Genomic DNA, 144,179 nt, shown 5'->3' with positions numbered 1-144,179 from the left:
TAAAGAACAAAGGTTTATATATTACAGTTTGGGAAGCTGAAAAAATCAAAATCAGATGTTCTTATTAATTCAGCCTCTGATGAGGGTTCCTCCTTTGGCTATATAACATCATGGCAGATCACATTGTTGCAGGACTACAAGCAAAAAGGAGATATCACATGATGAGCTAGGAAGCCAGAGACTGTGGAGAAGTCTTAATCTTTCATAATGACTCTCAAGATGCAAGAACTAACCAGAGTCTCTTCTAAGGGCAGCATCTTCAGGTCTCCCTTTCTGAGGGCAGTGTCCTCAGTGACCTACCACTAGCTTCACCTCTTCAAGGTTCCACAATCCTCCATATCACCACACTCAGGAGCAAGCTTCCAACACAGGAACCCTGGGTGGACAAACCACAGCTAAACTAAGCACTTGGTAACTGAAGCTTTGCACTCAATGCACAAAACTCTCACAGTGGGGAGAAAAATCTGGAACTCCTGCAGAAGCCCAGCAGATTGGAGAGGAATTAACATCCTATAAGCATCCAGAAAGTACAAGGGAAAGAATTAAGCTTTAAGATGATAATAGTAGTTCTCAATTAATTTATTTGGCAATGATAACCAAACACCTTGCTGGCTTAACTTTTACAGAGGAGCAGGGGAGGTTGGCTGCCTTTACATGGTTCCAGAAAAAGGAAAACATTAATGATAAAGAGGGAGAGCAACCAAACACATCAGAAATGAGTGCTTTTCTTTTTTAAGATCATCATTTAGCTTTGATTTCAGTGAACCCTAAACAATGATCCAAGACATTACCTCTGTTCATCCTGATAAGAGTTGACAAGAGTCATGGAGACCACTTGAAGCCCTCTGCCTTCCTGTTCCACTCTGACCCCGGTTGCTGACATGGAGATCTGCAAATGGATACAGTTCCTAAATGGCAGGCATCAAGCAGGGTGCCAGGACACAGAATAGAACCCTTCCCTCCAGGAGGCTACTGGAAGTGACGAAATGCAATTGATGACTTACACCCAATGGGACACTGCTTCACAGAATGCCACAGAGCTCAGGAACATATCCAGCCATGTTATCTAGACCCTCCCTGCATGTCCAGGTAATGCAGTATTCTGGCCACAACCAGACACTGTGTCACAAGACTGCAGTTCAAATCTTAGCTCTGCCATTTACCATCTGGGTGATCTGGGCGGCTCCTCAATCTATCCACATCTCAGTTCCCCATCTGTAAGAACTGGGGAGTGATGATGTCTACCCTCTGAGTGGGAAGTAAAAGAATCTGTACATACAAAAGTAGCTCATATTGTGCCCTGGATATGTAACCACGTTCATCAATCTAACCCAATTAGCCCAATGTACAAAAGCACATCATCTTTGCCCCATTTATCCTATATCCAGTCATAAGAAAAATTATGAAAATGAACTTTTCCCTCAAAACTTTTCTGCCAACTGAGTGAAATTAACCTTTAACTTCCACCTCCCAAGGGATGGCTGGTCTGAGATCTTTCCATGACTATGTGGATTTCAATTCACAGAGTTTCCTTACAACCTCTTAGGGAGGTGTGATCCCAGCTAGAAGCCTCATGGTCCTGATAATAAAATTAAAAGGTCATCACTCTGAACAGCTCTGGTGGGGGACAACAGGCTGCTTTTGTGGATGAAGCAGCCACTGTCCACAGGAAAAGAGCTGCCCCACGTCCACCTGCACCCAAATGTCCTACCTAGCACACCGCCCAACAATACCCTGCAAATCTGTCTGACCATGAGAGAAGAAGTGTAAATGGGAATGTCAGCAAACATGAAGAGTCAGTCACAACAAGGCACTTGAAGAAATAGATATCAATAAGAATGTTAGGAGATAAGGCAAAGTACAAAATGAGTGATAAGATCAGGGATAATTTCAACAGGGGGGTAGTTGAACACACTATCCTTGAAAGAATCAAGTGTATTCTCATCATAGGATTGAAATTTGAAAACAATAGGCAATGCAGACATAGATGATTTTAGTAATCCATGCTCTCTTTAAAATGAGGCATTGGTAGAAGAATAAGATAAGTGTGAGTTTTGCATTTTGTGTCCAGAACATGATATGATGAAAGGAATATATGGAGCAGGTGACATGCGTATTTCTTCCACCATTTCTCTGAGCATGTTTTGAAATCCTATCATTTAGAGTTTGGGGATAAAAATAGGTGTACCCTGGGTTTATGTATATAGAGATGATGCATGAATAGACCATATGGTGAATAAAAAATATAACAGGTTACTATTTTAAATAATGGATTGAATTGATATATTAAAAAATACATAAAGTCTGGTATTCACATACAAACATTCAATCCAAGTAGTTATACATGTAGTGGTAATATTAGGGTTACTAATTATAACAAACTGTGTTTGAGTTTTGCTTTGAAAATGATGATGGAATTCAAAAGTTATGTGATATAAAAGAAATCTCATGAAAAAGCAAGCAAAGCAACATGGAGAAATACATGGGATCTGATACAGGGAGTGAATGAAAGTGAATCATATGCATATCAATTTGTGAATTGTGGATGAAATGATACATCCTATGATGTATATATACTGAAGAAATAGGAATATAACAATTTTGAATAAGAATTTAATTCAAAATACACATCTTGTCCCATATGAATATACTTTCATTGATGTTAAACTGGGTCACTTACTGTAGAAATGTTAGGGTTAGTCCTCAATATTCACTGAAGTTCATTTTGAGTATTCCAAAATGAATATGTATGTCAAGAAAATGAATATTTCTGAAAAATATCTCCTGAAAAGTTGATTATAAATCCACATAGATGGACATGAAAGACTCAAGGTAGTATAAGTATATGACACATATAGTTCATGTTTGCAAATTCATTATATATATATATATATATATATATATATATATATATATATATATATATATATATATATTTAATACACTAAAATGTAACAGTATGTATGCCAATAGAAATTCATAAGAAGATATATATATCATTCACATATGTACCCAAAATATTCATTTTTCTCTACATTGTTTCATGTGTAAACTTGTTGAAGTATAAAGCTCACCACAGCTTGAATTTTCAGTTACCTCAGTGTATTGGGGGGCAGTGATCTCTTCATGAAATTTGTATTTACCAAAGTGAGAGTACTCTCAAAAATATACCTGTGATGGCAGTAGGATTATATATATGTATATAAAAATATATATTGTGACCCAGGCGACAGAGACAGGGAGTCAGAAAGTTACATATTTGTTGATTTTGAAAATTCTTGGAGAAGTAAAATGAGAAAAATGTATCACAGGTTTTATAATATGTATCTCTGATGAAGCAAAGGCAAGTCCAAGTATACAACATGCGTCCTATCAAATGCCTCTACTTGTATTCCTTTAGGATTATTTTTATCGATGTTAGGATAAGTAGTCAGAGCCTAGAAGGTTCTGGGTTAGTGTCAGAGATTCAATATTTCAAATGGCAAAACGGAAAATGACTCTAATACATACGGGAACACGTGGCACATAAAAAGCTTCCACTGTCATCCACCACAATGCCTGGACATTACTATCACCCCAAAGAAGACACACTGAGAGGAAAAGAGGAAAAAAATCTGTGAATACATATCTGGAATTGGAAATTCTGAGGAGCTCACAAACTTCGGTGTGGGAGAAGAGATCCCAAAAGTAGAAGACAGGGTAAACATTCCACAAACATGGAACTTTGCTGGCCTAATGACTTCTTGACTATCTGCCTCTGACATTCGTGCACTAGAAATATAGCTTTGTGTTTTAGCTTCCTTTGTAGTGAGATCATGAAAGCTTGGTCTGAGTCTATGTGAACAGGAGGACATGGGTTCATATTTTCCAATAGGAACAGGAGGCAGCAGAGCTGAATCCTCTCTATGCAGGTAACTGTGGCCGTTGGGGTATGAATGTCTCCTGTGTGCATTGTGAAGCCTTTGGCTCACCGCCCAGTTTTATTGGCATTTCTTACAGCTTCCCTGGAAAATTGGTGTTTGTTTTTGAAATACAAAAAGGTCAACCAGAACACAGTGCTGGAGGGAGCTCTGCCACGTGGGGTAAGTCAGGGTCTGAAGACAAAAACACAAACTGGGCTGCTACCCCATATATCTTTCCCACTTGAGCATAGCAAATTGTTTCTGAGCATCGCACCAAATCCTCTCCCCACAACAACATGCCTTTATTTTTTCGGGTCTCCTGGCTGCACCTTGTCAGTCACATGTCCTTTGGAAGCCAATGACAGAACCACAGGGACCCACCACAGATGTTGGATCACACACCTGCACTCCATTGCTCCAGGCCCAGTTCCCTGCTGGCTCCTACTCACTGGCATCTCTGTTCTTCACCATGGTCATGAATTCCACTCAGTCAAAAATGGCACTCGCTGGTTCAGTCATGATGAGCAACAGGAGATCTAAAAGTTCTCCAGGGATTTTTGGTCATGAGATTCTCAAAAACTTCATGGTATTGGCCTAGCCATATTTCAAGAATGAAGATGTTGACACTGTGTGTTTTAATTCATTCAGGAGCCATTAAGTGTTGAGGAATCTCCTTTCAGTAAAAGCTCTGGAGATCACATGCAGGCAAGGTTCCCAAGGAGTGGCGAAAGGTCACAGGAATCCAGGCCCATTGGAGTCTAAAATATGAGGTTCCTGTGAGTTTTGTCTCTCAACTATAGCTGAAAAGGCTTTCACAGCAAAATCATGTGAAATACTGGCTGAGATTCCCAGTGCTATAGAGAAAGCCACCCTCAGCCTAGATCTCTGTTTCCAAAGGCTCCTCTAATGCCTGGCCTCCTAAAATCCCAACACAATTCATGGCAATAGTTCTCTCAGATCAGTTCCAGTACTCAATCTATTGGCATCACAGCAGACTTCAAGCTGATGTGGACCAGTCATCTTTTCCAACCACCACACAAAAGACCACTATTCTAACAAAAACACTCCCACATGGCCCTCATCTTCTTCCATACAGACACTCATCATAACATTCTCGCTGGGGTTTTCTATAGGGTGAGCAGTCTTAGATGGTGTGCAAAGTAGGCTCTCATGCCCATCATATGCCAAATGTCATGGTGGTCTGGACACCATTCCTGAGAAACAGGATAGATAAAATTGGTCTGTAGTTAATACTGCTCTACTTGTCAAATTAGAGGCCTCCTACCTTCCAGGGGTAGATTCTTTATTTGTACTGGACTCATGAAAAAAACCAAATACCTGTATGCTAGTTACTGGAGGGCTTGCAACAACTCATTTGACCCAGAGGATCCCTGTTCTGACTTCATAGGGGTCAGGAGCCCGACCAGAGGAAGGCAAGAGACTTCATCCAATAGTACACTTCTTTTTCATCCTTTTAAATTGGGATGGACACATGGGATTTTTCTTGAGTTTCCTGGGGTGCTGAGAATGTAATTCACAGCCCCACACAGGGCCAAGTGTCTGATTCAGAAACAGCTTTTACAAAGCACTTTACTTCAAAGGCACAGATTAGGCCTCTTCATTTCCATTTGAAACTGTTTTCTTGAGGAGTCCCAAAGGAGTGCCCTAAGGCAAACACCTCCCTGAAATTCAGGGGAAAAGAACAATAGGGAAGAAAGAAGCCTGGAGAAAAACTTTTCTTTAATTGAACACTGTGGCACTGACAGCTCCTAATCATGCAACTTGGGTTACTATCTATCCAAGCAGGGATTCTCCAGAGATATTTTTACCAGTCAGGCTAATTTTTGAGTTTTCTGAGATGCTTGACATGCCTTTCAGCAATCCAGTCCATGGCCATGTCACAGAGCTTGAATGTGGTACACATCTTGGAAACAAAACCACGAACCCCTTCAGAGAGTGGCCAAAATTCAGGAAGAATACAGGAACTTAGGATCTTGGTAGGTGTTGCCCATCTGCAAGGCAAGCAGCAGTCCATTCTAAAATTGGCCATGAGGAGTACTGCAAAGATTTCCACTAGAGAAGACACATTCACGGCTGCATTCTTCTCTCTACTCTCTTTAACCACAAATCCAGTGGGATTTACCGACATAAAAAGGCTCACTAGTTAACAGTCCATTTCAAAGCAACAACAACAACAAAAAAAAAAACAACAAAACGTTTTTCCTTCATGTTCTCAGAACATGAGACAAAACGACAAATTGAAACACACACCCACTGAGACACACAAACCACCCCTGTATTTGGTCTGCATATATCCACTCTGTCCTCTGACTGGTGGGTGAAAATATGTTCCTCAGTTGTGGCCTGTCCTATCTCAGCTCTGGTCTCCTTGGCCATCTCTGTGTAGTTGTCAGGAGCCAGCAATGAGCCAACACTTCTTCCTCAGGAAAGGCCCCTGTTGAGACCATTCAAGGCATTTGGCTATCCACACATCACTAGGTACCAACAAAGAATGACTCTGGCCTTGGTACAGACAATCAAGTGAGCCCACTGGGAGTGGAACTGCCTCTGGATGCCTCACCTCCTGGATCCCAAGTTCAGAGAGTTCCATCACCAAGAAAGTGAGGTGAGGTCACTTCCTTCAGGGAAGTGAATGAGGTCACTGCCTTGGCAACCACTTTGTCCTAACAGTTGTTTCCAAGGGTCCCATGAGATGGAGGCTGCCCCACCTTCCTGTGACATTTTCACAAGACATAAAGGTCTATATACCCTAGGAGCCCGGGATCAGCAATCCACACAGACCTGATTGTGTCCATCTTCCCTGCATTGAGAAGAGAGAGGCTGATTCAGCCTCATCCCTTCATCCTGACTGGGTTGTTTTCCATGGAAGATGACTTAGACCTCACAGGTTCTACCTAGCTGCCTACATTTGCTCCAGGGATCATTTCTGCATCTACCTTTGATCTTCTCAGCAGCTGTAGGATTCCCTACATATCTGTATGGCAAGATCAACTCAGGACCTGCTGTTATGTGAAAATAGATTGAGAGAACAGAGTATGGTTAAGGGTCATATCATGTTCGATTTGGGTTAAAAGTCATCCTGCTGGATGAATACGGGTATTGGGCAACTGGGATATTTATAGGAATGTAAGGGGAAATGAATTTCTATAAAATTTATGTTGTTCTGTATACATGAAAATACAGATAACAAATTCTTTTTTGTGTGTGTTAGATATTTAACCCAGAACATTGTACTTGTTTGGCAAACACTGCCACTGAACTCTATCTCCAGCCCCCCACAGATAACAAATTCTTGGTTCAAATAAAGCAGGTTAATTGTGGTTTTTATGATAATGTTTTTTTTGTAAGAGAATTTTTTAAGTCCAATGATTGACAGACATTCAGTAATAAATTTCTGAAGACTGTGGCTGAGACTTATTCATCTGTTTCCCTTTAGAATTTAGCATAACACCTTCTTTACAGAAGGCCATGAGTGTGTGTGTGTGTGTGTGTGTGCGTGCGTGTGTGTGTGTTTAATTTATATATGACAGCAGAATGCATTACAATTCTTATTACATATATATAACAATTTTTCATATCTCTGGTTGTATATATAGTAATTCACACCAATTCGTGTCTTTATACCTGTATTTTGGATAATAATGTTCATCACATTCAACCATAGTTAATTGCCCCATGCCCCCTCCCTTCCCCTCCAACCCTTCTGCCCTATCTAGAGTTCATCTATTCCTCCCATACTCCCTCTCCCTATCCCACTATGAATCAGCCTCCTTATATCAAAGAAAATATTAGGCATTTGGCTTTTTGGGATTGGCTAACTTCACTTAGCATTGTCTTCTCTAACTTCATGCATTTACCTACAAATGCCAGGATTTTATTCTCTTTCATTGCTGAGTAATATTTCATTGTGTATATGTGCCACATTTTTTTTTAATTCATTCATCTATTGAAGGGCATCTAGGTTGGTTCCACAGTTCAGCTATTGTGAATAAACATTGATGTGGCTGTGTCCCTGTAGTATGCTATTTTTAAGTTGTTTGGATATAGACCAAGGAGAGGGATAGCTGGGTCAAATGGTGGTACCATTCCCAATTTTCCAAGAAATCTCCATACTGCTTTCCATATTGGCTGCACCAATTTGCAGTCCCACCAGCAATGTATGAGTGTACCTTTTCCCCCTGCATCCTCGCCAACACTTATTGTTGTTTTTATGCATTCTGACTGGAGTGAGATGAAATCTTAGAGTGGTTTTGATTTGCATTTCTCTAATTGCTAGTGATGATGAACATTTTTTCATGTATTTGTTGATTGATCGTACATCATCTTCTGAGAAGTGTCCCTTCAGGACCTTGTCCCATTTATTGATTGGTTTATTTGTATTTTTGGTGTTTAGTTTTTTGAGTTCTTTATATAATAGAGATTAGTGCTCTATCTTATGTGTAAAGGTTAAAGATTTGCTTCTAAGATGTAGGCTCTCCATTCACCTCACAGATTGTTTCTTTTGCTGAGAAGAAACTTTTTAGTTTGATTCCATCCCATTTATTGATTCTTGATTTTAATTCTCATGTCATAGGAGTCTTATTAAGGAATTTGAGGTCTAATCCCACATGATGGAGATTAGAGTCTACTTTTCTTCTGTTAGATATAGGGTCTCTGGTTGTATTCCTAAATCCTTGATCCATTTTGAGTTGAGTTTTGTGCATGCTGAGAGATAGGGGTTTAATTTCATTTTGTTGCATATGGATTTCCAGTTTTCCCAGCACCATTTGTTGAAAAGACTATCTTTTCTCCAATGATATTCTTGGCACCTTTGTCTAATATAAGGTAATTGTAGTTTTGGAGGTTAGTCTTTGTGTCTTCTATTCTGTACCATTGTAATACCAGTCTGTTTTGTTGCCAATACTATGCTGTTTTTGTTACTATTACTCTGTAGTATAGTTTAAGGTCTGGTACAGTGATGCCACCTGCTTCTCTCTTCCTGCTAAGGATTGCTTTAGCTATTCTGGGTCTCTTATTTTTCCAGATGAATTTCATGATTGCTTTTTCTATTTCTATGAGGAATGTCATTGGGATTTTGATCATAATTGCATTAAATCTGTTTAGTGCTTTTGGAAGTATGGTCATTTTGATAATATTATTTCTGCCTATCCAAGAGCAAGGTAGATCTTTCCATCTTCTAAGATATTCTTTGATTTCTTTCTTTAGAGTTCTGTAATTTTCATTATATAGTTCTTTCATCATTTTCATTAAGTTGATTCCCAAGTATTTTATTTATGTATTTATTTATTTAGTTTTGAGGCTATCGAGAAGGGGGTAGTTGTCCTCATTTCCCTTTCTGAGGATTTCTCACTGAAATACAGAAATGCCTTTGATTTATGGGTGTTGATTTTATACCTTGCTATTTTGCTGAATTCATTTACTAGTTCTAGGAGTTTTCTGGTGGAAAACTAGAAAACTAGTTAGAGTTTTCCCGGTATAGAATCATATCATCAGCAATTTCTATTTCCTGAAATAAATTGGAGACTATTGGTATTAGTTCTTCTTTAAAGGTCTTTAGAACTCTGCTGTGAATCCATCCAGTCCTGGGCTTTTCTTGGTTGGTAGACTTTTGATAGCGTCTGCTATTTCATCACTTGAAATTGATCTGTTTAAATTGTGTATATCATCCTACTTAAATCTGGGCAAATTATATGACTCTAGAAATTTGTCGATGCCTTCGATATTTTCTATTTTATTGGAGTATATGTTTTCAAAATAATTTCTAATTATCTTCTGTATTTCCATAGTGTCTGTTGTGATATTTACTTTTTCATCATGTATGTTAGTGATTTGAGTTTTCTTTCTCCTTCTCTTTATTAGCATGGCTAAGGGTCTGTCAATTTTATTTATTTTTTCAAAGAACAAACTTTTTGTTCTGTCAATTTTTTCAATTGTTTCTTTTGTTTCAATTTCATTGATTTCAGCTCTGATTCTAGTTATTTCCTGTTGTCTGCTGCTTTTGGTGTTGATTTTTTGTTCTTTTTCAAGGGTTTTGATATGTAGTGGTAAGTAATTTATTTGTTGACTTTTTCTTCTTTTAAGGAATGAACTCCATGCAGTGAACTTTCCTCTTAGAACTGCTTTCAGAGTGTCCCAGAAATTTTGATATATTCTATCTGGGTACCTCTAAAAACTTTTTAATCTCCTCCTTGATGTCTTCTGTAACCCATTGATCATTCAGTAGCATATTATTTAGTCTCCAGGTGTTAGAGTGTATTTTAGTTCTTATTTTATCATTGATTTCTAATTTTATTCCATTATGATCTGATAGAATGCAGGGTAGTATCTCTACTTTTTTATATTTGATAAGAGTTGCTTTGTGGCATAGTATATGATCTATTTTAGTGAAGAATCCATGTGCTGCTGAGAAGGAAGTATATTCTCTCATTGAAGGTTGGAATATTCTTAACTCAGTTAAGTCTAAGTTTTTGATTATATTATTGAGTTCTATAGTTTCTTTGTTCAGCTTTTGTTTGGAAGATCTATCTAGTGATTAAAGAGGTGTGTTAAGGTCACCCAAAATAATTGTATTGTGGTCTATTTGACTCTTGAACTTGAGAAAAGTTTGTTTGATGAACATAGCCGCTCCATTGTTCGGGGCATATATATTTATAATTGTTAAGTCTTGTTGGTGTATGGTTCCCTTGAGCAGAATGTAGTGTCCTTCTTTATCCTTTTTGATTGACTTTAGTTTGAAGTCTACTTTATTTGAAATGACGATAGAAACCCCTGCTTGCTTCTGCAGTCCATGTGAGTGGTATGCTTTTTCCCAACCCATAACCTCAGTCTGTGAATTTCTTTTTCTATGAGTCTCTTGGAGGCAGCATATTGTTGGGTCTTTTTTTTTTTTGGTTCAATCTGCTAGTCTATTTCTTTTGATTTGTGAGTTTAGGCCATTAACATTATTATTGAGACATGATTTATATTCCCAGCCATTTTTGTTTATTTCTGATATTTAACATGACTTGGTTTCTCTTTGATGAGATTTTCCTTTAGTGTAATCCCTCCCTCTGCTGATTTTCATCATTATTTTTCATTTCCCCTTCTTTGACTCTTTTGCTGAAGATGCTCTGTAGTGTAGGCTTTCTAGTTGTAAATTCTTTTAACTTTTTTTTATCATGGAAGGTTTTTATTTCATCATTAAATCTAAAGCTTAGTTTTGCTGATATAAGATTCTTGGTTGGCATCCATTTTCTTTCAGAGCTTGGTATTTGTTGTTTCACAATCTCCTGGCTTGGAAGGTCTGGGTTGAAAAATCTGCTGAGATAATGAATTGGTCTCTCCCTATATGTGATCTGATTCCTCTCTCTTGTGGCTTTTAAGATTCTATCCTTATTCTTTTTGTATGTTAGGCATTTTCATTATAATGTGCCTTGGTGTACATCTGTTGTAATTTTGTACATTTGGTGTCCTGTAAGCCTCTTGTATTTGGTTTTCCAATTTGTTCTTCATGCTTGGGAAATTTTCTGATATTATCTCATTCAAGAGATTGTGCATTCCTTTGGCTTGAAACTCTGTGCCTTTCTCTATCTCAATAACTCTTAGATTTGTTCTTTTGATGCTGTCCCATAATTCTTGGATGTTCTGTTCATGGTTTCTAACTTTCTTCACTGTGTGGCCAACTTTATTTTCCAGACTGTATACTTTGTCTTCATTATCTCACATTCTTTCTTCCAAGTGATCTAGTCTGTTGGTTATGCTTTCTATTGAGTTTTTTATTTGATTTAAGCTATCCTTCATTTGAAGGATTTCTGAATGTTTTTTTTTTCCAGAGTCTCTATCTCTATTTTGAAGTAATCTTTTGCTACCTGTATTTGCTCTCCTATTTCTTAGTTGGAGTGATCAATTTATGCTTGTATTTGCTCATTTAGGTCATTCTTTAATTCACAAATCATTTTGATTATGAACCTTCTGAACTCATTCTCTGACATTTCATCAACTTCGCTGTTCATACGTTCTGTTATTATAGTGTCCTGTCTTGTTTGGGGCACTTTCCTCTCTTGTTTTTCATGTTGTCTATGTGTCTTCCTTTCTTGCAGTGTGGATCTGAGACATTACAGTTTCTTCCCTATATTCTTGTGGTACCTGTGCAGATTGTCTGTACCTCACCTTGATGTTGGGCTTTCAGACCCTCAATGGATGCTGCTGCATTCTGGATCTGGGCCCTGCAGAAGCTGGTGTGGGTGGATCTGGGCCACTGGGCTTGACCTCCTGTGGTAGTCTGGTGGTAGGAAGAGGTGGTCTTGCACCAAAGGCTAGGCTCTGGAGGTGTCTGCCCCCCTGGGGGAGGGATGAACCCGACCTACTCAGAGCATAAACCCAGTGTGCTGGAGTGACAGTCTGGGCTGGATCTGGGTTCCTCAGTAGTTGACTGGTCAGATGGGGCGCTCCTGCACCAGAGGCTAGGCTATGGCGAGTGTCTGCCCCGCTGGGAAAGGGCTGTGTGCCTGGGCCCTGTGCGGCAGAGGCCAGTGTGGGTCGATCTCAGTAGTTATATTTTGAATGTATCAGTCTATGATGAAATGTATCCAACCAAGTTTTTGTTCCTTTTAAGTTGCTAAAAAAATAGAATAATAAACTAGAATTTATTTTAACTTTTGTTTTCTTATAGAAATTATTACATTTCTGAAACGTGAAAAGTAGGTAATAAAGATGAATGCCAATTGGCATTTGAAAAGTCAGATTTACTAAAACAATACATCATGAGGTGATTGATTACTAGTTTTTATGAAAGAATATTGTTTAAAAATTGTTTTTATTTAGTAATTCATTGTATTTATTCAATTATTAAGTGCTTACTTCAACCACCATTTTATTTATTTAATTGGGTTTATTTAGGGATGAATCAGTTATATGAGTTATGTATATATCAAACATATCCAACTTAAAAATTGAGCTTTTTATTGGAAAAAAGAGTTTATTGTAGTTTAATTTCCCCACCCTAATGATAATATATCTTTATTTTACAGGAGGGAAAACAGATATAACTTGTTGCCTTGTTTGGAGGCACATGGTGAGTTTTAAGATCAAAATTCTCCCCAATAATTTCTTAATCCCAAGTCCCATGTTTTAATATTTAGTCTTCCTTAAAGTGATTCATAAAAGTGACTGATCTCATGTATCAGTACTTAGGTGACAATTTACAGAAAATTAGCTCTGCAACTTGATGGGCGAAAACCCTTTTCAACCAAAAGGTAAGTGTTGTGGCCACAACAGATGACAGTGTGTATGGCTTTTGTTTAACTGCTTCAAGAGAAGGTGGAGAACTTTTTCTTAAAACTTAAAATTGTTGGAGTAGCAAATGTTCATATAAAAAAGTAAAGTAGAAGTGAACTTTATTCTTTTTGTTAACAGAGATAAATATCAATTTAGTATATTCATGTGTTTCTTCTATGCATAGACAAAAAATATTTCTAGAAAACATTAAAAAAGTGCTATGTGACCTTAACGTTTCTCTCTGCAGTGTATTCTGGGTATTTTAACAATGGCAGAGTCCTGTGAGAAAGAACAAGGAAGATCTTTGCATACTCTTATCAGTTTTCTAGGGCTGCCACAACAAAGTACCACAGACTAGGTGGTTTATAGGATGGAAGTTTGTTTTCTCAAAATTTCTGAGGCTAAAAAGCCAAGATTAACTTGTTGGTAGGGTTGGTTTCTTCAGAGGGCCACAAGGGGAGGGCTTGGCTTCTCTCTTGGGCTTGTAGATAGCCATGTTCTCATTAGGTTTTCACATGGTCCTCTCTCTGTGCATATGCCTGCATCCCAATTTTTACTTTTGTTAAAAGACACCAGTTATATGGATTTTATTGCCACCCACATGACCTTTTTAAAAAATATTATTTATTCATTTATTTATTTACTTATTTATATGTGGTGCTCAGGCTCAAACCTAGTGCCTCATGCATGCAAGGCATGTGCTCTACCACTGAGCTATCACCCAGGCCCTAGTGACCTTATTTTAACATAATTATTTCTAAAGGTCTATCTATAAATATAGCCAAAGTCTGAGGTAGTGAGGTTTAGGAATTTAGCATATGGCTTTTGAGAAAACACAATTTAACCCATTATATATATCAGCTGGAAATAAATAGTACTTTTATTATCAGTTCACAGTGGATCTTTCCTAATTTTTCAAAATTAGGTACTATCTTACTTCACCTTATCTATACGTTACCTCATGCTGAGGGTATGTCGATTATCTAATGATCTGGGGGAAATGTATTCTCAGTGAATTAAATTTGACTGTGGCTATGTAAAATTAATACATGAAGAAAGAGAGTAGTTTGAGATCATGTGTTTTAACATTTGAATTGAATGATATTGACTGTCAATGTAGTTCAAAACTCAAAGGAAAATAAAAATATAATGGTTTATTGAGGAAGTTATAATTGAACCAAGGATTAGTGCAAACAGGCAATTAATTGGTTGAGTTTCTAGTTGAAAATGGATGTTTTACATGGTGTTTTCCATTTTCTTGAATGTATATAAAACTTAGGTAGATATCATAAATAGCTTCAAGTAATTTCTTCAGTCATACAATTACAAGGCAGTGAAGATTTGAACCATTCAATTTGATTTCAAGTCCATGTCCTTTTTATGTTGTAGACTGGAATGATATAGACTATAAAGTTAAGGTACTCTGTGCAGAAGTGATATAGATTTTAGTATTTTTAATGATCTGAGTTGAAAAACTTAAAGAACTCTTATCTAACTAGTAAAATAGTACAATTATAAAAGAAAGGGGTCAGTTTGTGATGTCGATGACATTTGAAAAAATAGGAAGGCCTTTGATAGGTAGATTACTAAACATTTAAATATTAGACCAGGTAATGGTTTGTGACATACTTTTCTATATATTTATAAAAGAATGGCATCTAATTTGTTGAAATATTTGCTTTTTATGCCATCTCCAGAGCATAATTTCAGTTGGTATCTTTCAGTTATATGGTAGAATATTGCTTGAATTTTGAGTTAAAAGTAGAAATGATATAATTTTAGTATAATAAAAAATTACCTTTTAAAATGATGTATTAAAGATATTGCCAGAACCCTGGAAATTTTTATTTCTTTTGTGGATAGGAGGTTTTCCTAAAATCCTGGTGCTATTGGTGTTCCACCTATATCTAAGTGCTTCTTAGGAGCTCAGTATACTTGGTCATAATTTCTGAGAAGTAGTATTTACTGTGTGTATTGCTTTGATCGGTTTCTTCAGGTGAGAAAATGTAATATAACCTGGCTGGTATAAGCCTCCCTCATTTCCTGTATTTTAATTTAGCACCTATCTCTGCTTTCCTCTTTGCCTAATGTTCCTGAATTTGGTAGTAATTCTAGTTTGTTTCCTACCTGTTATTTCTTAGTCTTAGTCTACCCGTGGTTAATATCTCTTTAGAAAGATAATGATTAGATAGAATATGTTTATCTAGGTGTACTACTGAAGCTCACTTTGGATTTTATTATCTCTAAGTTTTCTATCTATGGTAAATAACTAATATCTTTCATTTTCTGTCTTCCTATCTACCTTTTAATCTATCTTAATTGTACTAGTTTTTATCCTAGTGAGATCTGAATTTCTTACTGTTATTACAGGGTACTGACTATGAATATCAATTCAGAAATTGCTATTAGAATTGTTAAAGTAGATCTTCAATATCAGGTATTACAAAAATGTTTTTACTGCCAGGCATGGTGGTGCAAGCCTGTAATCCCAGCAATCTCAGCAGCTTGGGAGGCCGAGACAGGAGGATCACAAGTTTAAAGCCAATCTCAGCAAAATCGAGGTGTTAAGCAACTCAGTGAGACCCTGTCTCTAAATAAAATATAAAATAGGGTTGGGATATGGCTCAGTGGTCTAGTGCCTGCTAGTTCAATCCCTGGTACTCACCCTGCAAAATGTTTTTATTTTTCTTTTTGAAAATAAGGTTACTTCGCTCCTTTTGAAAATTAGATAATTTTAAAATGGCAGAACTCTTTATGGAATGTGAAGAAGAAGAACTGGAACCATGGCATAAGAAAGTAAAAGAAGTTGAGGGTAATGATGATGATGAGCCCATCTTTGTTGGAGAGATATCGAGTTCAAAACCAGCAATTTCCAGTAAGCATTTACTTTTACTAAAGCCAAATTTTATAAGATATTATTTTTAATGGAAAACTTGTGAATGTCTTATGGGACTCAGTTTACTTATTCTACTGTGAGGAGTTAGGGATGAGAGATGAGGGGGAGGCCAGTAAGAACTTGAGAATCAAAATGGGGATGTGATTGGAGACTAGAAGGAAGCCAAAGGTTAAATATCAGATGTGTGAGAAAGAATTAGGCTTAGATTGGCTTGTTGCATTGGAGGTCTTCTGAGATTGGAAATAATTTCTAGTGAAACTGTTTATCCGAGTGAACTGTTTATCTGTTTATTTCTGTCTTTTCTCACTTAGCAGTTACATAAGGAAGGATTTGGAATGCTTAGATTAAAATTTTGGAATATACTAAGTGTATATTAGTATCATATGGAAGTTCTCACATCTAGGCCTCATTGCATTGTCATTCATACATGGCTAAAACTGTATATAGGCAGTGAATGTTTCAGAGTCTCTGGCTTAAGTCCTCGATGGGTTGTAGATTCTGACCATATCCATTTTTCAGCAACTTATATTCATGGAAAAGAGGAACATCACCTATAGCCACTGTACTTTGATGATGTAGCAGTTAGCACACTTAAATCCTTTTAACTTTTTGGCAGAATAGCCTCTATGGATTACTAGCTTTCATATACAGTAATTGAGCTGGAAATTGTTATAATGTTAGAGTAAAGATATCAATACTTGCTAAGATATCCACTCTGAGATGTCTGAAGTATAGAGAAATAACATAGATTTCAAGTAGAAGGAGAAAATAGATCCTTTCTGATTTTATTTATACATTTGTTTTAAACCAGGAGAATTTATCAAAGAATGTAATGTGCCCCGCATATTACTGTTTTCTTAACTTACTATGGCAATGCTTAAAAGTGTGAATGAGTCTCAAGTTTCTGTACAACCTTGTCACCATTCAAAGAAAGATATAGATTGTATATAAATACATTTTAGAACACTTCAAATATGTAGACTCTTTTTGTGTGTTGGACTGCTGTTGAATGTGTGTACTATTTCTTTGTCTTGCAGAAAGTTTTGATTTGTGTATAATCAGATTCGTCATCCTTTTTCTTCTGGCTTTTGGATCTTGAGTTTTAATGAGAACAGTTGTGCTTACTCTTTAAAACAGTTAAGGCTAATAATCTTGTTTCTTTTGTTTCTTTGGAAGCTAAAGATGTATGTGTTTAAAATTAACTGTATTCTTAAATTAGTGATAATTTATATATTCTTTCTAGTAACCTGTTTGTTTTCAATTAGTGATTTCTATTTTCTTAGTACATATTTTAAAATTAATATAATTTTTTTAGATATTTTGAGCAGAGTTAATCCCAGCTCATATTCAAGGGGATTAAAGAATGGCATACTCAGTCAAGGTACAGTATTATTGTACTATTTTAATTTTAAAAGAAAGTATTTTGACAAAATTAATAGAAACATTTTCAATATATTGTGTAATTTTAAAATACAGGTATTACTGCTGCATTCAAGCCTACAAGTCAACACTATACGAACCCAAGATCAAATCCAGTGGCTGCCTTGCCAGTAAATTTTCATCCTGAATCTAGATCTTCAGATACCTCTGTTATTGTTCAGCCTTTTTCTAAACCTGTAAGTGTTTTTGAAACTACATAGTCAGCCCAGGGTTATGTTTGATATTATTAATCAGTATCAGCAGTACTCAGTTAAAATTCTGGATTGTCACAGGTAGTTATCCATAGGAGCAAAATCATAAGAAAATGTCACCATTTTTATAATAGCTTAAATAGTACCCAAAGTAATAATTGCAGGCACTGCATCCCCAGCCTATTAATAAGTCAGGTAATATGCTTAAGTTGAATAGATATAATGTTGAAAACTATGTATCAAAATTTGAGTTAAAATATTAATATGAATATTGCATAATGGCAAAATATTTAAGATCACAAACTGGGTCAGGTGTTCTTAATAGGAAAAATTATTGAGAGACCATCATAGCTTTTTATTCTAAAAACATACCTTCTTTGTTTAGTTTTAAAATCTTAATAAAAAGTAATAGTTAATAGTAATAGTTATCATCTATTGAGCTATTAATATACATAAGGATTTATGCTAAGTGCTATTCATAAATTAATCTTATTTAATTCTTAAGCATCCCTAGGAAGTATGTGCTGTTATTATCCCCACTTTATAGTTGAGGAAACTTAGGCTTATAGAGATTAAGTGATTCACTCAAGATCACACAGCTGATGAGGATCTGAGATTTTATTGTAGGCTAAACCATTTTTTATGTGTGGGTACACACACATAACTATACATTGTATATGAATTTTTGCTTTCTAAAAATTGGAAGGATTGCCTAGTTCTAACAGTTCTCAATGGATAGTCTGTGAAGTCCTCTGGGGTTCTCTAAAACTCTCTCTGGGTTTGGAAATCAATGATATTGTCATCGTAGTTGAAGATACTAATTTTGCCTTTTCTACTATGTTGACATTTGCATTGATGATGTTGAAGCAATGGTGTGAGTAAGCTACTTATGCCTTAAGTGGGAATCAAAGCAGTGGCACCAAACTGTACCAGTAGTATTCATATTAGTCACCTACCGAATATTCACAATAAAAATAAATTCCAGTTATACTCATTTCCTTGAAGAAACTACTAAGATCTATTAACACCAGTTTAAGTATGAAACATTAATGTTATTAATTTTTAAACTCTACCCATTAATATTTGTCTTTAAAAATATTTTGCATGATGAAATAGTATACATAAAGTACTTCTGTGTCTGAAGTTTGGTGCTTGTGTGATTGAATTATGAGCTACACTATCTTTTTTTTTTAAAAATAGAACATTTTATCTAATTAGACATTTCCCAAATTTATTCTTGAACTAAATATTTAATAATAGCTTTGTAATGTAAGTGATCCCTATGTAGGGCATATAGGTTTTTTTCTCGTCTCATTAAACCTGAAAAAGGTGACCATTATGAGCCTCCCCTGTTTTCTCCCATAAGGCGGAGACTATGTGTAAGACATCTGTTTAATCCATCATACTGGAATGTTTTTTCCCTAGATATTACTAATTCCAAATTATATATAATCCTTTTGTTAAAAGACTGTAGATTCTTACAGAAGAATTAAATCTTTTCTAAGCCTAACAGTTCAAGCGGTGTGCCAAGTCCTTTTCAGAGCCCTTCATTGAAAGTTTCATGAAATCGATAGATGGCACCAGATGGTCTAAGGGGTAGGGATCCAGGTGAGATTCCAGGTCATGACCTTTTGGATTTTGAAACCAACAGTTATTTTTCTGCTTCATTTTAATTACCTTTCAATATTGGTCATGCCTTACCTAGACTATAAATGGAATTGGGGTATGGAAATTTGAAAGTTTGAGTTTGTTTTACTTATATCTTAGGAAATTCTCATTCCTTAAGCCCAGAATCAAAAGAGTTATCTTTTTCTTATTGTCTTATATTCTTTTTAGTCTAAATTTTGTTTCCTTATTTATGGCATTGTATATGGAACCCTTACCTGGTAATTTAATGGCTATAGGCATAGAGTTTTACTGGATAACACATGGATAGAAGAAGGCCGTTTTTGTTTTTTTTTTTTTTGGTTTTTGGTTGTCTTCCCTGTGTACCAGGAAATTTCTTTGACATTTCACTCTATTCCCTGGGTATCCAGTTTTACACATAATAGATGGTATTGTGCTCCTACGTTTCTATTGTTCTTGCTGGTCCCTTAATATCTTTACACAAGTCCTCCATTTCAAGTGATTTGGAGATAGAGCATCCTATACTTAGGAATAGTATTCCAAAAATGCAGAAAAGGAATCATTACACCAAACATAGATAATCAGACCCATTCTGTGTATAGATACACAAACCTGGGCTCAAATTTTTCCTACATTGTGCCTAATTAAGTTTGAGTGCTTCCTACCCTATCCTCAAGCAGCTGTTGATGGTTTTACTGGTAAAGGATAACTTTTGGTAGAGGAAACTATAAGTCCTTTGCACAAGATTGCAGTCCTTTGTTCAGGGACTGTAATCTTGTACTTATACAACTAAGTATATTGTATCTTTCACACTTCAGAAATTCTCCATATCTGATCTTTTCTTTCCTTTTGACCAAGACTACATTTTCAGGTAATCCCTAAGAACTAATAAATAATTCTTTATAAGAAATATAGTAATGGATTTAATTTGAAAAATATATGCCCATTTGTGTACATCGCATGACTCGAGACTTCCTTATTGTGCTGTTTTTATTGTTTATTTTTATTTTTTGGCAATTGTAAAGGAATAAAATTCCAAGATTAATTACAACAAAAATTAGAACACCATTTTTACTTGAAACAATGACTGACAAACCATGGTGTATTATTTATTTATTTTTTGTATCAACATTATCACACATGTGTGTATTTAAAACAACACATGCATTATCTCACAGTCTTATGTAATATTACTGTGGGTCAGATGATGGTTTAGCTGGCTCCTCTGCTTTAGGGTCTCACAAGGCCACTTTCAGTATGTGGCTCCTGAAGTTGCAGTCTTATCTGAAGCTTTGTGGGGGAAGTATCAGCTTCAAGTTCACATGGTTGTTTGTAGCATTGATTTCCTTACAGGTTGTCAAACTGAGTCTCAGTATCTGACTGTTTTTTGGTTCATTCTTTGTCAGATGGGTCTTCCCAGGTTGGCTACTTGCTTTCTCAAAGGTATTAAGGGAGAATCCTTAGCAAAATGTCATTAGAGTCTGAAGTAATGTAATTACGAATAGAAAATCATGTTTATCCAATTACTTTTGCTGTATTCTACTGGTTAGAAGCAAGTCAGAGGTCCAACACAAAGAGAGGGAATCACACAGGATATGATTAACAGGAGGTGGGAATTGTGGTGGCCACTTTAGTATATATCTGCCAGGCATGGTTTTTTTTAATTTTGGGTAGTTGGCAATCACTTCCTCAAAATTGAACACAGTGTACCTGCCATCTCAAGGAAAATGACTGATAGTAGTACATCTTAGCAGTGTCCTGTGTATAGTTAACTCTGAACAGACTGCTGGACAAGGAGGGTGGGAAAGCAATTTGAATCAGAGTGCCATCTACTGGTGTAAATGCAACATCACCACCAAGATTACATTCTATTCTACTCATTAGGCATTCGCACATTTACACACACATTAGTTCTCACAGTTGGATTCAAGAACAATATGCTATATCAAGTCAATCCTTTGCTCCCATCTTTAGTAAAACCTATATTTTCAAACAAGACATGACAATGACATTTTTCAAAAGTTCTCTATTAGGATCCTATAAATGAAACTGTCATCTCTGAAAGATAGATATGAATTCTGGACCATACCCTCTGGCTGTTTTGTAACTTAGGTGTCTTTCTATTTATTAAAAAAATCATATATCAAATGAAAAACTGAAGCAATATACAATAAAATATTGTAATGTTATCAAATTCCTATGTAAGTGGCTTGGTTCTCTGAAGAAGGCTAGTTTTTGTTGCCTTTTTATTCCAGGAAATTATCACTTTCATAAGGTGGACTGTCCCTGCAGGACTGACTGCCCTCATCATGGATGGCTGAGTAAGCATGATTTTTCAGCATAAAGTGGAGGGATTGTATAATGGAACAATATAAAAAAATAATTCCTTCTTGTCAGGATAACATTTTAATCTATTGACTATTTTCTCAACCCCTTTAATAAATCCAACCTTTCTACTTGCTCTAAATAAAATTGCCTTGTGGAGAGTTTAAATAAAAAGCAGAGAAGTAGGTCCATAAATTAGAAGAAAACTTTTTTTTCACACAGAGTCTGATTTAGATAGCGTGGGATCATTAGTGACCAAACAGATGCCCCATCTATAGCCGAGAGACAGCTCTCAGCTGTACAGAGAACCTTCATTTCCAACAGCGAGGTGAACTTAGAACTTGTCACTGATTTTTTGCACCCTCTTAATCTTCCTGTTTATTCTGTGCTTCATTAAAGTCAATCTCCACTGGGAAGACTGTCATCTGAGGTCGACCTGTCTTGCTGTCTGCTCTTTCTAGAGAGCATCCTTCATCCTGATAAACGGGCTGTGAGCTGAACACATGACTGAGCTCCTTAAGATAAATAGATTACAGACAGTCGCTCCTTCCACGCTGGCTCAGCAGAATTTGATAAGCAGGATCGTTGACATTGGCATCTCAGTGCAGACAATGTTCTTCCAAAAGATGGGGTTTTCAGATTTGCTGTTATGAAATGAGATAGAGGATATTTATTTTTATCATTGTGTCACACCATACTTTCAAGGCTGTATTAGCTAGTGTCATTCATCTGCCAGTTGTCTCCCTGGGGGTTCAGCACAATTATAAATCATTTTATACACACCAGGCTCTGAGCTAGGCACTGGAGGAGTAAAGACACATTGGAGGAGGGAAATGGTGGCCACAGGAGGAAACAAAGTGAAGCTCCTTGGGAAGCCATAGGGCCTGTGTTCTTGCCTTAGCATATTCCTGATTGTTAGAGCAGACCATGTTATTCCAGAGCAACAATTCAATCTGGATGAAAAGGCAATGCTGGGGCCCAAGACTGGTTTCTAGGCATGCTGTTCTCACTCTGTTCCCACAAGCTGCTGTTCCCATCCATCATGTTGACAGATAGGACAGCAAATTTACCCTCTAAGGGTTCGTGACTTTTCTTCCTACATATTTAGCCAGATGTATTTGTCTGTTTTCTGTTGCTGTAACAAAATATCTAGGGCTGGATACTTTATAAATAAAAGGTTTATTTAGTTTACTGTTTTGGAGACTGAAAAGTTCAAGATCTGGGATAGCATTATGGCCGGAATGTGTGTAAGAGGGAGAGATTACATGGCAAGACGGGAAGTTAGAGAATGGAGAGGATCTAGTCTTTGCTCTTTTATAACTTACTCTTGTGGAATCTAACTGGGGTCCCATAAGAACTACTTTAATCTTTCTGAGGGCACACCAAATACCCTAATTACCTTGCACTAATCTTAAAGATTCCCTGATCTCACAGCACTGCCACACTGGAGATCAGACTTCTTCTACATGAGCTCTTGGGGGACTCAAACTGTATTGAACACCACACGCAGACCAGACTCTGGAGAACGAAGGCCAGAGCTCTCAGGTAGAGGCCTTTGGCAGCATCTTGGGATCCCTGAGTACAATGAAGTTCCTCGGACCACCAGCTGAGTTGTGGAATCACTTCCCCAGTAGTGAAGGATGGGAACAATGAAGAAGACACTGTGAGTGCAAGGGCAAGGACAAAGATACAGTAAAATCCTGGGCAGCTCCAAAAGAAGTTAGAAGTTTCTATCCTGGATGATCAGGACAAGGTCTATGTTTGACATGTAGACAACATTACATCGAAGCCTGTTTCTACTCAACCAAGCATCCAAGGAAGACTCCCAGCCTGGTTTTCTCAAGGTCTGAGCAGCAGAAATCTAAAAAAGGTCCTGATGGTTGGCCTTTCTGGGTAACTACTGCAACCTCTGCCTGGGAGGCTAAAGAAAATAGGAAAAGTGTCCTGATCTACCAGGGACCATTCTGGGCCCCTGGCTTATCTTCAGTTTTCTCAGTGATAACATCATTGGTGAAGTCTTGCATTGGCTTGATGTCAAGGGCAAGGACTGCAACATCTGCAGGGCTATAACATGTACAAATGCTACCCATCCTCAATGCTTAGTTCAACTAACTACTTTTCTTTTAGCTTTCCATTTATTTACTAGACCACATTCCTTTCTCCCATTTCTAAGCTCCTCTTAACAATGTGCAATTTAGCATTTTATTTTATTCAGTCTCAAAACCTAAGTGTTCCTTTTTACATTGTGTTTCCACAACAAAATCACAATTGTCTTTTACATCTTTGAAATCAAGAGACAATGTGATCAGTTGTATGTGGCAGGTGTTCAATATTTAATCTAAATTAGGAATTAGAAACAAGAGTTTGTGGGAACATTTATGTAGCTTTCTTCTTTAACAGAAAAGGAAACAGAATTGCTTGCTTCGTAAGTCTCTAGTGACATTTTCAAGTTGCGCTGCTGTGAGGGAAACAGAAGCATCCAAGAGATGGACCCATGCCTCATGGAGAGGGATAAAAAGAGGGTGTGTGTGCCAACTACCCAAAGTGTAAGCCCACAAGGAAGGAAGAAATAAAGCCTGGTGGTCTCAGGTGAGAGAGGCAATGGGTCGACTGAGAGACTCAGGGTGGTTTTATGGTGATTTATGGGCAACCTGAGCCCAATTTAGAAGGATTTGTTAAATGGGGATGAGGAAAGAGGGAACAAGCATGAGTGCATTTAGGTCTTTAAGTCCAACTTGAAACCAGACCAGAGTCCTTTGTGGCCACCATCTGCATTGAGTGCTTGGTTTGATGACCCCAAAACTCATATGTTGGAAAATTGGTCCCTAATGCTGCAGGGAAGTGGGCTTAAGAGGAAGTGTTCCAGTCCTGAGGGTGCTGCCAGATGAAGGCTGTGATGGAGGGAGTGCGTTTGGCCCTCTCTCACCCTGTCTTTGCCCTTCCATCATTTGATGCCTTCTGCTATGGATAACACAAGTATTGCCTGGACTGATTTGGTTTTAGACTCTTCAGGCTCTAAAACTGAGACATACATTGGTGTTCTTAATAAATTACCTAGTCTCAGGTGCTCTGTTGAGAGTAATACAAAATGGACTCGAGACACAGATCCTCCTGAGGAGTTGCTGACAAAGGATGTTTCCATCTGCCAGAATCGAAGCTCCTCTTGATGTGGCCGTCCTCGTCTCCCCTCACACACAGAAGTCTCTCCTTTCATTTCTTGGTTTCTCTTGTTCCCTCTTCTTCTCATCTTATATGTACAGGGCATCTTCTCATCTAACTTGCCTCTGGCAGAGGCAGGTGGAGATGGCGCAGTGACCCCACTTTGGCCTGCCTCCATGGTAGGCCAAGGCGCACCTGTGGGCCCAGCACCTCACTGCTCACACGTGGTGGGCATTAATACTCCCTGCAGCAGGCCTGGCTCTGGATTTCATGAACTGGGAGTGGTGCCCACTTCTCTGTGTCAGTCTGGTGAGAATGACTGAGCAGCCCAGAGAGCAAAATCAAGGAGCTATGGCCCCTCTGCTGCTCGGCAATGAGCCTCTTGCCCCACCCCTCTGCCATCAGTTTGGTCTCCACAGCCCTCCGCCAGCACAGGAAGCTCCTTGGCCCAACATGGGAGGCTACTGGTTGCTCTCCCTGACCCTGCCTGGACCTCCACCCTGCTTTGTATCAACTCCTGCCTTGTTCTTGCTTCTGCTCATCAGGCTCACGGTACCAGGCATCTAGAGGCCAGAGTGATTCTTCCCTCTCTGCTTGCTATTGTCTCTTTCCTTATTCCCTTTGGGATTATGGCAGGAGGGAGGCCTCAGGACACCTGGACAGCAGCATGGGGCTGTGGGAGATTGGCAAAGAGGGATCCTGGGTGATGCTCCTCTCTTTTTACCTCACCTTAGAAGCCTGTCCCTACAACTTTCTCTACATTTTCCTTTCAGCACTGGGTCTTCAGTCTCCTGTCCTTGACTTACCCAGAAACAGGGTGACAGCCTCCTATGAGAAGTTCTGGATGAACAGGGAGCCTGTTGGGTGTACCCCTCACCACTCACATCTCTGCAGTGGTTGGTGAAGCCTTTGTGCCTCTGATTTCTTAGCCCCAGGAGTAAGTAGCACGGGGTACCATGCCAGGGTATCTTGGAGGGCCCCTCTTAGCCCTGAGGGTTCTCTTCCTTTAGGCCATGGTAATCTTCAGATCTCTGTTGATTTAGAGTCACAGGATTCTTTTTTATTTCTGAATTTCTTGTATCCCAAAGTTTAGGACAAATCAACATTTTTATACAGCAAAAATATGATTCTATCTTTCAGTGGACATATAAATTTCACATTGCTAATGTCACACTGTTTGAGATAGGGTAGTGAATAAGATTTACCCAATTTACTTTCTCACCCTAACTCAACCTCTCCTCACTCTTACTGTCTGCTGTGGAGAGAGCCTCAGCCTTGGGCCTGGGTTGTCCTTCGAGACCCCGAACAAGGCCAGCTGGTGCTGTTGGCCAGAGTGACCCCACACTGCGACCCAGAACATCTAGGAAAATTAAACACTACTAGATAGGACTCCTGTGGGTGGGACTGATTGAAAAGACTAAAAGGGTGACCCTTTAGTCATAATCAGTCCCAGAGGCTTGGTATTGGGAAGCATAAGGATAACCACTGGACAACAGGCCTAATGGGGTGAAGACCAGGGCTCTGAGAGTGGGTATCATGGGGTAACCCTGCTCTGGGACAGTCCAAGTGGGTGGGAGGTGCATGGATCAGGGTCCCTCATGATCCTTGTGTACTTCCACCCCTAACAGAGTGGTTGTTAAATGTCTTAGATTAGCTCATAGTTAAGGCTCAGGAAACAGTGACTGGCAAAGCAATATGAAATAGAGACATTGGGTGCTGAGTATTTATTATTATAAAACAACTGAAAATAGACAACACAGTTTGAATTTTTAGAAACTGTTCTCTAGAAGCATCTGAATGTGTAATAAAGATTAACCTGCTCAATTTACTAATCAAATGTTTTAGAAGTGGTGAACCCAAGGCTAATTAAGCCAGGAAGTGTTCTCTCCACATTGCAAGCCTTGGCTCCCTCTAGTGTCCCTGGCTCAGCCTTAAGATGCTCAGGACTTCCAAACTCTTCAATAGGAACTCAAATCCAAGTTCAGCTAAAAACTCTTCCCTTTCAATAGTCCACACTGCCTCTTAATCACATGCATCTCCTCCATCTAGAAGCAACTTTATTGTTTTCTGTTGCTTACAACTAACACCTTATTATATTTTATGTATAAGCTAATTGTTTCTTATCTATTATCCCCCTCCCCCATAACAAAAATCACAATTATCTTTTGAAATGGAAAACACACAATATCAGATAGCTATCAGGCATTGTTAGGGGTTAGTATTTGGTACATACCAATAGATATCTAATGCTTTAAATTTAGGAATCAGAATATACATCCAGTGGGAACATTAATAGAGCTTCCTTTCTTTACAAAATAGAAGCCAAATCCAGAAAAATGCTGCTCTATGTATTCCACAAAACTCTAATAAAACTTTCAAGTCCTGATGCTGAGCAGCATGCAGGAGATAGATGCATCCAAGAGATGGGGCCAGATTTCACAGACCTTCCACAGATTTCACAGATTTCACAGGTGCACTGATCACCAAAAGTGGAAACCCATAAAGGGAAAAAATAAAGCCTACAGATCTCAGGTGAGGGAGGTAATGGCTCAGCTGGTGGGAATGAGTTGGTTTTACTGAAGGTAAAACCTGGATGGATGTGTAGGATTGGATTGTGTGGGAACGGGGTAAAGAGTGGCACTGTGAAAACACATTCAGGAAAGGCAGTGTGAAGAAAGATTCCCAAAAGCTAATCCTGGAATGCCTTAACCGGAAAGGCCTTGAATACCAGCCGAGAGTCTTGTGCTCTTGTTGCGACCCCTTGCCCGCAAGGAAGACGCAACTCAGGAATCTTCTTTCAGCAGTTTATTCAGGCCTTGATTTAAGTATCTTTTAGTGACTCCCTTTCTTTCTTTCTCCCCGAGGGCCCAAGCACAGCCTAATAAAGCCTCCCACGTACCAATCTTAAGCCGCCGCGTGGATCTTTCTTATAGGGTGGCAAGAGATAGCGTGCCAACTCTCCACAAAGGAATTTGTTTATCACAGGCCACAGTGGAAGCCGGCGCCATCTTCTAATGGCGGCCACAATTTACAACAATGGCTTACCACAGTTCCCCCTTCTAATTTATAAAACAATGCAGGCGAAAGTAGAGGTCCTATCCTACTGTGCAGAAGTGGCTGCAATGTATGGTTCAGTCCTAAGGAGGCGCCTTCCCCAGACCTGACCCCATATCAGCCGACGCCTTTTTTCGTAGGGCGGGGGTGTGGACGTCAAACCCGCATGCAATAGGACATGCTTTCCTTGAGGTCCGTTGAGGGATCACTCAAGTGCAGTGCTTTGCCTCGCATCCTGCATCGTGATGAAGGTGGACGAAGGGGGACAGCTGAGGCTGTTCTGTGGCTGTACACAACGACAAACGAGTTGACAGCACCCTGAAAGAAAGGCACGGACTTTAAGGCGATAGAGAAGTATTAGTGTGGAAACCCACCTGCGTGCAATGGCAGCAAGACCGGCAGAGTGCAAGGGCTTTCCAACACTAAGAGAATAACGAGGAAAGACATGCCGATTCCAGTGCAATGTTATAACAACTTGGGGTGCAACGACCATGTCAAAGATTTACTGTTTAAGCTGCGCAAGCCAGACTTGAGGTGAATTGCCATTTTCTAAAGCTGCAAGAGCTTGGATGATCATAGCCTTATCGTGAGCATTGCGGGCCTTGAGGCGACAGAGAAACCACAAACAGAGAAACATACCGAAGCAACACATTGCACCAAAAATGCCTACCCCCACCCACTCTTTAAAAAAGGAAAAAGCAGAAGATATCCAATCGGTGAATTGACCCAAAGTCACGGGATCAACACGGGTGTTATTCAAGACAGCTATCTGGGTTAGTTGAGACTGGATCATGTCTTCCGCTTCCATGGACCAATTTCCAGCCAAATATTCGCCAATGATGCGGGAAGCATTCCTGGAATCATTAAATCTGACAGAGGTTATGCATAAATGTGCACGTTGGTCAACACAACCCAAAAGTACTAAGTCAGCCAATTCTTCTACCTGAGCTTGGAGTAAATTTATTCTTTGGTTGGCAGCTAAAATCCCTGACAAAATATGTTGATTAATTGTATTTTGGGATTCAAGTATGGTGGAAGTTTGTTGGACAACTTGATTAATGGTGGCAGCAGTTTGTATTTGATTGGCCATAGCCATTCCGGCCGTAACCGCTGCAGCAGCAGATATCGCCACGGCTGTCACTATAGCCGCTGTGATCCCAAAATCTCTGCGGATTTTAAGTAGCTCAACAATAGGGAATTTATCAGGATCCGCAGTGACCGGGATTGGAACAAAAGTTGGAATTTTCATAAACACTGCTACAGTCCAGGAACCATTCCAACACTCAGATAAGAGACAGGTAGTATGAGAACAATCCAGCATCCCCGATGAGGTGGCCTCAGCCAAAAGGAATAAGAAGGGGGATTGGACACAGACCATTGCAGGAGGCAATGTGGCATTATACAACAGAGAGTTGAATGAAACAGATGTAAGTCTATTACCTTGTTCACTTTCCCTAACAGTACCAGAAATATTAGCCAGCCAACTTTTGGCTCCTACCAACTGAGACAATGCAGAAATATCGGCTGAAGCCCCCTTTTCATTAGAAATCAGCCATTGAAACCAGGACCAACCTACTCCTGTAGAGGAGCTGGCACTATTGTTGAAGTTATAAACATACCTATTAAGAGAGGGGGAAAAGGAGAAACCTTTAGCAACTTGATGTTTCTCCCAAGAATGATCCTGACAAGGCGTAAATGTTGGGGGGAAACCAAGATTAGGGGAACAGTAAGGAGAGGCCTTAAAATGAGTGGCATTATAAATACTACTAGAAGAAGGAGGCACTGGAATTAGTACCTCGGAGATAATAGCCAAGGTAGTTATGTTGAGAGCAGAGCTGCTGTTTGCGGGGGTCCCTGAGCCTGATTGCTTCCCCAAAGCTACCTTGCTCAATATATCACTGATAATGCTTCCTGAGACCTGATTGGACCGCAATGGGTCCTCCCAGTTAGTCAAATTTTTGGTCTTAAGGCGAATGCAATTAGCGTTTTTAAGGCTGAAACAAAAAACTCCTGTAAGATTAACTTGAGATTGATTAAAAATTCTCTCCATGTCCCCTCTAGGAGAGGCACAGGGAGCAGACATCTCACATGAGGTAGAAAAAAGAGTGGGGAGGACATTAGAATTACCATGAACCGACATCGCATTGGCCAGGCCCGTGCCACTGCCCACCACCGCATTGGTGTCGCCTGTGCCATCGGCACCAGCACCAGAGCCAGAGCACTTAGCAGAATGAAGATCCTCATCACAGGATTGTTGTGGTATCTCTTGTTGCTGGTCAGCTGGTGTCAAGACTCTTCTTGTCAAGCGTTCAGGGACCCACAACGGTTCCGTACGATCCTGGGGAAAAACACATACAGATCCTCGTGCCCATGTCAGCACGGGGTCAGGGCCATTCCATTGGCCCGTAAGAACATCCTTCCACTTAACATAGCCAATCACAGAGGGCTGAGGGGACACATGTCTATCGGCCGCAGAGCGACCATGAATATCCAAATTCAAAAAATTAATGGTAAAGAGAGCTAAGGACAGGCGTTCTTTAGGAGTGTGTTCAGCTCCTATTCCCCCTTTTTGTTTTTGTAAAGTTTCCTTTAAGGTGCGATGAGCACGCTCAACAATGCCTTGTCCTTGAGGATTATAAGGCAAACCATGAGTAAGTTGCACTCCCATAGTAGAACAAAAAGCTGTAAATTGTCTGCCAGTATAAGCAGGTCCATTATCAGTCTTAAGGGATGCAGGTGCACCCCATGCTGCCCATGCCTCTAAACAGTGAGTAATGACATTACGTGCCTTTTCTCCCGATAAAGCAGAAGCATGGATAATTCCAGAGCATGTATCAACGGAAACATGCACATACTTAAGGTTACCAAAGTCAGGTATATGTGTCACATCCATTTGCCAAACAACCAATGGCTTTAATCCCCGTGGGTTTACTCCATAATTAGGGGGATGAAGAAATGTGACACAATGGGGACATTGCAATATTATCTGCCGAGCATCCGCTCTTGAAATGGAAAAACGCCTGCGCAACGTTAATGCATTAACATGGAAGTTTTGGTGAAACAATTTAGCCCCCTCTAAGGAGGAAGCCAAGCTTATCAATTGACTTCTAGTGGCTAAGTCCGCACAGGCATTACCTTGGGATAACGGACCAGGAAGAGAGGTGTGAGCCCTGATATGCATTGGATAAAAAGAAGCAGTGCGGTTAGAGATAAGCTGTTGAAGCTGAGTAAAGTAAACAGACACATTATGGGCATCACTAATAGTTCCCACGGCCTCCAGGACTTTTAGTGCTTGTACCACATAGCTGGAGTCTGAAATAAGATTAAAAGGAAAAGAACACTGTTTAAAAACTTCAATAACAATTTGTAGTTCTACCCATTGTGGATTTCCAGGAGCAAATTGATGCTGGATAGGGGGAGAGTCATTAATTACATAAGCTCCCATTCCAGACTTGGAACCATCAGTAAAAATGTTAACAGCCCCCGGAATTGGACTGGATGAAGTTACCTTAGGGAAAATGATGGGATGTTCTTTAACAAAATGGAGTAATGGATGAGAAGGGTAGTGATTATCAATACTCCCTTGAAACGAGCAACACAGACTAGCCCAGTTGTCTAGAGTAGCACATAAAACATTAAGTTGAGCTTTAGTGTAGGGTATGATAAGAGAAGAAGGTGATTGGCCGAAAAATTGAATGCTTTGTTGAATCCCTTTAAGTGCCAATGCTGCAACAGCATCAGGATAATATTCTAAGGATTTTCCTGGGGATACATGTGGGTGGATCCATAGTAAAGGCCCATCTTGCCACAGTACTCCAGTAGGCTGCCGCATAGTGGCAAGCACACATAACTGGAAAGGCTTATCACTCTGGAGCCTGCATAGAGTGGCATGCTGTATAGCTTGTTCTACTTTTATAAGGGCCGCTCTAGCCTCAGTAGTGAGGCTACGAGGGGAAGCAAGATCTGGATCACCGTTAAGAGTAGCATACAAAGGCTGGAGCACAATATTAGGAATATGTAAATATCCTCTTATCCAATTAATATCTCCCAGCAATTTTTGAAAATCATTTAAAGTTCGGAGATCTTGAGTCCTGATGGTAATTTTTTGTGGTTTTAATTTGTCATACCCAATTGTCGCTCCCAAAAACCTGATAGAATCCCCCATTTGAACCTTTTCAGGTGCGATGTGCAGTCCATGTTGAGCCAACAGCATCACGAGTTCTTTATAAGCCTCATAAACTGTCTGTTCTAATTTTGCGGCCAATAACACATCATCCATATAGTGAATGATCTTGGTGGAGGAATACTTATGTCTGAGAGGTGCGAGTGCCTTTCCCACATACATCTGGCACATCGTGGGACTGTTAGCCATTCCCTGTGGCAACACCACCCACTCAAACCTTTGATCTGGTTTCTCATGATTACACGAGGGAAGGGTGAAAGCAAAACGTTGGGAATCTTTAGGATGCAAAGGAATGGAAAAGAAACAGTCTTTAATGTCAATAACAATTATATGCCAGCCTTGAGGAACAGAGGAGAGCAGAGGCAGCCCTCTTTGAATGGGCCCCATAAGCTGCATCTGAGCATTAACTGCTCGTAGATCATGCAGTAGGCGCCACTTCCCTGATTTTTTCTTAATGACAAATATGGGAGTATTCCATGGAGAAGTAGAAGGTTGGATGTGACCCAAATCAAGTTGTTCTTTGACTAGATCATGGGCTGCTGCCAGTTTAACCGAGGGAAGAGGCCACTGAGGCACCCAAACAGGCTCCTCGGTGAGCCATGTTATGGGTATTTGAGCCCCAGTGGCCCCTAGGAAAAACCCAGACCAAACCTGTTAAGCTTTGGATGACCTTGCACAGGATGCTTACGTCCCTGTAGGTGCCTTCCTAGTCCTAGACCTGGCTTATACCCCATATTTTGCATGATATGTTGAGACACTGGGGAATAGTCATTACTAAGAGTGAACCCCATGTCTTTCATCAGATCACAGCCCCATAAAGAAATAGGTAAATCAAGTACATAAGGCTGAAAGGTACCATCGTGTCCTTCCGAGTCCTTCCAAGATAGATGTCTACAGCTGATTTGAGGGGCTTGGGCATATCCAAGTCCTCTTAAGGATTGATCAGAAGCCTGCACTGGCCATCCCCTAGACCAGTCCTTAAGGGCTATGATACTACGATCTGCTCCTGTGTCCAGCAATCCCACAATAGATTTACCTTCTATGCTTAATTCCAAAGTGGGGCGATTGCTCATATCCAGTGACAAATAGGCACAATTTCCTCCGGTGGTACCAATCTGATTTCCTGTCCGTGACCTTGAGTCAGCAGGGAAGTGATTATGCAAACTAGGCAAAATTAGCAATTGAGCAATCCGATCCCCTGGGGAGATAGACACAATGCCCCTTGGAGCTTGCACCATAACCTTTATTGCCCCTACAGTATCAGGGTTTACAACTCCGGGGAAAACATGAAGACCTTGTAGGATAGAGGATGCACGTCCAATTAACAAACCTACAGTGCCAGGGGGTAAAAGCCCTTTGAACTCAGTTTCCACCAATTGGACTCCCATCTTAGGTGTTAATACGAGTCTGGAGGTGGAACAGAGGTCCAATCCCGCGGCACCTGTAGTGGCTCTCCGCATCTCGTGGGATGGCGCAGAGAAGGCCATGTCTCGGGTTCGGGTGTGACATTCTCCATTGCCCCATATATTCGTGGGCCCTGGGGTCGGGGGCCCCTTCGGCCGTTTTTTGGCCCAGCTGAAATAGGCTGTCCATGGATGTCCCTCACTGATCTACACTCTCTTGCCCAATGCTTCCCCTTTTTGCATTTTGGACACAGCCCCGGTTGACGAGGGCCATTAGAAGGGCCACCACGAGGAGGTCCAGTAAAATTGCCTTTTTTGGGACAGTCACGTTTGAAATGGCCGGATTGACCACAATGGAAGCATGTTCCGGCACCAGGACCGCCCCCTTTTGCAATCCGAAGGACAGCAGCTGCAAGACCTGCATTAGTTAAAGGTACTCCAAGCTCTCTACACACTTTCATCCAAGCTTCCATGCCCTTGTTTTTATAAGGAGCGATTGCTGCTTCACATTCTTTGGTGCATTGCTCAAAAACAAGTTGTTTAATCAAGGGCATTGCTCTATCAGGGTCACCAAAGATTTTTCCTGCGGCATCCACCATCCTAGCAACAAAGTCCGAGAAAGGTTCTGTGGGGCCTTGCATGATTTTTGTTAAATTGCCAGACACTTCTCCTCTATTTGGGAGTGATTTCCATGCACGGATACAAATGTTATTGATCTGTTCATATACCTCAGGGGGGTATCCTGTTTGTTGATTAGCAAATCTGCCTTGTCCCAAAAGCATTTCCTTGTCCCAATGGGGGTGTCCCGCCGCATAGTTTTGGGCAGCCTGCTCTACAGCACCCTCTAGCAAAAAGGCTCTCCAGTCCAAATATTTGCCTGGAGAAACACAAGCCCGAACAAGGCTAGCCCAATCAGAGGGAGTCATACAGTATCTAGACAGACTCTCCACCTGAGTTAATGTGAAGGCGGCATCCACCCCATAAGTACGCACAGACTCTGCCAGGGTCTTCACAATTTTGAAATCTAAGGGCTCATGGAATCTTCCCCTATTGTCATCCTGGAAAACTGGATAAGCAAGACCCATCTCATCATTAACAGCCCTCCATGTTTGGGCATGGAAAGCTCTCCTCGAAACACCCTCACCGTACGGCGGCGGGTCCGGAGGATCATTTTTCTTGAGCTCCTGTTTATTTTTGTTCCCTTCTCCCATAGTTAAACTCCCTAGCTGCCGAGACAGTCTCCCGAGCTCCTCCTGTTCATCCTCCTCCTCTTCTGACCCACTTTTGCATGGGAGTGTGCGCAGTGTACTGAGATCTGGATACAAGTGTTTCCTCCCCCGTTTCTCGCTCTGCACATTCCCCTCCTCCTGAAATATTTCACTCCGTGCCAGAGACAATCGCCTCCTCCCCTGTTTCTCGCTCCGCACACTCCCACCCTCCTGAAATACCTCACTGCCTGCCATTTCTGATTTTTCTTCATGTAACTGCTCTAAAACTTCTTGTCCTTTAGTAAGTGCTTCCTGACATCTGCTATCTGTGAGGCAACTACGAATCATCTTCCAAAGGGGTATCACCCCACCCTCTAATATGCCCTGCTCAGAAGCAAAGTCAAGGTCTGTGCCTAACTTATCCCAGCTAGGTAGAGTAAAGCTGCCCCAGAACGGAAACCACGATGCAGCAATATCTGTCTTCTGTAAAAATCTCTGTAAAGTACTACGTTTCACTTCTAGGCCCTTGGAACGTAACAGGTTATCTAGGGCCAGGAGAAGTGGACTTGAAGATACGGCACCCATGACACAACAAAAGACACACAAAAAACAAGAGTGAAAGTAAGAGCAAAAGTACACAGTGCAGCTGCAATAAGATTTAATGCTCTCTCTGGCTTTACAGAGGAGCTGCCGCTTTGACAGCGAGTCCTAATTACCTAGGACTAATCTCCGCTTTAACAGCGGGTCCCAATTAACCTGGGACTGATCTCCGCTTTACCTGCGGGTCCCACTTACCTGGGACTAATTGGTGCACCACCCCTGACTGCTGAAAGTTCTGGTTCCCGGGTCTCGGCACCACTTGTCGCGACCCCTTGCCCGCAAGGAAGACGCAACTCAGGAATCTTCTTTCAGCAGTTTATTCAGGCCTTGATTTAAGTATCTTTTAGTGACTCCCTTTCTTTCTTTCTCCCCGAGGGCCCAAGCACAGCCTAATAAAGCCTCCCACATACCAATCTTAAGCCGCCGCGTGGATCTTTCTTATAGGGTGGCAAGAGATAGCGTGCCAACTCTCCACAAAGGAATTTGTTTATCACAGGCCACAGTGGAAGCCGGCACCATCTTCTAATGGCGGCCACAATTTACAACAATGGCTTACCACATGCTCTCACTGGTAAGCAGGAAGGACTTACATACACAAATTTCTAGCTTTTTTAACTTATACTGGGCTCCTTTCATAAAACTTCATTGTGTGTCTTTAGAAGTTTTTAAGGTAAATGTGATTTTATTCAGCTTTCAATTTACATTTAATACCATTTAAAGGGCATTCATGTGTGGACTAGATAATGACTCGTTACTTCTAGAAGGTTATTTCTAATGGATTATGTAGTTCGGATGTTTGAACCAGAAATTGACCTTACATTACGGGAAGACCTTGGGTTTTTCTTTTGTTGTTGTTGTTGTTGTTTGTTTGTTGTTGTTTTTTTTTTGATGTTGCTGTTGTCGTTGTTTTATGTGTGTGTGTGTGTGTGTGTGTGTGTACTTAGTAGGTTGTTCAATGAATGCTTCCTTACTTAACAAATGGCATGAACAGTGTTGTGTTTCAAGAAGAGGAATCTGGCAGCAAGGTTTAAACTGGAAAAGCAAGATGGGAGAGATTGAACAGATGGAGTGGTTAGGGCATTATTAGTCACTTTTAAGACCTAAACTAGGTTAGTAGAAATGAGCATGGAAAACAAACTGATACTGATGAAGAATCAAGATAACTATTTTGTTGTAATTATTTGTGACCCTCTTCCTCAGTAAATTGAAAATTTCATAAGAACAGAAAGTATTTTATTTGGCTTTCCATCCCCACCACCTAATAATAACTAGCACATACAAGTGCTAAATATGTATTAAGTGAGTTGTGGAATACCCGTGGGCAGGTAAGTAGCCAAGGTAGTGTTATTTGAAGGGCACTGGATATCCAAGCCCGTGGACAAGAGGAAGCCAGAAATGTTTGAATAGAGTCCTGAATTTGAGTGGTCCTGCCCCCAAATCCCATCCTTGGGACATAAGAGACAGCAGCTATATCCATTTCTTCACTATCTACTCTGAAGGTCTATACTTCTAGCCCTCATTTCTCTGACTATAGATTTGTACATACAACTGCCTGTTCAAAATCTCTGAGATGTAGACAATTCAGATTTTACAGATCCAAACTCCTGACTTTTCCTGGTCACCTGCAGTAGCCAGTCTGGCTGATTAGAAAAATAAAATCCAACTCTTACTAATGCTGCAGCCTCATCTACATTCATGTCCCCTGAGTTTTCTTTAAAATAAACAAAATAAAACCCTCAGCCTGGATGATGCTGGAAGAACTAATTATTCAGGCTTCCCATTATAGTTTTGCCTATGTAAGAACTGCAGATTGGGCCCTGAGAAAGCATAACTTAGAATTAATGTGTTCTGTAACTTAGAGGTGAGAAATAAGGTGGAGGCAGCCCACATGAGGAAAAAATGGATTCTTGTGTCAGTGAAGCAATAAGAACAAATGACTGAAGGCTTTATTACTCAGGCCTGGCTAGTGGATGCAAACAAAACAGCCTCTTTTACCTCGATTTTTTTACCCTGGCAAGTTTAGTCTCTGAAATAAGACTAAATTATACTTTATCTTTGCCGCAGTCTGCCTGGGCACAAAATCACGAGCCACTCAAACAGGAACAAACTTTATTTCAAAACTCCCGCCAATGCCCTGTATGCTCTCCGGGCAATATGCCGACAGACAGACAGACAGACACACACACACACACACACACACACACACACACAGCGTTCTCCTGGACACCAACAGGAAATCCCTCCTCCGGAATTCCCTCCTACCACACTTCCCCAACCAATGGGAACTCTCCAGGAGTCCCTTAGCAGGCCGAGGTGGACAGCAGGGGTCTAATATCCATATGAATGCAGATCTTAACATAATCATATCATCGCAATAGCTTGCTAGCATCACCTTTCAACCAAAAATGCCATGCATCATTCTACTTGGCTATGGCTCTTAGCATATCTTACTCTATCTTTCTGCAAAAACCTGTACATGAAAGAGTAAGGAACTTATAGTAAATTCTGCATATGTCTGAACAAGAATTTGGAAAATCAGATTTTTATTATGTTCTACTTTTGTCTGAAAATCTAATTCTGTGGTTGGGCTAGGAGTTGGTACCAGGAACTTCTTAGGCCCAGCTCCTATCTGCGCTACTCCCAGCATCTGGAGGTGCTGAGAGAAGTTCATCTGCTTACATACAGCTTATTGCTATTCACGTTTTGTTTGGATAGCACTGTGGACCAGTGGCACAGGGACTAGCAAATCCTAGCTTTATCACTTCACAGTTGAATTATCTTAGATATCCTAAGTTAACTAATCTGGGTCTTCATTTTTGTCTTTATCAAATAATAATCATAGTGCCTACCCACAGAGTTATTGAAAAGGTTGAGTTCGTGCATGTGAAATGCTAATAGCAATAGTAAAATGAGTAAATGTTGGATACTATTTGTTAGGATTAAGTTTACAGGCATGAAATGAGGTGAAGAATCATTTGGACGATTTCTGGCACAACCAGCCCTGGTGAAATTGAAAATACTTTGAATTTATACCAAAAAGTAAATAAAGTAGCAATAAAAAATAGTTCCCACGTAGAGTTGATAATTACCAATGAGACCCTTTCCTCTTTATAGTTAGACATAATGGCAGGATTGAATTGGGCATCCATTCTGCAGCCCAGGGATAAAGTTATTTTGACTCTCAAGATTTATGATTAAAGAAATATATTTTGCATTGCTTCTCAGCCTTTTGGCTAAGATAAAGTGAAGAAATACATTTCATAATGCTGTAGCTTCCTTCAAGTGAATTCACTGATGAATTTCCAAAGTAAATGGAAAACTTGGAAAGATCAACCATTCTAGATGCCATTAAGAACATGTGTGATCCCTGGAAATAAGTCAACATATGAACTCTAACAGGAGTTTAGAAGAAGTTGATTCCCTCATGGATGAGTTTGAAGGATTCAAGTTTTCAGTGGAGGAAGTGACTGCAGATAAGGTGGAAAGAGCAAGGGAACTGGAATTAGAAATGGAGCCTCAAGATGAAATGGAAGTGCTGCCATCTTATGATAAAACTTTAGTGGATTTGGAATTGATTCTTATGAACAGGTGAAGAAATGGTTCCTTGAGATGGACTCTACTCCTTGTGAAGATGCTATGAATGTTATTGAAATGACAACAAAAGGTTTTGGAGTATTACATAGTCTTATAAGGAATGGAAGTGACAGGACTGAGAGGATTGGATCCAATTTGGAAAGTTCTACTGTGGGTAAAATACTGTCAAACAGCATCGCATGCTACAGAGAAATCATGCATGAAAGGAAGAGTCAGTCAAAGAGGCAGACTTCACTGTCTCATTTTAACAAATCACTTGAGCCACCCTAGACTTCAGCCGCCACCACCCTGATCAGTCAGCAGCCATCAGTGTACAGGCAATACACTCCATGCAAAAAAATGACAACTTTATGGAGGCTCACATGATGGTATGTCTTAGCAACAAAGTATTTTTAAATTAAGGCATATGCATTATTTTTTAAGCATAATGCTATCATATACATAGTGGACTACTTACTGTATACCAAAGAGCATAATATAAATTAACTTTGATATTCACTGGGAAACCAAAACAACTCATGACTCACACTATTGTGATACTCTTTTCATTGTAGTGGTCTGGAATCAAAACCACAACATCTCCAAGGCATGTCTATAAGAAACTTGAATGGCTACCTCACATTTGACAAAATATACATATAAATCCTAGGTGAATTAAAATTGTGTCACTTAAGGCTTTTCCTCTTGAATATTATAGTGTAAACCTACTTAAGATTTATTTAGGTAAAGAAGATTGAACCTAGAGGTGCTTCCACTGAGCTACATCTTCATATTTTAAAGGATTGTTTAAGACAAAAGCTTAAGACATAGGAAAATGATTAACTTTGATATTAAGTTTAAATTTTCTGTTCATTCAAAGGCATCTAAGAGAAAGTAAAAATATAAACCATAGCTTAATGAAAACGCTAAGTAGATGTGCATGTAATATCATTGACTAATCTCACAGATGATATGAAATCAAAAGTAGTTTAAAGAAGTATGTCTCAATTTTATTAGAACATGCAAAATAACATCACGATTTTTTAGAGGTACTGTAAGCATAAAGACATGGAAGGAGATGACATCTATTAAATACAGAATGGTGTTACCTCTTGGGAGAAAGGGTGCACAAAAATGGCTTCTATAGTTTTCATGTCAAGTTATAGGTACACGGGTACTCTTGTATTCTCCATATCTTTCTGTATGTCAGAATTATCAATGCAAGGGTACATGAGATAGTGGTAGAAACTGGATGTCAGAAAGCTATAAACATTCAATAAACCAAAGTTGTAGGATTAAGTTTTTAATCTTAAGTAGGTTGTTGGGCATGGTGACACATTCCTATAATCCCAGTGGCTCAGGAGACTGAGGCGGGAGGATTGAAAGTTCAAATCCAACCTCAGCAATTCATTGAGGCTTTGTCTCAAAAAGGGCTGAAGATGTAGCTCAGTGGAAGCACCTCTAGGTTCAATCTTCTTTACCTAAATAAATCTTAAGTAGGTTTACACTATAATATTCAAGAGGAAAGTGAGAAAATATCAGCACTGTTTAAATATAAAGGTTAAAAGGAGGATAAAATAAAATAGTTCCTTATAACTGGAAATCAAAACTGATTTTGTGGTTTGCTAAAAAATTTGCTGGAAAATTAACCACATTTTCTACAAACAGTTCAAAGTTGACCCAAATATAGTAAAGACAAAATAAGGGGAATGCAGAAACTCAATAAGAAAACACAATGGGATTAAAGTCTCTGATCAAATATCCTTGAGCATTTTAGAAATTGGCAAGAACTTCACAAAACCAGAGTCTATCATTCTATAAAACTCTGGTCTAGTACCTGCTGAGCTTCTGTGGTTTTTTTTCTTCTTTATTGGTGCATTATAATTATACATAACAGTAGAATTCATTGTTACATATTCGTACTTGCACATGATATAATCATATAATCCTGCTGAGATTCTGAGTACTAAAAGAATGAAGAGAAAAAAAACGTCAGCACAATGACAACGTTTTTTAAATGGGAAGGAATGACCTTAGTGTTGCAGTTTGTCTATCAGGTCTAACTCCTTGCCCAGAAAGCTATTGAACCTTTTGTGAGAGCATCAATTTGCAAATCTTAAAAAATAACGTTGGACTTAAAATCAACATGAGTTTGTGAAGATTAAATCTGTCAGTTGAAGCTAATTTTCTTCTGTGATGGGTCTGTTAAAGGGCAGCAACAATGTAATTAATTGCTCAAGGCTCAGAAACCCAATTAATCTCTAAGTTGACTTTTATGTCATAGAACGTTAGTACTAGAAGAGGCCTCAAGGATCATCTAGCTCGCCCTCTTCATTTTATAGAGGAACAAACAGATGTCAGGGAGGTTAAGTGACTTGTTCAAGGTCAAAGATACTGTTTATTCTTGCCACTGTATTCTACAAATTGATTCCGTATTGCATCTTTAAAGATCCTATGAGTATGTGTTTGAAATATTATTTGAATATTTGTTCTTTCTTCATAATCTTCCATTAAGTACCTGAAGATTTATCTCATGAATATTTCCTATTTCCAAGTCTCAGTTTTTAAAATTTAAATATTTTCAGCACTGTTTATGCAGCAAGGGTTGCAAAAGGGGAGTGGGAGGGATTATGTCTTAATTTGCATACCTAACAGGGGAACTCTGGGAATAGAGGAGAATTCGGGTAGGACTCCTGGAAAAACCGGGGTTTTGGGTTGACAGCAGGAGTGATGCCTGGTCCTAGTAGTATGTTACTGGCTCTGCTATCCCTCAAGGATTCTATATGCCTGATTACAAAATGCGAGCAGAACAGACTAGCATGGAGAGTGTTTTTAGAAAAGAGTGAAGGAGAACAACAGAGACAAAGATGACACATGAGGAGATCAGAGGAAATGACTGCCACTCTAAATGTGGAAAACATTGAGGCACCCCATGTGTCAGTGTGCACCCCATGTGGCAGGTGCGGAGGTGTCCTGCTCAGGTGTGTCCTTAGGGAAAGTCTCTGGCCAAAAACCTCCAGAAGCTGCATGTTCACCGAGAGGAGTCTCTTCCTGAGGGCTCAACATGGGACATCTCTAATGGGAAGTCTTCTCTTGGGACTTTCCAATAGTCTTCCTTAGAGTTGAGGCACCTCCTTGTTCTTTTCCTCTCTCCTTTTACAGGTGTCAGACCCAGATAATGTCTGAAGGCCCTCAGTGCCTTCCCCTGCTCCCCACTCCCTCTATTCTTCATGAGCTGTACTCCAAAGAAATCTCTTGACTGTTCAATTCTGTCATGGTATTTGTCTCGGAAAACCCCTAGCCGATGCATAGTTTAGGATTACCCTGGTTGATGCCAAGGAGGAAAAATAAAAAGATAAATATAAAAGAGTTAGGAACCTGCTCTTCTAGTGAGGGCTTGACAGCACTACTTTCTGTTGGTTGTTGTAGTTGCCATTATCACAGTTCCTTATTTGGACTCTTTCATGGTAGCATGACATTCTGATATGTGTATGGGAATAACATTAACTTCTAGGGGAAAAAATCCATGTCTCAGATTCTAAGATATACATTAAAAAAATAACCTTTCTGCTATTGGGATGGGTGTTAAAATAGATGATTCATGATGGCTTGGTTAGCAGGGGTTTTTCTTCTTATTGATGGATAAACTAAAGTTAGTTCAGTTCCAGTCACTAGATGCCAGGTTTCTTAATAAATTCTAAAAAATTAAGGGACTAGATTAGCCTTTGTGGATTATTATTTGACTATTTCCTAGGAATATCTACTAAGAAAGGAAAGTCCTAGAGAACAGAATGTGGTGGAGAGATATGAATACATTAATCTGGAAATAGAGAACCAAGGAAGCAACCAAAAAAGAATCAAAAAAGCACAGGGAGTAGAACATGTGCTATTGACACTTATGACCCCATTTTAATTTTCTTTAAACTTTTCTTCTTCCTTTTTTGGGTATTTTAATGACTAATGCTTCTTTATTAGCCATTTTCCCAGCAGCATCTTATAGAACAAGAGACCAATGATAATAAAAGTTTTCATTCTATGTGACCAGCAGTCACCAAGTAGACAACCAAACAAATTAAGTAAGTTTACCAACTGTCTCAGAGAAATGGGTTTGATGGAAGGATCTTTTGTCTGGATTTCATCACTGTATCTGCTGATCTATTTGGAATCCGCTGGCACTGATTGCTTCTAAACTTAGAATTGAAATTGTAGTTTCTGGTGCCTGGGTTGTAGCTCAGCAGTAGAGTACTCACCTAGCAAGTGTGAAGCCCTGGGTTCAATCCTCAGCACCACATAAAAATAAGTAAATAAAATAAAGGTGTTGTGTCCAACTATACCTAAAAAATAAATTAAAAAAAGAAATTGTTATTTCTTTTCTCTCCAGAAGCAGCCTATGTACTTGCCTCAGTTTCCCCTAGTATTCCTCATATTTCCAACATAGGGAAGTTTCTGTCTCTGAGAAAATTAATACTTATCTGGACACAAATCAACCAGCTCTAGATACTTGATAAATAGTTATTATTGCTGTATAACATATGTCGTATAATGCTTTTTGTATGTTCCATATTTTATTGTATATCAACAGTGTAATATTATATTAATATACACTATAATTATAGTCATGCATATTTTAATAAAATAAAGTTAGGCCTATCTAGGAGAGAATAAATGAGGGGTTGCTTTGATTTATAATGCCACAATCATTGGAAGAATTAGTATAGTTTGTTGAAAACAGTTTAGAAATGTCTGATTCAGTGACTAGTTGAAAAAGTATTGTGCTAGATTGATGCCTGAGATACTGAGGAAAATATTCCATAAAATGTTTTCTGGACTGTTATCTTCCATTTGTGATCCACAGTTTTAAAAACATTGGACTCATGAAAAGATCATGAGCTGGGGGATCAGACTTAGTATAAATCTCTGTCCTATCCAGTGGCCCCACTTTTGAACTTGACTAGTTACTGCTTTGAAACTCATTTTCTTCAAATGAAAATGTTGTTGTGATGATTAAAGACAATTATATCTGAAGTGACTAGCATGTGATAGGTGCTCAATAAAAGGTATGGTAACAGGATGGTGCTTTCCACTGCACTTCTTTGCACACTTTGTCATCTGTTACCTTGAAGCTCTTCTTGTCTGCGTTCTCTTTCAGTTAATTGATTCAGCCTCTCTATCTCCCTGCAATCTAGCAATGGTCGGGGTGGTGTCAGGGTCTTAGGACAATGCACACAGCTTGGTCCAGTACTTCTTTCCTGCTCTGTGTTCTCGGCAAACTTGAGCTCTTTGACTCTTCCTTCTCATTGGCCACTGTCTTCTGTTCCCTGGAGGGCATTGTGTCGCTCTTTTCCCAAAGCCTTAGAGTCAGTGCTGAGCTTCTCACAGCCTGGCTCTTCTTTCTGGTGATGCTGCCCTGTCCTCGCAGGTCACCCCTCCTAGGTCTGCCCCTCTGGCCCGCTGCACGCTCTCACATTTTTCAGGCAAGGAGCTCATATACTGTGATTGACTTAGCTATCCCCTTATTCGGTTTTTGGATTGCCCTCCCCTAATTTTTTTTTGCTAGATTTGAAAACTCCATAATAAATAAAATTATGCATTTAGTGGTTTTAAGTTTTTGGTCTGGTTAATTGTCCAAGAGAAATATGTCATAAATAGAAAATTTTAATCATATTGGGCACTATTTTTTAAGAAAAGAAAAAAACCTTTTAAAGGTAGTTAATACATGTATGAACATATGCATCAATGTAGGTATGCTGCTTTTTAAATCAATAAGACTTACAGGTGTTTTTGTTGCTGTTAGTTTGTTTGTTTTAGTACCAGGGATTAAACCAAGGGGTGTGTAACCACTGAGCTACATACCCAGCCCTTTTTAATTTATTTTTTATTTTGAGATGGGTTCTTGCTAAGTTGCTAAGTTGCTGAGGCTTGCTTGAACTTGGGATCCTCCCTCCTCATCCTCTCAAGTTGCTGGTTTTAAGGTGTGCACCATCATATATAATGTGGTCATGTTCACCACTAATCAAATGACAGTCTCTGTATACCTCATGACAAATCCCTCTGTGACAATCTGACCTCAAAAATTCTATACTCTGTATATGTGTATATAAGTATATTCCAGTCTCCGATTTTACTGCTGACTTACCTACCTTTTTAACGTGATTCTGTGCCTACAACTATTGTGTGTGTGTATTGTTTCTCTCCTATGCTTAGAATGTGACTTTTAATGTGTAAAAATGGATAATTGAGGCAAATTATCTAGATTAAGGTGATTTTTCTCAGTTATGTGGTATTTTAAACAAATTCATTAAATTTAAGAAAATTTAGTGAAATTACCCAGATAAATTTGCTTCATATCCACAATGAATAATCACTTTTTCTGTATAGTGCTCCTCACTATACAGAAAATGAGGATATAATAAGTCTGTCATTCTTAATTTTTTTTAAGAATTCACAAAGTCAGCATTCTCTTATTTCTGGTAGACTTAGTGAAGACACAAGAGCAAGTGAGAGTGAGAGAGCAGGAAAGATCACAAATAAGTAACAAGCCATTTAATAGAGTCCTTTTAACCTCCAAACAGTTTAACACTTGATCACATCATCATATAGGCAATGTGATTTCAAGATTGCGGTGGCTAATATATCAAGAAATACATTTTATTGTCTTAATGAAACAATCAGATTCAACATATGGAAACTGGTTTATTCTGAATCAACCAGAAAGTAGTCACTTTCTAACTGCATGTAACAAAACAAGTAGGAAAAGAAGTTATATACAATGATGCCATTAAGTGAATATTTGCCAGGAGGCAAGATGGTAATGCTTGAACCCTTCATCTATTTAACAAACTATGTACACTCTTCAGCTAAATAAGATAAATTGAGATTCAAGAGGCAGTACCGTACTGGCAAATCTCATCCTAAAGGCATCCATTAATATAAATCAACAGTAGCAATTTGGTTTGATCATTTATTTGCAAGAATCATTAAGGTTTATTAGCATAATTATTCCCAGTGGGATTTCATGTCGAGGAAATGAAAAATGGCATTATCAATATTTAAAAGATAAGTGTGTAATGTTCAGAGTGCTTAAATAGTCATCTGCAGGTGGGGTCCAGCTGTGGCAAATTAGATTAGATTTGGGCATTTTTATGAATGAAAGAAAAATTGTTTCATTCTAATTGCTTTATTTCATAAAGCAATAGAATTTGGAGAAATAACTCTCAGTGTACAGTAACAAGTTATACTGCATACCCATGCTTTGTTTCAGACAGACAACTCTGATATGTTCAACCCTGTTATGTTGTAACTATTGGGAAACATTAATCAGTATAATCCATCATTTAACAGTAGGGGAATCTCTTTCTTCTCAGTACCCTAGACCTTTAATATAGACCTGTAGGTAAAAAGCTATTTTCCAAAGGGAAATGAACCGAAGATTTTTGCCTTAACGCTGGAGGGCATAAATCTTCCCTTAACAATAAGTATCATTTATGATAGCAATAATTTATCACTAGAAATAATCTTTAAATATAATAATTTTTTTAAAAATGATATACAATGGAATATTATTTAGTGATAAAAATAAATGAAGCTATCAAGACAAGAAAATATGGAGGAAACTTAAATATTGCTAAGAGAAAGAAGCCAAGGCCACATATTGTCTGATCCCAACTATATTACATTCTAGAAAAGGCAAAAGTATGGAGGCAGTAGAAAGATGTGTGGTTTCCAGGGATTTGGGACCTGGGAGGAAGGAATGGAGGGAGGGAGGAAGAGGTGAATCAGTATAGGACTGAGGATTTTTATGGTGGTGAAACTATTCTTTATGATCCTATAATGGTGTATGCATGACTTTATGCATTTGTAAAAACCCATATATCCGTACAAAACAGAGTGAGCTCTAATGTAAACTATGGACTTTAATTAATGATAAAGTATTGATAGTGGTTCATAATTTACAACAAATGTACCACACAAACATATATTGCCAATAATAAGAGAAAATACAGGTGTAGAGAACAAAGGGAAATTTGATGTATTCTGTCAAATTTTCTGTAAAACCTAAAACTGCACTAACACTGTGAAGTCTATTAACTTTCTAAAAGTAATAACTGTTAGGCTGTTTTGCCCCCAAAGTCTTTTTCTTGGAGATACAACCTATTAAAGTACATGGATTCTTCTCTAACACTCATGGATAGATTAGAAATGAGTAGCTATGACTAACATTCCCTGTAGAACCAAAGGTCTTCAACTAGAAAAGCAAATAATAATGAAAAGGAATACTTGTTTGCTAAAATATTCTGCAGCACAGCTCTGTTGCTGTTTGGAATTAAATTCTAACTCACATTCCATTGAGTGCAGGTGTTTTGCTCTCAACTTATCCCCATCTCCTACCCACACCACAGAGACTCCAACCGTTTGGGGAGATGGTTGTGCCACAAAGAGAAATCTAACAGGGTGCGGCTTCACCCAGTGCTGATCAGTTGACACAGAGCCACCAAGAGGGTAAGTTAGTGCTTTCTGTTTCTCTCAGACAGTAAAGCCAATGAGTAGAACAGGAGAGATAACATAGATATGCAACCATGTTGTACATGACCTCAGGACAGAGAGGAACAAAAAGTTTGCAGCTCGCACGAATTCTTTTGAGGCTCAAGTTAAGCTTTTTAAGAATTTATGCTTTAAGTTCTTTTCCTCATGGCCTTGGTCCCTGCTGCATATATACATTTCTCACACTTTCACCACAATTTCCTTCATCCTGTGTGTGGTCTTCCTTACCTTTCATTAGTTTGCATGTTACTTATCATAGTGCCATTACTTAAGATGGGAGTCCTTTTGCCAAGGCAGCTGGATCCTATTGCCAATGCCCCTGTGAGCTCCACTCTTCCTGATCAGAGTTCTGTCATCTTTCTGACTTTTCTCACTCTTATGGTTAAAAACAAGCAAACTATCTCACATTTCAACCTTTTAAAAATTCTTTTATATCAACCTACATGTCTTGACCTACATGATTGCCCCTTTGTTTTTCTGTGGGTTAAATGTAATACCCTTCCCTCCTCCTAAAGGATTGGTTCTCCTTCTGAATTATTCTTCTGATCATCCTCTCAAATTACTGCATTCTATAGACATGGCCAATTCTTTAATGTATATCTGTTAAGCTATACCATGCCCAGGGCTCAGTGCTAAACATATTTTGGTAAATTTATACAATTAGTAATACGGTTAAATTATTCTGAATTAGTACCTGCGTATTTTAAGAAGTGAATGGTAGATGACAATTAACTGCCTACTAATCTTTGTATTGAAAAGTGAAGTACTTTGTACATCTGATTGGTGAATTAGTCTTTAAGTTAATTATTTCCTGGCAAAAATAACATATTTAGTGTGATTTAGAAGTCTATTTTGCAAATAGTATAATTTCAGGTTTAATAAAACATAATAGTATTTACCTTTTAAAGTTAGCACTTGGTGATCATAATTCTACATTGTTAATGCTTTAATGACATTTATATTTATTGATCTGTGAGCTTTTCAAGTAAACAATGTTGACCTGAATACGTGCAACCAAAATGATTTGTTATTTGGTTGTCAATAAATCAATCAAACCTTGTTAGATAAGAGCAATAAAGAAATCACAATTTATTTGGACTTTAGTGAAGTCTTTTTGGAAAAATTGCCCAGTAAATTCTTATAGAAAAAGTATAGAAATATTGGTAGTACATTATTAGAATGAATGCATTGGTAACTAGTTGAATAACCAAATTCAGAGATTGCTGCTAAGTTTCTATTGGCAGAAATATTCTAGTGGTGTCCATCAGGCCTCCCCATTGTCCTAGTTCTGGTATATATTTTTATATGTGAGATAGCCAAAAATATATAAAATACATGCTTATCCAATTTGTAAATTATATGACTCTTAGAAGTAGAGGATTATCAGGCAAACGTGTTGTATTGATAGTTTAGAGAACAAAAGCAAGAATCAAAATTTGTCTAGACTGTGAAATTATATGACTCTTAGAAGTAGAGGATTATCAGGCAAACGTGTTGTATTGATAGTTTAGAGAACAAAAGCAAGAATCAAAATTTGTCTAGACTGTGAAACCAGGGATTAAAGAAAAGGAATTGGCTTGTAGCTTCTGGAAGATAAAAAGGGGAGAGGGAAAATGTGAGAAGGAAAATCAGAGGTTTTTCATTTTATTTAATAGTAATATTTAGAATAAAATATTGATAAAAAAGCAATAAAGACTGTAAGATGTTTTTCTTAATCATTTTACCCATGAGATTAAACAGATAGTGGTTGTATCAGGGAGGAATTGCATTTGACTAACAGTAATAGACTACTACAGACAGAAGGGGACATGGAGGCTTAGACTAATTAGGCATTTATTATGTTTTTTATATAACATGAAGTCAGGAGCTAGGAAGCCCAGGCTGGTGTGGCAGCTCTGTGGTCAAAAAGAACCAAGTCTCCTTCTGCTTTTCTGCTCCATGACCCGAAGCACGTGTTATCTTGTGGACACATGAGGTGGTGGATTTCCAGTCCTCACGTGCTCTTATTTGGGGGTAGGCTGGGGATGTAGCATAGTGGTAGAGCACCTACTGTTATGGTTTAGATATGAGGTATCTTCCAAAAGTTCATGAGTGAGACAATGCAAGAAACTTTAGATGTCCCACTGCCTCCTCCAGGAGATTAGAGCCTTCTGCTCCTTAACCTGCGCCCCTCAGCCTTCAAAAAGCTGCTCTAGCCTCTGTTGTTTACCCAGTGAGGTAAAGTGCTCCAAGTATTTTACTGTAGTGAGAGGTGCCTGACAAAATACAAAATAAGAGAGAAGACAAAGGCATTTAACAAGCTCTTCTAGGACAAGAGATTACATTTCTTCCACATCCACTTCCAGGTCCTAGTCTAAATGGCTCCCTTGTTGCTGGGCCCCAACTCCAGCCACTCTAGAACATCTTTCAAAGATCCCTGAGCAGCTTCTCCTAGTCCTGGGGGCAGACCAAACAGAACTCCTGAATCTGGGGTGGGGGTTGCACCTCTCCTTTCCCCCCACTTGGCTTTCTTCCCTCTGGGGTTAGCACCCTGGAAGGGCCAAGGAATCCAGAAAGGGGCAAGTCAAAGAGCCAATCCACCCTAGGCCCTGAGGCCTGCTGAAGACTCAGCCTAGTCAACTCCTGAGCCCAGGTTGGTTACAGGGTGCCCCCTGGTGGGCAGGGATTGATCCACAGGTTAACCCATGTGCTCAGAGGACCCTGACCTGCTGGTTCTATCTGGTCAGTTTTCTTTTTATTTTTTATTTCCTTTCTTCCTTCCTTCCTTCCTTCCTTCCTTTTTTGTTGTTGTTTGTTTTGTTTTGGTACTGGGGCTAGAACCCAGTTACACCAAACCACTGAGCTACATTCTCAGGCCTTTTATTTATTTTTTAAATTATGAGACAGAGTCTCGATAAGTTGCTGAGGTTGGTTTTGAACTTGTGATCCTCTTGCTTCAGCCTCCTGAGCCATTGAGATTATAGGCATACAATACCATGTTTTAGGAGCACAGCTCATGAACCAATTTGTAAATGTCCCCATGCCACATGCCCTTCAGTTCACACCCTATGGATCCTCTCTTTCACTAGGGAAGACTCTCAACATGATGCTCCCTCACCTCTGCTCCCCAAATTCCTTTCCTTTCATTGATCATTCTGTTTGCAAAAATAAGGTAAAATGAAAAGCTACCAGGGCTTCCCTACAAGGTGCTTTGCAAAGTAAGAATTTTAACTCAGGAATTCAAAAGCCCGCTCTCTTCATCCACTCTGTTGTGTGGACATCTGCCCACCTGGCATTTCATGGAGAATGACCCCTCCTTGGACAGAGGTCCTTTTCTTCCAACTTCAGGCAGTTCTGGGTTTTCCTTCTCTCCAGGTATGGCCCTGAAAGGTCATCCATGACAGGGGTGGAGATTTTCAAAATGTGATATCCAATCCACAAGAACTTACCTGCATAATTCAGTAGTACACCTGTGGGCCCCAGGTGTTCCTGTGCAAGAACATGGAGCCAGAGTCCACAACACAACTCCCAGGACAGCATGACATCAGAGAAGCAACTCTGATGTTGCTTCAGGAGCAACAGGGCCTCGTCCACAGTCCCATGGTGACCAATCCCATTGGCCATGGCTGTTTTCCCTTCAAAGCTCTTCCCGCACCCCTCCCTCATCTCCTGCCCTCCTCTGACTCCACTTCAAGTCCCGACTTTCAGTGAAGAGCTTGATTTCTGTTTCCCAGCAACCTTTCCTGAGACTCAGTCCTGTTGGTTTAGCTTCCCACCTTAACCCAACAGCAAGCAGGCTTATTTTGCCTTAGATGATTCTTGTCATCTTGGGTGGCACTGCAGGCAAGAAGCGAAGAGGAATGGCAGGCAGGGTGGCACTTCTGATGCCCTTTTGCCCTGACTGTTGAGCATCCTCAAGTATCTGATGCTCACAGGACAAGGGTCTGTAGTTCCATGGTCTATCTTTGGTGCTTAGAAGCTGCGGGACCTTGGGTTTAATTACTTTTGCTTTTCATGCCTCATCTATGAAATAGGGAATAGCTATTTAATTAATGAAGTATTAAGCTACTACATTTACTCTTTTATTAGGTATAGTCTGAATTTACGAAGGAAGCCAAAGACTCTTCATTATTATTATTTATTTTGTTATATTACCTCAATATATTTTTGAAATCAGACTTTGGAATATTTTACTATGCACATTTTATCCATTATAGGCTACCCCAAGGGAACTTTGAACTTTAGTGAAAGGCATCAGAAATTAGTAGATGAAAACTTTCACAAAATTTGGATATTAAAGCACAAAAAGAGATGCAGACTCAAATCAGCAAACAAATGGAGAAGAATAAAACTGATGACAGTATTGAGTGCAGGAGATTCCTCAGATTATTACAGAATGAACAGTTCGAGTTAGATATGGAAGAAGCCATCCAAAAAAGTAAGTTTTACTATGATAATTACATTTTCCCCCTTCATTTTCACCTTGGAAATGATAAACGCCAACTGCTAATACTGTAGTTGTCTAGAAAGACAAATGTTAGGTAAGGATTGCCTTATTGTAAGTCATCCAGTATGGTTATAGAGAGCCAACTTTCTGGAGCTAGACCAGCTTTTAAAATCCTATACTATATCATTGCTTCAGAACCTCAGGTATTTTACTTTTACTTTTTATCTTCATCTACAACTGGGCAGTAATAATGGTACCTCCTACTCAGAAATTTTTAGTAATAAGTAAATACATGCACAACCCTTAGAATAGTTCTTGGTAAAAAGAAGCGCCCGGATTTTTTAACATAAATGTGAAACGCATAATTATTAACTTCCACAGTTCATGTAAGTATCATTGTGTTACTTTCTGTATATTTGTAAGGACAAAAATATAAGGATGTCTTTTCTGAATTTACTGAAATTAAACAGGTACATTATGAAGTGGTAGAAACCGAACACTTACATATTAGGTATAAATTGATTCCTATTTTAAATACTACCTTGAATAATTCAGGTATCACATATATGTATGTAACTCCTAAAATATGGAGATCATTTTTCAATGCTATTTCTAAATATTTTCAAGGATCAAATTGATATAAAAAGGGAAACTCATAAGAAGTGAGATACAGGAAAGAAATGAAGTCTCATAAATGTGAAGGAAATATTATGATACTAGTTTTTTGAGTGCCGGCTGTATATTCCCCATCTTGTAGGATATTGCAGGGAATAGCAAAACCAAGTTTTAAAAGTTTTATCCATTCCTTTTTGTGTTCCAAATTCTAAAAGCTTAGATGTGATTTTTTTTAACTTTGAGCAAGAAGATTCTATTCAATTTTTTCTACAATTTTTCAAGAAAATCCCAGATATTATACCCTCTCTCTCTTTGCATATTTTAGTATGCATCAAACAAAATATGGATAGTTTCATGGAGTTCCCTAATGACATTATTTTATCCATTCCTTAAACAAATTTCCATGACTGAATCAAAAATATGCTTTTACAATCTTTTTTTGTTTTAATAAGGGCCCAGTACAGTTCATACAATATATTTGCCTGCTATGTCTAAATCCCTTTTAATCTAAAACAGCTTCTTTTTCATCCTTTGTGTTTTTAACTTCATGTTTTTAAAATATTTCTTTAGTTGTAGATGGACACAATACCTTTATTTTATTTATTTGTTTTTATGTGGTGCTGAGGATCGAACCCAGTGCCTCATATATGCTAGGTAAGCACTGTACCACTTAGCTACAACCCCAGCCCTAGCCTCATGTTTTTAACTTGTTAAAATTACCTTGGGCAGTTGTTTAGTGTTCCACATTCTGTATTTATCTTTTTGTTTCCTCATGTTTTCTTTACTTTATGTTTTTACCTCTTATATTTTCTCTAAATGGAAGTTAGCCCTAAAGAAATGATTAGTTTGAGATCAGGTCTCTTGGCAAGAGTGCTTCATAGGTATACTGGCATTGTGTCACATCCTAGGGAACCTGAGGTCTGGTCATTCCACTTTTAACAATACCAGTGTTAATCACTGGGTTCAGTGAGAGAGCCTCTTTCCTTTATTATAAAAGTTTTCATCAAACTTTCATAGGTAGTTTCACACAAAAAAAAGTTTTCTTTCATTAAGAGTTGCAATACACTGATTTTTCTATTATTCCTTTCACATTTAATTAGCTAAAATTCCTTCATAATGAACTTTTCCTCATCAACTAGACTCATTTGTTCTTACTGGAAAGGGGAATAAATAGTTAATTTTAGAGTAGATTGTTACCTATGTTGTTTAAAAAATTTGTTTTCTTTTGAATGTTTTTTAAAATATCTGAACTCATGGGTCTTTATATACTTATAATTACATTATTATTGTTTTTGATGCTCAAATTATCTTGTCCTTGGCCAATGAATGCTTTTATATATTGCTTCTGTGCTCTTTTAATAAGACACCCTTAATCTTTGATATCTTCCTTGCTTTTTATCTGAACAATATGTTTTAGGCTTGTGGTGGTTAATTTTGTTTTAATTTATCAGAGCCATGGTGTGCTCAGGTTATTTGATCTAACATTGCTCTGGTGTTTTGAGCTAAGACTAACATTTAAATTGGTAGATTGAGTAAAGCAGATTGTCCTCCCTAGTGAGGGTGGGCCTCACTCATCCAGTCAGTTGAAAGCTTGAACTGAACAAAAATACTGACCCTTCACCAGATAGGAGAGAATTCTTTCTGCATGACTGATGCTTTTTCCCTGCCATTGGCCTCAAACTGAAACATTAGCCCTTCTTAGGTCTTACTTTGCTGGTCTTTGGACAGGAACTATATGTAGGTCCTCCAGGTTCTCAAGCCTTCGGACGGAAATGAAACCATTGCCTTGTCAGCTGCATTTCACTCTTCTCCCTTACCTTATTTGTAATTGCCTTCTCCAACAAAAAGAAGGTTGGCTATTGATATCTACATTCTTTCAACCCTACTATACAAATAAAGTACTTTTGGAATTGCTTACCTGCACCACTACGAGAAACAAATTTACTTCTGTAGTACAGACTGGTATAGTTCTTTCTGTCTTTAGTCTCCCATTATCGAGTCAAATACTGTTTCCCAAAGTTCACGTCCACATTTCCTGTTCTCCTCTGGTGTGGTTAAGTGTTTCACTTTTAATAGGTTAATTTGCCGTAGTCTGCACTCTATTGTTCCCCCCATATCTGGTTGTTTTTGTTTCTCTCTTTAACTTTTTATGTTTAAATGATTATTGATTCTCAGGAATTTGCAAAGATGCTATGGAGAGCTCCATTGTGCTCTTGGCCATTTCTCCCCACTGGTCAAGTCTTACATAATTGAAGTATAATATCAAACTCTGGAAAATGACATTGGCACAATATATATGTATACTTACATGTTATTTTATTACATGCATTGATGTGCTCAACCACCATCTTAAATTATAAAACTATTTTATCGCCACACAGATCTCATGTCTGCTACTCTGTTGTAACATGCACTTCTTTCAACCCTCACTGTGCCTGGCAATCACTACTTTTTTTCCTCCATCTCTGTAATTTTTTTCTTTTCAAAAAGTTACATAAATGTAATTTAAAAAGTTAAGCATACTAACAGAGCAGTTCTGCTTCTGAGTATATACCCAAGAAATTTGAAAAACATATGGAAACTCTTTGTATTTTCAGCTTAATTTTTCTATGAACCCAAAATGCCGAAGAAATAAAGTCCATCTTTTTAAAGAGATAATAGTAATGGTTGCACAATATTGTAAGTATACAAAAGCTACTAAGTTGTAGATTGTGAAAGGTGAATTTTATTCTATGTAAATTATCTCAATTTTTAAAAAAGGGTGTTTCAAGAATGTTACATAGGTAGCATCAAACAATATTTAACATATTGGGAATTGGCTTTTTCCCCCACTCACCATGATCCCTGGAGATTCACCCAAGTTGTTGTTTATATTCCTTTTTATGGCTGAGTAGTATTCCAAAGTGTGGATATACCTAAATTTACTTGATCATTCACCTGATGAAGGTTGTCTAGTATATTTCTAGCAGTGGCTATTATGAATAAATCTCTGTAAGTATTTGGGTACTAATTTTGAAATGAATATAAATTTTGTTTCCCTGGGATACATGCTTAGAGTGTAGCTGTTGATTTGTGTGGTAGTTGCATGTCAGCTTTATAATAAACTACCAGACTGATTTCCAGAGTGGAGGTACTACTTTACATTCCCACCCAACATTATGAGTATGCAGTTTCTCATTTTCTCACTTTTATTATTGCTACTATTTTTATTTTAGTCATTCTAATAGAGATGTAGTGATATGTCAGTGTAATTTTAATTTGCATTTCATGATGGCTGATGATGTTGAACATTTTTTTCAGTCTTTATTTTTCTTAAATACAGATCTGAATTTGTAGATCTATCATTTTATTTAAAATGTAAAACAAACAAGTGACATGCTTTTGACAATCACTCAAATAAATGAAGAATTTGGGACATTCTTTGAGCTGTATGTTCTAATTTCTACAACTAATCAATGACTTGGAAAAACAGTGCATGCATGTATGTGTAGGTGACCATTATAGAATATAAAAGAAACTTAAGAGAAATAGTAACTACATGCAGGATATGGACCTTGTTTGGATTTTGATATGAACAAACAACCAGAAGAAAAATTATCTATAAGACAGGTGTGAAAGCTTGAATGTGTGTAGGTATTAGTAAGGAATCATTAATTTATTTAGATAGTTTAATGTCATGGTTGTTATATAAAAAGAAATTCTTATCAGGTAGAAATCCATATCGAATTATTTACATGGTAAATGACATTATGTCTAAGATTTGTTGTAAAATATTATAGCAGAGAATGAATAAGAAAATAGAATGGAATTCAAGAGAAAAAACAATTAACACAATGCTAATTTTTGAAAAGATAAGTGACAAATAGCCTTCAACATTATTTAATATTCTTCCAAATCTTTCCATGATAAAATATTTGAAAAAGTACTTATTGAAATATTGTATACTTTAAAGTAAAACAAAAATAATTGAACTTTGCTTTTAAGGCATTTAGTTTTACATTGTAAAATAAACAACCTCAACCTTGGATGAAAAAAAGTCTGATTCCTCAGGACAAATAATTAAAGTTGTCTTTTTTATTCAGGCAGAATAAAACAAGAGATTGAGGGAACTCCAGCTTGAAAAAGAAGAAAAATTGGCTCTGGAATTGGCAAAATTAAAACATGAAACTCTAAAGGATGAAAAGATGAGACAACAAGTAAGAGAAAACAGGTATTGTGGTTTCTACTAACTGTATTTATTTAGTCAATTTACTATTAAACTTTTAAGTAATTCTTAGCACCTGAAAGTGAAATTTCTTTGTTTAGATCATTGCATTTATTTAATATTTTGCCTGGAAATATTGCTTTAAATCCCAGAATATTCATTTGAGAAAATAAGTTGTATTCATAGAAGTAATTGTTGAATATTTAATAAATATCAGCCCTTTCTGTTCTTTCCATTAAGCACAAATTTTAAAATGACTTGTTACAAAAAACAGACTTACTTATTTCTAGAATAGATTTCTATTTTTTATTAGTTTATTTTATTCATACATAATACTAGGGTTCACTTTGACCTATAAACATGAAATGTAAGTCCCCAATACTTCTCCTTTCCCTTCCTTCCTCCCTCCCCCCCATTCCCTTTCTCTACTTCACTGGTCTTTCTTTTATTTATTTATAGTTTTTTTTTTGTAATTAGTACTTTGTCAATATACATAAAAATGAGCTTCACTATGGTATTTCATATATTTAGATAGGAAATTTGGTCAGATTCATAGAATAGATTTCTTAATGTTTAAGATTAAATGACTTTTTAGGGACAGCCATGTCACCTGCTGATGAAAACTTATGGCCAACTTAATGTTCATTCTGTTTCTGTATAGTTGAATATATTGGAAATTTACTTCGATAATTGTTCCTTTTATTTCAAAGGACTTCTTTGTGTATCATAGGAATCATGGATGAGCTTCAGGGATTTTGAGCCTCATTAAAATATATATTCAGTAAATATATTGTATTTTTCTGGATCTACAATTTAATCATATTCTCTAAAAAATTATTAGTCCCAGGGGAGGAGGTGGGCTTAAAATTACTGCCAAAATCTATATGCTATACTAGTCTCAAACTATCTTTTTCAAGTCCTAATTCTCTAATAATTTTTAGCTATCATTTATGGCATTATATCACTTGAAGATGAAGCAAATATTTCCCCATGCCTTTTTCGAATTCACTGATAATAAGAGTTAAATAGAAGAGTTGTCCACATCTAGCATTGCAGATTAGATGATTCTGATTTTTGTTCCCTCAGAGAAAAGAGTCTGGAGAAAATGTAAAAATAAGAACCAGGAAAGGAAAGAAACCAAACTGGTGAGCCTGGCATTTGTAGCTGCATTTCTCCTGGAGGCTTCTGCTGTTACTGAAAACATAACTGAGAGTTATACAAAGCAGAGCTTGGCTGATAAACTCATGGCAACATGTTCAATACCATTCATCAAGTTTTACTCTTAAGTTCTTATTCCTTAATAATACAATTTAATTAGATTTTATTACATAGGCATGATGGATATCTTGTGAAAGATTAGTGTAGAATATCTAGAATAAAGCATGGAGAGATAAACGGATAAAAAATACAGATAAAAACTTAAAAGAAAATATGGGCTATGGTGGAAAGTTTTAACACACATAATTTTAGTCCTGGTTGCACAGATGAAAGACAATGATGTAGAAGCATTATTTGAAGAGATACTGGTCAAGAATTTTGAAAAAATGATACAAGACATAAAGTCTCAGTGTCAAACACACAAAATAATAAAAACTCTACCTAAACTCATCCTTGTCAAACTTTTGAAACCCAACAATATAAAATAATAGTAATTTTTAAAAGGATGGGGAATGTAGATCAGTGACAGAGGACTTGCCTAGCATACCAAAGATCCTGGATTCATTCCCCGAACTGTAAAACAACAACAAAATACATAAAAATAATAAAGCAGCCAGACAAAAAGGCTATTACCTTCAAATAAGCAATAATAAGAAATATCACTGAATTTTGAACTGAAACAGTAAAAACTAGAAGATGATTGATTTGAAGAGCTGAAAAAAATTATAGCTCATCCAGAATTCTATATTTTGTGAAAAAATCTCTTCAGAATTAAGGGCAGAATCAGTCAGTTGGATATTCTTTGAAACTGAATATGTTCACTTATCAGTGACAGAATTTTCAAGTTTTATTTTTTATTTTGTGTGTGAGCCATGCTGACATTTTGACAGACATGCAGAAATAGATTATTTGTTAGATTGATGTATTTATCTGCAAATTGGCAGGTCTAAATTCAGGGAACTTTTTGCTGTGGTGCTTAAAATGTATCATAAGCAATTCAGAATCACCTATATTAAAATTAGGCTCTTTATTTTTTTGAAACAAATACTTGTTTTTATTGTTAAAATTTTAACTACACTGCCTGGTCTCAGTATAGTTTTGATGTACATTTCTCAATTAATGAAGTGAATAGATTCCCTTCATTATATCCATTTTATACAATCATTTTCACCAAAGGAATTTTAAAATACATGTTTCTTAGATGCAGGAAAATATTCCCCCCTCTCATTTTTTATTGGTGCATTATAGTTCAACACACTGAAGGGATTTTGGGGGGTGATACAAAGGATTGGTCCCAGGGACACCTAACCACTGAGTCACATTCCCAGCCCTTTTTATTTTTTATTTTGACACAGGATCTCACTAAGTTGTTTAGGCCCTTCCTAATTTGCTGAGACTGACTTTGAATTTGCAGTTCTACTGAGCTGCTACCATTACAGGTGTGCACCACTACACCCAACATTTGTTGTTACATATTTGTGTATGCACACAATATACAATATAACAACATAATTTGGCCAATATCATTCCCTGGCAGCTCCCCTCTTCTTCCCCACCTCCCACTCCCCTCTTCCACTCCACCTCCCACTACTTTCCTTTATTGATCTCCTTTTGATTTTCATGCCTGCACATTTTCCTTTCTCCTTTCTAGCTTCTGCATGTGAGAGAAAGCATATGACCCTTAACCTTGTGAGTTTGACTTATTTCATTTAACATAATTGTCTCTAGTTCCATCCATTTTTTTGTAAATGACATAATTTCATTTTCTTTATGACTGAATAAAACTTCATGATGTATATATGCCACATTTTCTTTATCCATTTATCTACTGAAGGACACCTGGGCTGTTTCCATAGTTTGGTTGTTGTAATTGTGCTGCTATAAACTTGAGTATGCATCACTGTAGTATGATGACTTTGATTCTTCAGGATGAATACTGGGGAGTGGTATAGCTGGGTCATAAGATGAGTCTATGCCTCGTCTTTTGAGGAACCTACATATTGATTTCCATAGTGGTTGTAGTAATTTACAATCCAGCTGCTGGCATAATAAAATTATTTCTTTTCTTCCATATCCTCTCCAGCATTTAATATCTTCATTTTTATTATTTACATTCTTGATGACTGCCATTCTGACTGGTATGAAATGAAATCTTAGTGTAGTGTAGGGGTTTTTCTGCAGAGTCAGGGTACTGACACTGGTATATAACCAAGGAGCACTTTACCATTGAGCTACATCCCTAGCCCTTTTTAAATTTTTATTTATTCTGAGACAGGGTCTCACTAAATTGCTTAGGGATTTGCTAAGTTGCTGAGGCTGGCCTTGAACTCATCATACTCCTGTCTCAACCTCCTGAGTCACTGGGAATACAAACATGCACTACTATGCCTAGCCTCAGTGTAGTTTTGATTTACATTTCCCAATTGCTAATCATGTTGAACATTTTTTTCATATATTTGTTGGCCATTTGTACTTCTTCTTTTGAGAAGTGACTTTTTAATTCATTTGGCAATTTATTAATTGGGTTATTTGATTCTTTTTGGTGTAAAGTTTTTTAAGTTCTTTGTACATTCTACTCCTCTGTCAAAAGAGTAGCTAGCAAAGATTTTTTGCCATTCTGTAGGCTCTCTCTTTACACTCCTAATTGTTTTCTGTGCTGAACAGCTTTTTAATTTGATGCTGCCCCATTTATTAACTCTTGGCATTATTACCTGAGCTTTAAGGGTCCTATTGAGAAAGTCATTGCCTGTGTCTGTATGCTACAGTGTTGACCCTATGTTTTCTTCTAGGAGTTGCATAGTTTCTGATCTAATTACTTGGTCTTTGATCCATTTTGAGTTGATTTTTATGTAGTGTGAAAGATAAGGGTCTAGTTTCATTCTTCTACATATGAATAACCAATTTTCCTAGCATCATTTGTTAAAAAAGGTTATCTTTTCTCCAATGTATGTTTTTAGCATGTTTGTCAAGGATCAAGTGACTGAAGGTGTGTGGGTTTGTCCCTGTGTATTCTGTTCTGTACCATTGATCTGTGTGTCTGTTTTTATGTCAGTACCGTGCAGTTTTTTAATATAGCTTTTTATAAAAACTCTAGGTGTGGACTTTCTAATGAGTTTCCCTGGTAGACAGCATTTCTCATGTGTTGATACAACTCAGTAATTTACTAAGTGAACCACACATGTTATGTGAGATGCCACTGAGAGAAGACTTTTGGAAGCATGCACCTGGTTTCCTCTGGATTTCACCCATGTGCCTTCTTCCTTTGCCAATTTTGCTCTGTTACCTTTCACTGGAATTCTTTATAGTAGTTGAGTAAAACTATATGCTGAGTCCTGTGTAGCCTCTTAGTGAATTATCCAACGTGGGGGTGGTTGTGGAACCCCATCATAGAAGCAAAAGGAGAAAAAAGAGAACACAGAACCAAGGACAAGTAGAAGATACTGAGTTTGTCAACTTAAACTCAACTCTATTAGTAGTTATGGTAAACATATTTGAACTATTTACCAAAATAGATGACATATTGTACTGAAATGAAAGCATAACAGATTGTCAAAGGATTCAATTTACACATAGTATGCTCTCTGATTAAAGTGGAATTACACTAGATAACAGAAACAAAAATATTACCACAATGAAAGACCACTTCAACCACTTCGACAATGAATTACATAAACAAATCCAAGAAGCAAAAGATCAGTTATACAGGGAGATAGAGGTTATAAAAAACAAACAAACAGAAATCCTATAAATGCAGGAAGCATTAAACCAACTAAAAAACTCAATTGAGAATACTACCAGCAGAGTAGAACACTTAGAAGATAGAACATCAGACAATGAAGACAAAGTATTTCAACTTGAGAAGAACATAGACAGCTCAGCAAGACTGTTAAGAAACCATGAGCAGAACATCCAAGAAATATGGGATAACATAAAGAGACCAAACTTAAGAGTCATTGGGATACAGGAAGGTATAAAGGTCCAAACCAAAGGAATGAGCAATCTATTCAATGAAATAATACGAGAAAACTTCCCAGACTTGAAGAATGAGACAGTATCCCAAATCCTAGAAGCCTATAGGATGCCGAATGTGCAAAATCATAAGAGATCCACACCTAGACACATTATAATGAAGATGCCCAACATACAGAATAAGGAAAGAATTTTAAAAGCTGCAAGAGAAAGGAAGCAGATTACATTTAGGGGTAAATCAATCAGGATAACAGCTGATCTTTCAACACAGACTCTGAAAGCTAGAAGATCCTGGAATAACATATTTCAAACACTGAAAGAAAATGGGTTCCAACCAAGAATTGTGTATCCAGCGAAATTAAGCTTCAGGATGGAAGATAAAATTAAAACCTTCCGCGATAAACAAAAGTTAAAAGAATTTGCAGCTAGAAAACCATCTCTTCAAAACATCCTTGGCAAAATATTACAGGAAGAGGAAATGGAAAATATCAATGAAATCCAACAGCGGGAGGTAGTACAGTAAAGGGAGGGGATAATCAAAGAGGAAAACAAACCATGTTTAGTAATATAAATAAACAAATATGGCTGGAAGAACAACCCATATCTCAATAATAACCCTAAATATTAATGGCTTAAACTCACCAATTAAGAGACACAGGCTAGTAGAATGGATCACAAAACAAGACCCAACAATATGCTGCCTTCAGGAGACGCATTTGATAGGAAAAGACATACATAGACTGAAGGTGAAAGGTTGGGAAAAATCATATCACTCATATGGACTTCGGGAACAAACAGGACTGTCCATACTCATATCAAATAAAATAGATTTCAAGCCAAAGTTAATCAAAAGGGATAAAGAGGGACACTACATCCTGCTCATGGGAACCATACACCAACAAGACATAACAATCATAAATATATATGCCCCAAACAATGGTGCAGCTATGTTCATCAAACAAACTCTTCTCAAGTTCAAGAGTCTAATAGACCACCATACAATAATCATGGGAGTCTTCAACACACCTCTCTCACCACTGGACAGATCTTCCAAACAAAAGTTGAATAAGGAAACTATAGAACTCAATAACATAATTAATAACCTAGACTTAATTGACATATATAGAATATACCACCCAACATCAAGGAGTTACACTTTTTTCTCAGCAGCACATGGATCCCTCTCAAAAATAGATCATATATTATGTCACAGGGCAACTCTTAGACAATATAAAGGAGTAGAGATAATACCATGCATCTTGTCTGATCATAATGGAATTCAACTGAAAATCAATGATAAAAGAAGTAAGGAAAAATCATGCATCACTTGGAGAATGAACAATAGGTTACTGAATGATCAATGGGTTATAGAAGACATCAAGGAGGAAATTAAAAAATTCTTAGAGATAAATGAAAACACAGACACAAAATATCAGAATCTATTGGACACATTGAAAGCAGTTCTAAGAGGAAAATTCATTGCTTGGAGTTCATTCCTTAAAAAAAAGAAAAAACCAACAAATAAATGATCTAATACTTCATCTCAAAATCCTAGAAAAAGAAGAGCAAAACAACAGCAAAAGAAGTAGAGACAAGAAATAATTAAAATCAGAGCTGAAATTAATGAAATCGAAACAAGAGATACAATTGAAAAAATTGACAAAACTAAAAGTTGGTTCTTTGAAAAAATAAATAAAATCGACAGACCCTTAGCCATGTAATGAAGAGAAGAAGAGAGAGAACTCAAGTTACTAGCATACGGGATGAAAAAGGCAATATCACAACAGACACTTCAGAAATACAGAAGATTATCAGAAATTATTTTGAATCCTTATACTCCAATAAAACAGTAGATAGTGAAGGCATTGATAAATTTCTTAGGTCATATGATCTGCCCAGATTGAGTCAGGAGGATATTGACAACCTAAACAGACCAATATCAATTGAGTAAATAGAAGAAACCATCAAAAGACTACCAACTAAGAAAAGCCCAGGACTGGATGGGTATACAGCAGAGTTTTACAAAACCTTTAAAGAGGAACTAATTCCAATACTTTTCAAGCTATTTCAGGAAATAGAAAAAGAGGGAGAACTTCCAAATTCATTCTACGAGGCCAACATCACCCTGATTCCTAAACCAGACAAAGACACTTCAAAGAAAGAAAACTACAGACCAATATCTCTAATGAACCTAGATGCAAAAATCCTCAGTAAAATTCTGGTGAATTAGATACAAAAACATATCAAAAAAACTTGTGCACCATGATCAGGTAGGATTTATCCCTGGGATGCAAGGCTGGTTTAATATACGGAAATCAATAAATGTTATTTACCACATCAATAGGCTTAAAAATAAGAACCATATGATCATCTCGATAGATGCAGAAAAAGCATTCGACAAAGTACAGCATCCCTTTATGTTCAAAGCTCTAGAAAAACTAGGATTAACAGAAACATACCTCAATATTGTAAAAGCAATCTATGCCAAGCCTCAGGCTAGCATCATTATGAATGGAGAAAAACTGAAGGTATTCCCTTAAAATCTGGAACAAGACAGGGATGCCCTCTCTCACCACTTCTGTTCAACATAGTTCTCGAATCACTGGGCAGAGCAATGAGACAGACGAAAGAAATTAAAGGCATAAAAATAGGAAAAGAAGAACTGAAATTATCACTATTTGCAGATGACATGATTCTATACCTAGCAGACCCAAAAGGGTCTACAAAGAAACTATTAGAGCTAATAAATGAATTCAGCAAAGTGGCAGGATATAAAATCAACATGCATAAATCAAAGGCATCCCTGTATATCAGTGACAAATCCTCTGAAATGGAAATGAGGACAACCACTCCATTCACAATATCCTCAAAAAAAAAAAATAAAATAAAATACTTGGGAATCAACCTAACAAAAGAGGTGAAAGACTTATACAATGAAAATACAGAACCCTAAAGAGAGAAATAGAAGAAGATCTTAGAAGATGGAAAAATATACCCTGTTCATGGATAGGTAGGACTAACATCATCAAAATGGTGATATTACCAAAAATTCTCTATAGGTTTAATGCAATGCCAATCAAAATCCCAAAGGCATTTCTTGTAGAAATAGATAAAGCAATCATGAAATTCATATGGAAAAATAAAAGACGCAGAATAGCAAAAACAATGCTAAGCAGGAAGTGTGAATTAGGCAGTGTAGCAATACCAGACTTCAAACTATACTACAGAGCAATAGTAACAAAAACAGCATGGTACTGGTATCAAAACAGGCAGGTGGACCAATGGTACAGAATAGAGGACACAGAAACCAATCCACAAAATTACAACTATCTTATATTTGATAAAGGGGCTAAAAGCATGCAATGGAGGAAGGATAGCATCTTCAACAAATGGTGCTGGGAAAACTGGAAATCCATATGCAACAAAATGAAACTGAATTCCTTTCTCTCGCCATGCACAAAAGTTAACTCAAAGTGGATCAAGGAACTTGATATCAAATCAGAGACACGGCGTCTGATAGAAGAAAAAGTTGGATATGATCTACATACTGTGGGGTCGGGCTCCAAATTCCTCAATAGGACACCCATAGCACAACAGGTAATAACTAGAATCAACCAATGGGACTTACTGAAACTAAAATTTTTTTTCTCAGCAAAAGAAACAATAAGAGAGGTAAATAGGGAGCCTACATCCTGGGAACAAATCTTTACTCCTCACACTTCAGACAGAGCCCTAATATCCAGAATATACAAAGAACTAAAAAAATTAGACAATAAGATAACAAATAACCCAATCAACAAATGGGCCAAGGACCTGAACAGACATTTCTCAGAGTAGGACATACAATCAATCAACAAGTACATGAAAAAATGCTCACTATCTCTAGCAGTCAGAGAAATGCAAATCAAAACCACCCTAAGATATCATCTCACTCCAGTAAGATTGGCAGCCATTAGGAAGTCAAACAACAACAAGTGCTGGTGAGGATGTGGGGAAAAGGGTACACTTGTACATTGCTGGTGGGACTGCAAATTGGTGTGGCCAATTTGGAAAGCAGTATGGAGATTTCTTGGAAAGATGGGAATGGAACCACCATTTGACCCAGCTATTCCCCTTCTTGGTCTATTCCCTAAAGACCTAAAAAGAGCATACTACAGGGACACTGCTACATCCATGTTCATAGCAGCACAATTCACAATAGCAAGACTGTGGAACCAACCTAGATGCCCTTCAATAGACGAATGGATATAAAAAATGTGGCATTTATACACAATGGAGTATTACTCTGCATTAAAAATGACAAAATCATAGAATTTGCAGGGAAATGGATGGCATTAGAGCAGATTATGCTAAGTGAAGCTAGCCAATCCCTAAAAAACATATACCAAATATCTTCTTTGATATAAGGAGAGTAACTAAGAACAGAGAAGGGACGAAGAGCATGAGAAGAAGATTAACATTAAACAGGGATGAGAGGTGGGAGGGAAAGAGAGAGAGAAGGGAAATTGCATGTAAATGGAAGGAGACCCTCAGGGGTATACAAAATTACATACAAGAGGAAGTGAGGGGAAAGGGAAAAAAATATAAGGGGGAGAAATGAATTACAGTAGAGGGGGTAGAGAGAGAAGAGGGGAGGGGAGGGGGGAGGAGGGATAGTAGAGGATAGGAAAAGCAGCAGAATACAACAGACACTAGTATGGCAATATGTAAATCAATGGATGTGTAACTGATGTGATTCTGCAATCTGTATACAGGGTAAAAATGGGAGTTCATATCCCACTTCATTCAATATGTGAAATATGATATATCAAGAACTATGTAATGTTTTGAACAACCAACAATAAAAATTAATAAAAAAAATTACCAATCTTTGTAGATTAGTATATTTTCAAATGTATTTCAAAATAACCTTTGGATCAAAAAATAATAATAAAAATTTAAATTAGAAAGTATTTTCACTGATCATGAAAATACCTCATAGTAGAAGTTGTGGGATTGGAGTGACATTAACAAAATAGCAACATGGGCAGCTCCAAACTCCTGTTCCTCCTCACCTCTTTCCCTACCAGAAACATCAAAAAACATGGAGAAATAGTCAGAACCAAATTTATAAAAACTCTGGTTAATATCCAAAGATTTATAGCAACCAAGAAAATATTGAATCAAGAAAAAGGCACCTTAAAAATGGTAGGAAAGTTTTGTGGTACGTTTATTCACCCTTGTCGGATCTCCTCCTAGCTCCAAGGCAGTCTTTAAGCCCATGTTCCTAGTGAGACCTTGCTCCCTGGTTTAAGGAGGTAGCAGAGCATACTTTATTTACAATGTACTGTTTTTGTCTGTTCTAACTTGCCTTGAGGCTACCTGAAGGATTAACACAAAATTTTCATCTCTGTTTGACCTAACTCAGAACTCATTCTGGTTGGAAGAAAAATTCATATTTCTGATAAAGATTTAATATTCAGAATATATAAAGAAAAATGATAATTCACAACAAATACCAAACAATCCTATTAAAACAATGGCTAAAGCACTTAAATAGACATTTATATCAAGAAGATACACAATAGGTGATAAGCACATGAAAAGATATTCAACATTATTAGTCACTAAGAAAATGCAAATTAAAGCCACTAAAAGGTGTTATTTCATCAGTTAGGCTTGTTAAAAACAATGGAAAATAACAATTGGAACCCTCAGACATTGCTGATAGGAATGTGAGTCATCCATTAAGGAACTAACTTATTTCTCCTATGGATCTAAAATAATACCAGTTGTATACTATCTTTGAGAAAATTTAAAATGTCGTCACTTAATTTTCTGTGGAGCTTAATTCTCTTAAGAATCTGCAGATTTAAATTTGACTTTTTTTCCCCACAGTATTGAGCTCAGAGAATTGGAGAAGAAATTAAAAGCACCTTACATGAATAAAGAAAGAGCAGCCCAGATTGCTGAGAAGGATGCCATTAAATATGAGCGAATGGTAATGTTGTTTCTGGTCACTTTTTTTGTTTTTATTTATGATACTAAAAACAAAGAGTCCTTTTTTTTTTTTAAATTGTTGCATTCTGTAAATAATTTACACTGCACGATTTCCAAATACTGGTATACCTTTCAGATTCTTAAGGTATCCAAAATCTTCAGTGATTTCATTGGAAACATTGTTTAACTTAATATTAGACTCTTTTAGCTGAAAACTATATTTTTTGCATGTTGATTTATATTTTGATAATTTTGTATAGGAAACTTGTCTGTTTTACAAAAGCAGCCACTTTCTCAAGTTTCTATTTGTTCCCCTTTTCTAACTCCTCACATGCTACTCAGTTAAGGGAAAGAAATGTAATACAGTATAAATATAAAGTACAGTTCATAAGTTAACACAAACAGGGTATACCTTATCTCTTGAGTTTGTATCATCACACAGAAAGGCCAATTATATATGAATGTATGTACACATAGATATGTATATCAACATAAATGTGTTCATACAGTTATAGAGGTGATATCAAAATAGTTAACTAGTGCAGTATTCATTAGGTATAGATGCAGGCTATAAATGGTATATATGTTTTGTGTGTGTATATATATATATACATTTGTAGAAATAAATATAGCATGCTATTAATAATGAAAACCTTAGGTATAGCAGCTGGTAGGAAAATTTGAGAGGCTTCATTGCCTCTATCCTGTATTTGAAAGGTTGAAAGGATATCCTCTGTTTGAAAGCATAAATTCTATTCTTTCAAAATAAACTAGAACACAATGTATGATTTGTACAGTGGTTTGTAGTTTTAATTATCCTGATAGTTGAGGTTATTCAAGATCATTATAGATATTCTAATCTGATTTCTAAAAGAATTGCTGCTATTTTCTAAGTCAAAATTGATCCACAAAATTGAAACCAAATATTCCTAGGACTTGGCCTAACTAGGTGTCAGATATCTAGGTACTAGTATTTGGCCTTGTCTCTCTGAGCTTATGTTTTCTCATCTATAAAATAAGAACAATATATTTCTATAAGTATGTTGTAATCTGTACATAAAAGTTTTTTTTTTAAAGAATTTAGTCAACATGTACAAAGAAAAGTGTAAAGAAATTTTGGTTAAGATACATTAACAGGGTACATGTTATAAGCATTAATTATATAACAAATGACATTTATCATTCATATTTTAATCTGCTTTTTATATTTGATGCTGTTAAAGCTATGACGTGGACCAGGTGCAATGGTACATGCCTGCAATCCCAGCGGCTTGGGAGGCGGATGCAGGAGGATCATGAGTTCAAAGCCAGCCATAGCAATTTAGCAAGGCGCTAAGCAACTCAGAGAGATCCTTTCTCTAATAAAATACAGATGGGTCTAGGGATGGGCTCAGTGGTCGAGTGCCCCTGAATTCAATCCCTGGTACCCTACCCACCCAAAAATGCTAGGATGTGATCATAAAGGCAAACATTAATTTTAAAAAATGCTCCATTATATTTAATTTAAACATATTATGTTAAATGATTTGAAATTGCTCAAAAGAATTAAGGGGTTTAATCCACCCAAGAAAAGGATTGTCTCTAACTTAGTGGGAATAGTACAGAGTGAGTGTATTCAAACTGCAGAAAACAGGCACAGTAGCATATATGACCCTTTCAAGTAAAAGAGATTACAAAGGGCCTTTAATTCATGAGAAAGAAAAAACTCAAGGGCTCATGGCAGGAAAGAAAGCTTCAACTAGGAGAAACTTAATAGCTGATAAGAGTCATTTAATAGCAGACCTGTATGAAAATGGTAGTACCATCTTGATTCCAAATAGCAACTGATACTATGAAAAATTAAAATCGAAAATCAACTTATAACAAAAGAAAAAGATCACTACTGCTTTCACAGTTTAAAATGGTTACTAATAAAGTTCTCATAATTTTTATTACTGTTTTTCTGGTACAGACTTATTGATTATCCTTATCAGGTATTACCCACGCATTTCTAAGGTCTGACTCATCGTTCAGACCCTTTAGGTCACAATGACTTTCTTTTGACTTTTTTACCTAGACAGCTGAAAAATTTTATTTTATATAACAGGCTTTATAATGTTCAGTTACATTTATTTAAAGTATTCTATCATACTGGTTTCAGATTTGAAAAGAGAAAGGTAAATTTTGTTTTAATATCAGAAACGTGATGCTGAAATAGCCAAGACCATGATGGAAGAGCAGGAGAGAATGATGAAGGAAGAGCATGCTGCCGAAGACAGAAAAAACAAAGTGAAAGCACTGTACTGTCTTGACTTGGAGAAACAACTGGAAGAACAAGAGAGAAAAAAGCAGGAAGCTTATGAGCACTTGCTGAAAGAGAAACTCATGATTGATGAAATTGTTAGGAAAATCTATGAAGAAGATCAAATGTAAGTTTGTCATGGAGACTTAAAATTCTTAATGCCTGAACGTTTACTTCAGATTGATCACAGGTTTGTTGTGAAGAGTTGAAGCACATATAACAGTGTGAATACATAGTAGATGCTCAATAAATATTAGTTATGATCACAAAAATTGAGACCAGTTCTTCTTTATCTTTGTCAGCATGATTGTTAATAAGTATCTCATAATTAATAAATGCTTATTTACTGACTAAATCTTTGTTTCTTAAATATATCCATATCATATGTTATGGGACATGTTTTCTGATAAATTTCCTTAGTAGACAGTTTAATAGTAGACTACAAGGCTCACATTAATAGGTCATAGCCTTTCTGAAATGAGATGCATAAAACTCCATTAGTAGGTTAAAAGAGAAGTACAGTAGTATTTTATCCAGAGAAAATTTGTAGTGTTATGTAATAGGCATTTGTTGTATTAATGAACAAACTGTAAATAGGGAAATTGTTTCCCTATACATTATTATTAACAGAAGGAACTTTTTATTTTTTGATATTTTATTATTTCTTTTACTATAAAACTATATCTGCTATTGTTCTTTAGGGAAAGACAACAAAAATTAGAAAAAATGCATGCAACTAGAAAATATATTGAGGAGTTTCAGAAAGAGCAGACTATCTGGAGAAACAAGAAACGTGAGGAGATGGAAGAAGAAAACAGAAAAATTATAGAGTTTGCCAACATGCAGCAGCAAAGAGAAGAACATAGGATGGCAAAAGTTCAGGAAAATGAGGAAAAAAGGCTGCAGCTTCAGAATGCGGTATTAAAATAACCACTTCTCTGACACTGGTGAATTTCTGAAATAATTAGGTATCGAATTTGGATCCTATAAATATATATATTTTTTAATTTAATAGCTGACTCAGAAATTGGCAGAAATGCTGCGGCAACGTGAAGACCTGGAACAAGTACGACAGGAATTATACCAGGAAGAACAAGCTGAAATATACAGGAGGCAACTAAGAGTAAGTTTCAGATATTAAAAGAATTATTAATAGAAGACTATAATATTGAGATGAAGTGGTAGAATGAGTAAATTTAAACCCAACCTATTGATAATCGCACTCTAGGTAAATGGTGTAAACAATGCAGTTAAAAGACATTTTCAAGTTGAATAAAAAAGCTTCACTCAGAGAACAGTTCATAGACTGTATCATAAAAAGTGTAATGTAACTGTGTTGTCTATAATCAGCACAATTTATGTATGAAGACAACATGTAATTTAAAGCAAAAAGAGAAAAACATACTGCATAGACCCTAGTCAATTAAAAGCAAGTTGGAGTGCCTATTTTAATATAAGACCAAGTCAACTTCAGAACAAGGATTTTTGTAAGATTAATGTAGTGGATATAATAGTTCTAAAGGCATATGAACTTAACTAACAAACCTTCATAATACATGAAGCAAAACTGACAGGTTTGAAAAGAGAAATAGACAAATACACAATCAAGAGTTAAAGATTTTAATATTCCTTTCTTATTAATATATAGACTAAGTGGTCTGAATCACAGGTTACAGTGCTGAGCAACAATGTCAGCAAACCTGACCTGACATTCAGAGAATACTTCACCCAAAAGCAGCAGGATACAAATTCCACTCAAGTACAAATAGAACATTCACCAAGACAGACATATTCTAGGACATATCTAATTCTCAATAAATTCACAGGGTTTTAAAACATACCAAGTATGTTTTCTGACTACAGTATAATTAAATTAGGAATCAATATTTAGAATATACCTGTAAAATCCTTAAAAATATTTTAAATAAACAATGTACTTCTATATAAGCAGTGAGCACAAGAAGAAATCATAGTGGAAATTAGATTTTTCAAATTGATGATAAAAGAAGTGTATACCAAATATGTGTGAAGCTGCTAAAGCAGTACTTAATGGGGAGTTCATGTGTTTTAATAAATATGTTAGAAAATAACAATAATGAAAAATTTGTGATCCTAAGTCTACACAAAAATTTGTATATTAATGTTCATAGCAGCAGCATTCATAATGGCTAAAAGTGAAAATAACCTAATGAACTTATAAGCAAAACATATCCATGTAGTAGAATATTATTCAATGATAAAGAAATGAAGTGCTGATATGTGCTAAAGTATTGATGAAACTTTTAATTTTTTTCTTAATTTTAAAAATGTATCTCAGGAATGTTATATAAATGGGAAGAAATAAATATGTAACCTTTTGAGAGTGGTTCTTTTTTGCTGAGCATAATTTCCTGGAGACTCATTCATGTTGCCCTTTATCAATATTTTGTTCTGTTTATTATTGAGTAGTATGTCTTTGATATGCATGTACCAGTTCATTTGGCATCTGGAATGTCTCCAAGTTTGGGCTCTTACAAATACAATACACCTGCTATAAACATTCAGGTATAGATTTCTGCATAAACATAAATTTTCATTTCTCCTGAGATAAATGCTCAAGATTACATTAGCTGGGTTTTGAGATAACTCTTGTTAGTTTTGTAACTGCCAAACTGTTTTCCAAAACAGCCATATCATTTAACACTCTGACTAGCAATGTATGAGTGATGCAATTTCTCTGCATTCTTGCCAACCTTTGGTGTTTTCACTATTTTTTAATTTTAGTCATTTTAATAGCTACGTAGTGATATCTTATTGTAGTGATATCTTGTTTTAGATATCTTATTGTAGCATCTCCCTGATGTCTAATGATGCCAACATCTTTCCATATGCTTACTTACCATCTTTTTCAGTGAAATATTTCTTCTTGTCTGCTGATTTTCTAATTGAGGTGTTTGTTCATTTGTAGAGTTTAGAGAGTTCTTTTTGTATTCTAAATACAAGTCCTTTGTCAAGTAGGAAGTTTACAGATATTTCCTCCTGGTCTGTAAGTGTCTTGTCATCTTCCCAACAGTCTTTCTCAGGCCAAATGTTTCAATTTCAATAAAGTCCGGTTTGTCAATTTTTCCTCTATGAGTCATGAGTTTTTGGTGTCAATTCTTTGTCTAGATTCTGAAGAATTTATTTTTTCCTAAAAGTTTTTTATTTGCATTTTTATTTTTTAAATTTGTGATTTTCAGTTAATATTTTTTACAAGGTAAGAGACATAGATTGAAGTATAATTTTTGCCATTGGATGTCCAGTTGTTCTACACTATTTATTGGAATGACTCTCTCTAACACTTGAGCTGCTTTTGCACCTTTGTTAGAATACAATTGAGCTTTTTGAATGAGTCTAAATCCTGAGACCTCTTATTTTGTTCTCTTCACCAATACCACCCAGTTTTGATTACTCTAGCTGTATAGTAGTTCTCCAGAATTGTTTTAACTATCCTAGTTCTTTTACCTTTCTGTATAAATTTTGGAATAAACTTGTCTCTGTCTGCAAATAACCTTGCTGCAAATTTGGTAGAAATCGCATTAAGTCTGAATATCAACTTAGGGAGAATTAACATGTTCTATCTTCTAGTACATGAGTACAACATAGCTCCCTTTATTTAGATCTCTGTATTTTTTCATCAGTGTTTAAATAGTTTTCAGCATACAAATCCCATTTTAGTGTCCATGAATTCATTGCTAGTGAGTTGATTTTTTTATGTTGATCTTGTATCTTACAATCTTGCTAAATTGACTTATTAGCTGTGTCTTCTATGAATAGAGACAATTTATTTTCTTCCCTTGTAATCTGTATACCTTTGATTCCTTTTTTTTTTTTCGCCTATGTATTGGCTAATATTTCCAGCATCATTTGCTAGCATTATGTTGAATAACAATGTTGCCCATCTTAGGGGGAATGCATTCAGTCTTACACCGTAAAGTATAATGTTAATTGTAGAGTTGTAACAGATGCTCATAGGGTCATATGCTTTTTCTTTAGCCTGGAGAACTACATCGATTGATTGTTGAGTACAAAACCAGCCTCGTATTCCTAGAATAAATCCCACTTGATCATGGTGAATACTTATTTTAAATGACTGAATTCTATTTTATAATACCATGTTAAGGATTTTTGCAACCATATTTGTGAGGAATATCAGTTTGTAGTTTTCGTTTTTTATACTGACCTCAAGGTGATTCAGCTTCATAAATGAATGGGGAAATGTTTCTTCCTCTTCTATTTCTGGAAGAGATTATAAGGAATTTGTATTAATTTTAATTTGTTAAATGTTTATAGAATTTTCCTTTGAAACCATATTGGCTTGGATTTTTATTCTGAGGGAGTTTTAAATGATTAATTCAAACTCCTTGATAGTTACAGAGCTATTCAAATTATCTTTGATATTTGGTGAGATTTGGTAGCTTGTGTTTCTTAAGAAAGTGATCCATCTTTTTCTAAGTTGCCAGATTTATGTGTGTAGAATTGTTTGTAGTATTCCCTTATTATCTCTTGATGTCTGTAGGTCTCTACTGATATCCTATGTTTCATTCCCAATACCCGTCATTTATTTATATATTTATTTTTGATTAACTGTATTAAAGGTCTTTCAGCTTAACTGATTTTTTTTTTAAAAAACAGCCTTTTGTTTCATAAATTATTATCTTTTTGTTTTCTAATTTTAAATCCATTAGATTCCAGGTCATATATTTATTATTTTCTTTCTCTTGCTTTCAGTTTACTTTACTTCTCTTTTTGTAGGTTCTAGACGTAGAAGCTGAGATTATTTTAGACTTTTCTCACATGCATGCAATTAGTGTTACACAGGTTTACTATCTTTTATTGTTTTCAGAGTGTTCCATATTTTGGAGTGTTTGGACTTGGGAATATGTTTATGGACTTCACTGGTTGAGCATCCTTAATCTAAAAACCCTAAGTCAGAAATTCTCTAAAATCCAAATCTTGACATGCCAGCATGATGTGTAAAAGCTTTGGATTTTGGATATTGTATTTTTTGGATTAGGGATACTGAACCTGCATATGCATTTTCCTAAATGTGTGTGTGTATTTGGTGCTATAAATGTCTCTCAGTCCTTATTTAGTTGCATCTCACAAATTTTGCCACATCTTATTTTCATTAACTAAAATTTACTTATTTTTTTCTTTTTCTTCCTTTTCTGTACTGGGGATTGGACCCAGGGTTGCTTAACTACTGAGCCATATCCCCAGTTCTTTTTTATATTTTTATTTAGAGACAAGGCCTTGCTAAGTTGTTAAGGCTGGCTATGAACTTGCGATCCTCCTTCCTTATCCTCCCAAACCACTGGGATTACAGGTGTGTACCACTATACTTGGCTCTGATTTTTCTTAAGACTTCTTTCTTGATTCATAAATTATGGAGAATTATGCTGCTTAATTTCCAAATATCCAGATATTTTTCCTGCTATCTTTTTAGTTACTGATTTCTGGTTTGATTCAACTGTGGTCAGAGAACACATTCAGTTTGATCTCAATTTCATTAAATTTGTTCTGGGGCACTAGAGTGCATATTCTGCTCTTGTTGATTAAATAGTTTATACATGTTGGTTAGGTACTACTTGGTGATATGATGTTGACTCTCTCACATCCCTACTGATTTTCTGTGTTGGTTTTTCTGTCAAGTGTTAAGAGAGGGTTTATTGATGTCTCTAACATATTGTGAATTTGTGTATTTCGGCTTTCAGTTATATCAGTATTTTTTACATTGAGGTATAATTCACATGATATAAAATTTACCAGTTTAGCTATTTTAAATAAAAGTGTATAATTCAGAGGCATTTAGAATGTTCACAATGTTGTGAAACTATCACCTCTAATTCCAAAACATTTTCATTACCTGAGAAGGGTATTTGTGTGCATTCTCTTCTACCCTAGCCCCTGACAACCACTTGTCTACTTTGTGTCTTTATAGACTTTACTACTGGTTATTTCATATAAATGTGACCTTTTATGCTCAGCTTTTTTCTTTTAGCATATTTTTTTTCTTGTGCTGAAGATTGAACCCAGAACCTTGCAAATGCTGGGTAATCTGCCACTGAGCTGCATCCTCAGTTCTAACATTACATTTTTAAAAGTCATTCATGTATCAGTAATTCATTCCTTTTTTGACTAAATAATATGCATTATATAGACATACCACATTTTGTTTATCCATTCAACAGTTGATTGTTTTTGTTTCTACCTTCTGACGTTTTTGAATATTGCTACTATGAATATTTGTATACAAGTTTTTGTTAGAACGCCTTTAAAAAATTATTTTGGGTATATTCATAGAAGTGGAATTGCTAGGCCATTTTGTGTGTTTGGGTGGGGGGGTCTGGAGACTGAACCCAGGACCTCAGTCATGCCAGGCAAGAGTTCTGTTGCTGAGCTATCTACCTCAACCCCAGTATGGTAATTTTGTGTTTAATTTTTTTATGAACTGCCTAACTTTGCTTTTTACAAAGGCTGTACCATTTTATATTCTCATGCTAATAATGTCTGAGGGTTCCAATGTCTCCACATTTTTACCAAATCCTGTTATTTTATTTTTTAATATATTAACTCAAAATGGGTCTCAGATATGAACAAAAAAGCTAGAACTATATAATTTACAGAAGCAAACACAAGAGGGTCTTCATGAAATTGGGAATGGCATTTGTTGATAGGTTAAAAGAAGGCATGTCTTTTAAAGAAAAATTTAGAGATTGGGCTTTTTCACCATTAATAACTTCCTAACATTTCTAGGAAAATGAAATGCAAACTACAGTATGGGATAAAATATTTCCTATATTTCAATCTTGCAGAAAACATTTATGTAAGTTGTAAAGAACACTTTACTGTATGTATACTGAAGTCTTTAAAGAATCCAATCTTTAAGTAAGCAAAAAGATTTTAACATATTCTTCACAAAACAAGATATATGTATGTAATAAATTGTATATAGTACTATTGTTCTGTATAATAATTTTCAGCTTTATCAAAACAATTGTTCTTTTAGATACACTGTTTCATTAGTGAGGAGGAAATTGATACATACATGTATTAATATAAAATACACTGCATGTATATTCTTGATTAACAACATAAATTGTAAAAAAATGTATAGACCCTTTAGAATATCTTAATGTAATTTACATACATAAGATCAAACTGTGCAGAAGAGTTAATGAAATGATAAATGAAGGCATATCATGTATTTATGAACAAATAGGAAGCAGATAGATTCAGGGTTATCACCAGATAAAGTAGAACATCAAACAAATCCCAAGTATTACAGATTAAAAAATATAATTGATACTGAAGGTGTAATAAAAGAAACATCTAATCTTCCATGTATCATTGCCTTGAAATACATAATTTTTAAAGCTGTTAGAAATCGAAAGGAAATTTACCAGCATAATGCAAGGTTGTTTAACACATCACAAGAAATTAGTAAGAAATATTTTAATCAACTAACTAAATATTCAAAAACATCTTTCTCGGTTATTGATTGAAGAGAAAAACTGCAACTATTCAGAGGATGCTATTTCTATATATCAAAATATATAAGATTTTATAATACTGATACCTGTGGCAATTAGTGAGAAGTTTTGTGGAAAAAAAATAGGCAGTGAACTTAGAAAAAGGATACAAATCCAAGTATTAGATCGAGAATGTATAAGGAAATAAAGATTACAAGTGGAAATTAACTAAGATTTGGAAAACACACTATCATCAATTAATCCAGTTGCTTACTATTAGGGAAAAACTAAGACATTTTATCAAAAAGAACATAAGAAAGAAAAAGTCCAAAAAGATTTAGAAAGGATAAGTGGTCTATCAAAGGAAATATAGAGATGATCAGGGGAAAAAAGAGAGGTTACTTATTCAATTATATATTAATGTGGAAATCTAAACCAGCTGATTTTCCAAATTAAAAATAATTTCAAAAAATGTAGTATGATCAGGCAAAATATTATGACGGATATCTCCTGCCTCCAAAATCTTTTGTGCCTTGCCTCATGTCCTCTTAATCCCACCTCCAATTTCAGTGACAGCTATGGAGAACTTTTATGAAAGCTTAGACTGACTCGGTGCTGACAGTTTCTGGGAGCAGAAAGTTAACATCCACATAACTCACAAGGTCCTGTCAGGACTGAGCCTCAGTTGTCCACCATGGTCACCAGCTCAGCGATGTAACCTTGTATGTTAGCTTTTCTTCCTTTTCTGTTTTACTGTGCTTGTCCCTCATTACTGTTTACTAGGATTATCTCCCCCATTAAAATATCTAGTCTTTGTAGGAGAATCCAGACTAGGAGATTACCTGAAAGTTCCCAGAGTCAAAGTAGTTTTATAGCAATTTATTTCAAGGTTTCAATAAACAGCTGTTTCTAAAACCACAGAATGGAAAATCATGCAGTTCATGGTATATAATTAGAATAATACTGATCTAGACTTATCAAAGAGTACAGGAACACTCTATATTGGAAATATTTTATTTTTGCCAAACATTTACCTGTTTTTTAGCTAGATGTCTTCACTATTGAATTGAACTAAAATTTTGTATGGGAGATGGATTTCAGGAAATATCAACTATATTACTATATTAAATTTGGTATATATTACATTTCTGTATGCAGAGTGTTGTGATAAACTCTAGAGGAATTCCAAACCAAATGAGACAATAACTCTACCCTCAGTGAGCCTTCTACATAATACATAGCAAATAAACACAAAATATATATCATAGAAACATTTATGCAGCCAGCATCTCAATGAAAAACAAAATATGTCCTCTAGGAAATTATTTTCAGTGAGGACATATGACATATTATATATATATATATATATATATATAATATACAATTAGATGATAAATTGATCTTTTTAAATTAAGAGGCCAGAAAGGAAGATGAATATTAGACTGGAGAAAACTTTATAGACAGAGTAGGACTTCAAGGAACATAATGAAGAAGGGATAAAGAAGAGATGAATACTCAATGTAGCTATACATAGGAACAGTGTTGATAAAGCTGATGTTCACTTACTCCTACCCTCCCTTTTGGAAACAGTTGTTTTACTATATTATAAAAACTAAAAAGTAAAAACGACTCTTCTTTTAGTTAAGGTCTTCATATGACCTAGATTATCTCCCACACTTGTTTCCCTCCTTTTAAGGTGTGAAGATACAAGTGAGCAAAATGAGATAACAGCCACACCACAGGAAAAGCAGATCATTTGGGGGCAGTTTTGACAGCATTGTCATGGGGAAACCTTAGTTTTCTGGTCCTTTCAGAAGTCCTGTATGCGACACAATGACCTGTAGTAAATGTTTTATGGTCCCTGTTATTTGTAAGAACCCTCACCAATACAGTTGTTAAGACAGTTATTTTAGATGCATTGAGGATATTGGCTTACATGGAGCTTGTGCTAGAATTGGGCAAAGTTGGTTAGATTTTTAAAAAAGTAATTATAACTTTATATGTATATGCAAATTATAACTTTATATATAATAAGTATATATGTATACATATACATATAATTTTTTATAACAGTCGTAATTGAATGGACAGATGATAAAGCAAGACTAGTAAAACATAATTAGAATTTAGTTATTAGATATGGATGATTACTGTAAAATTTTTTAAATTTTTTGGTGTGTTTGAAATTTTTCATCAGTGTTTGGAAAATAAAACTTGGAGGAAAAGAGTTTTGCTGCTCCAAGTGAATTTGAATTTCCCTGAAAATTGTCTAATTGTCATTGTTAGATTATTGTTTTTAAATTTTAGAGAATTTTGAGAATGAAGAGAGTATTAGAAGACTAAAGTTGGATAAATGCAGCTTTGATAAACAGGAATTTGGAAACTGAAAAATACTTAGTGGTTTGGACAGCTGTTTCCGGCAAGTTTCTAGAATGAGTCATAGTTGGTGCACATTTCAGAGACCACAGATTAATACAGTCAGGTGTGCAAAATTAACTTTTTTCAAAGTGCTATATGTTAATTATGAGTATAGAACCAAGATCAGAAATATATACAGTAATAGAAGGCTATCCAAAGGAACATGTCCTTTATCCAAATAGTTTTAAATGGTGGGGCAAAGTGTCATAAAAAGGCATAATTTTTTTAGCTTTTCATAATTGACTTCATATTGTAGTATTAAGCTTAGCCAACTGTTTCACTCTTTGTAAATTGGATTTAAAAAAAATGATTACTAAATTAACTTATCTACATTATTTAGGAAAAAGTAAAGAGAAATTGAGAAAACAGAGAGAATTGAAGCAAGATTTTGAAGAACAAATGGCTTTGAAGGAATTAGTATTACAGGCTGCAAAAGAAGAAGAGGAGGCTTTTAGAAAAACAATGCTAGCTAAACTTGCTGAGGATGACCGAATAGAATTAATGAATGCTCAGAAACAAAGAATGAAGCAACTGGAACATAGAAGGGCTGTGGAAAAACTTATTGAAGAACGTCACAACCAGTTTCTTGCAGACAAGGTAAGAACAAAAGGTTTTTTGTTGGCACTCAACAGCAATCAACTTATCTGTTCATCCACTAAACATTTACTGAGACCTATTTATATGCCAGTGTTAGATATCTGTTTATCAATCATATGATATATTTTCTGACCAAGCATTTATTAAGGAATCAAACTATTTATTGGTGTTTTGTATGTGCTAAATATGGTTTGGTGTTGAGAACATAAAGGTAAATACAGCTAAGTCTATGTCATCTGTGAATTTATGGGCTTGATGGAGAGAAAAATACAAAAACTAATTATAAAGATATGTCACATGCATGTACTGTTATATAGATATGCATGGTGTTGTTGGCAGAGTAGAGCTGACAGGGCATGAGTACCTGGAATACTGTGTTAAGAAGCTGGACCTTTACCAGTGAGAGTCACTGAATGAGAACTGGGAGGTCAGACAAGTGTTGCATGGTCAGAACTCCTGCAAGCTGTGAAAAGGAAGGTATTTTGGTCACAGCAACAAAAGCCTAACACACCTTGGAAGCATTCCTAGATTTCCCCTCTTACTCAGTTAATGATTTTTAGTTGGTTACCAAATTGTACTGGTTCTACCTCAGCAATTACTCTGAAATCTAGTTCATTTGTAACTTTGTTCAGACATTCATTAGCATTCCCATAGACTAACTGAAATTGTCTTCTAACTGGTCACTTTGTAACACTAGTCTGTCTGCCACAAGTTACTAGGGTTTTAAAAGATCTCATCATGTCCCTCTCCTGCTTAAACTTCAGTGGACACTTACAGGGTAAAATCTCAATTTCTTAGCCTTGATATAAACCAGTCATGATTTTACTCTATACATTAAGGGACATGATTATTTATAAAGTACCTAGCAGTGTGCCTGATGTGTGATAAATACTTAATGTTAGGAAGCACAGTAATTAAGAAGACAGAAAGTTAAAAGATTTTGGAAATTCCCTTAAGGCTTTGAATCTTGCTTATAAAACTGTAAAACCAGTGACTGACTGTCCTCTCTTATGGCTTGGAGAGATAGTCAGCAAGACATCTACAAATGGCAATGAAATAAAACCACCTCAACATACCTTATATACAATCAGAGACATGATAAATTGTGGTATAAAGGTATATTAAGAATTGTAATGCAAAAAAAAAATAAAAAAAATTTTTTTGAGGCAGAAGATGGAAAAAAAGAAAGAAAACCACCTAATGCATAAATTGTAAATTATAAAATTTATGTCTTAATTTTTTTAAAAAATCATGGACAGCCCCAGTATGAGGTTGTGGACTTAGCTTTAAGTGTCAGGAAGATTGGGCCATGTTTTTGTTTTGACCTCAGGCAACAAAAAATCATCATTCCATTAGACTTACACTGCTAAGTGTGAGGTTCTGATTCTGCTTTTTAGAGTTCAGAACTGTTCCTAGCTAGTGTTTACTCTAAAGAGTTTTATAATTAGACAAAATCTGAAACTCCCCATAATTTCCTACTATGAGAGCTGTTCAGAATTTCTCTTAGATGGGTAAATAGGTTTCATGCTGTCTAAGTCATTTACACTATTTACCAGAATTTTTTTTAGGATATACACTTACTGTGACCAGTGTCCAAGGAAGGAAATTGCTATATTATACCTAAATGAGATACTCTGCATTATTGGACAAAAATCTAAGTGTGCTTTCCCCCAATATTACAGGAGTTTCTTACATCTCCCCTTTATTAAGAATGTCACAATTAGGATTAGAAATTGAATCTTATTAATGGTAGATGAGTGGTTAGTTTATTGTTCTCTCATATGAAAATCTACAAGTAGGCAATCCAGGGCTGAAATGGAGGTTGTGTTTCATGGTCTTCAGGGACTCAGACTCCTTTCTAGCTTTTCACTCTGGCATCTATGGGTGTAGCCATAGATGTGTATGATCTCACTCTGTGTGTATGATCTCAGCTAGATCTTTAACCTTTGTATCCATGTTTCAAGCAGAGATAGTGATAAAAGGTGGAAGCTTCCATATGAAGGTCACTTACATTCCACTGACTTTGTGGCCACAGCTGGCTATAAAAAAGCCTTAGAAGTGTAACTCAAAAAATAAAAATCAGGTACAACAATTTCATGGCAGATTCCAATACCCTATTTTATCTTAGAGACAAATTAATTAAAAGCAACTCAACCCTTGATTCAGTAGCAAGAATAATCAGTGAGTGAGAGTGTAAGTTTTTTCTCAGTTGAACATCAATGTTTTCTTATTCTGTAAAAAAATAAAAATTAGATCTAATATAGTAGATAAAAATATTTTGAGAAGCAGTTCCAGTTTTCAGTGGCATTGGATTCGCTGTGTGCCAGTATTCTTTTTTATATTTATCCAGTAATTTAGATGAGTTATTAGCTTATATAGAAGTTTGTTTTCACATACTCCATTATGGTTTACGTATCTTCGATGAGGAGTAGACTGAATAAGTAGTGACCTCAGTGTATTATTTCAAGGGAAAATTTAGCATTACTCTCAAGCAATTCCTGGTAGAGATGCATTACTATTTCAGTGATCTGCATTTTGTATCCTTCCCTATCCAATAGGCACATTTGGATACAGTTCCATGAGTCCCTAATTAAGACCTCAAACTTTGACCTACAGTCATAACATTTGCACTACATGGCACAGAATTTTAATGTGATTGAGTGTTAATAGTTTTTCCTGAGAAATGCTGGTTCTTCTTCTGGGATTCTTGCTGTTTCTCCTTTGCTTCATATGGACTTTGAAAAAATTTGATGTATATAAGAAAATATTTATCCTTTAGATTACTCTGTTTTATTCACTAATTGTTTTTGTCTTACACAGTAAACTGTTTTTACACTGTTTATTAGGAAATCATTCCTTTAATAGTTGGTATTGACATTTTGCTATATATACTTGTTTCCTTAAAAAATTGTAGTCATAACTATTATTCTTGTAACTTTAAAAAATGAAAAAACTTATGTGTGTACATACAAAATAGTATGAGATATTATGCACTAATATCTTTTGAACTTATTGTCACAAATAATTCATCAATTTTATCACCTAATTCACTGAAAGAACAGTTTTATTTGAAAACTTTTTAAAAAGATTAACATATTCTATGACCATTAATAAAACCTGATTTGCATTTCCAGCAATGTGAGCTGAAAGAATGGCAGTTACAGCAAAGAAGACAAGGTTGTATTAACAATATTATCGAGGAAGAAAGGCTAAAACTTCTCCAAGAACATGCTACAAAATAATTAGGATATCTCCCTAAGGTAAGTGAGATTAACTCAAGGTATAACCTTTGTGGCCTCTAATAGTGGAAAAAATGTGTAGTAGAATATCAGAAAATGAAGTTGTCACACATATCTTGCTCTGTTATAAAGCATTAGTGGAACTTTGGCCAGGCATTGAATCTCACCGGGATCATATTTAAACATCTCTAAAATGAGAGAGTTGGTCTTGGCACATTGAGCTATGAGATAATTTATTGAATTTAGATTTTAGGTTTTTTTCTCCCTTTTCAGCATCAGAGATCTAGAAATAAACCACCCTAAAGCAACCACAATATTTTATGTACCAAAGATAATAAATTATGTGAAAACATTGTAATTGGTAACACAATGACAGGCCTATGCTTGAACTGAGTTTGAGACAGATCTTTTCTATATTAGGAGGTTATAAGTAGGTCTAGGTAACTTTAATTTTTAAAAGTAATTTTAAAAGATCATAAATTTTCATAGATATCTCATAAAATAATGAGTTTCATAGGTCACCTCAACATTTGGACTCATATAATTAAAATCACCATACTTCAAATATATAAATCTATCTTTTGCTTTTTTACTAATGTCATAGAATCAAATGCATGTTTAATGTTCAGTCCAAAACTAAGGAAGAAGAAAGATAAATATATGAGTAATTATTGCCTGGCTTCAGGACCTTTTGGTCTAATTGTTTAGAATTAATGAAATTAGTTATGTTTATTATTATTCTCAATGGACTTATTAATGAAAAATTTGTATGTAATTAATAAATTTCATAAAATAGTTATAAATTCTAGGAGAGTAACTGGATGTCAATTTTTTTTTGTGGGGAGAATTATTGTGGAGGCAGGAGGATAATCTTATAATCCTGATCACCCCAAAATGACCTTTATTCTTTGTCCTAATGGCCCCAAATGACCTAAATGATTGTTTCAATCATTTGGAAAATATTGATTTAAGTTTCAAAAATTTTATTGAATAGATTTCATTGTTTTGGATAACTTAACTAACCTCTTCCTTTAGAATGCAAGATAAATATTTCAGTTTAATTTTGTTTTAAAGAGGCTTTTGCTGTTTTCTATAGGGGAAAAGAAAAATAAATAGAAGTATGAAGAATTTCAAAGGGCTTGTTTAAATGACTTAACTCCAAATCTGGATTCTTTCCTGACAGATAGAATGTTCACTGATTAGCCATAGAAGAGAGGCATGAAGAACTGATTCCATGTATGAGTCTAGTAGAGCTTAGTCTCTTCACCTTTAACCTCCATCTTATTATAGAACTGTTTTAGACAAGAGTAGGGTACAATATAAATTCCTTTCCTTCCAGGAAATTGTAATTATAAAGTGGAAGATCCCAGATTCCTATCACAAGTTCCTGCTCTGGATCTGATAAGTCAGGAAATTAGGTCTAAGAATACTTATAATGTAAAGTCATATTTTTTGGAAAATATTGATTTAAGTTTCATAAATTTATTGAATAAATTTCATTGTTTTGGATAACTTTACTAAACTCATGTCTGTATATTTGTTAGTCTTAAAGCATTTAGTGCAATATTCTGGCATTCAAAAAGTAACACAAAATATTTTTCTTATAGGGAATATTTGAAAAAAGGATGATATTGATATGCTTGGTGAAGAGTTTAGGAAAGCGTTTCAGAAAAGGAAAGAAATTTGTGAAGAAAAGTGATACCATCAAACTTGGTAAAATCTGGATTTTTCTGTACATTACCACTAGATGTCAGCGTAACTATTGTTTTAGAGTTAGAGTAGGAATGTTTTCTTGCATTTTCTATCACTGTATTTCATAATTTATAAACAAGTGTCAGATGAGTATTTTAACTGAAAATTTATTTTACATATATGCATGCATATGTGCTCCTAGGCTCCAAACCTAGGAGGCTAGCTTCTCAGTACCTGTCCTACTGTTCAGAGATTTTTTTTTTTTGCATCCCATCTTTTAGACGGTCTATTTACCTTAGTTTATACCAAGTTCTAGGTTCTAGTGAACTGCCTCCATCTCTAGTTATGTTTAGCAACTTTACCAATTTGGTTTGCCCAGGGAAATGCATATTTAGACTTTGGTTTTAAAGTACATTTTGCTGTCAAATATAAAAGAGGAGAATAGTAAATAAAGAGAGTAAGAATTTAAAGTGCTTTATTACCAAATGAGCTTGATCATCATAGGTACTTAAAAATCTCTCTAGTTCATAAATGAATATAAAATTATTAGAACATAAATAATTTTTAATTGACAGTAAATTTACATGTATTTATCATGTTCAACAGTGTTTAGAAGTATAAATACATTGTGCAATGATTAAATCTAGCTAATTTACACATATATTAACTCACATAGTTACCATTTTTGTGTTAAGAGCACATAACAACCATTTTTTGCATTTTTCAAGAACATAATATATTGTCATTAAATATAGTCATCATGCTATGTAATAAATACCTTATTCCTCTTAGTTGTGATTATGTATCCTTAGACCAACATATTTATATGTCCCCTCCAATCACTCATCCTTGCTGCAGTCCAGCAGCAGCAAAATAACCTAGGGGTGAGGAGCAACTTGTGTACATTGATACAGCAGTAGTGGGAGCTGCTTATTGTAGGACAGGAGGGGTATATATACATTACACACAGCTTATCTTAATTAACATAAACTAGATACAGCAGTCAACCAATAAGGAATATTCACACTTAATGGCTCGCTGGCGTTACTTCACAAACCACTCCCTCTGGCAAAATGCCAGGCGCCGTCTTGACTTGTTTACAGACCCTAACACATCCTCTGGCAACCACAATTCTTGTCTATACTTGTGAGATTAGCTTTCCCCCCTCCCCTCAGAAACTACATGAGCGTGATTGAGATCGTGCATTGTCTTTCTGTGCCTGGTTTATTATGATAACATAATGTCCTCAAGGTCATCCATGTTACTGCAAATGATGGCATTTCATTCTTATTGTTTGTTTGAATAGTATCACATTATGTATATTTATCACATTTTCTTTATCCATTCATCCATTGTTACACATAGGTTAATTCCATATTTTGATTATTGTGAATAGTGTTGGAGTAAACACAGGTGTGCACATGTTTCCTCACCATATGGATTTCATTTATTTTGGATATATATCCAATAATGGGATCACTATTTTTAATATATGAGGAACTTATATACTGTTTTCCATAATGGCTCTGATAATTTATATTCCCACCAACAGTGTGCAAGTTTTTATTTTTTCCACACCCTTGCCCAGTACTTGTTGTTATTAGTCTTTTTGGTAAACTCCATTCTAACTAGAGCAAAGTAGTATCTTGTTGTGGTTTTTATCACATTTCCATGATCATTAATGATATTGAGCATTTTTTTCATATACTTGGCTTATATGTGTTATATGGGAAACATCTAATTATGTCTTGCCCATTTGTAAAGTGGGATTTTTTTGTATTGTTATTAAATTGAATTCCATATGTATTTTAGATATTATCAGATGTATACTTTGCAAAAAAAGTTGACATTCTGTAGATGTCTCTTCACTGTTGACTGTTTATTGTATAGAAAGCTTTTAGTGTATTCTAAGTTCATTTAACTCATTGCTTGTGTTTTTGAGGTCATATCCAATAAAATAATTGGCCACCACTAACCAGATCAATGTCTAGAAGCTTTTCCACTGTTTTCTTTTAGTAGTTTCTTAATTTCAGGTATTACGTTTAAGTCTTTGATCCATTTTGAATTAATTGTTGTATATATTGAGAGATAAGGGTCTGACATTCTTCTGCATGTGGATATCTGACTTTCCTAGTACCAGTATTTTGAAGAGACCGTCCTCTCCCCATCATGTATTCTTGGCATCTTTGTTGAAAACCATTTGGTTGTAAATGCATTAATTTATTTGTGCTATTTTTTTTACCTTGGTCTATGTGTCTGTTTTTATGCCAGTACCATGCTGTTTTGGTTAATATAACTTTGTAATATGTTTTGAAATCAGGCTTTATATGCCTCTGCCCCCCGTCCTTATGTTGGCTATTTGGGGTCTTTTGTATTTACACATGAATTTTAGGATTTTTTCCTATATCTGTGAAGAATATAATGGGTGTTTTGAGGTGGACTTCATTGATATGTCTCTTTGGGTGGTATAAACATTTTAATAATATTTGTTCTTCTGTGAACATGGAACATCTTTCATTTTTTTTCAATTTTTTTCATTCAATATTCTGTAGCTTTCAGAACAGATATCTTTCACCTCCTTTGTTAAATTTACCTTTTTTTTCTTTGTTTGTGATAACTTTTGTAAAAAAGGATTGCTTTTTTTTCCAGATACTTTGCTATTAGTGTATTGAAATGCTACTGATTTATTATGTTGACTGTTGTATCCAATAACTTTACTGAATTTATTTGATCTAACAGATATTTGGTATAGTCCTTAGGGTCTTTATATATAAATCATTTGCAAATAAGGATAATTTTTCCTTTTCAATTCTTTCTCTTGCCTAATAAAATGCCCTAGCCTAGGACCCCCACAGGTATTTTGAATAAAAGTAGCACAAATGAGCTTCCTTGTCTTTTTCCAGAGTTTAGAGGAAAAGATCAAGTTTTCCATTTGGTATGATGTTAGCTATTTTGTCATATGATTTTGATTGTGCTGAGGAACATTCCCTCTATACCTAGTTTCTTCAGCATTTTTATCATAAAGGGATATTGAATTTTATCAAGTATTTTTATGCATCTGTTGAAAGTTTTTGTTCTTCATTCCACTAGGGTGATATGTTTATATATTGAATCATTTTTTATTCCTGGAATGATTGCCACTTGATCATGGTGAATAATGTTTATGTACTATTCAATTTGATATTTTGTTGAGTTTTACATTTGGTTATGCCTTTTCTTATTTTGGTATCAGAGTGATGCTAGTAACTCTGAGTTGAGTTTGGAAGAATTCCTTTTCTTTTCCTTTCTATTTTTAGGAACAGTGAGAAGAATTCCTATCCTTTAAATGATTGGTATGATTCACAGTGAAACCATCAGTGCTTTTCTTTGAAGACACTCATTATTGGTCTGTTAAGATTTTGTTTCTTCATAATTGCTTTAGTCAGCTTTTTCATCACGGTGACCAAAGCACCTGACAAGAATAATTAGAGGAAGAAAAGTTTATCTTGGTGGAATCCTACATGATCCCCTTAATTCTAGCATCTTGCATTCGTGCAGAACCACACAGTTGATGCCAAGGTCTCCTGCCGTCTTGAGCAGCAGTCTCTAAGGACTATGGCTGTAAGCAGCCTGAGTGGCTGAGCAAGGTGAAACTACTTCCTGTCCCACCCCCACCCTGCAAGCAGGGTTCACGCAGGGTTTCTTCTCAAAAGAACTTTTGCATCCTTGAGCCTGACATGGTTGTCATCTTGTCAATTTCTGAGCTGTCCTCAGAACATCAGTCTTTCCTATTGTTTCTGAGTAATTACCAGTGTCTCTTTGATAACCACACCTTCCTTAGCCCCAGTTTTACTCACACTTCTCTGACCAAGTTTTTCAAATCTTTGCTTTCTGCTCCTAATTATCACAGTAAACTTGGTTAAAAGCTTCCAGTAATATCCATGCCACTGCCTGAATGCTGTGCTGCCTTGAAATCTCCTCCATCAGATTAATTAGTCCATTATTTTAAATTCAGCCTCACAAACAGTCTTTGAACATGGGCAAAATGTAGACAACTTCTATAGACTGTAGTTTAATTTCCAGTAGAATCGTTCTCTGAAACCTCATGAGCCCGATCTTTACTCTCCACTGTCCTGTGGACATTCTAGTCTTGTGAAACCCCACCAGATTCACCCATTAGGTTTGCATCTCCAAACTTTAGCAAATTCCACCCTCCAAGAACTAGCTCCAAATGCTTCCAAACCATGTGACCAGGTTAGTCACATCAATGACCCTACTTCTCAATACCGATTTCTGTTTTAATCAGTATTTTTGGCTGCTATAACCAAAAGAGCTGACAAGAACAATTTGAGAGAAGGAAAATTTTATTTGGCTGATGGTTTCAGAGGTCTCAGTCCATAGATGGCTGGTTCTGTAGCTCTGGGTCCAAGAAAAGGTTGGACATCATGGCAGAGGGTATGGTGAAGGAAAGCAACTCAGAACATGGCAATTAGGAAGCAGAGAATATAAACCCTAAAGGCCCAGTGACCTGTCTCCTCCTCCCAGTTAATCCATATCAGAGGATTAAGCCATTATACCTCTCATAATCCAATTGCTTCATCTCTGAACAATGGGAACACCTCATATCTAAACCATAACAATAATTCAATCATAGTAGGTTGTGTGCATCCAGAAATTTATTTCTTGTAACTTATCCAACTTGGTGGCATATAACTGTATTAGTCTTATGATACTTTTTAATGTCTTTTTCATCTGATTTTGAATCTTTTATTCAACTTTAGTCTTGTTCAAGTTTAGATAACTGTAATCTTTTCCAAAACCAACCTTTTTTTTCATTAATTTTTTGCACAGGTTGATTATCCATTATCTGAAATGCTTTGGACCAGAATATTTTCATATATAATATCTTGGAGGTGAAACCCTATCCTAAACATGAAATACATTTTATATTCCATATGCACATACCTGAAGGCAATTTCTTACAGTATTTTTAGCATAACAATGTTTTAACTACAACCTGTCACATTAAGTGGTTTTCATTTGTGGCATCAGGTCAGACAAAATGTCTTGGATTTTGGAGGATTGATGATTTCGGATTTTTAGAGTAGGGATATCCAACCTGGCTCATTTTCCTAGTTCCAGTTTCCCTTATGTCTATCTTTATTATTTCCTTTCTTGTACTAATTTTGAATTGAGCTTGTTTTTTCTAATTCCTTGAGGTGCAATTTTGGTGTTTTGAACTATTTCCTTTTGAAATATGCATTTACTGCTTTGAACTTCCCTTAGAAATGCTTTAGTTTTCATTTTTCCTCTCAAATTCAAGATTTACCTTTTCCTCACAGATTGCTGGTTATTCAGGAGCATATTTTTTAACTTCCGTGTATTTGTAAAGTTTCTGAAGTTCCTTCTGTTACCAATTTATAGTTTTATACCATTGTGGTTAAAAAAAGATACTTGATGTAATTTTATTAAAATTTGTTCTGTGGACTAATGTGATCTATCCTGAAGAATGTTTTAAGTGCACTTAAAAATATGTATTTTGTTCTTGGATGGAATTTTGTTTTTTAGAACTGAAACTCAAATTCAATTTTTGATTTTTCTCTCAATTTATCCATTGTTGAATGTGGGTCATTGAGGTCCTATACCATCTTTCCCTTCAGATCATTTAATAAAAACTGCTATATGTATTTAGGTGCATACATATTTGACAGTTTCTTATTAATGCTCTTGATATTACATAATGACCTTTAATCTAGTTTGTGTTTAATGTGTACTTTGACATAACTATCCTAGTTCTCTCTGTGTGAAATATGTTCTTGCCATCCCTTTACTTTGTGTACATCCTGAGTCTTAAGGAAGTGTACGGGTGGATTTTGTTATTTATCCATTTAGCTCCTCTTATTTGGAAAATTTAATCCATTAACATTCCAGATGATTATCATCAGCATTTACTACTACTGTTTTGTGATTCTGCTTTCTTGATCTTCCATTCTTAGGGCCTTTGTGGCTGAGTAATTTTCTCTAATTGTGTTTTTGTTTTGTTTTGGTTTGGTTTTTTAATTAATTTTTTATTTATATATGACAGCAGAATGCATTACAATTCTTATTACACATATAAAGCACAATTTTTCTTTTTTTCCCCCCAGTGGTGGTGCAGGGGATTGAACCCAGGGCCTTGTACATGCTAGGCAAGCACTCTACCAACTGAGCTATATCCCCAGACTCTAAAGCACAGTTTTTCATATCTCTGATTGTATACAAAAATTCACACCAATTTTTGTTTTCATCTATGTAATAATGTCCATCACATTCCATTATCATAATTGTATGATTTGATTCTTTTTAGTGTACTACAGGCTTTTGCTTTGTGGTTATTAAAGAGACTTGCACATATTTATAAAACAGGTTATTATGTTAAACTGATAACTTTGATCACATAAAATTGCTGTATATTTCCACTTTATATATTTGATGTCAGATTACATCTTTGTGCCTATATACATCTCAGGCTTAACAAATTAATACTTTTAATTTTGCCAGTAAACCTTCTTCATACTAAACATACATAATTTATATGTTCCACCATTACAGTCCTCATTGGTTCTGGTGGTATTAGGAGCACTTATAGCAGGCCCACTTCAGTAAAACCCAACACTGGGCAGATGTCCCCTTGACTCCTAGTGCCATTTAGGAATTCATAGTCCCTGCAAGACAGACAAGTCTGCTAGCCAGTGCAGCAGACTTAGATTATGTACAAACCTCATCAGTAGGCAGACAGACCTCAGTGCCTGTAGGTTTCGGGTGCCAAATATTACACCTGTGGGAAGGATCACTGGAGAGTCCTATTCTACCATTTGCTCCATCTCCCAGGATGTAAAATATTTTTAAGTGCAGTGGTAAAATATCAAAAAGGTCATAAAAATTAAAAATGGTCGTAAGAAATAGATTAAAAAATTCTTGCTGCTTTATTTTATACAATATTTCCTTTTTCATTAATAATTACATATGAGAAAAAGTTTTATATCCCCACATCTAAGTTAGGAAATCTTTGAAGATTTTTGTGAAATTAAAAAGTTTTAACTTTTTAAGTTATAGAGACTAATTGAAGTAGATCATTCATGAATTGCCCCATTCAAGTGCCTTCATTAATTCTTCTTCAGTGAAAGATAGCATCTTGGCAGCTTCAATGTGCATCTGTTTAAAAAGAAATCAATATTGTCAGACAGATATCAAAATATAAGTTTGAAAAACATGCATTTTAATAAGCAAATATTTGAAAACCCTTTCTTATCCCAACAGTAATACTGAACCAACCTACCATTAAAATTCAATATTGTATAATGCCTTAAAAATGAAAGTGGGAGTACTTTAAGGTTTGAAAAGTAAAATAGTCATCTAAATAGTTATTGTTATTGTTATTCTATATTTGGCAAATATTTGTACCAGTCCCATTTCCCATGTAACTAATTTACTTACATGCTACATTATACAAGCTTATGTATAACAGATTTTATTTAGATAAAAATTTGTCTAAGGATACCAAAATGAAACAAAGTAAAACTCTAATACAAAGGTCCCGATAATATCTATAATCCTTCATTGATACTCACCTTCTGCCTTTTTAAAACATCAATTAATTTTAATTGTTTCTTAAACCCTATCATTAATTCTCCTTTTTGTTTTTCTAGCTTCTTGTTTTCTGATTTTAACATTTCAATTTTTTTGTGTTCTTCATTTGCTATATCCTACAAAAGAAAAATTTTTAGTATGTAATCTTTATATTTTTTAAGTAAATTATTTTATTTCACATCAGTAATAAAAATTATTGATAGCTTTAAATCATGATCAGGTCAAATTAAAAACTTGTATTGAATGAACTCGGAACAGGTAACAAATATTTGAACCCCAAAAATACATTTCAAGGCATAGATGAGTAATCACTACTAAGCAAAATATGATCTTTAAACGATATACTGGTTGAAGACCTCATTCACCTAGTTTTTACTGAATGTACTTAACCAGTTCATGGGTTCACAGGGATAGACCTCAAACAAAAACAGTAGTCTTCTTGGACTAACAGTACTGCCAGGATGGTACAAATTTCTATGTGGGAATCCTTTAAAAAGCCCTTGAAATCTGCATACATACATACATACATCTTTATAGGATAACGTTCTTGGGAACCTGTTTAAGGGAACAGGTATAGTCTAAAAACTTAGTAGAGAATTCATGCACTGCTCATAAGGGAGACTACCTCATAGTAAAATCGTCTTACACAATGCAAAAGAGAATCAGTGAACATAATCTCTCTGTATTTGAAATACTGAATTGTTTGCTCTTTCATATAATAATAAAATGATACCAAAAGGAAATCACTGATACTTTTAATTTTGCCAGTAAAAATTCTTCATACTAAACATTACATGATTTATATAGTCCTCCTTGACTGTGGTGGTATTGGGGGCACTAAGAGCAGACCCGCTGCAGATGTCGCAACACTGGGCAGATGTCCCAACATGTCTTCAACACATGAGCCTTTGAGGGACATTCAGGATCCAAACTTTATAGCACATTCAAACTACCAGTGGGTCAAAGAAGATATAACTATGGAAATTAGAAAATCAATACACCAAAATGTATAGGATAGAATATAAACATTGCTAATACTAATAATGTAATGCTTATATTAAGAATGAAGAAGATCCCAAACCAACCTAACTTAATAATTAAGGAACCAGAAATACCTCAAAGCTAGCAGAAATGGAGAATAATAAACATGAGAGCAGAAATAAGAGAATAAAAAAAAAATCAAATGAAACAGTTGGTGCTTTGGAAAGATTAACAAATTAATGAACCTTCAGGTAGACTGATGAAGAAAAGATAAAGAGGATTCAAATACCTAAAATCAGAAATGAAAGAGGGGGCAATACAACCAATTTTACAGAAATAGAAAGTATCATAAAAATATTATGAACAGTGTAGCTAACATTTGGATAGCCAAAATGAAATTAAAAATTCTAGAAACTTAGCCTACCAAAACTGAATAATATAAATTCTGAATAGACCTATAATTAGTAAGGATACTGAATGAGTATCAAAACCCTTCTGATAAATAAAAGTCCAGAACTGTCTGGCTTCACTTGTGAATTCTACCAAACATTTAGGGAAGAATTAACACCATCTATCCTTAAATACTTCCCTAGAATTGAATAGAACACGTCTGTATTCTACAGAAAACTATAAGCCAACATCCCTGATCACATTAAAAGAATTATACATGGTGACCAAATAGAATTTATTGCTAGAATGCAAGGATAATTAAACATTCAAAATCAATGTTAACATACCATATTAACAGAATGGAGAAACCCCATATTGTCATCTGAATTGATGCCAAAAAAGTATTTGACAAGATTCAAAAGCTTGTGATTAAAAAATTAAAAACCCGGAAAGAAGGAAACTATCTCTACATAACGGAAGGCTATATGTGAAAAGACCACATCTGATATCATACCCAATGGTGAAAAGCCCCAAAGCTATGATCAGGAACAAGAGAAAGGCACCGATTTATGTCCCTTCTGCTTTACATAGTACTATAAGTTGTAACTTGACCAATTAGTACAGAAGAAGAAAGACATCCAAATTGGAAAGAAAGAAGTAACATTGTTTTTCATAAACAACACGTTCTTATTTGTAGAAAACCATAAGAAAAAACTATCATAACTAATAGATGAATTCAGTAAAGTCAGAAATGAATTGTTTCTATATACTAACAATGAACATTCCAAAAAAAGAAATTTAGAAAACAATTCCATTTAAAATACCATCAAAAAGAATAAAACACTAAGGAATAAACTTAAAATAGAAGGTAAAAGACTTACATGCTGGAAGAAACTAAAGACAAATACATGGGAAGACATCATGTGTTTATGGATTGAAAGGCTTAATATATTGTTAAGATGTCAGTAGCAACCCAAAGAGATCTACAGATTAAATTCAATTTTTATCAAAATCACAGTAGTGGTTTTTGTAGAAATAGAAAAATCTTTCTTTACATTCGTAGGACACCTCAAGGAACCCCAAATAGCCAAATTAATCTTGAAAGAGAACAAAGATAAAGGTCTCACATTTCTTGATTTCAAATCTTACTACAAAGGTACAATATTAGAACAATGTGGTGCTGGCATCAAGACAGACATACGGATCAATAGAATAGAATAAATCTTAGAAACAAACCCTCATATATATATGGTCAAGAGATTTTTTAAAAAAGAAGAAGAAGGGAAAAGATAATCTCTTTAACAGAGTGGTGCTGGGGAACTGAATATGCACATGCAAAAGAATTCTTTCCTGATCTCATGCTATGCAAAAATTAACTCAAGTGAATCAAAGACTTAAGAATAAGAGCTAATGCTATAAAACTCTTAGAACCCTAGGAGGAAAAGATCATATCATGGGATGTGGCAAGAATTTCTTGGCTATGTGATATTAAAAGTATAATAATATTTTCATTAAATTATTGTAATATATTTCTCTAAAGAATACATATGAAGGGCTAAAAAGCACATGAAAACATGTTCCACATCTTTTAATTAATAATTAGGAAAATTCAAATCAAAACCACAATGAAATAAAGCCTCAAACCCATTAGGATGACTACTATTTAAAAAAAGAAAAAAAAAGTAGATGATAGGAAGTATTGGCAAGGATCTGGGGAAATTGGGAAATTTGTACACTCTAAGTGGGAATGTAAAATGATACAGCTGCTATCAAAAACAATAGCAGTTCCTAAAAAAATTCAAAGATAATTTTCTCTGATCCTGTAATTCCACTTAAAAGAATTGAAAGCAGTTTCAGATATTTGTAGACCTTGTTCATAGCAGTACTATTGAGGACAGCCAAAAACTCGGACACAACCCAAGTTTTCATTGACACATGAACACACAAAATGTGATATTATAAATATAATGGATTATTTTTGCACCTTAGAAAGCAATCAGATTCTGACTCATGCTACATGGGTCAACTTTGAGTACCTACGTCAAATGAAGTTGATTAGTTACAGGAAGACAAATACTACTGTATGATTTCATTCATGTGAGGAAGAGTCAGAAAGCAGAATGGTGCTTGCCAAGGGCTGGGACGAGGGTAAGAGGGAACTACAGGGTTTGTTTTTGCAAGATGTAGAGAGCTCTGGTTATTGGTTGTACAACTATATGAATATATATAACAATATTTTATTTTAAATTTAAAATGTTTAAAAGGGTAATTTTCATTTGTAGTTTGCCATAATTTAAATGTTTAAATTTACTTAGTGGCAAAAAGGAAAGGATAGTGTAAAAAAAGTATACTGCTAAAAGGTTTACATTATTCATAAAATTCTATATTACCTGATAAGTTAAAGATGTATATAATGAATGCTAAAATGCACACACAGAAGTGGAGATGAGACAAAAAGGGAGATCATTTCTTAAAATTAATTTTAAAAAAGAACATAAGGAATAAAAACAAACAGCTAGTTAATAGATTTCATTCCAACCATATTAATAATCACATTAAATGCAAAGGTGTAAGTACCCTAATTAAAAAGTTAGATACTGTCAGATTTTAAAAACAAGCCAGGCATGGTGGCATGCCTATAATTCCAGCAACTTGGGAGGCTGAGGTCCTAAGCAACTTAGCAAGATCCCATCTCAAAAAAAAAATTAAAGGGCTGGGGAGGTGGCTCAGTGGTTAAGCACCCCTGGGCTCAATCCCTGGTACAAAAAAAACAAAATAAAACAAACAGAAAACAAAGCTCCATTATATGCTGTCTATAAGAAGAAACAAAGTAATTATAAGGATGGAAAAAATAAGATAATGCTAACAATTAACATAAAACCTGAGTTGCTTAAATATCAAATAAAATAATATCAGAACACAGTCTATTACCAGGAAATAAAAGTTATAGTATTATAAGGGGTCAGGTTCATCAGGAAGTCATACAATCTGAATGTTAATATTCATAGTAATAGAGCATCATTGGAGTTTCAAAATACATGATGCAAATATTAATAAAACTAGAAGAAACAGACATATTATATATATGTATATATATACAAGTATACTTAGAATCAGTACCTCTCTTAATCCTCGATAGAAGAAGTACACAGAATATATGTAAAGATACAGAAAACTTGAATACCACCATTAAGTAACTTGACATATTTGACATTTATAGACTTTTCCACCCAACAAATGCAAAATGCATATTCTTTTAAAGGACACATGGAATAGTTGTCAATTTAAGCCATTAATTTTGAATCAAAAGTCTCCATGAATTTACAGTGATATAAATGAGACCATATATATTCTCTGTCCATGATATAATTAAATTAGAAATCAATAAGGATGGTTAAGGAAAATCCCAAAACATTTAGAAATAAAATGGCAAACTTCTAAATAATTTATGAGTCAAAGGGGAAAATTAGAAAGTATTCAAAATAGGATGAATAATTTTAGTTTATGGGATGAATAATTTTAGTTTATGGGATGTAGGAATGCACAGAGGAAAATTTTAATGATTAAATACTTACATTAGGAAAGGTTTCATTTCAGCAGACTCCACTATAAGAAATGAGAACAAATTTAACCCAAAATAAAGAGAAGGAAATAATAAAAAAACATAAATCATAAATAGACACAAAATAGATAAAAATCAATGAAATCAGAATTAGTAAGTCTTTAGGGAGACTGATAAGAAGCCAATTACCAATAAAAATAGAATGAAGAAGCTGGGGTGGGTACAATCAAAAATAAGAATGTAAGAGGAATATTCAAAGGATAATAAGGAAAAATAGTATAAAAAAAACTTCAAGCCAACAAATTTAACAACATAGGTAAAATGAACAGATTCTTTGCAAGATGGAAACACCAAAAACAAGAAAATACAATAGCCTCTATATAGAATGCTTCTTTAACTACTGAATAAATTGAATTTGAATTTTAAAATAGTTCCATAAGAAAACCGTAGGTCCATATGGCTTCACTTGTGAACTATACCAGACATTCAAAGAAAAACATAATAACTCTACAAAAGCTTTTTCAGAAAGTTAAGCATTTCCAGAAAAACAAGTTGGAAATTAATTCCATGACATAACTTACATGCTTATACCAAAGCAAAAACAATGATCTTTTACAAATAAACTATAGATGAGAAAGAATTTATAAGAAAAGTAAAACAAGGGCTGGAGGATGTAGCTGATTGGTCCAGTGTTGGCCTAAAATGCAGGAGGCCCTGGGTTCAATCCCCAGCACCACAAATGCAATCACACACATACCAACTACAGACTAAAAGTATGTTCCCATATGTACATATATTAAAAAACAAAAAGGTCTCTAAAATTTTCACAGTATTTTTTTGGTACCCGGGATTGAACTCAGAGGCACTTGACTGCTGAGCCACATCCCCAGCCCTATTTTATATTTTATTTAGAGACAGGGTCTCACTGAGTTGCTTAGCACCTTCCTATGCTGAGCTGGCTTTGAACTCGCCATCTTTTCCCTCAGTCTCCCGAGCCACTGAGTTTACAGGCCTGCAGATTTTCACAAATTTAACCTAATATTATATAAAGGGGATAACGATACATCTCAAGTGAGGTTCATCCCAGGAATATGTTTGTCTTAATATTTGAGAATCAACCAATGTTATTCGTCACATTAATAGGTTAGAAGAAAAATATATTATTATCTCAAAAGAACAAGAAAAAGGAAACTGAAAAGAAATCCTGTATGCATTCCTGTTGAGATCTTCCAGGGAACTTTGGTCAGTTTTTCTATAGGCCATAAGTTAAAAATGTTTTTATTTTGCCAGGCACGGTGGCACAACAGCCAGCGGCTGGGAAAACTGAGGCAGGAGGATGTTGAGTTCAAAGCCAGCCTCAGCAAAAGTGAGGTGGGAAGCAACTCAGTGAGACCCTGTCTCTAATAAAATACAAAATAGGTCTGAGGAAGTGGCTCAGTGGTTGAGTGCACACAAGTTCAATCCCCGGTACCCACCCCCACCCCTGAAAATTTTTTTATTTTGAAAGGGTTAGATGAATTTAAAAAAGAAAGCCAGTGGAGACTACACAAAAAGGAACCATACATAGCCTACAAAACCTAAAATATTTCCTAGTTGGCATTTTACATAGTCTGTACAGAAAATCCTAAGGCTTCTAGAATAAGTGAGTCTAGCATAATTGCAGATGTATACAATGTACTGAAGTTAAAAAGTATTTTTCTATTCTAGTAACAAAGATAAATTTGAATTTAAAAAGTATTTATAGTGACATCAAAAATATAAAATACTAAGTGATAAGTTGACAAAAAATACACAAGACCTACATATTAATATGTATAAAATATCGCTTAGAGGAATTGATGGCCTAAAATACAGATATTCTCTATTTGTGATTTAAGACACAATATTGTCCAATTTCCCAAAATTTATCTATGGATTAATGCAATGCCAATCAAAATTTCAACAGAAATTGTTGTGGAAACTGTTAAGGTAGTTCTAAAATTTATAAGAAAAGGACCCAGAATAACCAAGCAATTTATTAAAAGAAGAATAAAGATGGAGGACTCACTGATATCAAGACTTATATAGCTCTAATCAAAACAATGATTAGCATAAAGGCAGGCATTCAGACCAATTAAATAAATATTCCCAGAATAGATCCGTACCTATCTGAGCAATAAATTTTCAACAAAAGTTTCAGGACAATTCAATGATAAAAGAATTATCTTTTCAACAAACAGTGCTGGAATAAATGCCAAAAAAAGCCAAAAAAAACCCCAAAAAACCTTATGCCTTTTATCTTGCATCATAAGGAAAAACCCCAAACATAAAAGCTAAAATATAAAAGCTAAAAGATACTCAACTTCTATAAGAAAACAAATCTGTTACCTTAGGTTTAACAATATAACTTAGACATTCAGCAGGAAAAAAAGTGTATGTCTATATAAAAAAATTATACATGAATGTTCATAGCAGTTTTTGTAAAATAGGCCAAAATTAGAAACAACCCACTTGTCCAACAGTTAATGGATGAACAAATACTGGTATATTTATACCATGGGTAAAAAAAGTTATTAAATTAACTATTTTCACAGGAAACAACATGGATGAATCTCAAAATAATTGTCCTGAATAAAAGAAGTCACATTGGAAAAAAAATTTAAAAGAACACAAAATTCTAGAAAATGTAAAAACAAGTTACCTTGGAATGGAGGATTGTAAAGGGACACAAACTTTCAGGGGTGACAGATATATATAATGGGTGATTATTTCATAGGTATACAGTCAAAACTCAATAATTTTACAGTAAATATGTACAGGTTTTTGTAAATTGTATTACAGTAGGTATATTAAAATAGACATATTTAGTTAAAAGAGGCAAAAAAATAGTTCTGGGAGTTAGCTAAAGCATAATTTTAAGGGAAACTACCATTAAATGCTTTAGAAAAGAAGAATTTAAAATCAATGATCTAAGCCTTCAACTTAAGAAGTTAGAAATAGAAGAACAAATTAAAACCAAAGCAAGTGGACAAAAGGATACAATAAAGAGAATTCAGTGAAATAGCAAACAAATTATAAAGAAAATAAAGGCAAAAATTGAGTCTTTGGAAAGAGTAATTGGTAAATCATTAACAAGATGGAACAATAAAATATAAAAACACAAGTCAATCTTATATTATGGTAAGTGAAAGAAGCCAATGAAATCAGACCAGTGCAGTCTCTGAGGGGCCTAGAAACAGAAACAAGAGCACTTTCTGGGGAAATGTAAATATTCTATAAAGTGGCTCATTATACAGATAAGTAGGACTATTATGGTGTGGATGTGAGGTGTCCCCCAAAGGCTCACATGTGAAACAATGCAAGAAGATTCAGAGAAGAAATGATGGGTGCCGCAGTCTGGCTGGGCACAATTCAGGAGCCACTTGTCAAAAGAAACTAACTTTATTTTTAGAACCACACAAGATAAACAAAACAGCTCCTCAGGAAAAAACCCTCAGAGCCCAACTGCCACCACCGGCTTCCCACAAGCCACACACCCCCACACCTTCCTCCCACAATCCTCCTGCTCTTGAGGCCGATTGGCTGGGTCGCATGGGCGGAGCCAAAAAAGTCCCCCAATGAGCAGCTCCGTGGTCTGAAAGGGCAGGGAAACAGCCCAATGAGCATCACCGCAGAGGAGCCAATCAGCTAGATGTTGCTGGGGCCGCTGTGAGCCAATCATCAGCTGGTAGTCTGAAAGTTTGCTGGAGCCCCTTCGGCTGTGGCTCTCAACATCTCCCCCTCTCTGTTTAAACAAGAAGCATGTGGCTTAGGGACTGTGTCTGCCTTAGGTTGTCCAATAGTACATATGGTTCTTACCCGTTATTGGATGAGCTGACCTCAAGGCGTCAGCCTCCTGTCTTAGGTTGGTACCATAGTAATTGGATCTTACCCGTCATTGACTACCAGTCCAGTATACAGCCACACCTGTGTAGAGGTCTTCGTACCAGCGGGGGGGTGAGGTTCTTTGCCTCACCTCTGTTGGCCCCCAAATTTTAGCTGAACGATCATGACAAACAGAAGGGAGGAAGATACACCAAGCCAGCTGACGGCTCCTTTTGGAAAAATTGTACCACCGATGACACCATCAGCATAAATACCCCAACACTACCAGAAGTTGCTGTACCAACAGATAGTTCACAATGCATACAAGTGAGTTCACAATGCATATAAGTGATACATAGTCCAGGCAAGTTCTGCAAGCAGTTCAGTGATGGCTATTGCAGAAGCTGTAGATTGGTTTTATCTTTGTCTTCATGCACTGGGATGAAGATAGGAATTCTGACAATAATGGCTAAAGAAAAAATTATGTAACATTCCAGAAAGCACTAAAAGAAAACAATTTTCTTAACAATTTACATTGTCTTCACCGGCACTGGGATGAAGATAGGAATTTTGGCAATAATGGCTGAAGAAAAAATTATGTAACGTTCCAGAAGGCATTAAAAGAAAACAATTTTCTTAACAATTTACATTATCTTTAAGAGAATTATTAAATATAATGAAAAGGAAAGGTGAAAGTAAACAAACAGATCTGTTAACCTCCTTTTTTGTTCACATTTTAAAACAATCTTCAACAGCTGTTTACCCAATTTAAATTAAACCATTTAAATCACGTGAATAAAAAAAAATTATTTGGATCCATTTTTTCATGAGCACTCATCATATATGACATATGGACATACGTGCATTCAAACACAAAACACAAGTGTGCACACATAATACATACGACACATAACATAATAGTAAAGGCCTTATAACTTTTTACAGGTGAAATCTCCATTGCAATGTTTAAAAACTCTATAGTCAAAAAATAGAACTGATCAGCAAAACATTAACCTAGGTCTGTATGAGCTCAAAAAAAAAAAAATATGGGAAAGGGCAATAATAAAATAGATATTGAAAAAAGCATTCTGGTTCTGTCGCAGATGTAAGAATAACCAAACTGGAGTTCTGGATATCACATCTTCTTTTTGGTCTGTAGAAATCGCTTTAGTTAATCTGTCTGGAATCCAAATCAGCTGCTGTTCTCCCTGTGGAAACACATAAACAGACCCCCGACTCCAGGCAATCACTGGGTCAGGACCTTAGTTAATCTCTCTGGAATCCAAATCGGCTGCTGTTCTCCCTGTGGAAACACACAAACAGACCCCCGACTCCAGACAATTACTGGGTCAGGACCTTTCCATTGTCCTGTTAGAATATCCTTCCAAAGTACCTTGGGCTTATGTACATTTTTTGGACACATATGCCTTTCCGCAGCACTAAGCCCTGATGAATCCAAATTTAAAAAGTTTAGAGTAAAAAGGGTTATTTTAAGTTTATCTTTGGGGAATATATACCCCTTCCCAATTCCTTCTTTTTGCTTTAATAAGTACATTTTAATAGTTTGATGAGCTCTTTCAACTATGCCTTGTCCCTGTGGATTGTATGGGATTCCTGTTATATGAGTAATGCCAAATGATGAGCAAAATTGTTTAAAAGAGGTAGAAGTATAACCAGGGGCATTATCTGTTTTTAACTGTTTTGGAACGCCCACAGTGGCAAAATTTTGTAAGCAATGAGCTATAACGTCTTTAGTTTTTTCTCCGGCATGAAGGGAGCCCATCAAAAATCCAGAAGAAGTATCAACTGTAACATGCAAATATTTTAATTTTCCAAATTCTGGCAAGTGTGTGACGTCCATCTGCCAAATATGGTTAGGTGTCAATCCTTTAGGATTGACTCCAAGATTAACTTGTGGTAAAAAGGTCACACAATTTTGACATTGTTTTATTATTTGTCTAGCTTGTTCCTTAGTTATTTTAAAACGCTTTTGTAAAGTATTAGCATTGACATGGAACTTTTTATGAAAATTTATAGCTTCTTCTAGTGTAGAGAAAATATGTATGTCATGTGTAGTTTTATCTGCTAAATCATTGCCCAAACTAAGGGCTCCAGGCAATCCTGTATGTGCCCTGATATGTCCTATAAAGAATGGATCTTTTCTGTCCCAGATTAGACTTTGTATAGTGGAAAGCAAAAAGAAAATAGTAGAGGAAGGGGAAATCCTACCAGCATCTTCAAGGGATACTATAGCATTAACTATATACTGACTATCGGAAAATAAATTAAATACAGAATTTTTAAACATCACAAAAGCCTGTAATACTGCCTTAAGCTCTACCTTTTGAGCTGATTGTTTGGGTACTAAAAATGTAAAAGTTTGATCAGGTGTAACTATTGCTGCTGTACCATTATTTGATCCATCAGTGAATATATTTGGAGCATTCCCGATAGGTGTTTTTCTTGTCATTTCTGGAAAAATTACAGGATGCGATGACCAAAAAGACAATAAAGGATTAGATGGTAAGTGGTTATCAAATGAAACATTAGATTTGCACATGATTATTGCCCAAGTATTTAACTCATTAGCTAACTCATCAATTTGATTCATAGTATATGGAGTAATAATTTTATTGGGAGAAATTCCAAACACTCCTTTTGCTGCTTTTATTCCTTTGAGTATTAATTGTCCTACAGCCTCAGGATACCTAGTAAGAATAGTGTTAGGAGAATAAGATAAATGTATCCATAATAATGGGCCTTCTTGCCAAAATACTCCTGTAGGAATATTTTTTGTTGGCAGTACAATAAATAATAAAGGCAAACTTATATCAATTCTATCCAAATGCATATTTTCCATATATGTTTCAATGATTTTTAATGCCTTTCTTGCTTCAGGCGTTAACATTCGGGGTGAATTTGGATCTGATGGACCTTTTAGGATATCAAATAAAGGTCCCAACTCTCCTGTTGGTATACCTAGATAAGGCCTTATCCAATTTATGTCTCCTAATAACTTTTGAAAGTCATTAAGTGATTTGAGTTGATCTACTCGTATTTGAATTTTTGGTGGACGGACCATAGTTGAGGATAATAGAACTCCTAAATAATTAATTGGAAAATTTAATTGTACTTTATCTATTGCTATCTCTAGATTATAATTTTTTAATAAGTTTGTAAGTGTGGCATAACAGTCTAGCAATGTGTTTTTAGCTTTGTGTGCTAATAATACATCATCCATATAGTGAAATATTTGTAGTTCAGGATTTTGATTTCTAAGTGACTGGATTGCTTTGTCAACATAAATTTGACACATAGTTGGGCTGTTAGCCATCCCTTGAGGGAGTACTTTCCATTCATATCTCTGATCAGGACCTTCATGATTCAGTGCAGGGATAGTAAATGCAAAACGTGGACTATCCTCAGGATGAATTGGAATTGAAAAAAAACAATCTTTAATATCTATAACTAAAACATACCAAGTTTTTGGCAAAGCAGACAATTGAGGAATCCCCGATTGAGCAGGTCCCATAATAACCATCTCATTATTAATGGCTCTTAAATCTTGCAATAATCTCCATTTACCAGATTTCTTTTTGATGACAAAAATGGGAGTGTTATGGGGAGATACAGAAGGTTGTATATGTCCTTCTGCTAATTGTTGTTTGACCAGATCATGGGCTGCTAGTATCTTTTCTTTAGTCAGGGGCCACTGAGGAACCCATACTGGTCTTTCTGATTTCCAAGTAATTTTTATTGTCTCAGTGGCCCTTTCTGAAAATCCAACCCATGTCTGTCTGTTCCTTGATCTATTTGTATTGGTGCTGCTATACCTTGTTCTTGTTTTCCTAATCTTTTTCCTTTCCTAAAACCTTGTCTAGTCATAATAGTGGGTGCATTTTGGTTGATGTTATTTGTTAATGTCAAACCTAATTGATCTAGGACATCTCGTCCCCATAAATTTATAGGAAGATGATCCAATACATATGGCTGTATAGTTCCTTCACATCCTTCAGGATCCTTCCAATCTAATACCATTGCACTTCTATGGGGATTAGTCGCCACTCCTAGGCCTCGAAGCGTTTGAGTGGCTTGTTGTAATGGCCAATGTTTTGACCATTCTAGACGAGAGATGATGCTAAGGTCTGCACCTGTATCCAGTAGCCCATTAAATTCATGTCCTTGAATATTTAGTTTTAGCATGGGGCGAGAATCTAAATTTAAAGACAGCATAGCCCAATCTACACCTGTGGAGCCTAATCCCTTGGAACCTCTTTCTATAGCACGACTGGAAAATTTATCATGTAGGCTTGGTATTATTAGTAACTGTGCTATTCTATCTCCTGGTGAAATTACTGATATACCATTTGGAGAACTGGCTATAATTTTTATTTCACCTTCATAATCGGGATCAATTACCCCAGGACTTATCATAAGTCCTTTTAGAGTAGAAGAGCTGCGTCCCAATAATAAGCCTACTGTTCCTTTGGGAAGAGGTCCTTTCACCCCTGTGGGAATGATTTGAACTCCCATCTCCGGAGTTAGTACTGATCTGGCGGAGGCGCAGATGTCCAACCCTGCGCTCCCTCTGGTTTGTCTGATGAGGGATCTGATGGACAATGTGTCCTGGGCACTACCCTGATGGGGTTGCTGGGTTCCTCCAGTGCTCCGTATATTTGTGGTTTTGGGCCCCGGAGCATTGGGCCCCCCTGTCCATTTTTTGGCAATGGAGCCCAGTACCTTTCTCCACGATATCGTGGATAAACACTTGGTCCTTGTTCGTTTTTTGATAATGGAGTACCCTCTATGGTGGTTTGAGAACGGCATTCATTAGCCCAATGTCTCCCTCTACGGCATCGTGGGCAAATACCCGGTATTCTACTCCTTTGATACCTAGTTTTGTTAAACCCTCCTCCTATGGGGCAATTCCTTTTAAAATGTCCTGTTTGTTCACAATTGTAGCATGTTCTTGGCCTGGAATCTAAAGCCTGTTTTACTGCAGCTGCCACAATTGCCCTTGTTCATTAATGTCTCTGGCATCTAAAGCCTGTTTTACTGAAGCTGCCACAATTTTCCCTTGTTCATTAATGTCTCTGGCATCTAAAGCCTGTTTTACTGCAGCTGCCATGACTTGCTCTTGTTCATTAATGTCTCTACATAATTTAATATATGTGTTTAAATCTTCATGTTTCCATGGTCTATTGATATCTCTGCACCAACGATTCGCTTGGTCATAAGCCAGTTGTTTTATTAATGGCATTGCTTGTTCTGTATTCCCAAAAACTCTGGTAGCTGTTTGAATAAGCCTATCTACAAATTCAGCATAAGATTCATTAGTTCCTTGTATTATCTTAGATAATTGACCTTGTAAACCTCCATGTCCTTGTAAAGTCTTCCATGCCTTAACTGCATCTACAGCAATTTGTAAATATACACCAGGATCATATGCAATTTGATGCTTCTGATCCTCATAAGGTCCCTTTCCTAACAACATATCTAGATTTCTCTGAGGATAACCAGCTGCTGCATTTCGCCTAGCCGTCTCCTTGCAAAATTCCTCATTGGCAACCTTCCATAACAGGTATTGTCCTCCATTTAGCACAGCTTTACACATATTAGCCCAATCTGCTGGCGTCATGTTCAAGTTGGTAATGGATTCGACCAAGCTTACAGTGAAGGGTGCTTGAGGACCATAGGTTATTACAGCCTCTTTTAGCTGCTTCACTGTTTTGAAATTTAAAGTATGGTAAATTCGCTGCCCTCCTACCTCAAATACAGGGCATGTTAATACTTGAGATCCTGTCTCAGGATCTGAACTATCCACTGCGGGGGTTGGGGGCCTCTCAGCATATGGACGTGGCCTTGTCAGTTGGACACTTACGCCCTCTGGTGATAGAAAGGTGTTAGTAGCAGTCTCCTGTAGAGGTGGTGCTGTTGGTTGGACACTTAAGCCCTCTGGTGATAGAAAGGTTTTAGTAGCAGTCTCCTTTTGTAACTTTCCCCCTGATGGCTTTTTCTGCTCTAAACTTTCTTTCTCTGTCTGATTAGCTCGAAAGACCTTCTCTTTTACTTGAATCTTTTCCTCTTTCTGACTAACTTGAGAGACCTCCTCATTTACTTGAATCAATATATCTTCTCCTTCCTCTACCTTTGTCTGAATTGAAGGTTTTGGACTAAGAAAACCAGATACCAATGCCCACAATGCCAATGTGCCAGCTGGCAGAGTTCCTGGGCTGTTCTTTTCTATTCTTTTTAAATCTTCACCATGATGGTTCCATTGTGATATACTTAACAACTCCTCCTTAAAAAGCCATGGGCTACATTTTTGCATTGTATCAACGTATGCCCTGACTGCTCTTGATTTTACTGGGATGCCTCCTTCCTCTAACAATTTACTTAACACTCTTTCAGTTTGTTTTTTACTAATTTCTGATCCCGTATTTCTACTATAATACAACCCAACAAGATGACGCCAAACAAAACTGAGACAGAATGAAATAAAAATGGAACAACAAAAATTCATTATAGCCTTTCTATCCTCCTTATATGTGCATCCGTCCTTTCTCCCTATCTGTTCCTCAGACGTAAATAGTTTTTCCTCAGAAGTGAGCGGTTTTTCTTCCGTCTCACTCATCTCCAGGGACAGGCAACTTAAAACAAAAATGAAGCAAAACAAAAGAGGAATCTTAAAATGGCTCCCCATCCTCTCACCCTGCCCTCAGGGGCGAGCGGTTTACTTACCCTCAGTCGCTCCCCGTACGGGCCACCAAATGCCGCAGTCTGGCTGGGCACAATTCAGGAGCCACTTGTCAAAAGAAACTAACTTTATTTTTAGAACCACACAAGATAAACAAAACACCTCCTCAGGAAAAAACCCTCAGAGCCCAACTGCCACCACCGGCTTCCCACAAGCCACACCCCCCCACACCTTCCTCCCACAATCCTCCTGCTCTTGAGGCCGATTGGCTGGGTCGCATGGGCGGAGCCAAAAAAGTCCCCCAATGAGCAGCTTCGTGGTCTGAAAGGGCAGGGAAACAGCCCAATGAGCATCACCGCAGAGGAGCCAATCAGCTAGATGTTGCTGGGGCCGCTGTGAGCCAATCATCAGCTGGTAGTCTGAAAGTTTGCTGGAGCCCCTTCGGCTGTGGCTCTCAACAGATGGGGTTAGGAAAGCCTTAACTCGATCATTGAATTAATCATCTGATGGGATTAATTGAGCGGTAACTGAAGGCAGGTGGGATGTGGCTTCAGGGTATATTTCTATCTGGTAAGTGGAGTCTCTGTGCTTCCTGGTCATCATGTAAGCTGTGTGCCTCCACCATACTCTTCCACCATGTTGTTTTGCCTCATCTTGATCCCCAAGGAGTGGAGCTGGCTGTCTATGGATTGAGACCTCTGAAACCATGAGCCCCTAAATAAACTTTTCCTCTCTACAGTTGGTCTGGTCAGTCACAGCAGTGAAAAAGCTGACCAAAACAAGGAGCCCAAACTCAGTGAACTATACATGTGCAATCTGCATTTTATTGTATGTAAATTATCTCATTAAAAAATTCACTCAGCTCTGTCCTTCCAACTCTACTCATTTGTGTCTTTGAAGAATTACACACATATATATTCACTATCTCCACTTCCTCACCTGCATTCATTTTTCATTTCCCATTAAATCTGTCTTCTTCCCTTATCATTCTACCAAAATATTTCTCGGTGATCAATTGGTGTGGTTAAGTACTGAATACTATTGAGTACTGAATACTCCTTAGAAATACTGGACTATTTCAAGGCTCAATCTGGCCTTGCTTTTCTCTTTCTCCCACTTATTCTGTCTTCCTATTCAATGCAGACTTCTCTAAGTTTTAAAACATTTCCTCTTGGATTCCTCAGAATAACTTCAAACTTTATAATTTTCTTCCCCAGAATTGTTCCAGTGTTTCTTAATTCAGTGAATAGTACTATCCTCCCTTAAGCTCTCCTTTCCCACAGACTATATCCAGTCTATCACTAAGCCCTATTGCATCGAACCCAGGGGCATTTAACCACTGAGCCACATCCCCAGCTCTTTTTATTTTGATACAGGGTCTTGCTAACTTGCTTAGGGCCTCACTAATTTGCTGAGGCTGACTTTGAACTTGTGATCATCCCACCTCAGCCTCCTGAGGTGCTGGGATTATAGGCATGCACTACTGAGCCTGGCTCCTAAATGTATTTGAGAACTTAACCCCTCCCATTTCTACCACTATCGCTTTAGTCCAAACTACATCATCATTTCTCACACTTACTCTTAACCAATCTATCTGCATCCATTCTGGCATGCTTGCCAGATTCTCTGCCCTACAAAGAATAACTGAATAGTAGTTTTGCACTGCTCTTTGAATGAAATATAAAATCCTTAACCCTGGCCTAAAGGATCTAGATGACGTCACCCTTTAAAGCTTCACTTTGTATCACTCCCTTCACATCGAATTTGCCTTTCATTAACTTGTCCTCTTTTCTTGTCAGAGAACCATTTTTACTTAGTATTCCTTCTGTCCATAATTATCTCCCTGGACACTTAACTCCTATATAGTATTCAGATCTTAGCTTACCCACAGAATTTCTCACAGTTGCCCCTTAATTTTGCTTGATGGGTTATCTAAACATCCAACTTCTCCACTAAAAGCTGCAAGACTTCAAAGAATATATTCAATTTTTATCTCCCTTCCATCTTTCAGCTTCTAATAAAGATCTGGCCAGTACAGTACTTATCAGGCCCTAATATTTCTAAATGAATTAATGATGAATCAGAAATTATTTCTTTGTAAATGAAGTAACATGGACTTTGGTGTCACATTATAAAAGGATTTCAAGTAATTATCAAATCAAATGTCCTGTTTTTAAGTGGAATTCCAGTTAAACCATTACTTTTAACATTCCTTCCTTCAGTGTGACTTTAGCAATGACCATTTGCTAGACCCTGAGGACATGATAGTGATTAGGACTAAGGTCCCTTCATTCATACAACACCTGGTTTAAATTAACTGACTTTTCATTTCAAAAGTTACTCTTACTTTAAAAGCAAATTTGTTTCCTAATTTCTGTTAAGAATAAGTTTGTCATTATTTTTAAAAACAGATCTTTGGTTTCTGATGACTACAAAGTAATCTTGTTCTGTTTTATGGAAACATTAATATTTCCCTGTTATATTTTTTAAACATATAGACCTGAATAATTTTAATTGACTATTTAACAATAATTATATGTTTAATCAAAATGAGAGGCAAAGTAAAAAGAATTAAATTGAAAGAAAAAAACCTGCTCTCTCTCACACACAAAAACACATACAGATTAGACACTAAGAGAATTACTATATAATCCTGAAACATCCCTCAAAGATAAATGTTAGGCAAAATAATTTTTAAAAAATCAAAGTATGAGCTGGGACTGTAGCTTAGTGGCAGAGAGCTTGCCTAGCACTGGGTTCGATCCTCAGCACCACATAAAAATAAATAAAGGCATTCTGTCCATCTACAACTACATAAATTTTTTTTAAATCAAAAGTATAAGACACATAGTTTTTTGGAATTCTGAAATAACTTACATTTTAAAAATCTGGCCACAAGTGTCTACATTATAGTACATAATAAGCAATATATTCACAAATATTATTCCATGAATTTAAATCAATCAATCATATGCAGATCTGGGGTCAGAAGTTTATATGTTGAATGCATCCAAGTTGTTTTTATAGTGTTGATGGTTTTAGAATGAGCTATTCACATAACAAGTCTTCATCACCTGAATTTTCAAGATGGCCAGATACAATGAGGAGAGCCATCTACTGGAAACCAATTTTTCTTTCTACTAGTCTACTGTGTGCTAATATAAAGATCAAATCTGTAACCAGAATTGCAATTCCTGAATCACTCATGGTTACTCTTCCTTTTATTGTCTTCAAAATCCTTTTAAAATGCAAATTGGAAATATTCTAATATGCTAATTATTAAGTCCATAGAGATGACTTAATTTGCTCATCTGATACCGCCATTAATGGCCCATGAACATGAAATAGTTTGATCAAAATAGTATAAACAATCTCACAGATGATATTGTTAAAACTGTAGTCACTGTCATGTATTTGCCTCTGTTAAACATGTTGGAGGACTAATCAAGGCCAGTTCCAGTTTATTCCTATTGTTACTAATATAATCCAAAATGTATTATCTGCATATGAAATGAAGGTGGTTCCTAATTTCATCATATGTCATTGTTAAATTATTAAATATTTTTCTAAGGGAAGAGATTCCAATGGAGTATCGACTTTTGTTCTTTCAGGTTTACACAGAACAAAAAACTAACAGCCAGTATTTACAGAATGTACAGATATCTTCATATACATCAATACTTGAACCTTCATTAATTTAACAGCTAGTTAAGGCATTGAATGTTAATCCTATGCCAAGCATTGGCTAGACCTTGGAGATGGGATTTTTCTAATAGCTCTGTGACAGTAGTTATTGAACTATGGTTTCAGAACCAGCAGCAGTATCTCCTGGGAACCTCTTTAAAGTTCCAAATTCTCAGGCCTCACTCTAGACCTACTGAGTCAGAAACTCCAAGGCTGAGGCCAAGCAATCTGTGTTTTAACAAACTCTTAAGGTGATCCTGATACATGCTCAAGTTTAAGAGCCACTGCCAAGTTATTGAGAGCTACTGCCAAGTTAAACAGCCCCTTGCTTTCTATACTAGAAAATTGAGGCTCAGAAAAGAATATAACCAACATGAGACATGAAACACACTTTTTTTCCCCACTCCTTATCCTGAGCTCAGAAAAGTGTCTGGCATATAATATGGGCACCCATAAAGATCTTTTGGATAAAGAAGTGAATGAATCCTCTAAAGAACTGTGGTATCATCCAATTAGGTAACAGCCCCAGCATATAATCCTAACTTGCTGAAAAAGAAAGATGTTGATTATAACATCAAGAATTGTAAGTCTAAAACTATTATTTTTGATGCTTGCATAAGAGGAAGTTACCAAAAGTGATCACTACCAAAACTATTTAATCTTTCCATACCTTGTTGTTTTGTCTTAATTTACTTAACTCCAGTTTATACTTTTCTGCTTCTTCTAGGGCTCTATTCAAGTGGACTTCTGTGGTGCTTTGGGTAGAGGCAGCCTGTTTTTGTAGTCATCTTTTATTTTCTAATTCCTGCATAGTAAAAAAGATAATTTCCCTTTTTATATTTTCCACTTTTTCATTCCCCAAATTTTCCTGCAAATCCCTGCTGCCCCCCTCCACCTACCCCACTCCCAGCCCCTCACAACCACAGATAGTAGATGGGCACTAAGTATTAGAGTTCTCAGGGAATTCTTGCCTCAAACTGGTATTAGAAAAATATATCCTAAAAATGTAATTGTGAACTAAATTCTTACTTTGTTTGGAATTTTCTCCCTTTATTGACCTACAACATTAAAACACAGTCCCTATTTTTTATAAGCAAACTTTTAAAACTATAGAGTTCTTTCAGAAGCCTCCCCAAAGGCCAATGTAAGACATACACTCTTACATAAACACTGTTTTTGTGTTAAACTTGCAAAATGTGTCATTTAAGAAAATTCGCCAAATGCAAGACATTCTGTATTAGTCCTACAGGAAAATCTCAATTTTGAACAGAAACAATAATTTATGAATGATGGTTTTCCATGTCCTAGATTAGACTTATATTTCTGCAAATAACCTAGGATATTCCATTGCATACAGTCAAGAGGCCAACATGAAGAACATAAAGAAACATGAACATACTGGTAACTTCAAACTCCACCAGAACCTGGTCCCTGTCAGCAAGCCTCATCTCTCACAGATGTTACCTTCAGTAAAATGAACAGTACTTGGATTACTCCCAAACAGCCATATGTTTCCTGCCTCTGATCCTAATCCCTTAACCTACTCATTAAGACTCAGAGTTGTTCATTAGGACTTTCCCTCCTCCAGGAAGCCTCCTATCTCTAACCCTCACTATCCACCCAGGTTGCATTGGTTGCCTTTCCTTAGAGCCTCTAGGACTTCTTAATACACACTTACTACAGCACCTGCTACATGACACTAAACTGTCCCTTTGCTTTATTTCCTTCATTCCTTTATAAACTAGGTCCTTGAGGACAGAAACTGTCTTAATTTATTTCCAGCACTTCAGTGGTATATAAAAGGGACTAATGACATCTTTGAACTTATGAATACTTAACCCACTCTTTTTGTAGCCCCTTCAACATAAGGCCTAGTCTAGACCCTTACTGAAAGCAGAGACCCAATAAATACTGTAGAACTGAAATGATACATTAAAAACATAGTCTGTATTCTTTCATAATTTTTTTCTCCTGGATATATCGCTATATCATCTTTGAATACTGATCTCCTTGGCTTTGAGTAATTAAGGGGGAAAACAAAACAACACATGTTGTTTTTTATGTAGGTTTCTAAACAAATCAAACTGTGTGTGGATACCACCTGCTGTCACAGTCTTCTTCACAGCTTTGTGGGTGGCAGCTACGCTAAAAACTCATATGATTTATTTCATTGTTCACATGGAAAAGGCAAAGAAGTTCATTAGCTGCAAAGTCCACGGTTCTTGCTACCTAATTTCAGCCTTCTCTCACAGACCAGGGGAACCTCCTTCCTGCTGGTGATTTTGGAACCTACTTTGCAGAAAAATAAAAACATCCTTCATTACATGATGTTTCCCCACCAATTCTTTAATCAATACTGTCCCCTTCTGGGGAGACATGAAGAAGAAAAAGGATAAAGGACAGTGAGGAGAATAGTAAAGCAGGAAATAATTTTTTTTTACATACATAAAGCCACTAAAGAAAGGAAAACCTAATTGAAAACATTTCTGTGTTCAGTCATACTCTAGTATCGTTTACTAAGTACAGACAAGATACTACTGGCATCCTAAAAATAGACAAAATTAATCTGTTACCCTCCAAAAAGCAGTTTATATACTGCTGAAGAAAAGTTTTATTAAAAATCCCAAGTCTTGAATTTCATGTTTTAAAGAAAATAAAGCTAGATAGTGGGTTGGGGTTGTGGCTCAAAGGTAGAGCGCTCGCCTAGCATGCATGAGGCATTGGATTTGACCCTCAGCACCACATAAAAATAAATAGAGGTATTGTGTCCACCTATAACTAAAAAATAAATATTCTAAAAAGCTAGGTAGTATAAAGAAAATAAAATTTAGCTTAAAAACCCAATGCTAGGAGCTTCAAGAGGAAATAATTTACCACCCTCTCAGAATTCTTATATCACTCATAAAAGACAGTGGGAACATGAGAGAGGTGCATGTATCAGCTACAGCACAATGAAGTAAATGCTGGGAAAGTGACAAAAGTTCCACAGTAATTTAGGTGAGAAAAATCAGATAAGGATAAATAACTGATCAGATCAATTTTCAGAAACAAATGACGAAGGTAGAATAAGAATAGACTTGGAATGAAAATCCTGGCAGCTGTGGAAGATGTAGCAATGATGTACGGTGGGAGGAGATGTGAGATCTAAACAGGTATTAAATAGAGAGAGAAAAAGAGAGAGATCATATGGCTTGTTTGTATATTCATGAAAAAGAATCCAATAAATTTTAATTTTGCAAGACAAAGGCAGGATAATGGCATGATGCAAAATCCTTGAATAGGAGGGTATGGGATCCACATACAATTAAAGGATTGTCTTTAAACAGATGAGGTAGTAATCCATTATAACAGGGAGTACAATATATGGGTATAGAAGCAAAGAGGCTGGTAGATTTCATGATAGGATGATGAAGTTATCTTTTGATTTTCATTTTCTTAATAAAACAGAGGGCAAAGTCATGAACTCAGAGGCTGGAAAGGGTTTTGGAAAGTTGAAGAAAGAAAACCAACCATTAATAACCATCTCTGAAAGGGGGAAAAATATATTAGAAAATGCAGTATGCTTGAGATTTAAATAAATAAATTTAATGTAGGATTAATAAAAAATAAGACAAATCATCAATATCAAGAATGAAAGATGTCATTATTGTAAGTCATATAAGTATTATAAATTATATTATAAATAAAGGAATATTATAAACAAATTTGTCAATGTGTTTTATTACTTAGATGACATGGACAAGTTTCTTGAAAAATAAAGATTACCAAAGCTGATTCAAAAAGCAATATGAAGGTAGAATAGACATATGCATTAAATAAATTGAATTGGTAACTACAATACTTCCAAAAAGAAAACTCCACATGGTTTTACCTTTAAATTTTATCTTATGAATTATATCAAACACATAGGTCACTCTAACAAAACAGAGTCCAGAAATAGACCCACAACTATATGCAGTCAATGCATTTTCTACACAGGTGACATGGTATCCAAAGGGGGACAAATTGAAAAAAAAATTAAACATTGACTTTAACCCTCATACCATAAAATTAATTTGAAAGATAGGACATTATGTAATTTTTATTTTACATTATACACACAAATGTGTGCACACACACTCAAAAATTGTAGGAGAAAATCCTCATGACCTTAGGGTGGACAGAGCTTTCTGGAGAGAATTAAAAAAAAAAGAGAGAGAGAGAGAGAAAATAATGTATAAAGTGCATCGAAATTTAAAACTGCTGTCTTTGGAAACATACTGTTAGGAAAATTCAAGTCAAGTCAGACTAGGACATTTTATTCACAATACATACACTTCTATCCAAGGGATTATATATAAAGAGGCATAAGGAACTCCTACAACCCAGAGTTTTTCAAAAAGGAAAAACGGTTTCAACAGATACATAACAAGAAAAATATGAATAACCAATAAGCATATGAAAAGATGTTAAACATTAACAGAAAGGAAATAAAAAACTGCAATGACAAAGTACTTCACCTTTAGTAGAGCTAAAATTATTAAGACTGAAAATATCAAGTGTTGATGAGGAGACAGAGGAACTGAATTCTCATACTGTTAGTGGGAATGCAAAATTCAATTATCACTTTGGAAAACTATTTGACAGTTTCTTTAAAAATTTAATATGTAATTTCTATAAGACTCAGAACATTTATCCAACATTCTGATGCTGGATATGAATTCACAAAATATGAATCTACACAAAATACTTGCATATGGAAATCCAATGGCTTTATTTTTAATAAACTGGAAAAAAATTTAATGCCCACATAAACTAGTGAACATATAAACAAAATATGGCATATCTTCAAATAAATACTACTCAGCAACACAAAGAAATGAACCACAAAACATGTTATAATACTGATGTATTTAAAAAACATTAAGAACAAAAATAGCCAGATACAAAAATTGCATATTTATGATTCCATCTATATGAAATTTTAGAACAGGGAAAACAAAACTGTAGTGAAAGAATGCAGATCTTTGGTTGCCTGGGCCCTGGTTAGAAATTGGAAGTTTCTATGGGGAAGCGGTACAAAGGACATTTGAAGGAGAGTGACAAATTTTCTCTATCTTGATTGTGATGGTTACAAGGATATGTTAATTCATCAAAATTCATTGACCAGGTGCACTGGCCCTTTCCTGGGAGGCTGAGGCAAAAGGATTACAAGTTTGGGGCCAGTCTCAACAACTTAGCAAGACTCTATTTCAAAATAAAAAATAAAATAAAAGAACTGGGGATGTAGCTCACTGGTAAAGTGCCCCCTAGGTTCAATTCCCAGTGCAAAGAATAAAATAACTTCATTGAACTATATTTTTAAAAGTCTTATTGTATTTAATTCATTCCCCAATAAAGTTAATTTTTTAAAAAGATCAATAACAGAAAAAGTCTAATGCTTTTTGTTTTTATAATTTAGAAAATAATCCATCTGTCACTATCAGCTGCTAAAATAACTTAATACACAATTTAAAAAATAGTTGATCTCATTTGTGGGGAGAATATAGACTTTGGAATCAAACAAAACAGTTTGAATTCTGTTTGCTTAACCACTCGGACTCAGTTCCCCTACTATGTAACATTAAAAAAAAATTGTTCCCCTTTTTCCTCAAAGGAAAGGGTATAAGCAATGCTGCCTTTAAGAATATTTATTTGATAGAGTCCAGGATATAATGGATGACAAAGAGAGAATGGACATAAAATGACCTATTAAGAGGTTCAAAAATAGTGTAGTAATTGATTGAACCAAGTGGTGACAAGAAACTGAAAAAGATGCATGAAGACATTTAGAAGAAATAATGCATAGGATAGGATATGAGAGCAAAGAAAAAATATGTAACCAAAGTTTCAATATTATTTGAGACTAAAATACTGATAAGGCTAGTACTTGGGTGTGTGGTGACAAATGATAAATGGCAAATTAAAACACAGAATAGCTGGGCACAGTGTCACATGCTTGTAATCCCAGTAACAGGAGGCTAAGGCAGGAGGATCATAAGTTTGAGGCCAGCCTGGGCAACTTAGTGACCCTTTCTAAAAAGGGTTGGAGATGTAGCTCATTGTAAAGTGCCTCTGGGTTCCATTCCCAGTACTGAAAAATAAATAAAAAGATAGATTAAGAAATGGCTCAGGGTATGTCTTGGTGGTAGAGTACTTGCCTAGCACACATAAGGCCCTGGGTTCAATGTCCTATACTATCAAAAAAAACAAGTTGATCTCTCAGTCACAGCTTTTTTTTTTTTAAATTAATCATCTGTATTTCTTAAACTGACAGAAGTAAAATATGAACTTTACATTTTCTAATAACTACTTTGAGGAGGTTAAAAAGAAAAGGCAAAATTAATTTTAATAATGTATTTCACTTAACCACGTATATCTAAAGTATTATTTCAACATGTGACCAATATAAAAAAAAAGATTGACTACATTCTACTATCATGTGTAACTAATAAGAATAAAAAAAGATTGAGATATTTTAAATTATTCATTCTTCTTTTATAATGTCTTTAAAATCTGATGTTTATTTTATACTATAGCACACCACAATTTAGACTAGCTATGAATATTAAATGGCTGTCTTTTTTAATATTTATTTTTTAGTTGTAGTTGAACATAATACTTTTATTTTATGTATTTATTTTTATGTGGTGCTGAGGATTGAACCCAGGGCCTTGCACATGCTAGGCGAGCACTCTACCACTAAGCCACAACCCCAGCCCATAAATGGTTATCTTTTTGGACAGTACAGACTTAAACTATTAGATACTATAATCAATTTTCATTACTAAATATGTGGGTAAACTGTGGTACATCCATTCACCATTTACACTACTTAGCAATGAAAGGAATGGGCAACATGGATAAATTTCAAATGCTTTATGGTAAGTGAAAAAAATAAGACTCAAAGGATATAGTTTGTGTGATTCTACTTACATAATATATACTGGAAAAGGCCAAACTATCAGTGATTTTCCAGGGCTGGGATTAGGGGAAGGACTCAACTAAATTCACAAGGAATTTTGGGGGTAATGGAATTGGTCTATGTCATTGATTATGGTAATGATTAAACAACTGTGTGCATTTATCAAAACTCACAAAACTGTATACTAAAAAACAAATTTACTGTATATAAACTATGCCTAAATAAATCTGATACTAAAATTATTACCAAAGATAATGTCAATTATGCCAAAATAAAATGCCTAAAAATAGCCTCTCATACAAATATACTAAAGAGAATCATAATAATGTAGTAATGAAGTAGGCATATTTTCTTACTAAAATCTCAGTACATGTTATATTATTATTTTATCATCATTAAGTTTTACAAAATAATCCTATATATAGTATTGTTGAATTTTTATTAACACAATGGTAAATTAATAGAAAAAAAATAAGTAGGAGTTCATTTAAAATATATTCTTTCCTTAGATATGACACTATAAGTTTAAACAACCAAAATGTTAGATAAAATTTCATGCTTTAAAGAATACCTTAAGGAATGTAAAAGACAACCACAGGGGCTGGGGGCTTTAGCTCAGTGGTAAAGCGCTTGCCTCACATGTGTGAGGAACTGAATTTGATCCTCAGCACCACATGAAAATAAATAAAGATACTGTGTGTTCATCTACAACTGAATAAATATTTTAAAAAATACATAGAGAGTAGTAGCAACATTATTTAAAAAAAAGACAACCCACATACTTAGAGAAATATGTGCCTATTATATATCTGATAAGGGACATACTGCTCTATATAGACTTACAGCTATATATATCCTATTAAAGAACTGTTATTACCAATAATAAAAAACCCAGTTTTAAAAATGGGCAAACAATGTGAACAGCCATTTCTCCCAAAGAAGAGATACAAAGAGAAAATAAGCACATAAAAAGATGTTCAACATCATCATTTATTAGCAAAATGCAAAAACATAATAAGGTAACTACTTCACACCAGAAGAATAGTTACAATAAAAAACATACTGTAACAGGTTTTGGCGAGAATGTGAAGAAACTGCACCCCTCCTTCCACCTGTTCGTGGGATATAAAATTGTGTAGCCAGTTTAGGAAACTGAATAGTTCCTCAAAACATTAAACATAATGTCACTAGATAACTCAGCAATTTCACTACTAGGTATATAGCCAAAAGAAGTGAAAACATATCATCACATAAACCTTGTATGTGAATGTTCATAGCAGCATTATTCAAAATAATCCAAATGTCTAAATGATGAGCGAGTTACGGCTATATGATGGGAATATTACTGGCCAACAAAAAGGAATACTGATTAATGTTACAACATGGATCAACCTTAAAATCAAGTCAGTATTAAAAAGCACATATTATATAAGTCCAAGTATATGAAATTTCTAGAATAGACAAATCTATTGAGACAGATAATAAATTAGTGGTTGCCTAGGGCTCAAAGCATTTGGGGAAAGAGAGGTCAGGTATGGTAACCAAAGGGTACAAAAGTATTTTTTTTTAGGTTATGAAAATGGCCTAAATTGACTGTGGTTGGAGTTGTGTAATTCTATAAATATACTAAGCTACTGAATTATGTTCTTTACAGGGCTGGAGTTGTAGCCTTGCAAGTGTGAGGCACTGAGTTCAATCCTAGCATCACATAAAAACAAAGGCATTGAGTCAATCTACAACTAAAAAAAATTAAATGGATGAAATATATAGTATTTAGGTTGTTTTTGGTAAATACTAAAAACTGAATAACAAAAAGTGGTGTTTATACAAATGTTACTTTAGTAGTTTTAATGTACCTTTGGCATTAAGTTAGGAAAAATAGCAAAATCATTACCCTTTCTATTAAAGTCAACTGTTGTTCTAATCCATCACATTTTTTATTTGCTTCTTCAAAAAGATTTTTATATTTTTCTATTTGGGAATGTTGCATATTAATTGTTCATTGCTGTCTCACACAATCTTCTTCAAGGTTTTTTACTTGAGACTTTAAATCCTGCAATTCATCTTCCTAGTTACAAAATTAGAGATAGGGTGATAAAATGCACATGAGTTCATATCCAAACAAAGCAGAAACCAAAAGAGAAACTTCAGAATATGATCTTTGATGAGATATTTATAGTCATTTAATGAAGAAAAAAGTATATTCCATTTTCATCTTATAAAATGCAAGTCAGATAGCTTATTTGTGTTTAACAGCTTACCTTGTAAGTCTGAAAAAGAATTCTTATTAGTACACTTTTAAAACTTCTTTTGCTTTGTGATAATTCAACATCTGGAATAAAGTTCTGTATTTATATATAATTTTTAATTCAAAATGTAACTGAATAATTGCTAAAAATAAAGCCATTAAAATATAATTGAAACTGCCCCCAAATGTCTTTGAATGTTAGAGCATTTCTTTTAAGAAGTTTTAAAATCTTACCTTTTTTATTGCATTCACATACAACATTATCCAATTCCTCCTGCATAACATGGAGTTTGCCTTTTAGAAATCTGATCTGTGCCTCTGTGGATTTAAATGATTGCACTTACTGTCTTTTGTTGAATTAATATATCAGCAGTTTTAAGACATACTGCTACTTTAAGAGGGAAAAAATGCCCAAAATAGCTCAAAACAGGTAGATCCCTGTTAAGGGATACTAAAGTCATTAAATACTCCGAAGGCAAAGATGAATGAGATAAATCCCTCTCAACAGAAAGGAATGACAGGGAACTATTCACATCTCATTAGAACTGAGTTTAGAAGGAGGAAGAAAAATCTCTCCAGAGGATCTAACCTGCTCCTAGACTCTCATAAGTTTGCAGACTGAATTTATACTCAGTAAGGTGGTCCACAATAAACAGAATTTACAGGGGTCTCAGGACAGTAATGTCTTAAAGTGACTGACATAAACAAACACAAATCCTCTCTAGCAAAAGTCAGCTTTAAATCTTTTAAAGTAGCCTGTGCTCCCAAATTACCTTTTAATCTTTTACTTCAATACATAACCCAGCAATTCTAAGCAATCATCTAGAGTAAGGGAAAATTCTTCCACTTAGGTCAAAGATACTAAAAAAGGAAGATACTGAGAGTGGCAGGATAATTCAGCAATAAGAAAAAAGTGGCATTTAAGATAAAGGTCATTTGTCCTAGTTCTCTGTTTATGGGAGCAGGAACATGTGGGCATGGGCGGCTGTCTGCCCATGGTCTGGGCATCACTTTCTCGAAAGCATCTTAAGAGAGACTGATGTCATGTATAACTAAAAAGAAATTAAAAAATAAATTTGTGGTTAAAAAAAAAAGAGACAGAGAGACTGAAGGGCAACTGACTTATGATTTCACTTACCTTCCCTACCACAATTACCCCTGAAAAGTTTGATTAGACCAATAAATTTAATAATTGGACCAATAAATTTAATAAATTTAATAAATAAATAAATTTAATAAATATCTCCACTATGACTGACCAGTTTGCAATTCAATATCATTACACATACAAACTTGTAATTTTCCAAAGAATCAAGACAATATTAGGATTATATAACAAAACTGCTAAATTTCAAATGACAGGAGGGCTAAGTGTGTGCCTGAAGTCAGGACTAATTGTGCTTATTATAGTTCAGCATTAACTGTTCATACATACTCATTTGTCTTATTTATTGTTTCAATAACATAGCTGGCTCCCCTTATGTTATTTAACAACTTTAGAGCCGCTCCAACACCTGGAGACTAAACAATATGCTACTGAATGAACAATGGGTTGCAGAAGACATAAAGGAGGAGATTAAAAAATTCTTAGAGGTAAATGAGAACATAGACATAACATATGGAAATCTCTGGGACACCATAAAGCAGTACGAAGAGGAAAGTTCATTGCACAGAGTTCATTCCTTAAAAAAGAAAAAGTCAACAAATAAATGACCTCACATTACATCTCAAAGCCTTAGAAAAAGAAGAAAACATCAACAACAAAAGCAGTAAAAGGCAAGAAATAATTAAAATTAGAGATGAAATTAAAACAAAAGAAACAATTGAAAAAATTGACAAAACAAAAAGTTGGTTCTTTGAAAAAATAAATAAAATTGACAGACCCTTACCTACGCTAATGAAGAGAGAAAACTCAAATTACCAGCATACGTGATGAAAAAGGTAATATCACAACAGACACTACAGAAAAACAGAGGATAATTAGAAACTATTTTGAAAACTTATACTCCAATAAAATAGAAGATATTGAAGGCATCAACAAATTTCTTAAGTCATAGGATGTGCCCGGATTGAACCAAGAAGATATATATAATTTAAACAGACCATTACTGGTATTATAATGCTTTTAGATGATCTAAACATAGTATTATTCTTACAGTGGTATTCAAAGGATTAATTAATAAAGAAAATTATATTAGAAAACTGATTATTGTACCTGATGATACATCGCTAATTCATTTATCCTCTGCATATATTGATTTAACAAGCAATAAATTAACTATAACAATAAATGAAAAGCAGGAAAACTTTCTTAATGTTTTAGTCATGAGCTATGCAACACTTTCAGTTGAAAAGTGCTCAATAAACCCAAAACAACACTATAGTCAGTTTTACTTTTCATAATAGAAAATATTGAACATATACAGAAGTAGAAATATAAGTTCATAAAATTATTACAAATGTCAACCCATCTTCAACATTTATGGACTCACAGTCAATGTTATTTCATCTATAATTCCACTCATTCCTCCCATCACCACATCCCATTAGATTGTCCTGAAACAAATCCAAGGCATCACAATAAATAGTTTAAATGCACGAAATGTTCCCCCAAATCATGTTTTGTTTTTTTCATACTAGGGATTGAACCCAGGATGCTTCAACACTGGGCCACATCCCCAACCCTTGTTTATTTTTTTTATTTTGAAACAGGGTCCTAATTGTTTAGGGCCTTACTAAGTTGCTAAGGCTGGCTTTAAAACTTGCAATCCCCCTAAACTACTAGAATTACAGACATAGGCCACTGCACCTGGCCCAAATCATTTTTTTTCTAAGTAACTGTGATATAAAGAAAAAAAAATGACAAAAGAAAATCTACCTGTTCCAATGTCTTTACTCACACCTGAGAAAATGTCATCATCTTCAGGTAAGCCCTCTTCCTCCAGTTGCCCTTCAATTTTGCTAATGGTTTTCGAAAGAGAAAAGTCTGAGAAATCCTCTGGAATGGCAACATCATCAGCAATTTGTATATCCGAGTATTTCAATTTAACACTAAAATATAAAAAATATATATGTATGCATGTAGATAAAATGTGCATGTGTGTGTGTGTGTGGGATGTGTGGAGGTGTGTGTATATAAAGATAGAAATGCAGAAAGGAGATATGGTCTTGCCCAAATAACAGATCAAAATTATTACAAATGTCAAATTCATGATGCAATCTATGATTGAGACTTTCAAGGACTATATAGGACTTTTGATCTTTATCAAGCACACAAGCTAAGAGATGGCTTTAAAAAGATAGTTGGTCTAGACGTTGCCTCCAAACAAATGAACATAAAAACTAAGTACTGAATTTGGCCACCTATATCAAATTCAGCCTGTGGCTTTTAATTTTACATGCTGCTGGAGAAGTAGTATAAAAATTGACATTGCCTGGCTATAATTCTACCAGCAAAGAATAATACCTCTTGAGAAAAAATTATAGAATGAACAGTATTGGCTTGATCATCTCAACTTTTTTTCTCCCACCTACAGAATCACATTGTAACCAGAATCCAAGTTGATCAAAAAGCTGGATTTTTTTTTTATTTCATGAAGTTGAAGAATAACTATGAAATAAATGGCCTTTACAAAGGCACTGAGTCAGGGGCAAGGCCTAACACACAAACACATCATCAAGTCCATGGTTCCAAAAGGCATTGGAATCCTGCCTAGAAAAATAATCCTTTCTTTAAAAAAAAAGTATATGTAAAATCTAAAAACAAGTTATCCTTTTCCAGTGATATAACATATGCTGGATATGTTCTTTTCTTCAGTATTTTTGTATCTCTCTTCTCATCCCTTTCACTTTAATTTTTCTCTCCTTCTAATAAAACTGAAAAAGTCATTTAAGCAATTAAAAGACAATAATCAAAGAGTTTGCCCGAATTCTAATATGATTGTCAGTTTGGGTAACAGATATATAAATATCATAACTTGCTAAAAATTAGATTGGTTGTTACAATTTAACCTCTTCCTTTTCTACAAAGTTTCCTATCCTAGACAGCCTTTGGGGTGCCTTTTTATGCTCCTAAGGATCATCTTGCATTCATTTCACCAAAACCAACAGAAGGTAAATTATAACGTACTACAGTCTTAGAGAATGCCAAGTCATTCTTATCTAAACATACATAATAATGTATGGCATTCTGTTAAACACTCAAAAAATGTTTCTCTTCAGATCATATAAATATTTTCCCTTTTACAAAGTATTCATTAATTGCCACAAAACATTTGTGTAGAAAATGTTTTCAAATTACCAAATATGAATAAGATACATGTAGCTGTAACTTTATATATTTTGGGTATATTTTCTATAAAACTAATAAAGAATGTAATACTTTTAAAATTGCACTATACCTTAAATTGGTCTTAATTCCTTTATTTGCAGAGTGCAGTTTGTTTTGAACCTTGTTTACAGAATCAATATTTTTGGTCTTTGGCTAAATGAAAAGAATTGAAATTATTGATTAGTCTAATCATTTGCCAGGGAAAGCAATTTTTAACATATTGAATTGCTATTTTGCTACAAAAACATGCTAGCTATTTTCATGAAATTAATTCAATTGTATTTTCAAGAATCCCACAATTATGTACCTGGAAAAGACCTCTATATTATCTGGATCAAAGATTCAGCAATAAAATGAGTCCCAAAGATTCAATGATATTTAGCATAGTTAGTGGAATATTATATTTGGATGCTTTGTCTCAAGAAACCTAGTTTTCACTAATGAATGATTCTTTACATAGGCCTTCATTGGCCTTCAAGTAAGTATGCAGTTCCCTTGGCCCCGATATTCATGGTAGGGAACTTGTAGATCCCATGATACCCAGTACCTGGAAGAGTGATCTCTACACTGCAGATATTTAAATAAATGAATAAACCATTAAAATCACCTTCTTTGTATACGAGTATCTTTCGCTTTCAGGTTTTCTATTAGATTATGCTTCAGAGAGAAAACTGAAAAGCCTCAGGTTACAAACTCATTCCACTTGGAATTTCCACTGTCCTCCAAATTGTTCAATGAAATTATGAGGCAAAATGATTTGTTTCATAAGCAACACTTCATGAATGCATCCCTTCTGAGTATCAAGATTCATACCCTACCTCCTCCAAGTTATACCCCATTTCTGTATGTTTAGGTATGTTAAGTATATTCTATTTCTATCAAGTTTTAACCCTTATCTGTATGTTTAAAAATCTAAATTCTACGGAATGTAATTGCATTCACAGAAAGTTTGATTTCATACCTTACTTTCTGAATGCAGATGAACTATTTCTTCAGACGATAATAGACCTCTACACAAAAGCAAATATTACACATTAATAATAGATGATACTAATCTGAGACAATGAAATTCAACATAAATTATATTTGAATACACAATTTTTGCTATAATTCTAGTTATCTACATGTTAATTTATTTTTAACAAATTATATAAAATTATAAATTTCTATAATTGATTTTATTTATTATATCTTTAGAACTATGTTCTGCTTTAATTCTAGTTATACACATATTAATTTATTTTGAATGAGTATCATTAGAAAAAAAGTGCTTTTTTGCTCCATCATATAGGTGCTGGCACCAACTTCCTTAACAACAGCCCCAAAGTGAAAGAAATAAAACCAAGGATCAATAGGTGAGATGCCATTAAACTAAAAATGTTTTGTTCAGCCAAGGAAATGATTAATAGCATGAAGAGAGAACCTACAGAATGGGAGTAAATCTTGACTAGCTACCCCTCCAATTAATAGGGGATTAATTTCCAGAATTTACAAACAATTCAAAAAACTTAAACCTAAATAAATAAATAACCCAATCAATAAATGGGCAAGACAACCAAACAGAAATTTCTCAATAGAAGCAGCACAAAAGGCCAATAAATAAGTGAAAAAAAAATGTTCAACATCTCTAGCAATCAGGGAAATGCAAATTAAAACTATACTAAGATTTCTTCTCACTCCCATCATAAAGTCAAAGAAGCAAGAATGTGAACAACAATGAATGCTGATGAGGTTGTGGGGGGGGAAATGAACACTTGCGCATTTTTGGTGGGACTGCAGACTAGTACAACCACTCCAAAAAGCAGTAGAGAGATTCCTCAAACAACAATAGGGATGGAACCAACATAAGGCCCTGCTATCCCACTCCTGGGTATTTTACCAAAAGATCTAAAATTGGCATACTACAGCAACACAGCCACATCAGTATTTATAGTAGCACAGTTCACAATGGCTAAATTATGGAGTCAACCCAGATGTCTATCGATAGATGAAGAGATAAGAAACTGTGGTGTATATATGTGATGAAGTTCTACCCAGCCATTAAAAAGAATGAAATTATTTGCTGGTTAAGGGATGGAAATGGAGAATATCATGCTAGATGAGATTAGTCAAACTCAGAAATTCAAAGTTGAATTTGAATTTGCAGAAGCTAGAGTAAAATAAAGGAAAGGGGAGGGAAGGATGAGATTACATAAAGAACCAATCAAATACGAATTACCAGAAGAGTGAAAGAAGTCTAATAGAGGAAGGAGAAAGGGAGAGGAGAGGGAGATCAGCAAGGAAAAGTGGAGGATGGTGAATCAAAACTGATATGCATGTGTGAGTTTGTTGGGATGAACCCAACTACTACATATAACCATAAAGCTCTACTTTATTTAAAAAAGGAAGAAGGAGAAGGAGAATGAGAAGAAGAAGAAGGTGCTTTGGTTACATAATTCACCTTTGAGAAGATACATTATAATACCAATATTTGTATAGATAAAGGTAGCCCAAATTTTAAAGGATAGAAATTATAATCACAGAGGGATTATTCATTTTACAAAATGATACATACACACAGAGCTCCCCCTGACCCCCAAACCCAGTATTGGGTACTAAACCTAGAGGCACTCTGCCACTGAGCTATATCCCCAGATCTTCTGGGAGACAAGGTCTTGCTAAATTGCAGTGGCTGGACTTGAACTTGTGATCCTCCTGCCTCAGCCTCCCAAGTCACTGGGATTCAGGAGTGTGCCCTCACAGTGGGCACCACAGGATTTTTTGTTTTTTTTTTTTTTTTGTTGAGTACATTCTATGTTATTCTTCTAATGCATTTAAATATTGATCAGTGTCTTTTTACTTATTACACTGTGAGAGAGCAGGAATCACATCTCCCTTTTTTTTTAGAGGGGGTACCAGGGATTGAACTCCTAGGCACTTAAGTACTGAGCCACATCCCCAGCCCTATTTTATATTTTATTAGATTCGGGATCTCACTGAGTTGCTTAGAACCTTGCTTTTGCTGAGGCCGGCTTTGAACTCATGATCCTCCTGCCTCAGCCTCCCACGCCGCTGGGATTACAGCCATGTGCCACAATGCCCGGGCGAGATCTCCCTTTTCCACTACTCAATGACTAGTACTTGGCACAGTAACTCACTTATAAGTTCTTATATTGGCACTAAAATATATTTTGAATGAATTAATAGATTCAAAATGTAATTCATTTTTATGCACATTTTATTTTGGGTTTTAAACTATGTTTATGGTTTAAAACAAAGTGTTTATGGTGGACCACAAACTACAATCTACAGGCTGAAATAATCCATACCCATTCATTACATGTTGTCTATGCCATCTGCATTGTACAATAGCAAAATTGAACAGTTCAACAGAGACTGTATGACTCACAAATCCAGAAATATTTACTATTTAGCCTATTATAGAGAAAGTTCACCTACCCTTCAATTTTCTAGAGCATCCACACTAATACCTCTGAAAATATACAACAACAGTATCTATTATTGCTATGAAATAAATTCCATCATATTACCTTAGAACTCCTTGCCATAAAAAGACACAGAAAATTACTTTCCATCAGAGGCCACTACTGAGCTGGTCATGCATAGATTTTTTTTCAATATTAAACACAAAATATATTTAGATAATATTGACCTTTTAACTACTTACTAAAAATACCTTAGGGGAAAAAGTTTACAAAATGTCTTAAAATTACAGAGAATAAAGATTCCCACATATGACATAAAAATACTTTCAATTACACAAATTTTGACTGTCCTCTTTAATCACTCTAATTTGGAATTGCTTACAATTTCTTCAGTACTTTTTCTGCACCTTCCATTCCACCCTAACCCCTCCCGGCTGCCCCAAACACATACACATACCTATTGGCCAAATGATATTTAATATTAATAGTTTTATGTTTCCCTCAGGATTTAGTGATATTACTTTGTTTGTGTATTTCATGGAAAATGAACTACAATAGTATTCTGCTAACTTTTGTACATTTTTCCATAAAAGGTTTCTTCATAATGTGATTGAAATTATTTGTGTTGTAAATTTTACTTCCAGCAAACTGGTGGATATGTATATTTACTTTAGGAAAAATTGAATCCTGATTTCCTACCTTATTTTCTGCAAGAGTAATCCTAGGTATTGAAGAACTGTTATACATTGTTTGATTATAATTTTTAGGTGGGTTATTATTGTTTTGACATGAAAATGGATGGTCTCTTTATTTATCTCCCATTTTTCAATGATTCCCAACTAATCAAGTGCCATTTTTTACATGGTAAAAGTCATCTGTTCAAACAGTAGTATTAAGGAAAAAAATCCATCTGGTAAACAGGCATTTTCATCACTTTGCACTTAAGGAAAATCTTGGTAAAAGAAAAATCAACAGATTCATTTTCATGCTTATGCAGTCTTTCACTTCCTTCAACAGAAACTAGGAAGTCATCTGTTGTTACCATCATTTCAATCCTTTAGTGGATAAAGGCCAAATTTGTAACCCAAATTTTGGAATTTTAAAAACTTTAAATATGTTTTTTCATAAGATATCACAGATCATTACATATAAGAATAAATGATTTCAAATTACATATACATACATATATATAAAATATATTCATTGATTTACCAAAAAAAAAATTACAAAAGCAACACATAAGATATTAAATTCTTGGGAACCAGGTCAGTTCTGTTTTTTCACTACTGTACTACTGGTATCCAGATATGACACTAACAGTGTTCAAACATTTTTTTTCAGATGGAGATACAATTTACACATGATAAAATATATCCATCTTGGGTATACAGTTCAATAGACTTTAACCAACCTACATAGTTACATAACCATCACAGCCACAAAGATGGAGAATATTTCCATCATCCCAAAAAGGTCCCATGTGCCCCTTGGTAGTTAGTCTCATTAAGCCCCAGAAAATCACTAATCTGTTTTATATCCCTATAGTTTTGCCTTTTCCAGAATACCAAATATAGTCATGATCCCTTTTATAGTTTAGATGTGACATGTCTCCTAAAAGCTCATATGTAAGACAATGAAAGAATATTTAAGGTGAAATGATTGTTAAGACAAATTTTAACCTAATCAGTACATTAATCCCCTGATTGGGATTAACTGAGTGGTTACTGTAGGTAGATAGGGCTTGGCTGTAGGAGGTAGGCATTGCAGGCATGCCTTTGGGGTATATATTTGAGATCTGGGGAGTGGAATATCTCTGCTTTCTGGTCATCATACGAGCCACTTTCCACCATAATGTTCTGCCTCATCTCCAATATGGAGGAATGGGACTAGGGACTAAGCCGTCTAGGGACTAAGCCCCAAATAAACTTTTCCTCCTCTAAAATTGTTCTTACCAGATCTTTTAGTCAGAGCAGTGGAAAAAGATGACTAAAGCAAACCCCTTCAGGATGTTTTGGTCAATAATGGACTGAAAACACAATGGCATTCCCACAGGATTATAATGAAGTTGAAAAATTCCTATTGCCTATTAAAGTCATACTCTGAGATTTTACAGTAATGAAATTACCTCTGCATTCCTGCCATTAAATAATGTATGACTATAAATGGAAACAGATTCTATATGTTTTTGAGTCTGGTATCTTTTCACTTAACAACCATATCATTGTATCAGTAGTTCATTTCTGTTTATAGTTAAGTAGCATTCTAGCACATGGATGTACCAAATTTGTTTATCCATTCACCACGTGATGGATATTTGTTTCATTTTGGGCAATTATGAATAAAGCTTCTCTTAAGATTTGCATGCAGGTTTTTTCTTGGATTTATGTATTCTGTTCTCTAGAGTAAATATTTAGAAGACAAGTGCTGAGTATTGTACCTAGGGCCTTCTACCACTGAGCTGTATCCTCAGCCCTTTAAAAAACAATTACATTTTCAGACAAGGGCTCCTTAAGTTGGCCAGGCTGCACTCAAACTTGCAATCCTCCTGCCTCAACCTCCAAACAGCTGAGATCATAGAAGTAGATCACAATGCTCTGCTTATCTTATACTTTTCCTGTTAAATTTAGTCATAAATATTTTATAGTTCTCTTAATTTCGTGGCACATAAAAAGTTCATATGAAATTCAAGAGAAAAATTTTGATATATATTATCTTTACTAATTTATTTTTTATCTCATCTTCATGTGCAATTTTAAAAGAAAAAGGTAGTATACAGTATGTGAGAACAGGTTTAGAAATATCAACTGTAGTTTCGTTCTCAGGGAAAGGATTTACTTTCTCTGTGTCACTGGACAAGCTGCTGAACGTCTCTAAAATGAATATTTTTAAATGAGGACAATAGTATCTATTTGCAAATAATACTTCAAGAGTTACATGACAGGGCTGGGGCTATAGCTCAGTTGACAAGGTGCTTGCTTTGCATGCACAAGGCCCTGGGTTCAATCCCCAGCACCACCAAAAGAAAAAAAGAAGAAGACTTACATGACAAAGTAGGTAAAGTGCTTGCCTTTTATCTGACTAGCTAAGCCCATAATTATTATTTTACGTATTATTCTTCAAATTATAAACTTTCAATATTTGCACGCAAAAAGATTTTATATAATAAAAGATTCACATAGATCCCTAAATTTGAAAATCAATCAATGGCATTTGAGAATTTGAGTCACTTACCTTGTATTAAAATCACCTTTCTCTTCATATGATTTATTTTGTGTTGAAAAAGACCTGGCTCGTACCTCTTGCTGATCTCTCTGGTTAAATGAGTAAAGATGTGTCACAGGTTATAATAAAAATTCCAACAAACTAGGATATATTCAAATGCCTCTCTGAACATTAATCATTTCAGAGCTATTCATGTTTTTTTAGGATACCAAAGTATGGAATTTAACATGCTATGGTATGAAAATAGAGTCCGTTATATTATGGCTTCACTTTTCATTTATTCTTCAGTAAAACAGTCAATCTAAACAGAAAACTACAAATGGCAAGGCCCCTATATGTGCAATTCTTGTTTCCCCTCAACTACATTAGAGTCTTCCATCTTAAGTAGCATGCAATGGAAATTAGAGATACAAGAAATGAAAAAAAAATCCATTTAACAGGTAGAAAACTTGTCGCAAATCAGGTAATACTTTCATATTGAGATGACCATGAAAATGCTAAAAATGAAGTATCAGGAATAAAAGACTTTGGCAAATATATATCAAGAAACAAAAGTTGAGTAAACAATTTAGTATGGCAAAAGTTATATTTGGTAAGTTTCTGTGGTGGGGGTGTGTGAAAATGTCCCTTTTTATTTCCCAAAATTTCTTCAGTATTTCTTCCCTGCTCCTTTTTGGGGAAAAAAAGTTCTTTTTAGAGAACTCTGAAAAGAAAGCAATCCTTCTGTACAAGTATGCCCCTGCTCTTCATATGCTGGCAAAACTAAAAAAGAAAAATATTTTTAGTGAAATATTTAATTACAAATGCAAATGGCAAATCTGTAACCATTATCTATTACTTCAAATGTTATAATACATTTGTTATTCCTAAACTAATAAATAATGGATTTGTATAGGGCATTAAAATATTGCTAGATTTCTTTCCCTTCCTCCATCAACTCCATTTTTGAAGCCAGGGAGAAGGGGATTAAAGGAAGAATAATACTTAAATTTGGGTAAGAAGTGGTAAGTCTGAAAGCAGCTACTTTGCTCCTCTAAGGAGGGCTACTCCATCCTATCAATTAAAAATAGGAATGCTGATGCTTAAGGAGGAAGGTTTAAAGTAGGAATATCCAATCTGGTACCAGAATGATGAATAATATGCTTAGATATAACCTCACAGCATTTTTCCTATATATAAATGCAATTCAAATCTAAATTCAATGGCAGAATTTAAGAAACAAATTCTCAACTGAATATTTGTAATAATGGTTACAACTTTACTCTAGAGATCACTTATTTCTATCCTTACTGAATTATTAGTGTTAATTCTACATAGCTACTCTCAAATACTAATTTTTTGGAACTAGAAAAGATTGTTAAATATTAGTGTTCTTGCTAAGGTCTGGAGCATCTAAATGGAAAACACTCTTACGACTTTTAGAAAATGTATGATTACCCAAATACATGTACACATACCTATTCTTGTGCAAATATATTCACATTCAGTTTGTGATCATTCATTGAGTTGAATATAATCCTTTGGCTACTTTTTTGAGCATATGCTGTACATCATATTAAAAAGTTAAATGAGCACTTACCTGAAATTATTAATAAATATATATCTACTTACTATTACTTCCTCAGCTTGTCGAACCAGGTCAGCTGTTTTTGCCTCCAATTTTGCATTTAAACGCCTAAAAAGAGAAAATAAGTCAATAACTGGGTTATATTGAAATTCTAATGAAATTTTAAAAATTTAACTTCAGCAATTACACTTTAGAAAATGACCTAATCAACAAATGTTAGAACATATACATGACATTTATACCCTAAAATGATCACAGCAATTGGAACTTATCCCCAACCCTCTGTGATTCTCCCTCCTTTGTGGTAGAAACTTAAACACACTAAGTACTGGCCTTTCTGTAGCTCTTACTCCAGGTGAAATAATATATCTAATAAATTCAGGAAGAATAAAGTGGAAAAACTAACAGAGTTTAACTAGTCATCCTCTTGGGCATAGCCTATCTTTAAAGAATACTAATTACAAACTTGCTGCTTTAGAGATCCGCCCTGCTCCATCTGAGGATGGGTGTGGACCAGGTAGAGAAGGCTGGCTCTGGTCTGAAGTGCTGCTGTGATTGGGGAGATAAATCTCGGGGTTAGTGAGCAGACTAAACATGGCTTACAACTCAGCCACATACTGCAATATCAACTTCATCAGAAAAAAAGGAATTAATAAAGGACCTCCCCTTGCAACTCCTTTTTCCCATCAGTCTATTAGAAGTCTAGCAAAGAACAGAAAGACTATTTACTTGGTCCAATCAATACCACAAGAATGACAATATCATTGAAGAAAATTGTTTTTAAAGGAAAAAAAATGTCATAATCCTACTACCACCATCATCCAGTTTTAATATTCCTTTCCAATTTTCATCTATGGTATACATACAATTTTGTATGTATACCATACCACTGAGCCACAACCCTAGCCCAATAGTGTGGTATTTTAAGAAAGGTGTTTTAAGCCACAACCCTAGCCCAATACTGTGCTGTTTTCCCACGGCAAGACAGAGGGAATATGTTTATCTCTACATAAGTTTTAGCATTGAAATGGCTCACAATATTCCAATGAATTTCAGTTAGCATATGCTAAATTCTGCTCAATGAGTTCAAGTCCCTTTTTTACTATTACATATAAACACCATAATAAACACCTTGAAAACCACATGACCTTTTTCTCCTTTTGAAAAGGGCATAGTTCTAGACCTGTAGGCTCTTTTTAAACTATATGAGGGAGATATGTGGAGGAATTTTTCTTATTTATGTCAATCAGAAGTAACAACCACTTATAACCATAGCTCTCAGGAAATAGGAGGGGGTAGTACAATATTCTTTCTTAAAACAGTTTGATTTTTAAAATGGATACAATACCTTTATTTTATTTGTTTATTTTTATGAGGTGCTAGGATCAAACCCAGCACCTCACATGTACTACGCAAGTGCTCTACCACTGAGCCACAATCCTACCCCAATTGTGTGGTGTTTTAAGAAATACTTTTATATCTTGAGATTACATGGTCAAAAGAAAAAAATATCTAAGACATCAAGTTGCATTTAAGGTGCCATTATCTGATTTTTCCAATTTTCCTAATCAGAATCAGAAGGACTTAAATAGAAGCTTCAACCAATATAACTGATAAAGATGACTGAGACTACACTTCTATTCCAATCTATGAAAATGCCAGATAACATGTAATGAAGGAACTATTGCAAAGCTCAAACTCAGAAAGGGAATATGCCCACATACTAAGAATAAGGCAGCAATTCAAAGTGAGAGCAGTAAAAAGGAATAGAAGCCCAAAGAGCTGAGCATGAGTCATGAAGGGCTACACCTGTAAACACATGCTACAGAAACTCCACTCATAACCTTACGTGAGTAGAGATGAAGGTAGAGGCATGGAGGAAAAAGATTACCATGTGAATAAGTGGAACACACATAAGTGGAGTCATCTTATACAGGTGGTTCAGGCACACTCTGTCAATATTGTAATACAGAAGAAAGCTGCCCTGGAATGAAAGAAAACTCTTAGCTAGCAAAAGTAAATTCAAGACCACACTATAGGGATATTTTCTCATCTAGAATACATGGAACAGAACTCGCTCAGAAAGCAAACCCTGCTAAAGATGACTTCAAAAAGAAAAAAAAATCACATAAACAAGCCTCCAAAGAGATGCAAAAATTAAAAGGAAAATCTTGTACCATAAGAACAAGAGATAATGAACAATCTAAAAAAGGACTTTAATTAGAATTTTAATTTGAGGGGTGGGGAAGAAAGAATAGAAATCATTGAGGAAGACCGAGAAAATATTACAAAAGAATACTGAATTTGGGAAAGAAATAAATAGAAATTAAAAGATAGAATGGACATTACACAATAACAAAAGGAATTAATATTTAAACAGGTAATAAAGTATACTAAACAAAAATGGTGACGATTCTAAGATTTTTTTAAAACTATAATCATTTTAACATACCTCTAACAGAAACCAAGAAAGCTAGTACAAAATATGGTGATGATGAAAACTAAACTAAAATGAATAGTAAATAAAATTTCTAACTGTCCTTCCAAGAACACAAGGCACATTTACAAAAAGTGAACATGTATATGGCCACAAGTCTCAAAACAGTTTTAAAAATCAGTATCAAAAGCATTCTTTGACCATAGTGCCACTTATAATAAACTTCAGTTAAAAAAAAGTAAACAAACAACCGTACATAAATTAAAACAACACTCCTAAATAATTACTACAAAAATAATAAAATATTTAAAAATAACCACAAAAGAAATTATACAGGTGTGTTTGTGTGTATTCATATGTGTATATGCATATATATAATTATATATGTATATGTGTGTATATATACAAAAAATAGGTTCTGGAATAGTTAAGCTGTAGTGAAACAAAATTTACAAAATCAAATATATTTATTAAAGAACAAAATAAATGAGCTCAACAAGTAAATTCACCACAATAAGAATAATTTATATTTCTATAAGGACAAATATAAAAACAGATGAGTAAGAAAATTATAGCTAGTTCTCTGAAAATACCAATAAAATACATAAATCTCTTGGCAAGATGGATAGAAAAGGAGAAGATAAAAAATAAACACTAAAAAAAGCTCCAAAAGTAGATGTATATATGGTCATAGATATAGTCAAGATTTACTAGTATACAATAAACGTGTGCCAATATATTTTAAAGCATATATGAACACTTTTCTAGAAAACTATCAAGTGAAATTTATTTTAGAAGCAACAGTACATCTAAATAGATGCATAATCATTGAGGAAACTAAATTCATAATCAAAAATATTTTTTTAATTGGGCTTCTCAAAATTAATAGCCAGAATAAGGAAGCTTTTTCTATTCTATACTACATTGCCCTAAACACAGAGGAGGTAAAAGACAATATATGAGAAATTATAAAAGGGACAAAACTATCTTAATTTGCATATGACCATCTTCATCAAAACTTCATAGGACTCTATAGAATGAAAAAGTTCAGCAGGGGAAGATCTCTGTCTACACTAGATATAATACAACATGCAAAAATATAAGCCACTAGAAAAATGTCATTTTAAAAAAATCAAAACAACCAAAATTGTTAGGCACCCTGAAATTGTATGCTAGATTTGTATGTAGTAAAGTGATAAATTATTAAATGAACCTAAAAACTATGTAAATGGAGATGTATCATTTTCATAAAAGATTCAATACATAACAATGTTAATTCCCTGAAAATAAATAAATCCTATGTAATTGGGATTTAGAAGGTGGAGGGCTTGTTCTATCAGCTATCATATAATCTTGTTTTGTTCTCTGGTTTTATAATACAGGCATGAAGTTTGGAGAATCTACCAACTGGAGTGATTAGCATGTTCCTTGGTCTAGCCTTTCCAATAGAGATTGTTTCCTCCAACTATGTGACAGGAGCTTAAATGTAGCAGATTCTGGATTGAGGTCACCGGGAAAAGCTGTGTTTTGCTAATTGAATATATATACCAATATGCTTAATACCAAGACAACAGGTGTCAAAATACTGTTATAAACTTGCCTATAAGGATTGCCAAACATTTTACATTTATGCATGGCCCCGAAATGCTCTAGAAGTTTTAGGCAGAACCAGGGAGTTGCTCCCTTCACATGCCTCAGATTTGCATACCTTGAAGAATAGATAACAGAACAAGCAACTGGCCACTTTTACTATTAAACAACTCCTACTAAAACACAATATTTCCTATAGATTTCTGACTTTAATGAGGACTATATATCCTTAATGACACACCAGAGCCAGCTGTAAAAACATTCTCAAATAACTAAAACAAATTAACCTTATCAAAGTAGGTATTTAATACTATCTAGTGAATGGCAATGAAAATAACCATTTTGATTCCAGCACCAGCTGATAACTGTATATGGACAACATACTCAGCTGTTTAAGTACACTCTTGTTGAACTAAGACAACAAGGCACTTTTTAACAGGAAGAGAAGGATTGATCTTTCTACCTGCTGTACAAGTTGCCTTGTGTCTACTTCATCTAAAAACTATACACTCCAGTTTTGACTTTTTTTTATAGTTTTTTGGTTATACATGATTGGTAACTGTTTAAAACTCTGAAGACATGCCAGATTGTTTTTAATTTTTTAATTATTTTAAACTGAAAAGTTGTTAAAATATACTTTTTTTGTAAGGGTATATATGATGGCAAATAAAATGGACATAAATTTCTGCTTCAGTGGAATTTTCAGTCCAGTGAAGTAGAAATTTTATAAAAGTAAACAAGTGAATTCACTGTAACATTAGAATTGGGAAGAAAATCAATAATACAATAAATAAAGAACAATAGGGTGGTCTGTATAGCATGGTTAGAAAGGTATTTTGGGCATTATAGGTGGAAGGCATGTAAGACTGCCTGTAAGGAAAAGAAAAAAATTGAGGAAATAAAGGCCAGTGAAACTGGAGAGTTTTAGGCCAAAAGAGACACTGACATACAGACAAGAGGTAGCTGGAGATAAAGAGAGGTAGAGGAAGGGACATCAAACAAAAGGATAGGAAGGACCAGATATGGCAAAGCTTTTGAGTGCAAAAGGAAACCGCCGAGGAGCTTACAGCAATGGAACGACATGATGAAAATAAAAGATTATACCCTACCTGGTGGGTGAAAACTGAGGCATGGTGAGAGGAATGGGACAGGACCAATGAGTAGCAATGACACTGAAAACAGATAAGGGAAATCCTCCACTCACTCCACCAAATGTAGGTAAGAACATAATTCTTGTTGCCCTGAGAAATATGCTTTCAATTTAGAAAATGAGCCTAAAAGAAATTTACACAACTGTTAACTCTAGGAACTCGAAGTCAAGCGAAACACCCTACACTAGAAACAACGTGGCAACTCCCGCTATCCTAACCACTTTCAACAACTCCCTCCCACCAACTAATGCCTTTACTGGGGCTCAATCTCCGCCCACTTCAGTAAGACACTGGTGGGTTACTCAGGTGGAGGACCAGAGAGGGGGCAGGTGAGCGAGTTGATGGGAAGGGAATGCTGGACGGGGTGGTCCCGAAAGTTCTCCCTTCAACAGTAAAAAATACTCGTCAGCAGCCTCATTTCGATCAAAGAAGAAAACTCCACCGTCGAATTTCTTACTTATATTCTTCCTCCCTGGCGAGGAGATCCTGTCGAGGTGTGGCAGGTTTCTGCCAACGGGGCGGCAGCGGAGTTTCCGGAACTACGGTCTCTGTAAAAGAGGCAGAGACTTTCAGACCCCAAGTTCACAGAGGATGGACGTCCTCATTCCCGCAGCCCATTCACCAGCCAGAGGTCTAGAAATAAACTGACCCGGAGACCAAGACTTCCACCCGCTATCTTTCAAGCGACCGCGACACCATTACCGAAGCGATGACACATCTTCCCGAGAGAGTTTACCAAAGCCCGGAGCCTCCCGCGAGCGCCCACCCCTCCCTACTCCACCGCTCTAAGGTTACCCGGGTGCCACGCTCGGGCCGTGGGCGGGGCCGGCGCTCTGCACCTAAGCGGTTACCTACCAGAGAGCCGGCTCTGCCCTGGGAACCCAGAAACTGACTTGGTGCTTTGATCGACAGCAAGCGAAAGTTCTCAATTTGTAGGGTGGAAGGTCCATTTCTGATACAGCCAGCAACTAAAGCCTGTTGTGTTTTACTGCCAGTCCCACTCCCCCTACCTTTGGTTAAAAGACACTTTTCAGTAGAATTCTGAAGTCCAGATTTCTAGCTTTTACTTACCGTGGTTAAGCGCTCAGGCTCTCAAATCAGTCAGCCCAGGTTTACATCCTGGTTCGGCCACTTACTAGTTGACTTACTAGTTGTATGGCCTTTGATAAATCACTCTGTATCTCAGGTACTCATTGATAAATGGGAGTAAGAACAGTGCTCACCTCATAGAGGTATAAAGAGCAAATTAACTCATTTAATGTAAGATTATGTATAGAGCAGTTTTTAATAATTCCAGTTAAAATTGAGAGTCCAGAAGCCCTTCACATTTACCGTCGACTGATTTGCAAGGACGCCAAGACCCTTCATTGTGAATACTAGTCAAAAAACGGAGGACAACTGGATATCCACATGCAAAAAAAAGAATGAAACTGGGCCTGTAACTCATATATGTACAAAAATTAACTCGAAATGGCTAACAGATCTAAACTTCAGAGCAAAATATAAAGTTATTCAAAGAAATCATAGGTATAAATAACCTTTATGAGCTTAAATTACTTATGGATTCATTGATATTATGTCAAAAGTAAAAACAATAAATGAAAATAGATTAACTGAACATCATCAAAATTAAGAACTTTTTGTTTCAAAAGATAGCATAGAGTAAAAACACAAACCACAGAAAGGAAGGAAATTTTGCAAATATATATCTGATAAGAGACGTGTCTAGAGCGGCCACCATCTTGGAGAGCTGACATCACCATCCTTGTTTTCGACTGATTGCAGCTCTTTCAGCTATAGAACAGGTAATTTCAGGCTGACAATTGTCTGCGTCTCGCAGACAAATTGCTCAGACTTAGTGCTAAATAACCCGCGGAAACTGCTTCTTGGAGCCTGCTCCTATCAGAACACGCACCGAGCCCGGAGTGGCGGAGTTCCGGCTCCCGGAGCTGCTCTGGCCCAGGGCTATAGAACCCGCGGAAACTGCTTCTTGGAGCCTGCTCCTGTCGGAGCATGCACCAAGTCCTGAGAGGCCGAATTCTGGCCCCCGGAACTGCTCTGGCCCAGGGATAAAGAACCCGCGGAAACTGTTTCTCGGTCCGGGTCCTGCTGAATACTGTGGAGGCCAGAGGGGCGGAGCAGAGCCACCGCCGGAGCCCGGAACAGGCCCAGCGACCCGCCGGCGTGGTGTTGCGTCGCCCCGGCTAGAGCGGGGGCCAAACAGAGCCGCCGCTCACGCCCGGAACAGTTCCAGCGACCTGCCGGCTTGGTAGTCAAGAAACCCCGGAGGCAGCGCTGGCCCAAGAGCCGGCGGGAGCCGCGCGGCGCGGGACTCCCAGCTACCGCTCCCACCAGTGCTGACAACTGAGGTCTCTTGCACCAGATACGGGGGCGTGGCTACCAGAAGGTAAGCAAATTGGCTGGGGGTTCTCAGTCCCAAGCTCTACAAACTTAGGGCCTGAGGGAGGCAAACAAGGAGAGTGTGCCCAGGCACTAATGAAACAGCTGCTCCACGCGTGTGCAAGGTAGGCGGAACTGTGAACACCGACAAAACAGGCCCAGTGGACCGCCAGACACATTGCTCCTGTTGGGGGAGGGGCAGAGCCGCCGGGTGCCTGCAAGGTAGGCGGACCCACTACCCACCAGCAGAACAGGCACAGCAATCCACAGAGCGGCAGAGCCACCCCCCGAGCCTACAAAGTAGGCAGACCTGCGACCTACCTGCAGGTCAGGTCCAAAAACCTGCGGAGGGGCACAGCTGCCCCACGTGCCTGCTAGGTAGGCAGAACCCTGACCACCGACAGAACAGGCCTAGCGGTGGGCCAGACACATTGCCCCGCCCCGGTTGGGGGAGGGGCAGAGCCACTGGGTGCCTGCAAGTTAGGCAGACCTGCGAATCACCAGCAGATCAGGCCCAGCAACCGCGGAGCAGCAGAGCCACCCCCGGGCCTGCAAGGTAGGCACACTTGCCACCCACCAGCAGGTCAGTCCCAACAAACTGCGGAGGGGCACAGCTGCCCCATGAGCCTGCTAGGTAGGCAGAACCCTGACCACCGACAGAACAGGCCCAGAGGCCGGCCTGACACATCGCCCTGCCCCGGTTGGGGGAGGGGCAGAGCCGCCGGGTGCCTGCAAGGTAGGCAGACCTGCGACTCACCAGCAGATCAGGCCCAGCAACTGCGGAGCAGGAAAGCCACCCCCGGGCCTGCAAGGTAGGTGTACTTGCCACCCACCGGCAGGTCAGGCCCAAAAAACTACGGAGGGGCACAGCTGCCCCACGAGCCTGCTAGGTAGGCAGAACCCTGACCACCAACAGAACAGGCTCAGAGGCCGGCCAGACATATTGCCCCACCCCGGTTGGGGGAGGGGCAGAGCCGCCGGGCGCCTGCAAGGTAGGCAGACCTGCGACTCACCAGCATATCAGGCCCAGCAACCCACGGAGCGGCAGAGCCATCTCCGGGCCTGCAAGTTAGGCGCACTTGCCACCCACCCACAGGTCAGGCCCAGCAACTCTCGGAGGGACACAGCTGCTCCACGCGTGTGCAAGGTAGGCGGAACCGTGACCACCAACAAAACAGGCCCAGTGGACCGCCAGACACATAGCTCCGGTTGGGGGAGGGGCAGAGCCGCCGGGTGCCTGCAAGGTAGGCGGACCCGCAACCCACCACCAGAACAGGCACAGCAATCCACAGAGCGGCAGAGCCAACCCCGAGCCTACAAGGTAGGCAGACCTGCGACCCACCTGCAGGTCAGGCCCAAAAACCTGCGGAGGGACAAAGCTGCCCCACGTGCCTGCTACGTAGGCTTAACCGTGACCACCAACAGAACAGGCCCAGCGGCCGGCCAGACACTTCGCCCCGCCCTGGTTGGGGGAGGGGCAGAGCCGTCGGGCGCCTGCAAGTTAGGCAGACCTGCGACTCACCAGCAGATCAGGCCCAGTGACCCACGGAGCGGCAGAGCCACCTCTGCGCCTGCAAGGTAGGCGCACTTGACACCCACCGGCAGGTCAGGCCCAGCAACTCTCGGAGGGACACAGCTGCTCCACGCGCGTGCAAGGTAGGCGGAACTGTGACCACCGACAAAACAGGCCCAGTGGCCCGCCAGATACATCACCCTGGTTGGGGGAGGGGCAGAGCCGCCACCAGCGCCTTTTAGGTAGACAGACCTGCAACCGACAGACAGAACAGGCCTAGTGGCCAGTGGAGGGGCAAAGCCGCTGCTCACGACTGCAAGGTAGGCGGACCTGTGACCACCGAAAGAACAGGCCCATCGAAAGTACAGGCACAGCGGCCTCCCGGCGTGGTAAGCACATTGCCTCAATTGAAGGAGGGGCAGAACCAGTGCCAAAGCCAGCAAGGGAGACGTTGCAGCTATACAAGAGCAATATAATATATAGGGGGAAAAATCAATAACACAACAGTTTCACCAAGAAGAAAGAAACGCGATCAGTATAAAAAGACAAGGAAAGAAAGGACCACAAGCAATGCAGGTCAATTCAACTTTAGAAGAGGTAATATCTGCAGCAGATGGAATGTCAGATAAAGAATTCAGGATATACATGCTTCAGTTGATCTGGAGTCTCAAGGAAGACATTAGACAGCAAAATCAGACAATGAAAGAGCACTTCGACCACTTCGACAATGAATTACATAAACAAATCCAAGAAGCAAAAGATCAATTATACAGGGAGATAGAGGTTATAAAAAACAAACAAACAGAAATCCTGGAAATGCAGGAAACAATAAACCAACTTAAAAACTCAATTGAGAATACTACCAGCAGAGTAGAACACTTAGAAGATAGAACATCAGACAATGAAGACAAAGTATTTCAACTGGAGAAGAACATAGACAGCTCAGCAAACCTGTTAAGAAACCATGAGCAGAACATTCAAGAAACATGGGATAACATAAGAGACCAAACTTAAGAGTCATTGGGATACAGGAAGGTATTGAGGTCCAAACCAAAGGAATGAGCAATCTATTCAACAAAATAATACGAGAAAACTTCCCAGACTTGAAGAATGAGACAGAATCCCAAATCCTAGAAGCCT

At 36.2% G+C, this 144,179-nt stretch overlaps 2 protein-coding genes and 1 pseudogene across 2 annotated transcripts; 2 read left to right on the top strand and 1 right to left on the bottom strand.

The window, feature by feature from the left end:
• The first annotated feature begins 13,128 nt into the window (after positions 1 to 13,128).
• LOC143390093 (zinc finger protein 280D-like) lies at positions 13,129 to 17,714 on the top strand. Its single transcript, XM_076842698.1, has 4 exons — positions 13,129 to 13,156; positions 15,907 to 16,053; positions 17,390 to 17,455; positions 17,551 to 17,714. Exons 1-4 carry the CDS (start codon positions 13,129 to 13,131, stop codon positions 17,712 to 17,714), a joined length of 405 nt encoding a protein of 134 aa, XP_076698813.1.
• A 38,888-nt stretch (positions 17,715 to 56,602) lies between these two features.
• On the top strand, positions 56,603 to 83,759 carry LOC143390119 (meiosis-specific nuclear structural protein 1-like). Its single transcript, XM_076842710.1, has 8 exons — positions 56,603 to 56,628; positions 67,627 to 67,729; positions 69,907 to 70,136; positions 70,711 to 70,927; positions 71,025 to 71,136; positions 79,594 to 79,610; positions 80,275 to 80,517; positions 83,652 to 83,759. Exons 1-8 carry the CDS (start codon positions 56,603 to 56,605, stop codon positions 83,757 to 83,759), a joined length of 1,056 nt encoding a protein of 351 aa, XP_076698825.1.
• Positions 83,760 to 92,543: 8,784 nt separating this feature from the next.
• On the bottom strand, positions 92,544 to 121,684 carry LOC143390115 (testis-expressed protein 9-like; annotated as a pseudogene).
• Between the last annotated feature and the right edge of the window lie 22,495 nt (positions 121,685 to 144,179).

Source organism: Callospermophilus lateralis, unplaced genomic scaffold (assembly GCF_048772815.1).
Source record: "Callospermophilus lateralis isolate mCalLat2 unplaced genomic scaffold, mCalLat2.hap1 Scaffold_147, whole genome shotgun sequence".
NCBI classification, from domain to species: domain Eukaryota; kingdom Metazoa; phylum Chordata; class Mammalia; order Rodentia; family Sciuridae; genus Callospermophilus; species Callospermophilus lateralis.
This window is presented reverse-complemented; position numbering and strand designations above follow the sequence as displayed.

Bases quoted from the DNA above. Each gene is read 5' to 3' on its own strand.
- LOC143390093 (XM_076842698.1), top strand. From the start codon at position 13,129: ATGGGCGAAAACCCTTTTCAACCAAAAG. The intron at 13,157-15,906 runs GTAAGTGTTGTG...TTTGAAAATTAG, and splicing joins AAACCCTTTTCAACCAAAAG to ATAATTTTAAAATGGCAGAA. The intron at 16,054-17,389 runs GTAAGCATTTAC...TAATTTTTTTAG, and splicing joins TTCAAAACCAGCAATTTCCA to ATATTTTGAGCAGAGTTAAT.
- LOC143390119 (XM_076842710.1), top strand. From the start codon at position 56,603: ATGAGACAACAAGTAAGAGAAAACAG. The intron at 70,137-70,710 runs GTAAGTTTGTCA...ATTGTTCTTTAG, and splicing joins ATCTATGAAGAAGATCAAAT to GGAAAGACAACAAAAATTAG. The intron at 70,928-71,024 runs GTATTAAAATAA...TTAATTTAATAG, and splicing joins GGCTGCAGCTTCAGAATGCG to CTGACTCAGAAATTGGCAGA.